A 138,015-nucleotide genomic window follows, 5' to 3' on the forward strand; every position below is an offset into this window, starting at 1 on the left:
TTATTTTAAACCAAGAGATTTCACATAACTATGGGCTATTATATAAAATTAGCAATCATTGGCTATCCTGCAAATTAATGCAAAATTTAAGTTCTGTGATCTATAGAAGCATACAATTAAATGGCCACTAATTGAATTAAAATAGAAACAGTTTTAAAAGATGTTTTGAATGAGTACATAAATAATTTTTTTGTTTGAATCTTTATTTCAAGCTACTCTGCCAGACCTCTGAGAGGAGCAGTAAGGGAGCTTAATAAATCACCTCTTTGTTTTTTGGCACTGGGGGTTGAATTCAGGGGTGCTCTTCTACTGAGGTACATCCTCAGCTGTTTTTTTTTTTTTAATTTTGAGATGGAGTCTTGATAATAAAATAAAAAATGATGTTGCTCAGTGGTAAAATGTCCCCAGGTTCAATCCCCAGTACCAAATTAAATAAATAAAATTAACAATCTCCTTAGACCAGCAGTGTTTTAGCTAATGTCTATCAGCTATAGGGAAGAGTTTTAAATTTTTTTCTCAGAGATTAGCAGTAGGGTTTTAAAAGTTTTTATGAAATATCTGAATTAACATAGGGAATAATAACATTTTTATTTATATGGGATCTGTTAATATGTATATTTTCTGTGTGTGTGTGTGTGTGAGAGAGAGACTGGTGTTTGGAATTGAACCTAGGGACACTTTACCACTGAGCTGTATCTCCAGACCTTTTCATTTTAAAGTTCTTTGATACACAGGGGCACTTTACCACTAAGTCACATCCCCATCCCGCAGCCCCCCCCCCCCCCCCCCCCCGTGGTGCTGGGTCTTCAGAAATCAGAATTCCTTTCTTTTTTTCTTTTAATTTTTTTCCTTAGTTGTTGATAGATCTTTATAGATCTCAGGGCTTTGTGCATGAGAGGCAAGCACTCTACCAACTGAGCTATATCCCCATCCCCATCCCTTTTTGTTTTTTATTTTGAGACAGAGCCTCACTAAGTTACCAAGGCTGTGCTAGAATTTCTGCTTCAGCTTCCAGAGTCACTAGGATAACATCTATCAATGAGCCTGCCTGTATGTGTTAATTTAATGTAGTCAAGTTATCAACATTTCAGAGGAACCCGTAAGTAAATTGACCCAGATGCTGACTTCCAAAAACTATTTTATTATAACTTTTTCCAATAAGACACCCAAACAAAATATTAGAAAATATAGAGGAATAAAATTTTTACATTCAAATTCTACCACATAGGATATTAATTAACCATGATTAACATTAGTAAATAGCCTTCCTGGCTATTTTCTATTCCATAAATATTAGTAAATTAGTAATTCTGAATGTAGATACATTAACAGTGTTTCCTCAGTGGGTAAGGTTACTTACAACCACCTTCCTGGGATAAAGAATGGTAGAAACTGTAAGAATTGATTTTTGAAAAACCAGGTATTCTATTAATTTCTGGAAAACTAAAACCAATGTGGAATAAATTATTTAGTTTTCTTAAAGTCTAAACAGTAAATTATGAAGTGTTAGCTTGTAGAGTGATCTAGAGGGCTAAAATTATTCAAATTTTTGTTGTTCTTATAACTTATGTATAGATAATTTTCCCACAGTGTACTTTTATATGGCAAGTCTGGTAATAGACTGGTTTCTTTCACTATTTGACCTTCAGAAATACCAAGATGTCTAATAAAATAAAATATCAAGATATCTAATACTCTTTGATAATAAAATAGTGGTCTTATCTTTTTATTTTTCTATTATTTTGGGGGAAAATATGCTGATTCTAACAATGGGGATTTGTTAGTATTGTCAGGCTCTCCTGTGGTTGGGACTTTGGTCATTTCAGAGCTAGTGAATACATTTTTAAATAATGCTTTTTAGAAAAATGGTTATATTTTAGGGCTGGGGTTGTGGCACAGCGGTAGAGCACTCGCCTAGCACGTGCGAGGCGCTGGGTTCAATCCTTAGCACCACATAACAATAAATAAAAATAAAGATATTGTGTACAACTACAACTAAAAATATATTTAAAAAAAAAGAAAAATGGTTATATTTTAAGTGCATGTTTTCTTATGAGACAGCTTCATTTTAATAGATTTGGACCTAATATGTAACCAAATAATTTCTAAATATCGGGTAGCTATTCTGTCCTTCCACTTAAATGTTCATATTAATTCATTTGCTCCAGTGGCTGGGTTAGCATTCAGAGCTGGAGTTTGAGGCTCAGATGCTTTCCCCATCTGAGCTTCCAATACGCATGACTGAACTCTTTGAGCATGTCTAGCATGCTAAATACAGCAGCTTCTCAGTGTGAAAATAAGACTTGATTAAAAACAAATCTATTTTAATTCTCCTTTGCAAATGGTTCTGTTTTAATGTTACCTTTCTGAATTCTCCTTAATATTCAAATGAGGAAATTCACTTCCTGATCATTATCATAGATAAATTAGTCTACTTTTTGATCTTTTTCAATGAGCATTAATTATTAATTAAGATAAAAAGTCATCAGAGAATAATAGAGTGGATTGCTTTTCTATTTGTCTCCCCCCTTTTTTCCTTTCTATTGAAAACACAAAGTTACATGCTTTTGAAGAAATATTAACATACCCCTGTAAATATTTGTAACAAGGATAGAAATGAAGAAAAGCTTTCCTAGTGTTTTCTTGATGCATTGCCAGCAAAAAAGAAAAGCCCTGAGAAAATCAAACACTTGATTTGTGGCTATGCAAAGGGTAGTTTGTTATTATTGGGAACGTTTGCAATAGAAAGGTCAGCAAAAAAAAAAAAAAAAAAAAGCAAGGAACTATTGAAGTACTCTGCTTTTTACATGGGGAAACAACACTGTTTGGTATAATGGAGAATTACATTTTAAAAAAAATTTAATATTTTTTAGTCATTGATGGACCTTTATTTAATTTATTTATTTGTATGTGGTGCTGAGAATTGAACCGAGGGCCTCACACGTGCCAGGCAAGCACTCTGCCTCTGAGCCACCACCCCAGCCCCAGCTACCACCCCAGCCCCTTTAAAATATTGATAAGCATGTTGGTTTATATATATATGTGTGTGTGTATAATATATGTCACTTTTTGACGGGGTACTGGGGATTAAACCCTGGGGTACTTAACTACTGGGCCATATCCCAAGCCCTTTTTTTTTTTTTTTTTTTAGTATTTTGACAGCTAAGTTGCTTAGGACCTTGCTAAATTGCTGAGACTGGTCTTGACCTTGAGATCCTCCTGCCTCAGCCTCCAAGCCTCACTTTGCCTGGCCACTTTTTTTTTTTAATGACTTTCCACTATTTGCTCAGGCTGGTTTTAAACACCTAAACTCAAGTAATCCTAGTGATCCTCCTGTCTCAGCTTCGAAAGTAGCTGGGACTCCTCAGTTCACGTTGCTTTTTATTTTCAGGTAATGTCTCCTTATTTTTGTGCTATGGATAAAGTAGTATAAATACACCTTAATTGCTTTTTATTTTTGTCTTACCTATTCTTTTTTTTAAATTATTTTTTAGTTATAGGTGGATACAATATCTTTATTTTATGTCTATGTGGTGCTGAGGATTGAACTCAGTGCCTCATGCATGGTAGGTAATTACTCTACCTCTGAGCCACAACCCCAGCCCTTACTTATTCTTTTATTGCTGCATAGTTACAAAATATTACATTTATCTGTTATTTATTTTTCTATTCTTTCTCCTAATGATTTTGCTTTCAAAAGAACTTTACATTTTTTAATATTGTTTTTTGGATCCTCTTGCCAGTTGCCCCTTTTAATACCTCTTTTGCTCTTCATGGCAACACTTTGGTCTTTCCCAAGTGGTTTCAGCAAATTCAGAGTCCATCAGGTTTTAAATGAGTAATTTGCAATGTATTTTATTATTTATTTTTTTTCCTTAATATTTATTTTTTAGTTTTCGGCAGACACAACATCTTTGTTTGTATGTGGTGCTGAGGATCGAACCTGGGTCGCACGCATGCCAGCCTGGGGATGTGGCTACCGCTTGAGCCACATCCCCAGCCCCTTGCAATGTATTTTAAAATGTGCCTCCTATTGCACAGTGGTGCAAGCCTGTAATCCCAGCGGCTCAGAGGCTGAGGCAGGAGGAGCATGAGTGCAAAGCCAGCCTCAGCAATTTAGCAAGGCCCTAAGTAACTTAGCAAGACCCTGTCTCAAAAAAAAGGGGGGGGGGGCTGGCTATGAGACTTAGTGGTTGAGTACCCCTGGATTTAATCTCTAGTACTTAAGTACTTACAAATAAATAAAATGTGCCTCAACCTCTGAGTGCTTGAAATTCAGGCATTGTGAAAATTATGAATTTCAGTGCAGATTACTAAGTACAGCCATTTAGTGTGCTGGTTTGAATTTCCTTTTGAGATAGTTATAACAGAAACGACCAAATGTAAATGGCCAACCCTACATCTTAATGTAGGTTGATATGTTTTTACTGTTGTGCCCATGTGTAGTACTGGGGACTGAACTCAGGGCTTTGGAAGCTAGGCAAGTACTCTACATTCCCAGCCCCCTCCCCTTTTCTAAAAATTTGAGACAGTTTCTCTAAATTGTCCAGACTGGCCTTGAATTTGGGATGCTCCTACTTCAGCTTCCCTAGTAGCCATTTCGTTGAATGACTTTGGTTTGCAATGAAGAAAACAAAGACTTCCATGGTGGCAATAGATACTTTAATTTATGAATGTGTCACATTTTGTTTACAGTTACTAAGCTTTTTTTCCCCCCAACTTTTCTAACTTCTTTGTTTGCTTATTCCTTTTACTTAAGTTTCCAAAACAGTCAAAGAAAAAAATTTACAAGGGCAGGAAATAGTCACAGTGGTGCATACTTGTAATTCCAGCAACTGGAAAGCTGAGGCAGGAGGATCCAAGTTGAAGGACAGTGTTGGCAATTTAGGGAGATTCTGTCTCAAAATAAAAAATAAAAATGGCTAGGAAAAAAAAAAAGAAAGAAAAGAATGTTGAAATAGAAAATGTAAAATTAAACTAACAGGAAAGTGGCATAGAAAATAAACCAGTAAATTAATCAGTAGCTTAGAATCCGAAAATCTTTTTTTTTTTTTTTTTTTTAAGAGAGAGAGAGAATTTTTTTTAATATTTATTTTTTAGTTTTCAGCGGACACAACATCTTTGTTTGTATGTGGTGCTGAGGATCGAACCTGGGCCGCATGCATGCCAGGCGAGCACATCCCTAGCCCCAAGAATCTGAAAATCTTAACAGTTATTTGTCAAAATTTCAAAAATCAGCCAGGCGTAGTGGCTAATGTCTATAACTCTAGCTAGTCAGGAAGCTGAAGGAGGAGTATCGCAAGTGTGGGGTCAAGCCTCCACAGTTTAGAAAGGCCCTTTCTCAAAATTAAACTCAGAAAGGGCTAAAGATGTACTCATGGCACGGCCTAGAATATTTGAGGCCCTAAGTTGAATTTTCAGTATGGCAAAAACATTTAAAAATTGTGAAATAACATATACTATGATTGTTGCAACTGTGTGATACAGGACTTGCTTAGCCTGAACGCCCTGAAAGAGGAAAGAGAGATTATTTCAGTTGATAGGACCTGCTGAGATCAAGTTTATTAAATTCAGTATAGACAAGCTCAATACAAGACAGATTAATGTAGGCTGCAGTTGTAGCTCAGTGGTAGAGCAAGTGTCTCACAAGTGTGAGGCACTTGGGGTTCCATACTAGCACCACATAAAAACAAAGGTATTCAGTCCACATACAACTAAAAAAACTTAAAAAAAATTTAAGGTGACCCAAGTAATTTTATACTATGAGTTACTCATTACAATATTTATGCTATATGACAGACAAGCAAATAAAAACAAAACGAATTTGGCGCTTTATCCTCTGTGGAACAAAAGAAAATATTATGCACAAGTGATTCCAGACACTGGTGCAGTTGGTTTTAGTGACTATTTTCTAATTCAAAATACTACAGAGCTTGAAAATAAGTCGGCTTGCATTTTTCAAACTTTTATTTATTTTTTGTTGCTGGGGATTGAACCCGGGGCCTCTACCACTGAGCCACACCCCAACTCTTTTTTCTTTCTTTCTTGTTTTTGTGGTGCTGGGGATTGAACCCAGGGTCTTGGGCATGTAAGGAAAGCACTCTACCAACTGAGCTATATCCCCAGCCCTTCTTTTTCTTTCTCTCTCTTTTTTTTTTTTTGAGACAGGGTCTCGCTAAATTGCTGAGGCTGGCCTCAAATTCGCCATCCTCCTGCCTCAGCCTCCTGACTCACTGGTATTACAGGCATGCGCCACTGTGACCAGCAGTCGTCTAGTACTTGAAACAATGAGACCAAATATCTAAAATTTGGCTTTTATCTGAAGCACCATCCTTCTGTTGCTGTTCTAATGAACTCGGTTTTTCGGTATGCAGTACAGTTGCCTTAACTTGGTGGGTGTTCCGCAGGTTTCTGTAACCCGGTCTTTTTAAAATAAAAGTCGAACTGCAGGTTTCAAAAGTCCCTAGCCCGAACGATGCCGGAGGTCCAATCCTCTCCTCTATGGTGATAAAGGACCGCAAACCCTCCCGAGAGGAGGCTCAGACTCCGCCGCCTCTTTCGGCTCCACTGCCTACGCGCCCAGTGGTAGCAAGGCTGCCTTGCAAAGGTTTCGCAAGGTGCTGTCTACGCAGCGGCTTAGGTTACAGCCCGGTTCCGCGAGGGCCGGGTTTCCGCGGCCGTCACTGCGCAGCCAGCGGTGGGAAGGGCGGCCTAATTCCAGCCACTTTCCCAAGCAGGCGGGGACCAAGCGCCCGGAAGCGGCAGGGGCTGGCGGCCGCTTTCCGCAGCCGCCTCTGCTCGGAGTCCTCTCCTTTCCTTCCCCAGGCCGGCGCCGGGGCCGTCTGCTCGCGGTGCTGGAGGGCGCCGGGGCCGCACTGAGCGCGCCGCGTCCCGGGGCCGGGCGCGCGAGCAGGACTCCCGGCGCCGTCCCTCCCTTCCCCGCCCCGCGCCGCGCGCCTGCGCGCAGGCTGTGAGGAACTCGGCATCCCGGCCTCCGCGGGCGGGCGGACGCGCGCGCACCCGCGGCGAGGGGGCGGCGGCCAGGCGGCGGGAGGCGGGCCGCGCGCGCCGGTGGGAAGCGTCCGGCAGCCACAGCGCCAGCTCCGTCGTAGTCGCTGCCGCCCGGGTCCCGCTCGCCCCTCCTCCCGCTCCCCCCGCCCGCCGCCGCCCGCGCGCATGCGCCGCCGGAGCGCGAGGGTCGGCTTCGGGTGTGTGGTGGCGGCAGAGCGGAGCTGCGAGGCCCGAGAGTCAGAACCTGGGGGAGAGGGATGGTCTCTGCACCCGGGGGAGCCGGAGGAGCCGCCGCCGCTTCCGACGCCACCGCCGCAGCCGCCGCCGCCGCCGCCCCGGCGCCCGCCTCCCGGCGCTGACGGCCTCGTACGAAGCCGGCGAGGGGGAGCCAGCCACCGCGGTCGCCGGCACGCCGCCCAGCATGGTCCGGGAAACCAGGCACCTCTGGGTGGGCAACTTACCGGAGAACGTGCGGGAGGAGAAGATCATCGAGCATTTCAAACGGTGAGTGACACGAGGCCCCGGTCCGCGCTCGCTCCTCGGGCGCCGCTGCCCGACCGGCCCGTTGCCGGCCCCTCCCCGTGCGCGGAACTGGTGAGCAGGACTCCGGCCAGACCCGCGGCGGGTGCGGGCAGCGCGCGCTGTCCCCGGCCGCTCGGCCCCTTCGCGGCGTTGGGCCTCGGGCCTCCGGGGAGCCGGGCCGCCGCCTCCCCGCCGAGGGGAGCAGGCCGGGTGCCCTCGCGTCCGCGGAGGAGCGGCGCTGTCGCCGAGCTCGCCCGCGGGGTCGCGTCCTTGCGCCCGGCTCCGGGGCTGCGAGTGGCCGCGGTCGGGCGGGAACCCGAGGCCGCCCTACCGCCGCGGCGCCCCGTGTCCCGCAGCAACTCCCGCTCCTCGCGCTCGAGATGTCTGGCTTGGAGAGGGAGGGCTGCGCGGAAACCCAAGCCCCGGTGGGTACCTCGGGGCGCCTCGCAGGTGGGAGAAGTCCCGGGGACCTCGCGGAGGGTTGCGCCTGGAAACCAGCGGAGCGGGCAAGTGGTTTCGCGTTTTGCGGGCTCGGCGCAGAGGCTGCCCGAAGTTGGGCTGCGGCGCCTCTGGACGCCCTCGCCCCGCGCCCGGCCGCCCGCCGGGGCTTGGGTGGCGGACCCAGCGTCCGGGCGCCGGCCGAGAAGGCAAGGCGGGCACCTCCCGCGCCGCCACGGCCTTGTGACCCAGCGGCCTTTCGAGTAGTCCTGTCCCCACCCCCGAATTCGTCAATCTAGTGATTCAAAGGCGCCGGCCTTTCGGGGTTAGATGTAATGGTTTCCACCTTCCCGAACGTTTTGTCTGGAAATGTAGGACTGGGTGCTGCTCTTGGTGCACCTTACTTTTCAGTAGCGCTTGGCGCTTGTTTTCTTTGTGGAGTACATGTGTGCTGTCACTGGGGGGAGGCCGCGGTGGGGACTACTACTTAAAATGACGAGGTGCTGGGACTGGGCGCACTCTGAGGAGGACCGCCGCAGAGCTGCGGCCGTCCTAGGAGGTTGCTGTTTCTGCCGGTCTTCAGGACCCTGAGGGGCTCCGAGTCTGGTTCGCTCCTAATTCAATTCCTCTTACTATCTAGCGAGAGAGGGAAATTGTGGGGCGTCCTTATTAGTGAGTCACCATGGGAAAAATAGGTTGCGTCGCTCGTTCCGGAGCCGCTTGGATAAGGAAATGGAAGCAGCGGCGGCGGAGCTCCTCTTTCAGATGGAGGATCATTGATTGTGTTGGCGGTTACTGTTACCGGGGTATTAAATCGCCGCTGGGGCGCGCGTGTGCGCGTGTCCGCGTGTGAAAAGGACCGGGCGCGCAGAGGCCATTCATAATCTGCTGAGCCGTCCCCGGCAGGCCTGGGGGAGGTGCGCGCTCCCCGGGACTCCCGGTGTTTACTACGTGGTGCCTGAGAGACCGGCGAGGGGGAGGTCGGAGGAGAAACTCGCCTCCGTGCCCTGGGATGAGCGGAGGCTGCGGGCTGAGGCGGGTAGCAGATGGGAACTTTCCTGTGCTGCTCCACCCCTTTCCCGCCTCCGCCTCCGTTATCGTCAGTGTTTTGGTGGAAAAATCGTTTAGGTGCAGATTATGGGAGTGGAAAACCGCTGAGAAGGGCTCCCTTTAATCTCCGGGTGGACTTTCCCTGTGGTCTCTGCACGGGAGATTCGTAGGCACCGACGTTCAGACACGTGCATTGCAGCATTCGCTCTGCTCCTGTTAAGAGCCCCACGGGTCATTCCGTATTAGGCAGAGTTCAGAGACATTGCATGCCTCTGGCGGGGAGTTTGACCCCTCTGCAAGATGAGAGGGGGTAGGGAGAGGACCGAGGAAGTGGTCCCAGGCGGTTCTGGAAGGGCTTTAAGTGGATGGCGCTGCGGTCCGGCTCGTATGAATGACTTTCTAAAATGGCGGCCAGGACCCACTTTATGTGGGAATCGGCAGAGCAGAGCGCAGAATGCACAGAGGGAGGCGGCGGGGCTGCCTCCGAGAGCTTGGCCGTGTTCAGTGCTCACGGCTGCGTTGGAGAGGAAGGTCTGCCCATTGTGCACCAAAACAGATGCTACTGACAGAAGCAGGTTTTATTTTAAAATTAAGCAGACTGTGTCTTTGAAACTCCTTTATTTTAAAGGCGATTTTTAGAAATTTTAAATGAATTTATCTCATTTGAATAGGCAGTACTTTTTAATGGTTTCAGCGAGTATAAAAAGGTACATAGGAGACAAATCTCCCCTTCACCCTTGACCCCGGAATTCCCGGTTCTCATACCTCCCGCCCCCAAAACAGGTAATCTCTATTTCTGGTTTCTTGTTTATCTTTCTGCGCCTACGAGAAGTGTTCTCCATGATCCTGCTGTGGAGCTAAACGGACCAACCAGCCTTTTATTCCTTTTGTAGAATATGTTTTGTAAAATGTGTGACTGCTACGGGAGGGAAAACGAATTCTGAATAATTTTAAATAAAAGGGATGAAAGGTAGTTATACCAGAGTGATGGCTCTACAAGAAAATTTAATGATATTCACCTCTGGAGTCCAGTAGACATCAGAATGAGAAAAACCATGCAATACCCATGTCAAAACTAAAGCTTGGGGTAATAGCTCAGTAGTAAAGCACTTGCCTAGCGTGTGTGAGGTTCTGGGTTCGGTTCCCAGTACCGCAAAAACAAAACAACGCCCCCCATGGAAGGAAAAAAAAGAAAGGAAAAAAAAAAAAACACAAACCTGACGCCTAAGTGCCTGCTTCTGCCCTTTTCCCTAGCTGATTGCAACATTAACTAATAACTGTTTTACAGGATTAAGAGGTGTACACTGGGAATACATTATATAAAACGTTTTCAAGATGAATGTTCTCTTAACAGTGACTAGGCTTTTGTATTTGGATTAAAAAGTATTTGGATTAAAAAAAGAACTAAACCAGACAGCTCTGGAGGCACGACAGTTTAGACACATTTGGGGGTGGGGTGGGGGGATATCGAGTCATATTTTCTTTTTCCAATTTATATTTTGATGAGTGTTTTTGGTGGACAATAGATTGAGGGAAGGATGCCGATTTGGCTTTTTTCCCTCTGTGCCAAAGAAAGACCAAACCCTTAGAACATAAGAGCAATTTTCAAAATTTGGCTTTACCTTTGTAATAATAAATCTATTGTGTTCATTCTCTTTATAGCTTTCCATATGCTGAATTTAAAAAAAATTAAGCAAGGACTATTTTTGAATAGGGTTTTAGTTAACAAAGATTCATTACAGGGGCACAATGGAGAAAGTCCTTTCCTTTGTATGTTGGCTGGGTTGAAGGGGGAAGGGAGGAATTACACAACAATTGGTTGCTGTCTTTTAGTTGTAAGAGAGAGGTGTGTGCAAAGGCCAGCCTTGAATTAGAAAGAAGGAATGAATAGAACCCTTGAAAGATTTTGTTAAAAATTATGCCTTATTTTCAGATTAGGTTCTTTCCATTCACCTCCCACCGGCTTGTTTTAGTCATAAGTTAAATGTTACTCTTAAGATTGGGTGAGGTAAATCTTCATTCTTGAAAATTTGTCAAGAATTAGACCCATTTAAATATGCTTTATTTTTGGCAATTTAAATGTTTTATCAGGCTGGGTACTGTAGTATATGCCTGTAATCCCAGCAACTCCAGAGGCTGAGGCAGGAGGATCAGAAGTCTGAGGCTGGACAATTTAGCCAGATCCTGACTTAAAAAATTGCAGGGTGGGGCGAGTAGGGACTTAGCTCAGTAGTAGAGCATCCCTGGAATCAATCCCCAGTACTTCTAAGAGGGGAAAAAGGGAGTTTTATCACAATGATTTTTCCCGAGTTTAAATAGTTGGAATAAATGTTACATATGTTCAAATACCTTTACTTCTTGGACACATATAAAATAATAAGGAAGAGTTTCCTTGTCCTTTATAGCAAGAGATATTTTTAGACTTAAACAAATTTTACTTATCATAGCCTACATCATTGCTGCATTCAAGACAGATGGTTTCTATGAGATGACCTCTGATTTTGAATATTATGATTTTGAATATCTATTTTCATGATAGACTTTTGCATATTTTAAAAATAACACAAAAATAATCAGTTATGCTGGGAGTTAATCACCATTCAGGAGGCTGAGGCAGGAGTATCCCAATTTCAAGGCCAATCTCAGCAGTTCAGCAAGGTCCCAAGCAACTTAGCAAACCCTGTCTCAAAATTAAGAAAATAAATAAATAAATAAACATGGATGGGCATGTAGCTCAGTGATAAAGCACCTCTGGATTCAATTCCCAGTATAAAGAAGGAAAAAAAAAAAAGTGACATTGGAAGACAGTTTAGGCCTCATTGCAAGGAAGAGTGATGGCATTCAATTTGTGTAGCAGGTAACATTTCTAGACACCTTTGTTGTAAATTCTTGGTTACTTGGGATTGTGTTGTTTGGTATGTTTACGAAATATTTCAGACTTGATTTATGAAACATTTTAAGTTCCATGAACACTAATGTTTTGGGAAAATTTACACAGAAGTATAAACATAGTAGTGATGTGAGTGAAGGCTTTTCTAAATGTTCTTCCAAGTCATTTTCCCCTTAGTTAGAAGGGTTGTTTTTTAACTTTCTTTTTTGGCAGTGATAGGTATGGAACCTGGGACTATGAGTATACTAAGCAAGGGCTCTGTTCCTAAACTTTATCCCCAGCATTGTTGCTTACATTTTAAAAATGTGGAAACCAAATGTTAATTATTTTATTAGAAGCCATGTAATTTATGAGTGATATCTAGCTGGTTTTTAGTGTGTGGAAATATGCTTTGCAGTGAAGAGATGTTCTTGGTATAAAACATTCCAATGTTCAGATTGTCCCCATGCATGGGTCCTTGTCTGCCAAGTTGAAAATAACGCATCTTAAAAAAACTACAGTGGAATAACTGTATAAAATCCTAACTTAAATTTAGCGACTCTTTGGATTTAATTGCTTAGGATTTAATTTTGAGTATAGAAACGAATAGAACTCTAGTATGTTTAAGGATTTTTATTATATAAGAAACTGCTCAAATCTTTATAGTTTTGAAATATGTGTAGGAAAATTCAAACAGAAAACACTATTTCTTCACCTGTGTAGCTAATACTAGATACTACTCCATCTTCAAGTTTGGGGTGTGTGTGTGTGTGTGTGTGTGTGTGTGTGTGTGTTGCTGGGGATTGAATCCAGGGCCTTGTGCATGCAAGGCAAGCACTCTATCAACTGAACTATATCCCCAGCCTCTGTCTTTGTTTCTTTATATTAGTTGCTGAGAATATTGACAAACTGAAATTTCTCCAATTATACCTTGTATTGACCTTTAAGTTCTTACCATGTTTACATATAGTATGTATACTTCTTTGACATAATTCATTTATGGCTTCTTTGATTCTTAAAATTATTTGACCCAAAGTGATTTTTTTATATTGACCTCATTTAATTCCTTTGATTTAAAAACATATATACACATTTTAAGTCCATTTTATATTAAAAAAAAATACCCTTAGTGATTTGTATCTCTTTTTAAATATTTACTTATTCATATATTTTTGCAGTGCTGGGGATTGAACCCAGGGGTACTTTGCCACTGAGCTACATCCCCAACCCCTTTTATTTTTATTTTTTAATATTTATTTATTTTTTAGTTGTAGGTGAACACAATATCTTTTCGTGGTGCTGAGGATCGAACCCAGGTACCTCACATGTGCTAGGCAAGCACTCTATTACCGAGCCACAACCCCAGCCCTTATTTTCTGTTTTGAATCAGGGTCTTGCTCACTTGCCCAGGCAGGCCTTGACCCTCCAGCCTCAGGCTCCCAAGTAGCTAGGATTACAGGTGTGTGTTATCGTGCCAGACTGATTTATGTAATTTATAAATCAATAAATTGTTAGGTAGCAGGCATTTTTTGATTCACCCATTCATTTTTTAAAATTATGCTCCTTTGCATTCAGGGTTATTTAAAAGTTTCTTTGGGTTGAAAGAATGATGATAAAAGAACACATTATTACTTTATTATATTAGAAGGATGTTAGAATCTTTAGTGAAGACTGTTACTGCTTAGGTAAGAATTCAGGAGGAAGCACTAAACATGAATGGGAAAATACATATTTATGTCTTATTGACATTTAGTATTTCCTTAATATGTGGTGTGGCGGGGGAACAACATGGTAGTTGGTTTATAGATGTCATATATTTTAAAACTGTGGGTTCACATATCTCTAGTATGTTTAAGGATTTTTATTATATAAGAAATTGCTCAAATCTTTATAATTTTGGAATATGTGTAGGAAAATTCAAACGGGAAAACACTGTTTCTTCACCTGTGTAGCTAATACTAGACATTACTCCAACTTCATTAGAATTTTTCTAACCTCTCCATTTTCATGTTTGTAAATCCCTTCTCAGGCAACCAACATGGTAGTTGATTATAGGCATGCACCACTACACCCCATGCATCATTATTCATCCTCATCATGACTTGGAAAAATTATAATAACATGAGATATGCTGCTATATTCTTTTATTTGATGCAGGAATAAAAAGTGTGTATGTAGATTATGGTATCACCAGTTTTTATTTCAGATATATTAAAAAAAATTCTGATTTGGAGAATTTTGAACATATAGAGAAATAGACCAAACAGTAAAACAACTTAGCAAGACTCAAAATAAAAAGGGTTGGGGGTGTGGCTCAGGGGTAAAGTACCCCTGGGTTCAATCCACAGTACCTGGAGTAGGGGAACCAAAATAGTACATGAATCCCAAGAACCTATCAATCAGCCCCACAACCATCAGTATATGACCTATGAGGAAAAACAAAGCAAAAGAGGGGAGTAGAGCACCCTGAGGCTTGGGATGAGAAGATAATCTTAGATGTGAGAAGATGGACATTTGATATAACAGAATGAGGACCTCATTTATTTTTCTTCTTCCTGTATTATTTCAAAAGAAAAAAGAATTCAAAAAGATAGCTTAGGAACAGAACAAAAAATTCCCAGATCTCCTTCTCTGAAATTCCCCAGTTATTAACATTTTGTCACATTTGCTTTGTTACTCTTTCCTTTTTTTTCCTTTCCCTTTTTTGGTGGTACTGGTGATTGAACCTAGAGGCTCTCTACCACTGAGCCATACCTATAGTCCTTTTTATTTTATTTTGAGATAGGGTCTTACTTAGTTGCTGAGGCTGGCCTCTAGCTTTCAGTCCTCCTGCCCCATCCTCCAACTAAGAACTCTACCAACTGAGCTATGTCCCCAGCCCTGCTTATTTGTTTTGATGCCCATAACATCCTAATTTTGAGTCAGCAGGGGAGCCTTTAAACTAGCTACTAATGTAGTTGAGCATGCACCTGTAGTCCCAGGTTCTTGCAAGGCTAAAGCAGGATGATCTCTTGAACCCAGGAGTTTCAGTTTCAGGTCAGCCAGGGCAACATAGTGAGACCCTGTCATAGCCCCCATTCCTTCCAGAAAAATAAAAAGTTAGCTAGCTACTGTGTTTCCATCATTCTTCAGATACTCAATTCTGGCACAACAAAGGCTTATTTTGTACTTTCTCTGTCACTGAAACAGACATTTATTTCTTCAAGGAGCCCTGGCCCCCTTTTAGTTTAATTATTTAGAAACCAAGATCTAGGTGCTTTGGTTTGGCCATTACTGCAGAGCTGAGGTGTGTTTTTTGGGTGTACATGTATATATACACATGAACATGCCTCTGTGTCATACTTTAAAACTGTGGGCTCACAGATGTTACATTACGTGAATATTTTTCTAACCTTCCATTTCATATTTGTAAATTCCTTCTCAGACAAGAAACCTGCTTTCCATTATTCATGATATACTTATTTGCTCAGTTATATGTTCTATGTAAGTATATCCCAACTTAATCTGTCTCCCTTTCTTCTTCACCTCTGGTGACATTGCCTCTGCGGGGCCTCCTGTACATAACTGTTCTCTTTCTTGGAAACCAGCTGGGCAAGGCAGGGAAAGGAAGGTGGGACTGAAAGTGATTTGCCTGTTTTTGCCCTTATTTTTTCTGTAGGAGACTACTTGTGGATGGATTCAAAAGTGCCAAAATGGCACTTGCTGCTGATGCCATTTTAAAGCAGATTTGGGACCACCTCATTCTTAAAATTTTAGGTTTGATTTTACTTGGATCACTGACTTTCTGTGGAGTGTGAGCTCAACCACTGGATCAGTCTGAGCTCTATCATACGTGAGTCATGGGAGAGGTGATAATGATAAAGACAGTTTCTTTTTTTCCTTTTTGGTCCTGAGCACTGAACCCAGGGGTGCTTAACAACTGAGCCACATTCCCCAGCCCTTTCTTATTTTTTATTTTGAAACAGGGCCTCATTAAGTTGCTTAGGGCCTTGCTAAATTGCTGAGGCTGGCTTTGAATTTGCTGTCTTCTGTCTCAGACTCTACAGCTGCCAGGATTACAGCTGTGCCACCAGGCTCAGAGAGAGTTCATTTCTTAGTAATAATATTAGAAGTCATTTTTTCCCTTTATTTGGGTGTCAACCCTCACTTTGGTGTGGTATTTCACTAAAATTTTGCCCTGACCTTACCTCTTCCAAACTTTATTGACCTGAATCTTTTTTTTTTTTTTTCCCTTTCCCACCTTCACTGTTGTGGCTTCCTTAAGTAATTAAGATACCCTGTTCCCGCTGTGCATGGTGGAGCTCACTTGCAATCTTAGCTACTCAAGAGGCTGAGGCAGGAGGATCTCAAATTGCAGGCCTGCCTGAGCAATTTCAAAAGACCCTGGCTAAAAATAAAATTTAAGAAGGAGCTGAGGAGCCAGGTGCAGAAGTGCAGGCCTGAAATCCCAACACCTCAAAGCCAGACTCTGCAAAAGGGAGGTGCTAAGCAACTCAGTGAGACCCTTTCTCTAAATAAGATACAAAATAGGGCTGGGGATGTGGTTTAGTAACCTAGGGCCCGGAGTTCAATCCCCAGTACCAAAAAAAAAAAAAAAAAGGGGGAAAAAAAAAAAAAAAGAAAGAAAAATGCTGGATAGTGCAGGAGGGCCCAGGTTTAATCCTTTGAACTCTAAAAGGAACACACATGTTCATTGATACAAACAAGCCAGATGTTGCATAACATTTATTTTACTGTTATTATTATTATTTTTTTTGTAGTACTGGGAATTGACCCTGGGGCTTCACACATGCTGCACAACTGCTGTACCACTGATTTTGAGACAGGTTTTTGCTAAATTGCCCAATGTGCCCTTGAACTTGGCATCTTCCTGTCTTGGCCCCCTGAATCTCTTGGGATTATAGGTGTGTGCCACCTTGCCTGGGTTTCCCTTAATTTTAAAAAATGATAAATGTGCTCTGTTACATTAATCAAAGGCATATAAGGACTAGTTCTTATAGACCTCTTTTTATCTCTTCTACCTTATTATGAAATAACAGAGTTGTTTTTTAATTGTTTTTTTTTTTTTTGGTCACAGATGAATCCTTTTCAGCATAACTTTGTTTTGTCTTTCTAAAAAAGAAGGTACAAAAAAGGAACTTTGATTACAGCTTTGAGTCTGAGGGTTGTGACCTTTGATTGCCTTTATGTTGAATTTATTTGAAATTTGTTTAAAAAATAATTTTATGAGAAAATTCCTCAAAAAAGTATCGTTTTTAGAGAAAGCTTTTTGTTTGAGAGCTATAACTAGGCAGGTTAAGATGTTGAGTGGAGGGCTGGGGATGTGGCTCAAGTGGTAGCGTGCTTACCTAGCATGTATGAGGCACTGGGTTTGATTCTCAGCACCACATAAAAATAAAATGGAGATATTGTGTTCACCTAAAACTGAAAAATAAATATTAAAAAAATGTTGAGTGGAGAGGTTAATATAAGATCTTCAGGCATAGAATCTAGTAACTTAGTTTTAATTTGATGAAGTTAATTTAGTCCAAGTTTATTTATTAGTTTTATAAAAAATGTTGGAGTTGAATAGAAAAAAGCCAAATATTTAGAGAACCTTATTTTTTTAACTGGAAGTAGAGGTAGTCGCTCAAAATTTTAGAAAAATATTTCTAGTGAACCGCAAGTGGAGGTGCATGCCTATAATCCCAGGGACTGGGGAGGCTAAAGGCAGGAGAAGCATAAATTCAAGGGCAGCCTCAGCAATTTAGTGAGGCCCCGTGTCCAAAAAAATAAAAAGGACTGGGGATATAGCTCAGTGGTAAAACACCTTTGGGTTCAATCCTCAGTATTCTCCCTCCAAGTGTGTGTGTGTGTGTGTGTGTGTGTGTGTAAGAGATAGATATATGAAAAGAATATGGAATTTATATATATTTTAAAAAGGTGCGATCACATATTTGTCGTCTTCTATCCAAGCAATATGTTATGAAATATGGATAAATAAATAAATAGTTCAGTGAAAACTAGACATATTCCTAAATTTTTAATTTAAAAAAATTAATATTTGACTAAAATAAATAATAAGGATAGAGATTAATTTTTTTCATCAATTGTAGTGTCAGTATTGTCCTGGCAAGGCAAGTAGGAAGCCCCTTTCCAAGAGTCCTTTGCAGTTGTACTAGGGACTCTTGCTGCAGAGTTATGCTAATTTATTGTTTAGTGTCTTGACTTCTGCTACTTGAACTTTTTTATTTTTTTTCACCCTTCCCCTTTTTGATCAACTTGCCTTGCATGTTGTTGTTTTGTCTTGATTAATTTTTTTTTGTTTACTGCTGTTAATTTGAAAAGTGTTTAATGTTGATCATGAGCATTTTATATGATCACAGAACATTTGGAGTTTTTCTCTTCAAAATTGGGCAGTGTTTGCAGTAGTACACACCTGTAATCCCAGCTGTTTGGGTGGCTGAGGTAGGAGGATGGCAAGTTCTAGGCCAATTTGGGTAACTTAGTAAGATCCTGTCTAAAAATAAAAAGGCCTGGGGATGTAGTTCAGTAGTAGAGTGTCCCTGGATTCAGTCATACAAAACAAAACACAAAATTTGGTGATCTTTTCAAAGATTAGTTGAGACTATCCTTTTGTTAAAAGTTAATTTTACTGGGCTGGGATTGTGGCTCAGCGGTAGAGCGCTCGCCTAGCATGGGCAGGACCCGGGTTCGATCCTCAACACCACATAAAAATAAAGGTTTTGTGTTATGTCCATTACACCTAAAAAATATTTAAAAAGTTAATTTGGGCTGGGGATGTGGCTCAGGTGGTAGCGCGCTCGCCTGGCATGCGTGCGGCCCGGGTTGGGTCCTCAGCACCACATACAAACAAAGATGTTGTGTCCACCGAAAACTAAAAAAAAAAAAAAAAAAAAAAAATTCTCTCTCTCTCTTCTCTCTCTCTCTCGATCTCTCTCTCTTAAAAAAAGTTAATTTTACTTAGTAAATGGCTTTTTATTAGATTGCTTTAGAATAGTGTATGTGTGTGTATAAATAATATGCCCCCCCCCCCCCACTGAAGTAATAATTCCAAAGAATTTTATCATTTAGGGCTTTACTGAAAAAAGGTGTCCTTTGCCAAGAGTTCTAGATATCAGATTTTCATGTACAGGAATCTAGGCATTCACTCTGAATTCAGAGAAACATGGGATATAGTTTTATTAGTTGAATTAAGCTTATCGTCAGTTTTAAAGTTTTTTAACCCTTTCTAATTAAAACCAGTAGTTTCTCATACTAAAAAGTAATATGGGGCTAACTCAATGGTAAAGCAATACCATGTATCCTATGCTAAAGATCCTGAGTTCCTGAAGGTGGGAGGATCTCAGTGACCTGCTAGTCCGAGACCAACACAGTAAATAGAATATTTATCAGATATGTGATGAGAAATATGTAAAATGAGTATTATTTACTTTTAGAAATGAGGTTCTGATACACGCTACAAACATGAATGGACCTTGACGGGCATTCGAATTGTTTCCCTTTTTTGGAAGTAGGGAAAAGGCTTTTAAGGAAGTTGCTGTGAGCATTTCTTTCTTTCTTTTTTTTTTTAAAGAGAGAGAGAATTTTTAATATTTATTTTTTAGTTTTTGGCGGACACAACATCTTTGTTTGTATGTGGTGCTGAGGATCGAACCCGGGCCGCACGCATGCCAGGTGAGCGCGCTACCGCTTGAGCCACATCCCCAGCCCAAGCATTTCTGTATGTAATTTTAATGTGATCAGGTTTTAAGTTCTTTTGAGTATGTACCTAGGAGTGGAATTGCTGGTTTTATGCATTAATTCTTTCTTTATTTTTTGGTGTACTGGGGATGAATTTTTAGATCCTAGCACTTAAAGAGCTCTATTATGGAACTTATTTCCAGCCTCTTTGTCTAACATTTTGAGGAACTGACATGTTTTTTCCAAAGTGGCTTCCTTGTATGATGGTTTAGATGTCTCCACTTGATATTGTCTTTTTTTTTTAAGTCATCCTAGTAGATATGAAGTGATATCTGTGTGTGTGTGTGTGTGTGTGTGTGTGTGTGTGTACACTTACTATACTGGGAATTGAACCTAGAGGTGCTCTACCACTGAGCTGTATCCCTAACCCTTTTTATTTTTGACTTTCGATTTTGAGACAGGGTCTCACTGAGTTGCCAAGCCTGATCTGTTGCAGTCCTCCTGTCTCTGCCTCCCAAGTTACTGGGATCACAGGCATGTGCCACCTCGCCTGGCTCATTGTGGTTTTGATTTTTATTTTCCCTATGAGTTGACGATATGGATCATCTTTCATGTGTTTATTGTTCATTGTATATCTTTGGAAATATGTCTGTTTATATTTGTTTCCCATTTAAAAAATTGGATTGTTTTTATCATTGAGTTGTAAGAGTTTCTAATTAGATAAATAACTTGCAAATATTTTCTTCCATTCGGTGGGTTTCTGTTTATGTGCAGTACATGTCTTTGGATAGCATAAAGTCATTAACTAATTTGTTACTGTTATGCAGACTATTTGAATTTATTTAAGAGGGCTGGGGGTAAACAGTTCAGTGGTAGAGCACGCACCAGAAAGAAAAAAGAAAAAAATTTTTAGTCTTGTAGTTTTAGTCGTAGATGAACACAGTAAATTTTTATTTTTATTTTTTTTTATGGTGTGCTGAGGGTTGAACCTAGTGCCTCACACTTGCAAGCTCTCTACCACTGAACCACAACCCCAGCCCCAGAAAAAGAAATCTTTGACTTGCTAGATGATTGTTAAAACTTTCAAGTTTTACTTTTGACTTTGATTTGTTTTGATTGACAAGAGACATGACATTATAAATATCATTATCTTTATTTGGTTATGTCCAATAACAGGAGTCTTGTGATCTAAGTATATGATTCTGAGTTGGACCTACATTTAGTATGTTGAAGTGTGTATCAGTAGTTTTAATAAAGTAGCTTTAATATCTAAAGCTATTATGTTGATGACAAATAATAGCTTTGGTTAGCTTTAAAAGATTGAGAATTGTACATGTAAAAATGGTTAAAATAACTAACTTTATTTTATCATAATTTTTTTTTTACTTAAAAAATTGAGCTGTGATGGTGTAAAAACAATGTGCCCAGCTCTAATTTAATGTTAAAATACATTATTATTATTATTATTTTAATATTAATTTTTTAGTTTTTGGTGGACACAACATCTTTATTTTTATGTGTGCTGAGGATCAAACCCAGCGCCCCGCGCATGCCAGGCGAGCACGCTACCGCTTGAGCCACATCCCCAGCCTCCCAAAATACATTATTATTATTAATTTGGGTACCTGGGCTTGAACCCAGAGGGGCTTATGTACTGAGCCACATCCACAGCCCTTTTTTTGTATTTTATTCAGAGACAGGTTCTCACTAAGTTGCTGAGGCTGGCTTTGAATTTGTCATCCTCCTGCCTCAGTCTCCTAAGCCCCTGGGATTAACAGGGGCTAAGCTACATTATTTAAGCTGGGTGTATGGTGGCAATTGCCTATAGTCCCGCTATTTACGAAGCTAGGGGCAGCCTGGGCAGCATAGGGAGGCCCTGTTTTTTTTTTTTTTTTAAGACATTAAAAAAAATTTCTTGGAAGTCTGCCTTTTTGCATACTTGAAGCAATCCCAGTCTGTGAAGTAGGAAGTAAAGGTGTGGGGTTGGTGGTGTTGCTCAGTGGTACAGTGCTTGTCTAGCATGAGAAAGGCCCTGGTCTCCAGCAATGCATAAATAAATAAATAAATGTCTGACACAGAGGGGAAACCAGTCTTTTGGTCTAAGTATAAAACTAAGTGGTTGATTTATATATTAGTAACTCCTTCATAAATACTTTTTGCTATAAAAAGGTAATACATGTGTTGATGTTCCTGCAGTATTCCAGATAGATTGGTTAAAATGGATACATTTATGATCTGAGTTCAAAAGAGAAACAATACTTTCTTTTAATCCCATACTTATAATCCCAGCTACTGGGGAGGCTGAGGTAGAAAGATGGTAAATTTCAGGCCAGGTTGGGCAGTGTTTGTTTGTTTGAACTAGCTATGAACCCAGAGGCACTTAACCACTGAACCATATCCCCAGCCTTTTAAAAATTCAAGTTAATTTAGAGACATGTCCTCACTGAGTTACCTGAGCCCTCACTAAGTTGCTAAGGCTGGCTTTGAACTTGGCAACTTCCTATCTTGGCCTCCTGAGCTCCTGGGATTACAAGTGTGCACCATCAAGCCCTGCCTGGGCAGTTTTAATGGGACACTGTCTCAAAATAAAAAGTAAAAAGAACTAGGGATATAGTCCCTACAGCAGAACCAAAATGAGTGAATGAATGGATGAAAGTGATTTTAAGTTGTTCTTTTTTTTTTTTTTTTTTTTCCCCTGTGTTGAAGGTTGAATCCAGGCCTCCTTCATGGTACCCCACTGAGCTACATGCCCAGCCCTTTTAAACATTTTTTTTTTTTATTTTGAGACCAGGGTCTTGCTAAACTGCCCAGGTTGGCAGTTGTCCTGCCTCAGCTTTCAGTGTAGCCTATATTATAGTTATTGGGATTGCAGGTATGCATCATTTCTCCCTTGGATCCTTTATCTTTTTTTTTTTTTTTTTGGTGTTGCTGGGAATGGAACCCAGGGCCTTACATATGCCAGGTAAGACCTACCACTGAACTACACCTCCAGACCCTATCATTTGCTTTCTTTCTTTCTTTTTTTTTTTTTTTTAATATTTTTTTAAGAGAGAGAGAAAGAGAAAGAGAGAATTTTAAAAAATATTTATTTTTCAATTTTCGGTGGACACAACATCTTTATTTTATGTGGTGCTGAGGATCGAAGCGCCCCATGCATGCCAGGCGAGCGCGTTACCGCTTAGCCACATCCCCAGACCTTATTTGCTTTCTAATAATGAACAATTTGATAATCATGGGATAAAAAGTGTATAGTACACAAAGAAATTGGCATTTTTAAAAAATATTTTTAGGGCTGGGATTGTGGCTCAGAGGTAGAGAGCTCACCTAGCATGCGTGAGGCACTGGGTTCGATCCTCAGCACCACATAAAAATAAAATAAAGGTATTGTGTCCACCTACAACTAAAAAATAAAAAAAATATTTTTAGTTGTCAGTGGAGTTTATTTACTTATATGCAGTGCTGAGGATCGAACCCAGGGCTGAGGTGACATTCAACTTGAATTGGATTTAGGTGTGTGGTTGGCTAGGTTAATTGCATGCATCTTCAAAGAGACTTATACTCTGCTCATCACAATTCTATAACTCTTCCTTTCATAGTAGGATTTTGAAACCTGGATAGCCTTGGAAGACAGAATCTTTTTACCTGGAAATAGAGTAGTAATGTAGGCGATGATGAAAGGCTCAGGTCTGATCCCACATCCCCACACCCATGCTGGAACTGAACCCAGCCAGCATCTTGTGCTTCCTAGGCAAGGGCTCTACCATTGAGCTTATCCCCCAACCCCTGACATGTGAACTCTAGAAATTAACTGGGAAATAGAGGAGTTTAGTACCAAACTTGGAATGTGTTATTTTCCCAGTGGGGTGTAGTTTTGTTGTGTTGTTTCAAGAATGACTCAGGGAGGATTGATCTCTTTAGTAGGAGGAGTTGTGTGCAAATGAAGTATGTGGCAGTTCATTGCTATTGCTTATTAGTAGGTCAGATGCAAAAGCTGGAATTAAAATTACTCTTTGTATTCTTGTTGATAACTCTGACAAAGTTGAATGCAGTTCCTTCTGCAAAGAAGGGGTATTAAGAAAATTAATTGTGTTTTAGTATGCTAATGATTGATGTGTAATAGATCACGCTTTGGAATTAATGGAGTAAGTTTCTTTTCTTTTTTTTAATATTTATTTTTTAGTTTTAAGTGGACACAATATCTTTATTTTATTTTTATGTGGTGCTGAGAATCGAACCCAGTGCCTCACACATGCTAGGCGAGCGCACTACCATTTGAGCCACATCCCCAGCCCCTGGAATAAGTTTCTTGTGGAGTTTTTGGAAACAGTTTTGGACTAGGAAGAATCTTTTTTTTCACTGTCAGAAAATTGAAAATTGTAAGTAAATTCTGTGAGGCTAAGTGATCTTTGTTTTGCTCCTAATACATGTCAAATGCCAAGAGCATCTGTTTTTTTTTTTGCGGGGGGGGGGATTGGGTGGTAAAAGGGATTGAACCCAGTGATATATGTTTCTTTTCTTTTTTAAATGTGCTGGCCATCAAACCCAGTGCCTGACATTTACTGGACAAGTGCTCTACCATTGAGACACAACCCCAGCCCTACTGAGCTGTTTCTAGTTCTTTTAAAACTTTATTATTTTGAGACAAGGTCTTGCTAAGTTGCTGAGGCTGGCCTTGAATCTGGCCACCCTACCTCATCCTTTCAAGTCACTGGAATTACAGGAATGAAAGAATATAAGAATACAGTTGGTCCTCCTTAGCCAATCATGCACACATTGAAAATATTTGGAAAAAAAATTGATTCTGTTGTGAATGCCTTATGCATTGTCATTATTCCCTAAACAATATAACAACTTTTTTGAGGGAGAAAGGGTTTCGGGGTATGGTGGTGCTGGGGTTCCAACCCAGGGCCTCACTTGTGGTAAGCATATTCTCTACCACTGAGCTACAGCCCCATCTCCCAGTATAACACATATTTATAAAGCAGCAGCATTGAATTAGGCAATTAAAAGTAATTTTGAGAGATGGTTTAAAGTATATGGGAATATCTATCTTTTCAGGAAGTGAGATAGGAGGATTGTTTGTGCCCAGGAATTATGGGACAGTTTGAGCAACATAGGGAGACTCTATCTCAAAAAACAAACAAACAACCTCCACAAAGTATATGGGAAGATATATGTATGTCAATATGCATATACATTACCATTTTATGTAAAAGACTTGAGCTGCTATTTGGTATCTGCCTTTGGGGTGGGTAGGGAGATGTTTTGGTTGTGGATACCAAGGTATATCTGTACAGAATAAGTTGAAGTATATGGATGGTAATGCTAGGGACTCACGAATGCTAAGCAAGCATTTGTCACTGACTCCCCTCAACCCCAGCCCTGATACAGTGTTTTGATCAGTTTAATATATTGACGGTGAATATTTTTGAGCAAATACAAACTAATTTTAGTCTAAATTTATTTGTTCCTCCCACCATGCTGGGGATTGAACCCAGAGCATTGTACATGCTAGGCAAGCACTCTACCACTGAGCTACATACCCATAGCTCCTTAGTTTAGGTTTTCTTCACCGCCCCCTCCCTTCCTCTCTTCTGCCTAGGGCTTGAAAAACCAGGAGTGCAAGCTATATATATCCCCTGAGTTTTTTATTTTAAGACAGCGTTTTGCTAAGTTGCCCAGGCTGCCTCAAAAGTTTGATCCTCATGCCTTAGTCTTTTTTTTTTTTTTTAAAGAGAGAGAGAGAATTCTAATATTTATTTATTTTTTTAGTTTTCGGTGGACACAATATCTTTGTATGTGGTGCTGAGGATCTAACCTGGGCCGCACGCATGCCAGGCGAGCACGCTACTGCTTGAGCCACATCCCCATCCATGCCTTAGTCTTTTGAGTTACTGGAATTACAGATGTGCACCACTGCCCCCTGGTTCTTGCTCATTTTTAGTTAACAAATGTCAGTAGGGGCTGGAGGTATAGTTCAGTGGTAGAGCACTTGCCCAGCATTCCTGAAACCCTGGGTTCTATACCAGTACCACACACACTACACAAAAGGTAAATGTTTCATCTTGAATAGCTGAGAAATATTTGAATACTAAAAGAAACTACTGTTTGGAAAGAGTAGTCAAAATTGGACATCACATTTACCGGCTGTGTTTTCTTGGATATAAAGATTTAAACAGACTTTTTATTTGTTTAATTAAAAATTGAGAGTCTCCAGTCTTTTCAGTATAGACATAGGTTTGCAATATCCAATTAAGTTCTCTTTTGTTAAGTTTGGTATTTTGTTTCCAAAATGTGTTCTCTTATGTAAAAATGATAACAATTGCTGGGCACTGTGGTGCACACCTGTAATCCTAGCAGCTTGGGAGGCTGAGACAGGAGGATTTCGAGTTCAAAGCCAGCACCAGCAATTTAGCGAGGCCCTAAGCAACTCAGTGAGACCCTGTCTCTAAAAATGAATACAAAATAGGGCTGGGGATGTGGCTCAGTGGTTGAGTGTCCCTGAGAACTCCCATCCCCGCAAAAAACAACAGTTGAGCCCACCATTGTGAAGTAGATGTGCTTTGGTTTTGTTTCGTATTCATAAATCTGCATGAATACCTAGTTTTCCTTACAATTGCATTTAGTGCTTTATTATTTAGAATTTAAGCATGATTGTTTGTTTCCTTGTATGTGGCTGACTTATTTTGATGGGAGATTGATTGCTTCTTTTTTTTTTTTTTTTTAAGATAAGAAAAAAGTCTATGTGAATTTGGGTTTGGCCATAGGTTGCTATTTGGGGGGGGGGTAAGGGGTATATAATATTATAATTTTAACTACTTTTATTTTTTTTATTTATTTTTTTGATGGTACTGGGGATTGAACCCAGGGCCTTGTGCATGCTAGGCAAGTACTCTACCAACTGAGCTATATCCCCAGCCCCCTACATTTAATTTTTAAATGTTTTTTGGTGCAATTATACATAATTATACATAATGGTGGAATTTATTGTGATTTGTATATGTGCATAATATAATTTGATAAGTCTCATTTCCTACCTTTTAACCATTTTAAGTGTATATTTCAGTGGCATTAAATACCACCACAATGTTGTATAGTTATCATCGCTATTTCCAGAACTTTTTCTTATTAATTTTTTTTTTGGTAGCTATAGATGGACAGAATGCCTTTGTTTTTCTTTTTGTAATGTAGCGCTGAGGATTGAACCTAGAGCTTCATACATGCTAGGCAAGTGCTCTGCCACTGAGCTACAGCCCTAGCCCGTATTTCCAGAACATCATGCCATATAGAAACTGTACTCCTTGAGTAGTAACTCCTCATTCTTGTCTTCCATCTCCTGGTAACCTTTCTTCTATTTTCTGACTCTCTGAAGTTGACTGTTCAAGATAATCTTACAAAAGTGGAATCATACTCCGTTAGCCTTTTTCACTTAGCATCAATGCTTTCAAGCTTATACATGTTGTAGCATGTGTAGAACTACTTTCCTTTTTATGACTTAATGTAATGTTCCGTTCAAGGTATATACCAGATTTTGTTTCTCCATTCATCCATTGATGGTTATTGGGTTTTCACATTCTTTAAGAATAGTGGCTGCAGTGAACATTGGTGGATACTATTAGAGTCTTAGTTGATATCGGGAGGGGGGATTTTTTTTTTGTATTAGCGCTTAAACCCAGGGGCTCTTAACCACTTAGCCACATCCCCAGCCCTATTTTGTATTTTTTATTTAGAGACAAGGTCTCACTGAGTCGCTTAGCGCCACGCTTTTTGCTAAGTCTGACTCTGAACTTGCCGTCCTCCTGCCTCAGCCTCCTGAGTCTCTTGGATTACAGGTGTGCACCTCTGTGCCAAGCTGATTCTAATTTTTCAGAGTGTAAAAGTATCAAAAAGCTTCTGAGCTATTCAGTTTTGCTAAGTGTACTAGAAAGATTGAGGTAGTTTAGAGAATATTTAAGAAGTAAGAGTAATAATGGGGTGCAAATATCTATTCCAGTGAGAGAAGTATAAGTGTAAATGAAGCTATTTTAAAAGTCCCATCCTCATTCATACTTAATGTAAATTGTCTATGAATAAAAAACAGCATTTCAAAAACTCATCTTGGAAAATTACTGATACACAACAATAACATTAACTTTTTTTCCCCCCCAGATATGGCCGCGTGGAAAGTGTCAAAATTCTCCCTAAGAGGGGATCTGAAGGAGGAGTGGCTGCCTTTGTGGATTTTGTGGACATCAAAAGTGCACAGAAAGCTCACAACTCTGTCAACAAAATGGGAGATAGAGACCTACGCACGGATTATAATGAACCAGGCACCATTCCAAGTGCTGCTCGGGGTTTGGATGATACAGTTTCCATAGCATCTCGTAGTAGAGAGGTTTCTGGGTTCAGAGGAGGTGGTGGAGGGCCTGCTTACGGCCCTCCACCATCACTTCATGCACGAGAAGGACGTTATGAGCGGAGACTTGATGGGTAAGTTCCAAGGTTTCTGTAGGCAGGTATTTTGTATTTGATGTGGTGAGAAACAGAAACTCATATTTAGGGGCCCCAGATGGATTTAAAATTTTGGGCATTCTCAATGTTTCCTATTTTGGGTTGGAAACGGAAGTGATTTCTATCCCAGTGGCTGGTTTCTTATGGAATCATAGAGGATATTTCCTGCAGTGGATTGGATACCTACTTCCTGAGATATAAAGTGGTGGAAGATTTCCTGTGGCAGCATCATTTTTTGGAGTTACCTGTCTTCTAGAATCAATTATCTCTTCTGCTGGATAATATTAAGGCCTTCCTTGGATATATCTTTCCACCTGATGGAGCTGTTTGGTTTTATGGTCATGCTATTTGGAATATTTCTGGAATATTAAAGCCTACAGATTCTTTTAGAAGTTGATATCTGCTTCTTGGTTTTCACTACATAAGGCGTACAAACAGATTGGATTGTCACAAAAGATCTAGCAGACCATAATGATTCAACCATTTGGATGCTACAACAATACTTTGACATGGAAATGTGTACTTGGATGAGGAAGAGTGAAGGCAAAGCTTGAGTTGTCCATTTTGGATCTACACAATTTCTGTTTTGGAATTATACTCCTTGATGGAATGGGGGAAAATTGAGGACATTCATAAGTCCTGGAATATAGCCATTCTTTTCTAATTACTGGAATGTATGGGATGTCATGTTCTCAAGATCTGTTAGCCCAGGGGAAGAGGATTACTCTCATTTCTTAAGCAAGTTGCTGTCCAATTAAAGATACTTTAGCTTTGAACACTTGGTGGCGATCAGTTGTGGATACAGCAATCAAAATTGACTGGGCTGGATGACTACAAAAGGGAACAATTGGCGAGCAACTGTGTCTTCTTTATTCGTTGGAATTGTAGAGGATCTTTCCCTTCTGCCAGCTTCCTGATTCATACTTAGGGCTGGAGATTTTTATGAATGTGGATCAATTTATAATTGTCTACTCTCTCAAGAAAGAAGTCTGGGGGTTTGAGAGTTACAGTTTATCTGGGACTTCTTGGCTTCCTGTGGAATTATTTTGTCTGGTCACTAAGATTTTTTTTTTTTCTTGTGGTTCATCTAAATATCATTTGACACCCTTGCCCATTAAGAAGGTGGATTACCCCCATAAGAGGGGCCAAAATTGGGGAAGTTATATTCACAATTCTCTCCCTAGATTTAATTGGGATTATAGGTCGTGTTTCCACAGTTGGAAAAGGTTGGTATGTCCTGACCTGTGTATATTAGCCCCTCTCCTAACCCAAGTCCAACTCTCTCTTTTCCCCCCACTAACTCTAGAAGTATTTAGTACTAATAGATGAATCAAAAAATAGCCATTAGATTTCAGCTCTGCTAGCTCTTGTGCCTGCCTTCTGTATCTTCCTAATGGATAAGAACTTTTCATATTTATAAAATATCAGCTGTAGCAGTAATTCTTCTAGAACTTTTGCCTATTGCTTGTTATATCATTAATAATAGCTTTCACTGATTAACATTTGATAGGGTGCTAAATGAACTATTTATGAAATTTTCTCTTAAGTCTCACAGGAACCCTTGTTAGACACTGAAATATTTAAATTCAGAATTGTAGCAAATAAAAAAAGAAGACAATTACTTAATACATATGAGAAGAAAAAAAATTATTATTATTTTTTGCCATACCAATTGTTTTTCATAATAGCTGCAAAAATTACTTAGTTGCTGGGTATGGTGGTGCACACCTGTAATCCCAGCAACTTGGGAAGCTAAGGCAGGAGGATCACAAGTGTGAGACCCTGTCTCAATAGGAAATGTAAAAAAGGTTGGGGATGTACCTCGGTGGTAAAGCACCCCTTGGTTCAATCCCTAGTACCAAAAAAAAAAAAAAAAAAAAAAAAGCCTAGGAAAATGGGGTTGCTACTAACTGAAATAGTGAGTGAAAATAAATATCAGTGGAGAGGTTTTGAAATCTAGGAATGTGTTGGGGAAAATAGTATTAGTTGCTACCAAATTTTGCAGTGTAACTTTTGTTTGAGAGATTTTAAATCTTTCACGATTCTTTAATCTCTTTTGATAGAGGATGGATCTAAAGATATGAGATTGAAGAGAAATTCAAGTGAATTGGTCTTTGAATTCTTAAGAGTTCTATTTCCCGACATAAGTAGAGAATTTATGATTTCTAGTGGGAGTAGAATTAGTTTTAAATACTGTCACATAATTGCATGTGTATAAATGTACATGTACATGCAACAATTTTTGTATTCTTAGGTTGATGAATATTCATGTTATACCAAAATAATTGTTGAAGGACCTGGGGATGTGGCTCAATAGCAGAGCACTTGCCTAGCACGTGCAAGGCCGTCTTTAATCCCCAGTACCAGAACAACAAAACATACTTGAACTGTTGTTCATAGCAACCTTAGAGTATTCTTATAGTTCTCAGCATTGCCTAATTTTATCAGTGGCAACTTGAATATTGTCAAAGCTAAGAGAATGCATTTCCTCCAATGTTCAGGTACATGTATTAACAAATGAAATCATGAAATGATTATTTTAAAAATTATGTGAAATTTGATAGCACCAAGAGATAAAATAATTTATTTGTTAAATTTACATAGAATAGCATGTGGTGATTTAGTATTTTGATATCTTAATTGTTTTTAAGATTCCATTTTTATTATTAAATGTGATTGGGCAATTTATATAGTGATTTTTTTTTATAATCACCCAGTCAAAAGTTATTGAGAAGCCAGGTGTGATGCTGCATGTCTATAATATCAGCCATTTGGAGGCTGAGACAGGAGGATCACAAGTTCAAGGACAGTCTGAGCAACTTACCGAGACCCTGTCTTAAAATAAAATGGACTGGGGATGTAGGTTGGTGGTAAAGCATTCCTGGGTTCAAATCCCAAGTACCACCAAAAAAAAAAAAAAAAAAGTTAATGAAAGCTCTGAGGATGTAACTCAGTGTTAGAGCCCTTGCATAGCACATGTGAGGCCCCTCATTTGATCCCCAGCATTGCAAAAAAGAAAAAAAAAAGTTAACGAGGAGTTGCTCTTAAAATTTTGTTTTCTGGACTTGTTTGAAAGTCCTTCCTACTGCAGAATACACACTGCAGCAAGGCTTTCATATTTGTTTAGTGTAGAAATATAACCTAAAATAAATTTGCAAGTAATGAAAAATATATTTTAATCAGATGGAAATGTAAAAATTTTTCATATTGAAATGACAGTCTCTTCTTTGTTCTAGTAAACTTAAAATTGTAAAGGAAGATGATATATGAATATTTCAGTATAAAAGTTAGAAAATTCTTTATAAAACGAGCAACTCACCTGTAGAACACCAGTCATGAAAAACCCAATATACAGTTAAAACAATGGATTGCTGAGCTGTGACAATAAGTTTTGGGATCAAGTAAAATGTTAAGCTTGTTAGTGTTTGCTTACTAAGTAGGTTAATCCTGTGTAGAAAATGATCAGTTGCAAAGACAAAGACAATTCTGAAATGAATGTTTGCATGATTTGCATTTAGTTTTGTTTGCTCCTTTCTGATTAAATATTTTTCCCCCCTCCTAAATGCAGGGCTTCAGATAACAGGGAGCGTGCTTATGAACATAGTGCCTATGGACACCATGAACGGGGGACAGGAGCATTTGATCGGACAAGACATTATGATCAGGATTACTATAGAGATCCTCGAGAGCGGACTTTACAACATGGGCTCTATTATACTTCTCGGAGTCGAAGTCCAAACCGCTTTGATGCTCATGACCCCCGATACGAACCTAGGGCTCGGGAGCAGTTTACACTGCCCAGTGTGGTACACAGGGATATCTACAGGGATGATATTACCCGGGAGGTACGAGGCAGAAGGCCAGAGCGGAATTACCAGCACAGCAGGAGTCGCTCTCCACATTCGTCCCAGTCTAGGAATCAGTCTCCTCAGAGACTGGCTAGCCAAGCGTCTAGACCCACCAGGTCCCCTAGCGGCAGCGGCTCTAGGAGCAGATCCTCCAGTAGTGATTCAATCAGCAGCAGCAGTAGTACCAGCAGTGACAGGTAGGTTAACAAGCCTTTTATTATAATAGACGAACCGTTAAATAAATTCTCAATGATCAATGGTGATGGTTTTTGGCATAGTAATTTTTTTCTAAAAAAGTAATCTTGGGTTATATATGTAATGAATAAAGAAACTTTGATTAACATGGGCTATCGAGTTAACCAGTAGCTAGGCTATGATTACCAAATGCTCTTTCATTTTCTATATGCTCAGTATTAATATTAAATTTCAAAAAAAGGAAGAGAAATGTGACTTAAGCTGTGTGAGGCAAATCTTTGACACTGAAAATGGATTTCTTTAAAGTTTTTAATTCACTTTGGTGTGTAGCATCAATTTATTTGTTGTTTTGGTTGAAGATTTGTAAAATGTGTTGGTTAAATATGTGTTATTGAAATAGTATTGTCGACACATTATCAATGACTAAATTTATGAAAACATTTTAACTAATTTTGACATCAAGCTGGTAGGCTAATTTATAAACTCATAAAGAAGCCTTTTTAAATTGCATACTATCACTTTATTGGTCTCTAAAGCTGAGTTAATTAATTTCATTAGTTGGGAATTTTTTTTACAAAGATGTTTTATTCTAAAGATGTAAAATAAACAAGGAGTCTTAGCTTAGATGTTATCTAACTTCATGGGTTTTGAAATCAGATCTAGGTAGATGGTATAGATTACTTGTAACACTGTTGGACAATTTATGTTCTCTGGGCTTTTTTCCCCTCATCTTTTATGAGAACCTAACTTTATAGAGTTATTGCAAAGAATAAAATGGAAACTGCTTCTAAAGTGCTTACCTTGGCACCTTAGTGAATTCACCCTTAGTGAATTGCTGGTTATTCTTACTACTGCATATGCTGCTAGTCTTTGGGCATTACCCTGTTTTCCTTTAATGTTATTTATTCTGTTAATCACAGATGCCCTAGTTTTAACTTTAGGTGGTATACATTTTAAATTTAACAGGGTACAACTTTTTTGACCTGATTAAAAGCCCATATTACTTTTCTTTTAGTATTGCCTGTTTAGATTTGATTAAAGAAAAAGGAAATGGTCATGTAATTGAATGGCTCTTTTTAGGCTTCATAAATTTTCTAATTCAAAATAATAAGTGGAAATAATTTTTAAATCTCTCCTGCTAGATGGATGTAATTCAGACTTCCAGGGAAAGTGTTGCATGTTAAAATTACATAAGCACTTAGTTCAGGAAGTCAGGCAAACCAGCTTCTGGCCCCAGCTTGCAACTTTATGACATGGGTGAAAACCCTTACCTTGCATTTTATTTGGTATATTTTCTAGATAAATGAGTGATGAAATTCATTTCTGTCCTATAAACTGATTATAAAACTTCATTGTGTTTCACTTTTCTTTTGCATATAATAGTCTAAAATATTCAAATTTTAGTCATTTTCCAATCTTTTTCATTAAAAGAGTGTCAGAATCACAGCTCACTGAAAGGAAGAGCTGTGTTGGTGGTGTTGATACCACCAGTTATCGGTGACAAGGCCTGCTCCCTCACATGTTGAAGCCTAACATTAGAGAAGCACACCAAGGCAAGCATATAAAGCAGGGTTTATTTAAAAAGGGGATAACATAGATTCCTCCCAGGAGGGAGAAGGGAGCCATGGCTGGTATTCTGGTATCCCCAGAAATAAGGGTGTTTTGCCTTTTTCATATCTTAGGCTTCCTTTGTTCTCCTGCTCTCTTCCCCTTATCTTTCTCCCTCCTGAGTAAGTGACTAGGCCCAGGAAATGCTTGGTGGCATGGCCAACAGGTGGGCTGAACGGAGAAGGGCAGGATGGAGCAGCCCTGGACACATTTATTAACAACTTTATAACTCCCTGTAGGGGGGAGCAATTCCTGGGACAGGTTACCTTAGCAACAGGGTGGAGCCCCATGGCAGGTTCTTGATAAGGGTGGAGGAAGGGCTCTGAAGGAATTGACATTTCAGTCCTTCAGAGGACAGTTTCCAACCTCTGGGACCACTCAAATTGGCCTCCTTGATCTACCTGACTTGATTTACCTATCTATACTGACTGCCTGTCTAATTCTGGCTTCAGTGTTAAAGTCAGAGGGCCATCAGTGACACAAGGCCTTCAGGGTGGCACTATACTTTGGTGGGAATTAGTTGATTTAGATCTGGCCCTCAGTTGTGGACTGATGGATTTGATGGAGCCAGTCCTTGCTCGTGTTCTGAAAGAAAAGCAGGTCTTTGTTTCTGAATATTTACAGTTAATTGCCAAAAGAGCATGGTACCCTTAGAAAATGTACATGGGGACTAAATTACAGTAAGAAAGTTGGTTAGCAAAGGAATTTTTAAAATTTATATATCAAGTTTTGGTAGCTAGATCGATCTACTTACAGCAAAGGATGCAATACCCTTGGATGTTTAGAAGGTCACACCTGACCAGCTGGCAAGTTTAATTTGCCTTGTATAGTGTTTTAAATTGAAGTTATTGCCAGTTAAAAACTAGGAATTTTACCTAAAAGTCCAAATTTTGATTGTGTTTTCCTTCTGATTGGCATGCTGGACCGTATCAGACAAGGAGGTGAAGAAACTGAAATCTGCTAGTTGAGAACAGCTTTTTCCTGTGGGCTTGGGGAAGAACCACTAGCAGATTCTTGCTCTGTTCCCCTTTTCCTGAGTCTGTGTAAATTTTTCCTTCTGTTAAAATGTTATTTTTCCCTGTTTGGAAAAGTTATGGTTATTGGTTTCCTTTTTACATGTAGCCATTTTCTAGAACTATATTTTCTTTTCTCCCCCTTCCTTTTTATTGGCCCACTATTATATATAATAGTGGGATTTCTTGTTCTGTATGTACGCACACAATGTTACAATTGAAGAGTTTTTAGTACCTGAATCTCACTTACGAGTTTAATGATTTGTACCTATATACAGAACAGCAAGAGAACAAAAAAAGTTATTTGGACTACTGGGGACATCTGAGAGAGAGTGTTTGGTTGGAATATGAAATACCTAGTACTTAAACAAGAAGAGAAGCCTAGGCTAGACAAGGACTGTTATAGGCAGAAGGAACAGCAAAGTAGGTAGAAGAATGTTTTTTGAGACCAGATGATTTAGAGTGGTGTAACCATGGTAATATTTCGGGTTCTTATTCTGTGTGCAGAGATGAGCTCTTGAAGGATTTTAGAAGGGAAATAGCTTGTTGAGGTTTGTGCAAATGGTGACTTGGAGCAGAAAGATTATGGCGAGGATACTATTTTAGTACTTCAGTGAAGAATAGCTTGGATTGTGAGAGTGCCTAATTTGGGAGAGGTGGAAGAAACTTTGTAGGAAGAGTCAGATTATGCTCATTTGAAAAAAACAGAATAAACTTTTTGGTGGTTGACCGAATGGTGGGCTTTCAGTGCTGTCTTGTAGGAATAGGATCAGGTGGCCCTTGTGCACATCATAGAACACAGCATATTGCCTTTTTTAGAGCACTTGTTCAAAAACAGTCCAAAAATTGAAATACAATTCATAGTTATCATGAAGGACACAGCAGTATTGATGTAGATAGATGAAAAATTTAGTCACTAAGTTGTAATTGAAGCAAGCACACAGGAAAAAGTCCTCTGCTGTTCAGAGCATATCCATTATCCCTGAGTTCAGCCTCCCTTTCATCAGATGCCCTCTTTCTCTCTAATTATACTGAGTACAAAGTGTAATATTTTGAAATGTTACGTAAATTCAAAATGTTTAATTTCCTCTTGGGAAAAATAAGCTCTTTTTTGTAATCTTTAAAATTTTACATTTTTGGAAATGTCATCCCTAAAAGTTCTTTTAAGATGTTTAAAAATATCATTTGCATAGTGGACAAAATATAGCTTAGTTTATCAGTTTTCTGTCTCCATAACTGACTGGGAAATTAACCATCCTCCATTCTTAATTGTTACAGCTTTGGTGAACAGATTGCTAACAGTGCATTTTAAATGAGTAAACATGGGATTAGTGGCAGTCTAGTTGTGAAGTCCTATAAATGACACACCTACTGTTTCTACACAGCTATTAATAGCATTTAACTGGTGAGAATTGGGGCCTCACGGTATAAACTTTCCCTGTGCTGCTATAGGTCCCTTTCTTTGTTATGGACATTCAATGAGTCACTTTTCCTTTCAACACAATACTTTAAATGAATTAAACTCCACAAAAGCATTTATTTTAAATTTTCTTTCTTTTTTTAAAATATTTATTTTTAAGTTTTAGGTGGACACAGTATCTTTATTTTACATTTATGTGGTGCTGAGGATCGAACCCAGCGCCTTGCGCATGCTAGGTGAGCACTCCACTGTTGAGCCACAACCCCAGCCGCTTAAATTTTCTTGATTGGAGTTGAGTGTACTTTACAGGTTATAAGAGTTTTCTTTAATATAGCCTAAAGGAATTGAAATATTTGTTGAGGTTGAATCACTTCATAAACTCTTTTGTTATTGTTGGTTTGTTTTGGTACTGGGGATCTAACCCAGGGACACTTTACCAATGAGATACACCCCCACCCCTCCACCCCCACCACTTAAAACAAAAAAAAATTTTTTTTGAGACAGGTTCTCACTAAGTTACTGAGTGTCTTGCTAAGTGGCTGAGGCTGGCTTCAAACTTGTGATCCACCTGTCTCAGCCTCCTGAGTCACTAGAACTACAGGCATGTGCCACCAAGCCAGGCTCATAATTTTCTTAATATCTTAAAGTAATTTTTACTGAGGTTTGTTTTCCAGTTGTTTGTTCTGACTACAGACAAAGATGATTAGGTTGGCTGGGGTTGGGGCAGGGTGTGGTTTCTGAATTTGTATAGGGAAAATATTACATCTTTTCTTTAATCTATAGCTGGAATTAAGCATTGCCTTCCATTTGAAACTAGGCAACCAAAATACTGTGATATTAACAAACTACAGTAGTATCGTATGAGCTACTTTGTTACCAATATAAACATTTGATATTTTAAATTTGGGCTTATATTCACTGTTACTTTGAAATTAAAACTTACTAAATCCAATTTTGGGTCTTGTTACTTAATTTTTTTTTAAAAAAGTTGTAGATGAACACAATACCTTTATTTATTTTTATGTGGAGCTGAGGATTGAACCCAGTGCCTTGCATGTGCAAGGCAAGCGCTCTACTGCTGAGCTACAGCCCCAGCCCTTGTTACTTAATGTTAAAGATATATGTCATTTTCAATACTCTTCCTTTTAATTCCTGTTTATTTTATTTCTGTATTTAGTATTCACTCACTCATTTATTTGTGGTGCTGAGGATTCAGTAATCCAGAGATCATAAATGCTAGGCAGTCACTCTACTACTAATGATCTACATCCCCTGCTCACTATGCATTTTAAAACATTATTCTAAAACATGGCCCATGTTGCCACATTTTCAGCAGATTGCCAAAAAGGGTCATTTGTAGCTGCAGTTAGTTCTTTTTTAAATTTTATTTTATTTTTGTTGTTAATGGATCTTTTATTTATATATGTATGCGGTGCTGAGGATTGAACTCAAGGCCTCACACATGCCAGGCAAGCACTCTGCCACTGAGCTACAACTCCAACCCCTGCAGTTAGTTCTTGATTCTATGTCTTATAAAGGTTTCTTGCATGAATGGTTGAAATGGATGCAAGGATAATAGAAAGTTGAGATTGTATAATTCACCCCCATTTCTTGTCCTCCCCTCAACAGGTTACTTCCCTAAATCTTTTTGTTGGCTAAAGTTAACTTGAGTTTACCTTTAATACTCTTCCTTTTAATAAATTATGCTCTGTGCATTAAGTATATGGATTTAAGATTGCTCAGTGGCAGGTTGTATGGAACCCCAAAATAGAGCCAGTTTGACTAATCCACAGCAGAAATTTTACATGCGTAATTAAGAGTTAACATCTGATGGGAAGCTATGTCAAACAACTTCAGATTTTGTTCTGTGGCTGGGGTTGTGGCTTAGCAGTAGAGTGCATTCCTAGAATGAGCGAGGCACTGGGTTCAATCCTCAGCACCACATAAAAACAAACAAACAAACAAATAAATAAATAAAGGTATTGTGTCCAACAAAAATATTTTTAAAAAGCAACATAGGGGCTGGGGATGTGGCTCAAGTGGTAGCGCGCTCGCACCACATACAAACAAAAAAATGTGTCCGCTGAAAACTAAAAATAAATATTAAAATTCTCTCTTTAAAAAAATAAAAAGCAACATAGACTTTGTTCTAATCAAAATAAACATTTAAGATGGGAATTCTTAAATACAGTAGTAAGCAAAGAGAACTGCATACAAATAACTAATGGGTGACATTGTCTGGTTTTGGTTTTCATTAAACCATTTGGCTTTAATCATGCTCAGATACCTCTTTGAAGATATTAGAGTTTTAGAGCAAGCTGTCTTAAATAGTTTTTAAAAATTATAATGAAATGTTTAATAAATGTATTCAAAGTGAGCACAGTGGTGTGCACTTATAGTCCCAGCTATTCTAGAGGCAAAGGTGGGAGGATTACTTGAGTCCAGGAGTTCTAGAGTAGCCTGGGCAACATAGCAACACCCCATCTCCAAGAAAAAGTGTTGATCAACTTTCCTAAATTTTAATTTTTTTATTATTGTTATATCATTAGAATGGTCTTTTTTTCTTTTGTTTGTTTTTTGATGGTGCTGGGGATTGAACCTACAGGGCCTCACATATGCTAGGCAAATACTCTACCCTTCTAGTCCCTATCTTTTGAATGTCACAAACTGGAACATTCACAAACTGGAAAAGAAGCTTAGGTACAGAAAAGGGGAGAGAAGCTGGGCACTGTGGTCACACCTGTAATCCCAGCAGCTTGGGAGGCTGAGACAGGAAGATCACGATTCAAAGCCAGCCTTAGCAATTTAGCAAGACCCTAATGGTTAAGTGAGTTCAGTCCCCCCAGTACAAATAAACAAATAAATAAGTAAAGCAAGCCTGGGGGGGGGGGCTGCCGTGGGGGGTGTGCGTGAGGGAGATGGATAGGCACAGTTTATTACAGTCAGACTTCTTAGTTCCTATGCTATATTAAGGTGGAATGTTTTATGCCCCTCTCTTCTATTAGCTTTTTACTAGAACTTCCCCTACCCCTCCACTGGGAATCAAACTCAGGGGTGCTCTACCACTGAACTATACCCCCAGCCCATTTTATTTTTTGAGACAGGGCCTTGCTAAATTGCCCAGCTGTCCTCAAACTTGCCATCTTTTTACCTCAGTCTCCAGAGTCACTGAGATTACAGGAACGTGCCCCTCTTAAAATAAACTACTTTTTATTGAAATTTAAATGAAAATACTTTTTTATTGCTGGTGGTATTATTTGTAGAACATGTTTGTGTGTGTGTGTGTGTGTGTGTGTAGGGGTGTGTGTATATATATATATATATATATATATATATATATATATATATTTTTTTTTTTTTTTTCCCTTCCCCATGGTACTGGGGCTTGAACTCAGGGCCTTGTGCAAGTTAGGCTAAGTGCTCTACCACTGAGCCACATCTCCAGGCCAGAGTGAATCTTTCCTAATTTGTTTTGTGACTCTATTTTAATTTAAAATGTAGAGGCCCAGCATGGTGGTGTACACCTACAATCCCAGTGGCCTGGGAGGCTGAGGCAGGAGGATTGCAAGTTCAAAGCCACCTTTAGCAACTTAGCGAGGCTCTGTCTCAAAGATTCAATTCCCAGCACCTAAATAAATGTAAATATTTGCACTCTTATTTAAGCCTGAGTGAATTATTATATATTGCATTTCATATAGCCGATTTGTTTCTGGCTCTTGTTCTTTTTTACATTAATTGTAACATTTAAAAAATATTATTGCAATTATCGAAGGATTCAAAAGGGAGAATGTTTTGATGAAAATTAGTGTTATAGCCTGGCATCTTAGCACACATGTAAATTCCAGCCAACTTGAGTGGCTGAGGCAGGAGGATCACAAATTTGAGGATAGCCTCATCAATTTAATGAAACCCTCAGACACTTGGTGAGAATTGGCTAGAAGTAAAAATAAAAAAGACTGGGGATGCAATCCCCAGAAAAAAGAAGAAAGGAAAATCAGTGTTATAAATAAAATGAATTTATTGCTCAGGATCCTTCCAGCTCTTAAACAAAGTTTCTGACTTGACATTCGCATTTGTTACTTGTGATGGAACTCAGTAAGAGCCAATTAATGGTTTTACTGATTAAAATATTTTCTTTGAAATAGTAGTATCTAAATTGTTTCCCCACTTAGAAGAGTAGTTGCTTGAAAAAAGAACAACACATGTGTTAGCATCTCTGTATTCCTCGGAAAACAATAGGTCTTGCCTCTTTCTTGATTCCTATTATTTTGAAAAGAAAAAGCATTTGCTCATTCCCTGTTTAATGCAGTTTTAGGACTGTTATGCAGCATGATAGAAATGTTAGCAGAAAAGTACAGTAAATGTTTGGAGACAAATACACTAACACCCCTCAGCCCGCTTTAGTTGCAGACAAACTGTAGAGGTCACTGAACAATCCGTGTTTTTGAAACATTCCTTTTTTGGCTGCTGTGTAGTTTGCTCTGTTGTTGCACAGGTAGTCTTCTGTCTTGAGGGTCCCATTAAGCCAGCCTCATGCCTGTGTGTGCGCGAATAGTGTAGTATGATCTCTGCAACAGTCCTTTTCAGAATATCCCAGGGAAAGCTAGGAACTGCTTATTTGTTACTCGAACCAGCCTAAACTGGAATCATCCAGTTTGAGTTGGCTGCTTGCCATCTCTGAGGCTCCTCGCTGCCAGCCTTTCTGCCCAGCCCTGAGCCCAGGGCGGGGCACGCTTGGGCAGCACTACTGGGCAGGCGCAGGCTAAGGGAGGCCGCTTCAGAGAGCCGAGCAGCAGGGGTGAACTCCCAGAATAGAAGCCGGGTTTCAAGACCTGCCCTTGTTAACCCTTAGGTTCAGTTGTAACCCTTTCTTTTCTGCTTCTAGGAAGCTAAGCTTGAGCTTCTGCTTCTGTCCCGCCACTGTTATCTACATCACAACGCCGGCTAGGCGCTAATTACCAAAGAATTAATTACCGTGATTTTTGCTTTTAAAACTTTGTTTTTAGTGAGGTTAGTTTCTCCCTTTTTGTTCTTTCACTTGGGGGTTGTGTTGTGTTTTATTTTGCATTGTTAGGTGGAAAAAATTAATAGGTTTTGATATAGAGCTATGAATTTGTATCCTGTGGGTTTTAATTTAATTTTGATGTGAAATTTTCTACCATTGCTTCAAAATGAGCATAAAGTAGTTAAGCAGATTTAACTTCTAAACAATTTTAAAATGGAAATCAGTGAGCCAGTCGGGCCCTGGCACATGTCTTTTAACCCAGCAACTCCAGGCTGAGTGACACGTGAGGATCCCAAGTTCGAGGCCAGCCTGGGCTGCAATATGTGCTAACATAAAAGGGCTGGAGATGTCGCTCAGTGGTGGAATGTTCCTGGGTTCAATCCCCAGTGCTGTGGGGGTGGGCAGCGGTGGGGTGGGGTGAGGAAGGTGAGCTCAAGTATCACCACCACCCCCTCCACCACTGGGGATTGAACATGGGGACACTTGACCACTGAGCTACATTCCCAGCTCTTTTTATTTTTTATTTTGGAATAGGGTCTCACTGAGTTTGGGGTTTCACCAAATTACTGAGGTTGGCCTCAAACTTGTGATCCTCTTGTCTCCTGAGTTGAGTTTCTGGAATGATTAGGCGTGTGAGAGCACGCCTGCCCGAGTTGCCAGTATTTAATAACGTGACTACTTTGTTGCCTTTTTGAGAAATAATGGCCCAAAGTGATGAAGCATGGCCTAATTTCTGATCAGAGCACACCATGAAGTTACTGATCTATTACAGATATAAAATCCTAAGTAAAGGTGTGTATTTATTTTGGTCCTACTGAATGCCAGGGTCTGATATACAGAAAGTATACATGTCCATATCTTTGGTTTGTTTTAGCCTTTAGGAACAAGATTGAAACTGTTATTTTACTCAATGCAGATATGGCCTTATAATCCTTTACCCCTCTTGGGTTGTGTTCACTTGGAGGCTCTTTGGTATTTTCAGAATCCATGGTACAATTTCACCTTGCCCCAGTCAGGCATTAAATAAAGGGAAAATGGGCATTCTCATTTCAAAAATAAATATCAGTATTTCCTAAAGTTAAGAATTACCTCCCCCTTTGATGATCTGTGTCTTTTTTCTTATGATTAAAAACTTTATTGTCTTAAATATCAAATGTTTTTACACACCACTTTTTTCTTCAGAAAGTTCCTATTAAAAAAGAAAATAAAGTGTTTTGATTATTTTGGGCTGACTTACATTTTAGTATGTGACAAAAATTCAAACTCAAAGGCATCTGTTTCAGCTGCAGACAGATCCTATGTTCAGCCTGATCTGTGTCTTAAAGGCAATCTACAGAGAATACTCAAGTGTGTGTGTGTGTGTGTGTGTGTGTGTAAGTAAATTTTTTTTTCTTGTGAGAAAATGGGAAGAGCAACCTTTGGTAATTTATTTATTATTCATAAATGACATGCTACTTGAGTATACTGCTGCTAGAAATTATATAAAGTCATTTCTGTAGAAGTTTTTCTTAAATCTGCTTTTGGTACAGTAAATAAACTTCCTCTTTCCAAGTAGACAAAATGTATGTGAAATGTATTTTATTATTTTATTTTGCAGTGCTGGGGATTCAACTCAGAGCCTCACACATGCTAGGTAAGCCCTCTGCCATTGGGCTACACCCCAGCCCTTGAAGTATCTTTTAAAATGTCTGTGCAAAGTAGAGTAAGTTTTTTTCCTAAGAATCTCATACTCACTGTAAAAACTTTTCTTTAATGTGGAAAAGCAAAGACTAGAAATATATGCAAAAGGAGGCTGGTAAAACGGTTTCTTACAAATAAATGGTAAAACAGGGTCAGTATGGACATTATTAGAATTTGGCTTCATTAATAATCATTTGACTTTCTCTTAATGCTGTAAAATCAAAAAATATTTCTGTGTGTCAGTTGTTATTATTAATTCATCTTGTACCAAACAAGGGGTAATTTTTATTTTTAGTCATCAAAAGATAGTTTTTAAAAGTTTGGAATGTAAATATCCTATAACTAAGATCTGCTTTTTTACTCTAATAATTTTACTCTCTACTTTTCTGTGTGGTGTTGTCTCATGGCTAGGGCCTCAATCACCCCCAGCCCACCTATCCATTTTTATTTTTTTATTTATTAATTTTGTAGTTGTAGGTGGACAGAATGCTTTTATTTTACTTGCCTGCTTTTAAAAAAATATTTATTTATTTAGTTGTAGTTGGGCACAATACCTTTATTTCACTTATTTTTATGTGGTGCTGAGGATCGAACCCAGGACCTCACACATGCTAGGGGAGCATTCTACCACTGAGTCATAATCCCAACCCCTGCCTATACATTTTTAAAATAGAAATTTATACTTTTAAAAGTAATTTTGCTTACTTGTTGAGGTTGTCTGGAATTCATTATTACTATTATTAATTGTATTTGATTTTATTTTTATATGGTGCGGGGGATCGAACCCAGTGCCTCACACATGCTACACAAGTGCTTTACCACTGAGCCACACCCCTGGCCCCTGGAGTTTTCTGGAATTTTAATGAGAAACATGCAAGTTAATCAAGATGACACTGTGAAGTCAGTTTTTCTTAATAGTGTTTATGGTATAACAGTTATTATTTTTGTGGTTCTGGGAATTGAACCCAAGGATGCTTTACCCCTGAGCTACATGTACCCTAGCTGGTTTTAGTTTTAGTTAGCGTCTCACTAAGTTGCTTAGGGTCTTGCTAAATTGTCCTTGAACTTGCCATCTTCCCACCTGAGCTTCCTGAGTAGCTGGGATAATAGGCATATGCCATCCTAATTGTCTTTTTTTTTTTTTTTTTTTTTGAGGGGGGTGATAGTACTGGGGATTAAACCTAGGACTTAATATATGCTGGGCAGGTGCTCTACCACTGTGCTACATCCCTAGCTAATTGTCCACTTTTTTTTTTTTAATATCTTTACTTTGTTTATTTATTTTTATGTGGTGCTGAGGATCGAACCTAGTGCCTCATAGTTCGAGGCAAGAATTGTACCGCTGGGCTATAACCCCAGCCCCTAATTGTCTACTTTTAAATGGGTGATTGTCTGCTATGAAATTTTATCTCAGTAGAACTGCATATAATTTTGAAAACCTGGTTAAAAAGAGTTTATTAATTTTTATGTTAACTACAAGTTCAAGTAATACTTTGAATATATTATTAAAATATATTGAAATTAATTTTATCTGTGTTTTACTTTTTAAAAAATTGTTATTTGTAATATTATAACTTGTGGATTATATTTTCTGTTGAGTAACACTGCTTTAGAAGCAAACTCAGCCAAGCTATAATATCACAAAGTTATCTATCAGTGCTTTTCATTTTGCTTAAAGACAAATAGGGCCTATTATTTGTCTTTAATGTCCATTCTTTCCTCTTTTAAATTCCTGAAAGCTTTCTATTCTCTTGGAAATTTTAGATTAATGAAATGTTTCATGGACTCTTCTGCCTAAAATATATATTTAAAAATTGTTTTTATAGTTGTAGATGAAGAGAATGCCTTTATTTTTATGTGGATCAAACCCAGTGCCTCATACTTGCTAGGTGAGCACTCTACCACTGAGTCCCAGCCCTAGCTCTCTTATGCCTAAAATATATATTTTTTAATATTTATTTTATTTTTTAGTTGTAGTTGTAGTTGGACACAACACCTTTATTTTATTTATTTTTATGTGGTGCTGAGGGTCAAACCCAGGGCCTTGCACGTGCTAGGTGAGTGCTCTAATGCTGAGCCCCAGCCCCAGCCCTTATGCCTAAAATATTAACTGAACCACTTCCAGAGTCCATCTTCAACGATTTCAGTATTGGTTAAGGTAAAATGTGTGTTAGTTTCTAAGGTGACCAAGGGAGTGTCTCCACTCTTGAAAAAACTTTAATAGCTAAGCCCCCAAATAAATTAATTTAATCAGAAAGAAAAAGAAATCTTCTCAATACAGGTATTTTTTTTTTTTCTTATTTGAAGAAGAATTTAATCTGAAGGACATTTTAAACTAATGGCGGGCTGGAGATGTGGCTCAAGTAGTAGCACGCTCGCCTGGCATGCGCGGGGCCCTGGGTTCGATCCTCAGCACCACATAAAATAAAGAAAACTGAAAAATAAATATTAAAAATTTCTCTCTCTCCTCCTCTCTGTCCTCCTCTCTCTCTTTCTTAAAAAAATAAAATAAAATAAAATAATGGCTAATACTTTGGGTAAAGATTTAAAATGTGTCTTTTAACATGCAGTGGAGTTGTTGGGAGTAAGAGACACACACTTAACAGACATCCTTGTTGCTTCTAGACATGATTTATATACCCAAAACTGAGGGGAATTCTGTGATTCCTTGTTATTTTCAATCATACAGACATCCTTGTTGCTTCTAGACATGATTTATATACCCAAAACTGAGGGGAATTCTGTGATTCTTTGTTATTTTCAATCATGGGAGGAGGGGTTGACGCCTTCTGAATGTGCTGTGTCATAGTCCTTGGAGCCCATTTGGACACGAAAGCTTTGTGTCTGTCACTGGAAGAAATTACAAAGAAGTTGTTTTATTTAAGCAGAACAATTTCAGGATGGGGGTTTTTTACTGCGTAATTTCTAGTCATTTAAAAATAAACAAATGCTCCAAATAGTAAATGGCTGAGGCTTCCTGGTGAGGAGTTAGGTTCCCTTCTTATCTTATGGGCCTAAACCACTCTAATAGAAGTGGGAAATAGCAAACCTTTTTTTTTTTTTCTTTCATTCTGGATAGGAAGGATATGCAATTAGCACCACAGTTAAGTAGGAAAAAGGTAAAACTTCAGACATATGGTCCTGGTGAAAGCTTCATCAGGAAGCTTTTGAGATTAATTTTTTTTTTCACTTACATTTATGCTTTCTTGGTTCCTGTGTTTTGAAACACTTTACAGTTGCTCTTATAAGAAATATAAGTGATTTTATATACCGTGTAGTTAAGGGAATGATCCAATTCCATGTTACAGTTGATAGTTTGGGTTTTGTCTCTTTAGTGAGCCATCTACTGGATGTTCTAAAGATTTGGCTTCCATGAAGAAGGGTTTCTCTCTCTCTCTCATTCATTTTGTTTTAGTTGTAGTTGGACACAATACTTTTGTTTTATTTTTATGTAGTGCTGAGGATTGAACCCAATGCCCCGCACATGCTAGGTGAGGACTCTACTGCTTAGCCACAACCTCAGCCCCAAGAAGGGTTTCTTGTTCCTTAGGCAGACTTGTCTAGTCTGTATAGAAAGTATTTGTGTTTGATGCTTTTTGCTTTGATTTACCTGAGTGGCAATTTTGCTGAATCCTAAGGGATTGTCAACCATGTATTGGTTTTATGGGCCAGCTTTTTTGGAATTTAAACTGGAACTGCTCTAGGGCAAAATTGTTTTTGGTAGTGAGATTATGTAGAGAAGCAGCTTTTCCACTTTCTTCATTAAGAGTTTTGTACTTATCAAAATATTGGGGCTAGGGGAGCTGGAATTGTGGCTCAGTGGCAGAGCGCTTGCCTGTCATGTGTGAGGCACTGGGTTCAATCTTGGCACCACATAAAAATAAATAAATAAAAAATAAAGGTATAATGTCCATTGGCAACTAAAAAAAAAAAATATTGGGGCTAGGGATGTATCTCAGTGGTACAGCACTTCTCTAGTATACAGAAGGCCATGGTTTTGATCCTCAGTAACACACGCATACCCCCAACATCATAGCAGAATCTGATCACATGTCTGATCTCCTTCCCCCAAACAAAACTGGACATAAAGAGATAAGAAGCCCTTGGAGATGGAATCTTTGGAAGTTGATCATTGATAGTTGTTAAAGTTGTCTAGGGGATTTTAGCATCCTGTAAAGCCCACCAGAAAATGTCAAACAGTTCTTATTGGTTCATCAAAAAAGTATAGCCTTGGGCTCAGGTTGTGGCTGAGTGGTAGAGCACTTGCCTGGGACATGTGAAGCACTGGGTTTGATCCTCAGCACAACATAAAAATAAATAAATTTTAAAAATAAAGGTATTGTGTCTTTCTACAACTAAAATATATAATCTTGTCCATGTTTGTTACTGTTATCAGAAGAGTAAATACCAAAGCCAGGAAGACTTCAAAAAGAAAGTTTTCTTAAAACTGACAAAGTAGTCAAAGCATTAAGTTTACCATTTAAACCATTTTAAAGTGTATAAATCCGTGCAATTGTGTTCATATCGTGTAGCCACCACTATCCATCTCCAGAACTTTTTTTTTTTTTTTTTTTGGTGGTGGTAGCGTGTAGTACTGGGGATCAAACCCAAAAGTGCTCTGCCACTGAGCTACGTTCCCAGACTTTAATTTTTAAAATTTTGAGACAGGGCCTTGCTAAATTGCTCAGGCTGGCCTCCAACTTGTGATTCCCCTGCCTCAGTCTCCTGCATCTCTGGGATTACAGGCATGTGTCATCATGTTCAACACATCTTCAGAACTTTTTTTTTTAAAGTTGTAGATGGACAGAATGCCTTTATTTTATTTGTTTATTTCTTTGTGGTGCTAAGGATCAAACCCAGTGCCTCAAAGGTGCTAGGCAAGTGCTCCGCCACTGACCTCCAGCCCCAGGCCTCAGGACTTTTGCATTATTAAACAATAACTCCTCTCGATTCCTTCTTTTAGCCTATAGGAACCACTAGTTTACTTTCTGTCTCCTAATTTTTAACTACCCTAGTCACCCATGTATGTGGGACGTTTGTCCTTTTGTGTCTGGCTTATTTCACTTAACATGTTTTAAAGATAAGTCTGTCTTGTCAAGTATATCAGAATTTCATTCATTTGTATCCATGTGTGGTTACCATCCATAATCCAAGTAACTCAGGAGACACAGGCAGGAGGATTGCAAGTTTGAGGCCGGTCTGAGCAATGTACCAAGAACCTGTCTCAGAATAACATAAAAAGGGCTGGAGATGTAGCTCAGTGGTAGAGGACTTCTGGTTTCAGTCCCTAATTCAAAAAAATATTTTTTTTCCGTTCCTTTATAAAACTGAGTAATATCCTTCATTTATTTGGGGTGAGCTTTCATTATCCAGCAATTATCTTATAAACTACCCATATTTCTTTTATATGACTCTACTCAAAGATAGTCATGAGTTTAAAAAATATTAAGTACAACTGTAATTGCATTTTTTTTGGTCATGGGGGTACTGGGGATTGAACTCAGAGGCACTTGACCATTGAGTCACACCCCAGCCCTATTTTGTATGTTATTTAGAGACAGGGTCTCACTGAGTTGCTTAGCACCTCACTTTTGCTGAGGCTGACTTTGAATTCTCAATCCTCCTACCTTAGCCTCCTGAGCCACTGGGATTACAGGGGATTACAGGCGTGGGCCATCATGCCCAGTCTGTAATTGCATTTTGAAGAATGACTTGTACTTAGACCTTTTTTGAGCAAGCTCAGTTTTAAACAACATTTTCTGCTGAAAACAAGGCACACTTTAAAAAAAGTTTTTAGTTATTTTCTTTTTTTCCTTATTTATGTAAATTATTGGTAATTGGAAGGGAAATAAAATCAGTTATTTTAATTATGTGTTTGATTGTTAACTATCCCCGCCCCTCGTGGTACTGGGGAACCCAGGGCTTTGTTCATGCAAGGCAAGCACTGTACCAAGCTATATCCCCAGTCCTCCCATTTTGTATTTTTAAGTCTTAATCTTGCCTATTTAGAAAATGGAGCCAGTATCTGTCTAAGGTTTAGGTGTGTTTGATAAACGCCAGTGCTCGGAGGCGAAGCGTACATGGAAACTAGGAGAATTCAAGAAAAGTCATCTTTTCTCACACGTGCTAATTTTTCTACCACTGAGTCATATCTGCAGCCCAGAAAAGCTGTTTTTTTAGGTCTAGATTTTCTACTAAAAATCCTTGGGAAATAAATTGCTACTATGTATTATATCAGCAGTAGAAGCTGATTGCAGTGAGAGTTGCTGTGGATTATGGTGTTCTTTCTGCCAGTGGCTTTGTCTTAATAAAAGACAGTGTTTGCCCTTTTGTCAGTTTTCCGTCTGCTATTTGTTTTATCAGATTTTTTTCTCCTTAGAAATAGTTGTAGTTTCTGATTACAGAAAAAAATCTAGTAGACTAAGCAGAGTTGAAATTGAAATATTGATTCCATTATAATTCATTTTGTACTTTTTAAAAAAATGTTTATTTTTTTAAAGAGTGTAGAAAAAACATTTCATTAATTTTTTGATCTTTTATACACTAGAGTCCTAGTGTGCTTTCCAATTCCTTTGTAATCAGTTGCACAATCACCAGTTAGAACTGACTTGTATCTGTGACATTTCTGAGGAAATTTACCTGAGAATAATGGTTGTGAGATCCCTTGATTCAGCAGAAACTCAGTGGACAAAAAGCAGCAAGTACTCTGTTATAAATACTGGATTGGCCTCTCATTTTTTATAAAAACAGAACCATCCCCATTTTGTTTTTTAAGTTGTCTGTGTGCGTGGGGGCATTTGTAGGGTGGCAAAATAACATAAAATTTATCATTTCAACTTTAGTGGTTTTTTTGTGGGAAGTGAATTGAACCTCAAGGGCACTTAACCACTGAACCACATCCCCAGCCCCTTTTTTTGTGTGTATTTTATTTAGAGACATGGTCTCACTGAATTGCTTAGTGCCTCAATTTTGCTGAGGCTGGCTTTGAACTTGCCATCATCTTGCTTTGGCCTCCCAAACTGCTGGGATTACAGGTGTGCTCCATCACAACCGGCTCCCCAGCCCTCTTTATTTTTCATTTTAAGACAGGGTCTTTCTAAAATGAAGAATCTGGCCTTAAATTTGTGGTCTTCTTGCCTCAGCCTCCCAAGTCACTGGGATTATAGGCATTTACCTCCATGTCTGGCTCATTTTAACCATTTTAAAGTAACCAGTTCTCTGGCAATTAATACATTCGCATTATGTGCAGCCATCAACACCATTGTCTTCAGAACTTTTTCATCTCCTGAACTCCTCTTCTTCTTCATCTTCTTTTTTTTTAATCGGTAGACCCCTTCCTTCCCAAATTGAAATTCTGTAGCCATTAAATAATAATTTACACGTCCCCAGCCCCTGGTGACCACCATTCTGCTTTCTGTCTCATCTCTATGAATTTAATACTTTTTTGTACCTCATAGAGAATTATGTATTTGCCTTTTTTTAAATATATATTTTTTTAAGTTTTAGGTGGACACAATATCTTTATTTTACATTTATGTGATGCTGAGGATTGAACCCAGTGCCTCGTGCATGTTAGGGGAGTACTCTACCATTGAGCCACAACCCCAGCCCCTGTATTTGCCTTTTTGTGTCAGGTTTATTTCATTTAACATAATATCTGAAATTCAAACACAGAGCATGTGGGAGAATTTTCTTTCCTCCTAAGGGTATATTTATTATATCCCATTTTAAATATCTACTGTTTTGTTACTTTGTTGATAGACATCTGGGTTGCTTCTACCTTTTAATTAAAGAACATGCTATGAATGTGGGTATACATGTATCTATTTAAGTCGCTGTTTTTAGCTCTTTTGGGTATATAATCAAGTGAAGTTGCTGGGTTATATATTAATTTTGTGCTTCAATTTTGCGGGTGCGGGGGCAGGGACTACAATACTGTTTTATATAGTGGCTGCACCATTTTTCTTGTCCATCAGTGATACAAAAGGGTTCTAGTTCTTAAATATTCTTGCCAACACTTGTTATTTTCTGTTTGCTTGTTTGATTTTAATAATAGCCATCTAATGTATTCAAGGTGATATCTCATTTGCATCTTTGTAATGATTAGTGACGTTAATTAAGCATGTTTTCATGGGATTATTAGTGTTATATTTATATCTTCAGAGAAATGTCTGAGTCCTTTGCCATTTTGGTGGGAGGGGACCAGGGATTGAACTCAGGGGCACTCAACCACTGAGCCACATACCTAGCCCTATTTTGTATTTTATCAGAAACAGGGTCTCACTGAGTTGTTTAGTGCCTTGATAAATGCTGTGGTTGGCTTTGAACTCATGATCCTCTTGCCTTCGCCTCTAGAGCTGCTGGGATTATAGGCGTTCGCCACTGCGCCCGGCCTCCTTTGCCAATTTTTGAATCAAGATAATTTTTGTATTGCTGAGTTGTATTTTATCTCTTTTTTTCCTTGTAGTGCTGGGGATTCAACCACACCGGGGTGATTTACCACTGAACTACATTTAATTTTTTTAAACTTTGAGTCAAGGTTTTGCCAATTTGCTCTGGGTGGCCTTGAACTTGTGATCATTCTGCTTCAGCCTCTCTAGTATCTGGGATGACAGGTGTGTGCCACTCTTCCTTGGCTTGTACCATTATTGTAAAAGGCAAATTAAAAATGTTTCAAAATTAAAAGCAATTTGCTCCAGTAACTTAGGTAGAACAGAAAATGTACTAATTTGTTCTGAACAATGTACTTTTGCAAGGAAAAAAATCCAATTGTGATGCTTACCTTAAATCATTTACCTAAATTTAATTACTTCAACCTTAAATCCTTAAGTAAAGAAAGGAACCATTTTAATACAGGATAGTTTGCATTAGTATAAACTTTACTGTGAGTATGGGTAGCCATACTGTATATTTCACTCATTATCTGTTTAAAAATTATAGAATAGTTTGTCTGCAAAGTTCTTTGACCTTGGTATTGATATGGGAAAGCATATTGTAAAAAGATATTTCCATTGTCTTTTAAAATCAAGAGATGCCAGAGTGTTGGGTCTTAGATTCTCTTTGAGTAGCCAAATTTCAGAAGTTGAAATCTTTTTCCTCTTCTTTTGTTTGTGAGTTATTCAAAGATTTTTATGAAATTATACACACTAAGGAAAAATAGTCACTTTAAGGAGCCTTAGTTTGGATTGCTGTATGAAATTAGATTGTTAGATTTTTCAGAAGAGAAAACAGTCTAACAAATAATGTTGGCCATTGTTTCTCAACCATGGCGCTGTTTAAATTTGAGATTAGAGAATTCTTCTGGGGACTATCCTGTGTACTGCAGGATAGTTAGCATATCCCTGAGCTCTACCTATTAGATGGCTGTAAATGTCATAGGATGTCCTGTGTGGGTTTTGTGAATGAGGTAGATTAGCTATCCAAGGACTCTGGTCTTTGTTAGATGTTCATAGCCCATATATATTTTTAAAATTAATTAATTTTTTTTTGGGGGGGGTGTAGGGGATCAAATCCAGGACCTTTTGCGTATGCTGTACTACTTGTATTTTTTTCTTTCCTTTCCTTTTCTTCTCTTTCTTTTCTTTCTTAAACCAGTGGTTGAACCCAGGCACTTAACCACTAAACCATATCCCACCTCCTCCTTTTTTAGTTGTAAATGGACACAATACTGTTATTTTGTTTATTTGTTTTTATGTGGTGCTGAGGATCGAACCCAGTGCCTCACACCTGTGAGGCAGGTGCTCTGCCACTGAGCCACAACCCCAGCCCTCCCCATTTCTTTTTCATATTTTATTTAGAGACAGGGTCTCACTGAGTTGCTTCGGGCCTCACTAAGATGCTGAGGCTGCTTTTGAACTCAGGATCCTCCTGCCTCAGCCTCCTAAACTGCTGGGATTACAGGTATGCACTACCATGCCTGGCTTAAATAGTATTTCAAGACAGATTTCACAGAGTTGCCCTAACTGATCTCAAACTTGGGGGAGGGTGGCGGGGGATGCTTATCTCAGGGCACTCGACCAATCAGGTTATGAATATGTGCCACTTAAAGTCCTAGGACTGAACTGGGGTATATAGCTCAGTTGTAGAGCACTTACCCAATATTTGTGAGGCCCTGGGTTCAATCCTCTGCACTGCCAAAAATAAATAAGTAAATAAAATAAAAGTAAAAGTCCTGTGATCTTAGTTACAACAGCTATTATTTTTCTTGACTAATTAATGAAAAAATCAAGAAAGAAAAACTGGGACTGGCGTTGTAGCTCAGTGGTAGAGCACTTGCCTAGCATGTGTAAGGCACTGGGTTTGATTCTCAGCACATTAAAAAAAATATAAATAAATAAATAAATAAAGGTATTGTGTTCATCTATAACTAAAAAAAAGTTTTAAAAAAGAAAAACTTCACAGTTTGCAAACCAAACGCAGTATTTTATCAGAAACTTTTATTTCACTCTTAGATATTAACACCTTTTTATTGAATTTAGTGTACTTGCCAGGCACTAATCTCAATCATTTGCACAATTCATATTGATTATTTCTTCAGGGACTAGCTGTTTCATATCTAGCACTTTATTGGGCTCTGCATTTACAGAAATCAATCTAGTATTGGACTTTGAAGAAGGCTGGGAAATGGGTCGTTAAAATTCAGAGTGAAGGGATTTAAGATAGATGTACAGATGTTGCAGTTAAAGCATTTTAGGAATACAAAACTAAAAAACTGTTAAATTTGATGGGCTGGGGATGGGATTGGGGTGCCAGGAGCAGCTATAGAGCAGGAGATTTGAGCCAATTCTCAAAGGCAGGCAAGAAGGGAAAGGAAGGTGTCTTCAGGAGTGAGTATAACAAGGACACTTCTTTGCTTTGCTATATACTTTGTCAAGTGCTGAACAGTTTATAATCATTAGCTGATTATAGCCTCACAGCAACTCCCAAAAGTAGTAGGAATTGTCACCATTCACACATAAAGATATAAAGGATTAGAGACAAAATAATTTAACCAAGTACTCAAATCTACTAAGAAATAAAGTGTCCTTCACTAGAAACTGGTATAATACTTGGTGTGGACTGATCATTAGTGAGGTGGAGTTGATATGCTTGAGAGGGAGTGACTAGAAAATTATTTGGGTGTCACGCTATAATGGGTACTCTCTACCTTGTTGAGGAATGTGGACTTTACAGGTATCTGAGAGCTATCAGAGATGGAAAATCGAGGGTAGAAAGGACAGTAAAAGGAACCTAGCACTTGGGGGTGGTGTGGCTCAGTTGGTGGGGTGCTTGCCTAGCCTATGCAGGGACTCTGGGTTTGATCTTCAGCTCTGAAGTGAGGAAAAGAGAAATAGGACCCTGGAACTAAGTGGGGGACTTTAAAGATCTTAAGTTATGACAACCCACTAGAAAAATTGAAATTTAAAGAGGTAATATGAGGAACTTTTTTAGTACACCCAGTTCAGTATTTCCTTCCTGTTTTTCTTTCTTTCTTTTTTTTTTTTTCAAAGAGAGAGAGAGAGAATTTTAATATTTATTTTTTAGTTCTTGGCGGACACAACATCTTTGTTTTGTATGTGGTGCTGAGGATCAAATCCGGGCCGCACACATGCCAGGCGAGTGTGCTACCGCTTGAGCCACATCCCCAGCCCCTCCTTCCTGTTTTTCTGACTTAACAATGTAGAAGCTTCATTCATATTACATTTTAGAAGCAGTAGTGGGATCACAACAAACTAACTACTAAACTAATACTTTTTTTTTTTTTTAAACTTTCTAGGCTCAGAACCTTTTTGCATCCTTGAATTATTGAGCTTTTATTTATTGTGGGTAGTATTGGTTGACATTTATCATTGAAATTAAAACTAAATTTAAAAAGTTTTCTGTATTAATTCCTTTAACCTTTTGGCAAGGGGTTCTGTTATTGAACCCCAGGGCTTTATAAAGCATACTAAGCACTGAGCTATCGCAGTTCCAACTGAGGTGGGTTTTTTTTTTTTTTTTTTTTTTTTTTGAGTATTGGGGATCAGATCCTGGGCTGTACAGTTACACAAGTGCTCTACTACTGATCTACACTTTCAGCCTCAAATATTTTGTTTGTTTTTTTTGTGGTGCTGGGGATTGAACCAAGGCCTTGTGCATGCAAGGCAAACACTCTACCAACCGAGCTATATCCCCAGCCCACAGCCCCAAATATTTTATAAAACAAAAACAGTGAGAAGAGTGTCATTGTTTTATCTTCTTGCAAATAGCTCTTTATGTCTGATTTAATAAGATTCTCATATGTAATTTGATTCATACTGTGATTTTTTTGGGGGGTGGACTATATGAGGATAATCTGGCCTTACACAAATGTGTAGTTAAAATTGGAAAGAACTCATAGCCCCCCTGAAGGATCTTTAGGGTCCACAGGAGTCCCCAGACTACTACATTTAAAGAATTGCTGCAGTAGTCCCTGGCGAAGTGGTGCACACCTGTAATCCCAGCAGCTTGGGAGGCTGAGACAGGAGAATTGATAGTTCAAAGTCAGCCTCAGCAACTGTGAGGCACTAAGCAGCTCAGTGAGTCTCTAAATAAAATACAAAAATGGCTGGGGATGTGGCTCAGTGGTTGAGTGCCCCTGAGTTCAATCCCCAGTACCCCCCCCCCCCAAAAAAAAAAAAAAAAAAAAAGAGAAAATTGCAGTAGAAAGATACAGTTTGGATTTTTTTAAAGGAGGGTGTATAGAGGGATATATAACCTGTGTAGTGATGCTTTCCAATCAGCAAATTAAATGACACCCCCCCCCCCACTCCCACATCTGAGGAAAGCACCAAGGACCAGAGGGTACATTTTGTATTGCCCAGGCCTAATGGAAAATCCATATTTTGCATATTTTTCCTTTTGACCTAAGTTTATGTATTGACTTTGGAGAGAAAAATAATTGTCTAATTGGAAAATTGTCGCTTAAGATTATATCTGCATTTAACAAATGATCTTTCTGTTTTAATTTGTAAAGTTTTAAATTAACTGTTCCTTTTTGAAAAGTCTTTATTTTAAATTTTTGTTTCTCTATTTGGTTAAATGCCTTTTAATCTTCCAACTTTTTTTTTTAAAGACATAGATTCATTATTTACCTCAATTAAATGTTTACACATAATATAAGGACACGGGATATAAAAGTCAGTTATTGGATGTCACTTGTGTATGAACAAATGTAGTCCTGAATCATCTTACAAATGCTATAGCCAGTGTATTGACATTTTCAGTGGGAAGAGTCAGATGCTCATGTAGTTCTGTGAATAAAATGACTGTAGGAAAAGGAATAGTTGACTGACGTCCTGATTTGGTTTAGGAGACTCCTATATTGAATTGACTTATCAAGGATTATTATGTATCCAGTTTGTTTTTCTTATGTTTCTTCATTATGGAAATTTTGATCATACCTGCTTTTCAGTTGTCTTAATAATAATCTTACATATAAATTATATGAGAAATAGGGCCTGCGATTGTAGCTTAGAGTGCTTGCCTAGCATGTGTGAGGTACTGAGTTTAGTTCTCAGCACCACATGAAAATAAATAGCCAGGCCTGGTGGCTGAAGCAAGGGGATCGTGAGTTCAAAGCCAGCCTCAGCAAAAGTGAGACTCTAAGCAACTCAGTGAGACCCTGTCTTTAAGTAAAATGTACAATAGGGCTGGGGATGTGGCTCAGTGGTGGAGTGCCCTGAGTTCAATCTGCTGCACCCCCCTGAAATTAAATACATGCATACATATATACAGTAAATATGTAAGTAAGTAAAGGTGTCCATCTACAACTAAAAGAAAAAAAAAAAAAACACGAGAAATAACTGAGCCTTCATTGTTCTTTAAAAATTGTCCTTAGGAAAAATAGATTACTGCCTTTGCTCCTCTTGTCTTTTTTTAAACACCACATCTTGTTCTGTTGCTCAAGTTGGTTGCAAATGATCTTCCTGCCTCAGCCTAGACTATAGGCATTTGCCATCACTCCGGATATAGATTTCTTTTAAATTGTGTCTCTTTTAAATTCCTTACTATTTAGAAATAGTAAGGAATAGTAATTAAATTAAATAATTAATTTAATTGATGTTGAAAATACAATAATCAATGTGCCAGGTAAATTTAAAGTCTACTTTCCTAAAATTATTGGTGAATACACCATTAATACTACTTCTTTAATTTGGACTATTTTTGGCAATTAAGTACTGTGTATCCTGTGTTTTGATGAATGGTTGTGATTTTACTTTTAACAAAATTGTGAAACATTTTCTCTTTTTGGTGGTGCTGGGGATTAAACCCAGGGCCTTGTGCATGGCCTTGTGCATGGGAAGCCAGCACTCTACCAGCTGAGCTATATCCCTAGCCCCCAAATTGTGAAACTTTTAAATTAAAATTGATGTCCTCTGGGCATTTGGGCTGTCAGCTTAGTAGGACTGAAAAGCATTTGTGTATCTAAATTTGTGAGCTCACTTTTGCTCAGGATCTTTAAGTCCTTAATATATTTAATACACTGTACTGGAGATATATACATTGCAGTTTAGGTTAACTTTTCAAAATGTGAACTTGCATTTTATCATTTCATAATTTATTTTAAAACCTGTTCCCTTTTCTAGTTATTACTTTGAATATAGATGATTCAGTTAGTTAAATTTTACATCTGGTTTCAGAATTGGTATAGTAACAGGGGATTACCAGAAAAGAATGTGGTGACATTTATAACAAATCTAATTTCTGTCACTATTTTTTGTACTTATTGTTACTTTATTTTTTGGTACTGGGGGTTGAACCAAGGAGCCCTTTATCAGTGAGCTACATCCCATTTCTTTTAAGTTGCTGAAGGTCTTGTGAAGTTGCTGTGAGTTTGGCCTCAAACTTGTGATTCTCCTCAGTCTCTTGAGTTACTGGGGTTATAGGTGTGTGCCACTGCACCTGTCAGGGTTATTTTATTTTAAACTATAATTACCATTCTTCAGTCATCTTTCTTTTCATTTTTATAATACAGACTTAGAACGTTCTTGTTGCCTCATTAATTATTTCAGTGGACTGAATTTCTTCTCTCACCTATGTTTATTTACCTCTTTACCCATTGTTGTAAGAAACTTAGGCATATGTAACATTGGTGGTATTATAATTAAAATCTTTCCCTTAATGGTTATTTTGATTCATTGTAATTTATTAAGTTAATAAATCATATAACATTTTATACTTAGTCATCTGATGGCCTTGTGAATGTATTGGTTTGAGTATTTGTATTTGGTAACAACAAACTTTTTTTTCCTTCTGTGCTGAAAATAAGATTATTTTGTTAACTTGAATTTCAGTGATAATATGGTATCCTATTTAGGATACTGTTTACTTAGAACTAGTAACACAGCTTTTGCTTCATGACCAATAATAATAATAATAATAATAATAATAATAATAATAATAATAATATTGTTGTTGTTTTTATTTTTATAACTAAAGCCAAGACATTTATAGGAGGCCTGTCAGTGACAGTTTATGGTTCTATTTTGAAGTGCTTTTTTGTGGGTGGGGATGCTTGGAATTGAAACCAAGTCCTGGTGCATTCAAAACATGCACTTTGTAACTGAGCTACACCCCTAGCCAGGATCTTGAGGCTTGGTCTCTTCTGCTTTGTTCTCTTTGTAGCCTAGCTCCCTCCATTTGGCTCTTACTGACATTACTTTATTTTCCTACGTTTTGAATTGCAATAAGTAAAAGTTCTGATAATAACCTTATGATGTTTTCATCTTCTGCCTTAGCATGTGAGAACTAAATAAAACTACTGTGTAAATTCTTAGTTTTCAAGAAATATATTTGGTTTTCTATAAGAAAACACAGTTTATTTCATTATTTTTGGAAAAAAAATTTTTTTTTTCTCCTCAAGCTAGGCTTGCACTCATTTGGGTGGATGGATGAGTCATTGTCCTGGCTATGAGATTTGTAGTCTTAGTGCAAATGATAGAAACTACTATGGGTCATTTCCTGTAGCTATTGTGCTTGAGGAAAGTATGAAGCAAAATTTCACAAAGACAGTATCTGCAGATAGCTTTTGAGTAGTATGTTTGAGAATGCCATAAAAGAGCTTAAAACTGCAGCAGTCTTGTACATGTAGTACTAGAAAGAGAATTTTGTATCTCATACTTCTTAGGTATAATAAACAATTATAATAAACTTAAAATTAACTTTTATTCTGTGAAGATATATATCTTCATTTTCAACTGACTATTTCCCCCTTTGAGGATTTTATTAAACTGAGGAGAGTAATAAATTTGGTTTCGTTATGAAACACTCACTTCTCACTTTACCCACAGGGAACAAAGCCTAAACTAACAGATCCACTTAAATTATATTTCTTTATTAGTCCTTCAGAAATTTTAAAGTTTCAAACTACCTGGAAAATTATTTTGGATATTAAATTAATTTATCACTGGGGTAGCACATAGGCTGAACATTCCTAATTTGAAAGCCAAAATTGGAAGTTTTCCAAAATCTGAAACTTTTCAGTGTTGACATGACACTACAAGTACAACATTCCATGCCATGAAACTTTGTTTCATGCACAAAATTATTTAAAATATTATATAAAGTTACCTTCAGGCTGTGTATAAAGGGTATTTAGGAGACATAAACAATTTCATGTTTAGATTTGAGTCCTAGTCCCAGGGTGTCTCATATCTATGCAATATTCTGAAATCTGAAATCCAAAGCTCTTCTGGTCCCAAGCAATTCAGATAAGGATACTCAGCCTGTAGAAATAGAGCAGTGCTCATAATGTATTGAATACCTGACATATTCCAGACCCCATATTGATGGGTTATAATATTTAATTCTTTTTTTAAAAAGTATAATTGCCCATTATTTTGTATAATTACTATGTGTACATTTTGTATGTACTAATTGTACAAAAGTATGGTTTCATTTTGACAATTTTCATACATGGATATTACATACTTCATTGGTATTTGTCCTTCTTAATACCCTTCACTTACCCTCCTCTTGATTTTGTTGAATTCCTAACCCTGGGAGATTAGCAGTATTCTCATTATTTCCATTTCACAGATGTGGAAAATGAAGCTCAGCAATAGGTTAAGTGATTTAGTCAAGGATACCTGCTGTCTTTCTGAACCAAGATTTGAATCTAGATCTCTGAGTCCCAAACCCATATGTTCTTTGTTTTATTATTGTTGCTCTTCCGCTTATTATTTTAAGTGAATTGGATTTACAAGTCTTACTTCATTTGGAAAAAATTGTTTTTAGATTTTTCATAGAATGCAGCAGGTGCTGTTTGGGGGCATATTAATGAAAGAATATAATTTTTGCTTCCACATTCTCACCCCAGAGTTTACTGTCTTTACCATCTCTGAAGATTATGACAAATAAGAAAAATGTAGAGCCTTTAGAAATCCCAATCTTAAATTTTAGACCTTATAATCACTGCCACTTGTTATTAACCTCAAAAAGTTTTATACGCTACTCATTTTCTGTTCGTCTTTCCGCTAAAATTTGTGGGATTGTATTGTTTTTGGTCCTCATGCAGCAGTGATTCCAGCAGCAGTTCAAGTGATGACTCTCCAGCCCGATCAGTTCAATCTGCAGCTGTCCCAGCACCCACTTCCCAGTTGCTTTCATCTCTGGAAAAAGATGAACCCCGTAAAAGTTTTGGGATCAAGGTTCAGAATCTTCCAGTACGCTCTACAGGTAAAAATTTAAATGATTATACATTCCTCTGAGGTACCAGGGATTGAACTCAGGGGCACTTGACCACTGAGCCACATCTCCAGCCCTATTTTGTATTTTATTTAGAGACAGGTTTCACTGAGTTGCTTATTAGCACCTTCCTTTTGCTGAGGCTGGTTTGGAACTCAAGATCCTCCTTCCTCAGCCTCCAAGATGGCGCTGGGATTACAGGCATGCGCACCTCTCCTGGCTAACTTGAATTTTATACTTTGTAGAGAAAATGTGTTTTCTTTTTGTGCTCATTAACATTTAATGACACATGGGGAAAATTAAGTGATTATTGTAACTATATAGTTTAAGTCCTAATTTGTTATCCTTGTGTATGTGTGTGTATATCTATATCTATATCTAAATATCTCCTTGTACATATATGTACATATATTATATGGTGATGGTATTTATATACATCATGTGTGTACATAAATTTATGTATACATTACTTGGTGGCCTTTTTGGGTGGATTGAACCCATGCTCACTCTACCTCTGAGTCACACCCCCAGCCCTTTTTATTTTTTGAGACAGGGTCTCACTAAGTTGCCCATGATGGACTTGAACTTGTGATTCTCTTGCCTCAGCCTCCTGAGTAGTAGCTGGGATTACAGGTGTGCTTCACCATGTCTGGCTCATTACTTGCTTATTATATGCATGTATATGTACATTTTATGGCAGATGGTGTATAAGAAAGCATTTTTTAAAATAAATATGTTTCTGGATTAAATATTTTGATATTGAGGGAGATTTGGTATGAAGAAATTGTAGAAGTACTATTTGTTATGTTGGCCTGAAGTCCTGTGTTATGTGAAATAACTTTGGGCATAACATTAGGAGAGGAAGTGTGTATCAAAATATTAAATTTTGAATGAGGAAAGTGGTGAATAATGGGAAAACCTACAGGCTGTTTTATAATCTCTCTTGCTCCTGATTTTTTTTATTTTACCGTGTACCATAATATACTGTTATTAGGCATATTGAGTATGTAAATTTTAAGTTAAACTGTTAGTACACAGGAAAACCAACAAAGACCAAATTATGTATTTCTTAGTTAAGTACATTTCAATGATTGCTTAAGTTATTCTTTAAAGTAATCTATAGAACTTACTAGGTTTGTGAATAAAGATACTTAGATGCAAAGTTGATGAGGTTTTAAAAATTTTTAAATTTTATTTATTTAAAAGAATTTAATTTTTAGTTGTAGATGGACACAGTTTTTTAAATTTTATTTTGTTTATTTTTTTTATGTGATGCTGAGGATCCAACCCAGTGCCTCACACATGCTCAGCCAGTGCTGTACCACTGAAACACAACCCCAGTCCCTTTAATTTATTTTTTATTTCTCCTTTTAGATAAAAGTTGTTGAGTTTTAATTTAGATTTCTTGGTAATTTAGAAATGGAGGAGGGAGTAAAATTGGCTTGCCTTTTATTTTTATAATGAAGCAAATTAACACAAGATCTCCTGATGGAGTATGATTCATCTCTAAAAGGCATTCAAAGTATTCTTTCGGGTTTTGTTTTATGCTGGAGATTGAATCTAGGGCGCCTACTAAATGTGCTGTACCTCCAGCCACACAGTGTTCTATCAGTGTTAAAGTTGTTTGACATGTTATTTGATGCTTCCCACATAATTTTGTCATTGAGATGATACCAGGAAAGCTGAAAGTACAGCATTTCTTCTTAAGTCTTTAAAACTTCAATTTATTAATATATAGGTATAATTTTTTTATTATAAAAATATTGAACATATCTAAAAGTAGAATGAATAGCAAAATGAGATCCTTTTCTACCTTACTACAGATTCCGAAACATCAGCTCAACATTTTGCCCTATTTGCTTCATAAGTCTTTTATATTCCTCTTTTCCTGATCTAGCTTTTATCTATGTATGTATCTATCTATTTATCTATCTATGGCAAGCCTTGAGCCTGCTAGATATATGCACTACAGCTGAGTTATTATTGTTTGAAAGACAAGTTCCCAACATTGTGCCATTTCACATTAATTTACAGATAGATATTTTTGACATTTCCCCAGAAAACAAATACCATTTTACCTAACAAATATTCAATAATGTCATCTAACATTCAGTTTATTTTCAGACTTGTAATCTCTTAAATACCAACTTAGAGTTACTTTTTAAATAAAGTAATATATTTTAAACATATTTATTTTTTAGTTGTAGTTGGACACAGTACCTTTATTTCACTTATTTGTTTTTATATGATGCTGAGGATCAAACCCAGGGTCTGATCCTAGGTGAGCTCTCTACCGCTGAGCCACAACCCCAACCCCTAATAAAGTAATATTTTAATGCTAAAAAAGTTTAGACCAAAAATCAGGCCAAAATTTAGTAGGTTACTTATTGAGTTGTAATTAGAAAAGTTAACGTGTTTTTCTTTGGGGATTTAGATACAAGCCTTAAAGATGGCCTTTTCCATGAATTTAAGAAATTTGGCAAGGTGACCTCAGTGCAGATACATGGAGCTTCTGAAGAGAGGTATGGTCTGGTATTCTTTCGGCAGCAAGAGGACCAAGAAAAAGCATTGACTGCATCTAAAGGGAAACTGTTCTTTGGCATGCAGATTGAAGTGACAGCGTGGATAGGGCCAGGTAAGAGACAAGGAAGCAGAATTTCAGTTGCAAATTACATATACTGTTTGTATTCAAGTTTATGAGAAGTCACCATATTATCCTGAATGTGGACACTATTCTGGTTTTATTCATTGACATACTTCCAGTGTCTTCTCTTTTGAAGGATAGTGGTATTTTCTGTTTACCTTAATTAAAAACAATGTATTAGGGAGGACAATTGTTTTTTTGTTGCTGTAATGAGAAATGCTGACTCTTCAAAATCCAAAAGGTAGTGTTTTATACCCTTGTTGTGTCAGCCTTCCCAAAAGGATGAATTGAGAGTCGGAGATTTTTATTTCTGTAAGAATGAAAGCAGAATTATCTTGAATTAGAAACTAAACTATGTGCTTGTATCATCTGAGTGACTGGTTTGACAAGTTTTAAGTTCCATTATGCCTAGCACAAATTGGATCTGTTATTGTAGGTTACTTGAGTTGGAAAGACAGTGACAGAGAAACTGGACAAATCTTATGAGTTGGTCACATTAAGAATTTCAAGGGAATGTTTTATTAGGTTGAACCTTCCTGTAAGAGCTATTGTAAGGCGGGAGGTCTCTGACATGGCTTGGGTCAGTGTTTCTCATGTTTCAGAAAAACTTGCAGTATTTGTTTCAAACTGGAGTTTTCGACCTCACCCTAGCTAACTGCTCCTGAATACATTCTCCCCATCCCCCACCCTAGCTAACTGCTCCTGAACACCTAAACTGCCACCCCGCCCCCATTTGTTTTTTATTTTGAGACAGGGTCTTGCTGAGGCTAACTTCAAACCTTTGATCCTCCTGCCTTGGCCTCTCAAGTTGGTGGGATTATTAGGCCCTTACCACAACAATTGGTGGGAACACCTTATTTAAAGTAACTTGTGGGCAAATCTATTAAATAATTCATAGAAATATTAAAATTCTGTAGTCATCTTGTGAATCTGAGATAATTGAACATCAAAAAGACTTTAAGTGGAATTCATAGCCTACTTGAAGGGTAAACATGAACATCTCTGGAATGTTCATTTTATTTGACAATTAAGAGGAAAAAATATAATTTCCTGCTAAGAATATTAAATGCTATTTGCATATTAAAACACACAGAACTGTTAGAATGAATATACATAATTTTATGATGGAATGCAGGAATTTAGAGGAGTATTTCTTTTTAAAGGGTGCTTTTATATTTATCTCTCCCAATTTTGAGAAGTACTGCCCAAAATAATACTGAGCTAAGGGTAACTCAGAAGTTCTCCTTGAACACATTTGGAGAAGATTAAAATACTTGAGGAAGAATATTTAGTTTGCCATATTATCTTTATAAGTTTCTAGGATCAATCATAATTCTAAGTAATGAGGATCTAATCCAGGGGCATTTAGGAGGTGAACAGTGATCTTCAGAGCATTGGAGCTAGCTTAAATTTTTTACTTTAAAAAAGTTTTTTTTTACCTAATTATTGGTACCCAGGAAATAGTTTAACTAGCTGCCAGTAAAAATTTTAAGAATTTTGGTTGGATCAAACATAGAAAAGTCAGAGGAACTTTTACCAGATGGCACATTAAATACTGGTGTAATAACACAATATTTAAAATCAAACATATAAATGTTTACATATTTAAATAAATATATTTACTAAATATATACAATATTTAATATTTGAAAGCAGTTGAATCTTGAGATTGGAGACCTGGTTGGAATTATGCTTTTATAATGTGAGTCATAAATGTATTGTATTCAAATATATTGAATTGATTATTTGGGACAAGGACTTTTGTAAAGAGCCAAATCCAGGAAACCTAGCTTTTCAGTTAGATCCTTAGTGGCTTCTGATGTCATACTTTGTTAGTCCTACACATAGCCTTAGCGTCTCCTAACCATGAAATTGCAAGATAAAATCTTTTTTTTCCTGAAAATGTATAGAGCTTAAGACTTCGACTGGTTCTAAAGGTTAAGTAGATTAATTTAGAAAAAGCTTTCTTTGCTGAAGTTTCAGTCTTAACAAATTACCAAGCTGTTTGGTGAAAATAGAGTGTGTAACGAATTTAATGGATGCAAATCATGCTTTGCCTTTCTTATTCTGCCTTTTGGAATATAAACCTCAAGATATAGCTGACTTCAATTCAGTTTTCTTCTCTTAATTAATTTCAAATGTCTGTCCTCTATCAGATAGTTTCAAGAGACTGAATTGAGCTGAAAATGAGATATAGATAGACCCCTGTGGGATATACTGGAAATACGGAGACAGTTATTATGAGTCCCAGGCAGTTTCTGGGTCCCCCCTGACTCTGTTAAATTACATATTATTTGATGAAACGGATAAGATTAAGCTATCATTAGGACCATCCAACCTGAGTTAGATGTGTTCTGGCTGAATTCACCTGACAGTTCTGAAGCACCACCCCCCAAAGGTTTTGTTTGTTTTTAATATTGATGTTATTGTTGACATCATCAGTAATGTTTGGTATCTGGCACTAAGCACTCTGTTCCGGTAAAGTTGATTAAATATTGTTTTTTTGGGGGGTGGGTGGGGCACGTGGCTTTGTTTTACATTAAAAAAAAAATAGAGAACATGTAGTACTGTGCTATAATTATCAACAAAACCTTAAATGTGCCTGTCCTAGACCAAGTTAATAAGTGGAGCTTCAGAGAAAGGCTATGATTGAATTAGAAACTAAGCCAGGGCTTTTGATCATAAAAAATAGAAACCTTAAGGAACATTAGCTTCTTTGTCATTGGGGAGCTTAGTTTTCATATAGTTATTCTTATATCTAAAAGTTCTACATTTGTACGGGTTATTGTGCTGATTAGTATGACAAATATTAAATGTCACATATCCTTAAAATATTAAAAAGTAAATGAAATAATGGAGCTGGGCTATTTTAAACTGAATTTTTAATATGTATTTCAGACTGTAGATTCATACTCCACATTGAGAGCCTGCTACATAATGCTCAAATAATTAAAAATTTTGTTGGAGTTTTAAGTCTGTTAGTGATTACTTTTATTATAAGCCCATTTAGCAGATTGAAATTTTATTCAATTTCAAGTCCATTTGCTATGTTAAAGTGTTAACTTTGTTCTGAATGTTTTGGAGCAAGTTTGTTTAGCCTTTGTATTTGTGTTATGCTCCACAGTGAATAAGGGGTAGCTATTCTCAAAGTGTTTATAGTATTTCGTTTGTGTGACTATCCAAGCCCATTATTTTAGAGATTAAGTTTTAAAATGTAGATTTTTTTCATGATGCATAAATGTACATTAGAATTCCCTTTTCTGTTTTACTCTGCCCCATCCCATTTACAGAAACAGAAAGTGAAAATGAATTTCGCCCCTTGGATGAAAGGATAGATGAATTTCACCCCAAAGCAACAAGAACTCTCTTTATTGGCAACCTTGAAAAAACCACTACTTATCATGACCTTCGAAATATTTTCCAGCGCTTTGGAGAAATTGTGGTATGTTGCTTTGATAATAAAACAACTTTAGATCTTCATCACAAAACATAGAAAGTAATTGGGCTTGGTGGCATATGCCTGCAGTCCCACCTACTTGGGAGGATGAGATAAGATCACTTGAATCTAAGAATTCCACACCAGCTTGGGCAAGCAGCATGGTGAGATGGTCTCAAAAGCAAACAAAAACAATGGTCCAGATAAGCCCATTGTGTATTGTTCTATATGTGTATGTAAAAGCCTATAATGGGTATTTGTCTATTTTTTCCTAAATATTTTTTAGTTGTAGTTTGACACAATATCTTTAATTATTTTTTTACTTTTATGTGGTGCTGAGGATCAAACCCAGGGCCTCACCTATGCTAGGCAAGAGCTCTTCTGCTGAGCCATAACCCCAGCACCTTGTCTGGAAGAGAAAACATTTGTAAAATGAACAGTAGATTACTCTTTGGTTATTGTGTGATTACAGGGCATACCAGGGGTACTGGATGTCACGTGCTGAAAGTTCAGTTCGTTCTTTCTTTTCCTTTTTTTAGTTGTGATGCTGAGGATTGCACATGCTAGGCAAGCGTGCTCTACCACTAAGCCACAACCTTGGCCCTCAATTCTATTTTGAAGTTTTAATTAGACTTACTTTTTATATTAACTAAAGTCATTTTTAGATTTAGGGATAGAAGAATCTTTCTGTTTCCTTGAATCAAAACTTGAATCACTTATAGTGAATATAGTTTAGTCACAGCTTTATACTCTTGGATTTTTTTATTTATTAATGTTTTTAATTGTAGATGGACACAATATCTTTTTTTTTTTTTTTTTTTAATGTGGTGCCAGGGATCAAACCCAGTGCCTCACACATGCTAGGCAAGTGCTCTACCACTGACAACCCTGGCCCACAGTACCTTTATTTTATTTATATACGGTGCTAAGGATCGAACCCAGTGCCTCATGCATGTGAGGCAAGCACTTTTCCTCTGAACTACAATCCTGTTGAGAGCCACAGCCAGTTGGAATGGCCCCTGGCATTTTGCCAGAAGTAATGGTTAAGAGGCGAGCCATTAAGATGATGCTGGATTGATTCAATTGTATATAGACCCCTGCTGTTCTCCTCTGGCGCCCTACTTTGGAGTTCTCACGGGGACAATCCCAGCCCCCCTTTTTATGTTTTGTTTTGAGATGGGTCTCCCTAAGTTGCTGAGACTGGCTTTGAATTTGAAATCCTTCTGTCTCAGCTTCCCAAATCACAGAGATTATAGGCGAGCACTACCATGACCAGGCTGATATTACAGTTTTATTCTGTGTTTAAAAAAATAGAGAAGTTATTTCTGTCTTTAAAAAAAAAAAAAAAAAAACTCATTATTATTAATGTGAAAAAATTGCTCTGTTGGACTTGGGAGAGTAAAATTGTTTTTTGTAGCAACAGTTGTTAATCTTTGAGGGTGTGTGTCCATCTGTCCATCTGTCCATCTGCCCATGCATGTGTCTTCATCAGTCTAGTCTTAGTTATACACTGTTGCTCAAGCAAATAATCCTTGTTTTTTTTTTTTGGGGGGGGGGGTGTGTTGTTGTTGTTTGCTTGTTTTTTAATGACACAATCTAGTCTTGTGAATAAAATGTTTGTGGGCTAGGGATGTGGCTCAAGCGGTAGCGCGCTCGCCTGGCATGCGTGTGGCCAGGGTTCGATCCTCAGCACCACATAAAAACAAGGATGTTGTGTCCGCCGAAAACTAAAAAATAAATATTAAAATTCCCACCTCTCTCTCTCTCTCTCTCTCTCTCTCTCATAAATAAAATAAAATAAAATGTTTGTGGTTGACCTAAGTCTCATCTTACAGTAATTGGTGACAAAAGGTAGAAGTGGTTTGTGGAAAAGGAGAAAACAAAAAAGTGTCTACACCAGCAAAACATTCATCCTTTCTTGTCCCTATTATTTTTATTTTTTTTTCAAGTTTTGTTTTGTTTTATTAGAGAAATATATAATTTCTTGTTTTACATTTATAAACCTGTGAATTGATAAAATGTTCAGATATGTTTTATTTTAATGTAGCTGCTACTTAAAAGTTTGGAACAGTGTAAAAAGGTGTCATTGAGTACATGGATACACTTATCACTAGAATTGCCAAAAATGGAAGAATTATTGTGTGTTGTAATATCTGTGGTTCTCAGTAAGGTAGATATGTCAGTATTCTCTTTGAAAACCATGATGTCATGATGAAGCAAATGCTGATGAGTGTCACTATTTATTTACTTATGAATGAGGCAAGGTCTTATATGTTATCCAGGCTGGTCTCAAATTCCTGGGCTCAAGGGATCCTCCTGCCTCAGCTTCCCAAGTGCTGGCACTGCAGGCTTGACTTGATAGCCTGTGACCATCTTTCCTACCCCTCAAAGCTACAGCCCCAGCATTTTGTTTTTTTTTTTTAAGCCAGAGTCTTGCTAAGTTGCTCAGGCTGGCCTTGAATTTTTGACTCTTCTGCCTCGGCCTCCCGTGTAGCTGAGATTATACAATGTCTGGCTAGTGTTTTTTTTTGTTTGCTTTTTTTTTTTTTAAACTAGGAATATAAACTCAGGCACTTGACCTCTGAGCTACATCCTCAGCATTTTTATATTTTATTTTGAGATAGTGTCTTGCTGAGTTGCCTAGGGCCTTGCTAAGTTGTTGACGCTGACCTTGAATTTGCAACCCTCCTGCCTCCTAAGCCACTGGGATTACAGGCATGCAACACCATCCCTGGCCTGGCTAGTATTAATATTTAAAATGACACAAACTTTTGGGAAAATGACTGCTGGTTATTTATAACAGAATAACCTGTTTAGTGAGTCAACCTACTGGTATTTGGAGATCATTTCTCTTTAGTGGAGTAATCCTGTGGTGTTTTTGTTGTTTGTTTCTGTTTTTTTTCTCCTTTCTTCAGTACTGGGGATTGAACCCAAGGGTGCTCTACTACTGAGCTATATCTCCATCCTTTTATTTCTTTTTTTAAAAAAATTTTAACCTGTTTTAATTAGTTTTGCATGATAGCAGAATGCATTTCATTTCATTGTACACAAATGGAGCACAACTTTTCATTTATCTGGTGTACATGATGTGGAGTCTCATCATTTGTGCAGTCATACATATATCTTTTTAATTTTTAATTTTAACATAGGGTCTTCCTGAATTGCCGGGTCTTGAACTCGATATGCTTCTACCTCAGCCTCCCATCATGGGGATTATAGGCTGTGACATCATGTCCAGCTCTCAGTTTTTATATTCTACATAATGGTGGAAATTAATTCCTGTTTATCATTACTTCAAAGAATTTTGAGTATAGATGTACTGCTTTCTTTAAAATCCATTTGGCAACTCTTCAAATGTACTACTTGTTTTGCTGTTTTAAGTTTGGAATTTTGGCTTTTTGGTTATTGCTGTTCTTCAGATTTGATTAAGCCTCCTTTAAGGAGGCTTTGTAATATCGGTGCTTATTCTGCAGTTCATGCGCACATCATTATTGTTAAAGTACAAGTTTTGCCATCCAACTGGTTTCTCTGGACCATTTTCAGTCTAAGCCTGTTTTTTTTTTTCACCACCTCCTCTGAGGCAAGTTGGGAATGTCAGAGATCACTACAGGTTTTGCAAATTCCAAGGAGAAAAGGGTATTCCTTTGTATTCCTTTGTAGAGTGTCTTTAACCCCCAGGGACAGTGTTCTGGTACATCTTCACAAAATAATAGAGGTATTTCTTCACAAAGTAGTTCACGTAGTTATGTATCCTTTCATTCTGAATATGTAGATTTTACCATATTTATCAATCTCCATCCTTGGTTCAATTGGTTATGTTGGTATATATGAGTGTTCTTATTCAGGACTGCATATTATGAGGATTGAATTTGGGAACTCACACATGCTAGATAAGCATTCTACCATTGACCACATCGTCAGCCCTTTTTATTTATTCTGAGACAGGGTCTTAGACTTGGCTTATTCTGATTTATTTTCTTATTGGTGTATTGCTGAGTGATATTGACTTTTTCAGGATATTGATATCAAGAAAGTAAATGGAGTTCCTCAATATGCCTTCTTGCAATACTGTGACATTGCCAGTGTTTGTAAAGCTATTAAGAAGATGGATGGGGAGTACCTTGGAAATAATCGCCTCAAGGTAAATGAATTTGCATGATATATTGTGCAATTATGATTTGCTTTGTTTTTTGGATTAGGAGTTTTCTCCATATTTCTGATTATTGAAGATTGCAGGAAAACAGTTAGGTAAATGTAAAGGTGGTGCCTTCTGAACTAATACATGGTTAGCCAGGCAGAATTCCTTTTTTTGGTAAATTTCTGTTTTCGTTTAACTGGATGGTTTCCACATAAGATTGATTTGAGGGATTGGAAGAGTAGCTCAGTGGTGGAGCTTATGCTTTGTGTTCTGGGACTAGTTTTCTGAAAATTTTATAGAATAGTTATTGTAAACTTTACTAATAGAAATTTAACCTTTTATACTCAGCTGGGTTTTGGAAAGAGCATGCCTACAAACTGCGTGTGGTTGGATGGGCTTTCTTCAAATGTGTCGGATCAATATTTAACAAGACATTTCTGCCGATATGGGCCTGTGGTGAAGGTAGGTGAGGGTTATTTGAGTGTGGCTCAGAATCATATCTGATTTCCTTTTTCTTAGTATTCTCTCCTTCCATTCCCAATTTCTGGTGCTGCTTTTTCCATTTCTTTAATAACTTGTACATTTCTTTAATAACCTTCTGTGCTAAAATTTGGCTTATAAGGGCATTTTTTTTTTATTAACTCATCATATGAATATTTAGAAAAAATACAATTTTGAACCAGCTGAGACTTTTGAAAAATTTGAAACTATTATACAGCTAAATAAAATATTTCTTAGAGTTTTATAAATTTATCCCAGATTAAAACTAGATAATCTAATTATATAATCATTCACATTACATTAAAAATGTTATTAGACTTGATTTTCTTTTTTTAATGATGATAACTTTAAAGAAAAGTCCCCAAAACATAATATTTATCTAGCCAATGTTTATTAGGTGACATGCCTATGACAGCAGGAAAAGGGTCTCTGCACTCAGTTCCTTAATGTGAAGGTAGAGCTTTAACTCCTTGCACTGTGGTGGGTTTGTTGCCTGACTTACTTACTTTCTTTCATTTTTCACCCTTTTTTAAAAAAAAATATTTATTTATTCTAAATGTAGCTTTTGGTTGGGTACAGTGGCACATTCCTGTAGTCCCAGTGAGGCCGGGATCACAGGTTTGAAGCCAGCCCCAGCGACTTAGTGAGGCTCTGAGCAACCTAGCAAGACCCTGTCTCTAAATAAAAGATAAAAAGTGCTGCGGATGTGGCTCAGTAGTTGAGTGCCTCTGGGTTCAATCCCAGGTACCAAAAAAAAGAAAAAAAAAGATACTGGGGGGCTTGTTTTGTTTTGAGACATGAATAGAAGAATGTTTTACTAAAATATAGCATAGTAGTCAACATAGAAAGCAAAATAAAATACAGAAAAACAAAATAAATACCTCAAGCCCCAGTATTTACAAAGTCCCTGTACATTAGGAGAAGCCTAAATTTTTTTTTGGTCTACAATAAAATACATATAAGATTCTAAGCCTTGTGACTTAGGATCTTGTTGGGACTGACATGAAGTCCAGTGGATGAGGCTCTTATTTGGATTTTGTTTTGTTTTTCGCAGGTGGTGTTTGACCGTTTGAAAGGCATGGCCCTAGTTCTTTACAACGAGATTGAATATGCACAAGCAGCTGTAAAAGAGACCAAGGGGAGGAAACTCGGTGGGAATAAAATTAAGGTGTGCAGAATGACGATAGCAAAAGCAAAACAAAATTGTATTCAGATCTTCCCGTGTTAGTAACTGGCACCTGTAGGTTGTCAGCAAGGGGGTGGTTTACAGGACATGGTTTATGTGTATGTCCTCACTTTTTAGGGGGAATATTAGGATTTGTGTGCTCAGCTACTTGTGGGCACAGCTCTCTTAAACCATTAGTCACAGATCCTTCCCTAAAACCCATCTGATTCAAAGAATGCTTCTTATTGCTGTGGGTGCATGATGCCCCTGTGTGCACTCTCAGTAGAGGCCCATCCATAGTTGCACATGTATACAGTACTCACCCAGGGGTACAGAGTGTCAGTCGGCTTCCTGAAGGATCCCATCTTCTTTTCCTAAAGAGCAGGTAGCCACTGTAAGCATGATATTTTTATCTGGTATTATTTGTTTAAAACCTTGATGTTCTTGGTTGTTTGGATGAATTGTGTATTTAATATCTGATGACTACATTGGAATAAAATAGTAACAATATTAGCCAATAGTCTTCATATGCTTTAGTGACTTTGAGCTCACCTGTGAATAAAATTTAAATGTTCTTTTCCATTGTTTTTATGTTGTAACTATTGTTTCAGCAAATTTATGTAAAACCGAGATTGCTGGAATATGATTGATCTGATTATTGCCAACCTAGAACCCTGGTAGGGTTTTGATTCAGTTTTGTTTTACGTTTTCCATTTCTTCTATTATTGGGTTCTGGATCTTTAAATTACATTTATCAAGATTTGTTTAGAATTTGAGAGAGATCATGTTACCAAAATATATTATTTTAATTAAGAGCACCATTTCTCTTGTTAAAGATTGATGTTTCCTGAAATTTGTCCAGAAGGGATATGTTGTGACGAATTTTCACATTCAATAATAGTTTCTATAATTAAAATCTGAAACTAGTGTCAAGTTTCTTTTTTTTTTTTTTTTAAAAAAAGGTGGATTTTGCAAATCGAGAAAGTCAGCTGGCATTTTATCACTGCATGGAAAAATCTGGTCAGGATATCAGAGACTTCTATGAGATGTTAACAGAAAGGAGGTATGTATTTTAAACATGTTAGCATAACTTGAATCTTAATACAAATGAACATTGGGATTAAATTTTATTTTCATAATTTCCATCTCCCCCAAATTTCTTTTTATAATATGGAAACACGGTTTCGTTTTGTGTATGTGTACTGGTCAGTGATTTGAACCTACAGCCTTGCATATGTTAGGCAAGTGTTCTACCAGTAAGCTACTTCCCTGGCCCTTTAAAAAAAAATATATATATATATATTTATTTATTTATATATATAGTTATTTATTTATTTTCCAGTTAGGGTCTCTCTAACTTGCCCAGGCTGGCCTTGAAAAAGTTTTTTTTTTTAAATGAATCCAGTTTTCACATGGCTTATGGGTTTAGAGTACCTTATCTAAATTTCTCACTGAATGCTCCTGTAATTTGAAAGATTTACTGTTCTGCTTGATTATAACTATGTACCATGAATTATAAATACAAATCATCCTGCCCAGTAGTTTTTAATTACATATAATAACATATATTAGGGTGCATTATAAACTGTTAAATGCTTTACAGATTTAGTAACAACATCATCCAGGTTTTTCACCATAAAAATTTATAAATAAAAACATACATACTTCTCAAAGAAGAATATCAACAGCTTTGTTTTTGTTCAATCTCTTAGATTACTTTTTTTTTTGGTTGTTGTTGTTTTACTGGGGATGAAACTCAGGGAATTTGGCATGCTAGGCAAACACTACCACTGAGCAAGTATTCCTTCCCACTTCTTAAATACTTTATGAATGTGAATCAGGGAGCCAAGGCATAAGTCAGATGTGGTGGTGCACACCCATCATTCTAGCTACTTGGCTCCTTGGGGGGGCGCTAAGGCAGGAGGATAGCAAGCTTCACAAAACAAAATGTAAGCCAAAGCACATGAAAATTGGTGACATTGACAATGTCATGTAAACCTGATTTCTCCATGTTAACTTTTTCAGTCATGGTAATGTAATGTTTGATATTTATTCTGCTAGTTAGACAGTGTTTTAAAACATCCTAACATAATGCCACCAGATTCTTTAATAGCTGATTACATTTGAAATTGGAAGCTCTTGTGCATATGTTAAAGCCTTTTGTCCAGACGTGCCTCTGTGATTAATTCTCCTGGAATGTCACAGTAGGTTTCCACCCCTGTTACATATGCTAAACAAAAGACTCTGTGGAAAACTCCATGAGACACCTGAGATAAAGAAGGGAGCTCTGTGACAAAGATCAGCCAAATCTTGATCATGTTGCCAGAAACTTGTTGATGCATCACCCTTCTGCTGCCTCTTGCCAGTTCATTTTTGTTGAAATCACAGAAAGTGTATGTCTCTTGAGTCAGTTCCTCATAGAATGTTGTGTAATAGTCTTTGAGTACTTAGTTTTTAAAATGAAAATGTCCCTCACCACCAGTTTTCTAAAATTTCTCCCTAGTAGATCAACCTCTAAATAAACCAGAAACTAACTAAAAAAATATTAAAAATCAACAGTTTTTGTTGGGCGTGGCAGCACACACAGTAAGCCCAGTTACTTGGGAGACTGTTACTGGAGAGCCACAAGTTCCAGGCCAGCCTGGGAGACCCTGTCTCAAAATAAAAAATAAGAAGGGCTAGGAATGTATCTCAGTGGTAGAGCTTCCCTGGGTTCAATCTCTAGTACCCCTTTTCCCCCACCCAGAAAAGTCCTCTAGCAGGACAACCAGTAATGTTAAGCTGTTCTGTCACAGTCGTGTGTGGGTACACGTGCGTGTGTGCATGCAATAGATTGTACATACATATGAAAGACAATGTGTGTGTCGGTTGAGAGAGAAAAAAAAGTTCTCCATTCCAGCTCCCTAATAGCAGTTTAAAGCCATTGTTAATACTTAACTGCCTAAAGGAATTTTTACAGGAATTCTTCCCATGAGCAGAAGGTATCTTGGTGGTCTAATTGTACCTAAGATTCTAAAAATCCACTGAAATCCTGTGTGTGTAACCTGAAATACATTTTAAAAAGAGCCGTGTCTTAAGAGGGTTGGGTAATGTAGTGTGGGTGTTCTGACTGTGGCTTTGTTTTTTTGGTGCTTTCTCATGGTTATTTATCCCTGACCAATGGCTGTTATCTCCTAATAGAGGAAGTAGGCGGGCCTAAGACTTGACTGTGACTTGAGTTTGACCTGGGTGGCTTCAGGTGACAGTGTCTGTGGAATGATTCCTGCAGGGTAGCTCAAGGATCCTTGTTTTCCCTCAGAGTGGAGGGAGTCACCCCAGTGACTAGTTGATGCCTGAAAGGAAAAGATGCTTTACTCTCGTGATTCAGCTCAGGAATATAAATAAAATATAACTTTATTTTTATAGGGCTTTGCCATTTACAAAACAGTATTTCATTTGATCCTTCAAGTGTTCTGTCGGGGGGAAGGGAGGGCCATCTCTGTTGTCCCATTTTTGGAGGGTGCTGAAGATCAGATAGTCATCTAGTGTCCATTCTAGGTGGATGTCTTATTCTCTTTATAATATTAGAAAGCACATATAATGTGTTCACCTTCATATAGAAAAGCAATACTTTCTTGGAATATGTATTTATGATGGCAGTGAGTGTCTGGTAACATTTATTTATAAGATGGCTAGTCAGTGTTTAGGCAAAGAATCTGATTGCTGTGGGGTAGTCATTTTGAATCTAGTGAAATCAAATGTCAACGAGATATCAAAAAGTAGTCTCTGTGAACCAATAAAATTCAGTATGAATGTATATAATGACATGTTGGTGATGCTTCCAGTGCCTGTTCAGTGTTGGATCTTTTATTTGCTATTCAAAGGGGTTAGAACATTAGTAGCAGTTTTGACATATTTTTCTCTTGTTCATTCTTTCAGCAAATATGTTAGTGCCTCAATGTGCTAAGCACTACTATGAGAGCTAGGGAATTGTGGCTAAGAAGACAAAGTCTGTGCTTTTAGGGGACTTAAATTCTCTATTGTTATTGCAGTAGAGTGTACGTGCTGAGCACATTCCTGCTAATGGCTTCTGCTTAGGATGAGCAAGCCCTTTCTACCTGAGAGGACGAAAGTTTTGATGTGAGTTCAAGTTAGGAATGTGATCTTACTGGGTTCAATCCCTAGTACCAAAAAAAGAAAAAGAAAGATGGAATTAAATTTATTTAATATATAGTTTTTAAATCAATAATCAATTTAAATAAATTCTTGAGGCTTATTTTTTTAAAAAAAATTTGTTTTTTAGAAGTTGACACAATTGAACATATTTGTTGTATATTGTGATAATTTGGCATATGTAAACAATGTCATGGTGAAATCAGGGTAATTAATGTTTCAGTTTCCTTAAACATCTATCATTTCGTTGCGGTGTATTTTGAAAGTGCAAAATCTGGTGTATATTTTACACTTCTCAATTTAGTAAAATTTTAAGTGCTCAGAGGTACATGTGTCTAGTGGCTGCTGTGTTGGAGAGCGACCACAATTCAACACGTGATTAGATAATGTCAGAGATGTTTAGCACCAGGACTTCCTGATCTCATGTCTGTGGTATAATGCAAAAGTGGAACAAAAGAACTAATGTCGTCTTTTTTGTGTGTTTCGGCAGAGAAGAACGAAGGGGATCCTATGACTATAACCAAGATCGGACATACTACGAGAGTGTTCGCACTCCAGGCACATATCCCGAGGACTCCAGGCGGGATTACCCAGCTCGAGGAAGAGAATTCTACTCAGAATGGGAGACATACCAGGGGGACTACTATGAGTCACGCTATTATGACGATCCTCGGGAATACAGGGATTACAGGAATGATCCTTATGACCAGGATATTCGGGAATACAGTTACAGGCAAAGGGAACGGGAGAGAGAACGCGAAAGATTTGAGTCTGAGCGGGACAGAGACCATGAGAGGAGGCCCATAGAGCGGAGCCAGAGTCCAGTGCACTTGCGACGGCCTCAGAGCCCTGGTGCGTCTCCCTCACAGGCAGAGAGGCTGCCCAGTGATTCTGAGAGGAGACTCTACAGCCGGTCCTCAGACCGGAGTGGCAGCTGCAGCTCCCTCTCCCCACCACGGTACGATAAAGTGGACAAGTGTCGTCTGGAGCGCTATGCCAAAAATGAAAAGACAGATAAAGAGCGGACTTTTGACCCTGAGAGAGTGGACAGAGAGAGGCGCTTAATACGGAAGGAAAAAGTGGAAAAGGACAAAACTGACAAGCAGAAACGAAAAGGAAAAGTCCATTCCCCTAGTTCTCAGTCTTCAGAAACAGACCAAGAAAATGAGCGAGAACAGAGCCCCGAAAAACCAAGGAGTTCCAATAAACTGAGCAGAGAAAAGGCCGACAAAGATGGGATAGCAAAGAACCGCCTGGATCTCATGCCCTGCGTGGTCCTGACTCGAGTGAAAGAGAAGGAGGGCAAGGTCATCGACCACACTCCCTTGGAGAAGCCCAAGTCCAGGCTGGATAACGAGGCTGGCAAATCTTCTGCATTAGACCAGAAACTTCAGGCCTCTCAGACGGAGCCTGCAAAATCCGACCTGTCTAAACTGGAACCTGCCAGAGTGAAAGTGCCAAAGGAAAAGGTACTTTTGAGTCACACCGAGGTGGTAGATAAGGAAGGCAGGCCTAGACCTCGGAAGCACCTCAAGCCCGAGCAGACTGCTGATGGCGTGAGTGCTGCGGAGCTAGAGAAGCTGGAAGCCAGGAAAAGGCGCTTTGCAGATTCCAGTTTGAAAGCAGAAAGGCAAAAACCAGAAGTCAAGAAAAGCAGTCCTGAGATGGAAGATGCTCGGGTGCTTTTAAAAAAGCAGTCTGACGTATCATCTAGAGACATCCTTCTGATGAGGGAGGGGGAGACTGAAAGAAAGCCTGTGAGAAAAGAGATTCTTAAAAGAGAATCTAAAAAAATCAAGCTGGACAGACTTAATACTGTTCCCAGCCCCAAAGACTGTCAAGAGCTTGCCAGTATTTCTGTGGGGTCTGGCTCAAGGCCCAGCTCAGACCTACAAACAAGACTGGGAGAACCAGTAGGTGAATCTGTGGAAAATCAAGAAATCCAGTCAAAGAAGCCCACCCCGTCAAAACCACAGCTCAAACAGCTGCAGCTCTTGGATGATCAAGGACCAGAGCGAGAGGATGTCAGGAAAAACTACTGCAGTCTTCGTGATGAAACACCTGAGCGGAGATCAGGCCAGGAAAAGCCACATCCAGTTAATCCTGAAGAAAAAATTGGCATTGACATTGATCACACACAGAGCTACCGAAAACAAATGGAGCAGAGTCGTAGAAAACAGCAGATGGAAATGGAAATAGCCAAGTCTGAGAAATTTGGCAGTCCAAAGAAAGATGTAGATGAATATGAAAGACGCAGCCTTGTTCATGAGGTAGGCAAACCTCCTCAGGATGTCACTGATGATTCTCCTCCCAGCAAAAAGAAAAGGATGGATCATGTTGATTTTGATATTTGCACCAAGAGAGAGCGGAATTACAGGAGTTCACGCCAAATCAGTGAGGATTCCGAAAGGACAGGCTGTTCTCCCAGTGTCCGCCATGGTTCCTTCCATGAGGATGATGATCCCCTAGGCTCCCCTAGGCTAATGTCAGGAAAAGGGTCTCCTAAAGTAGATGAAAAAAGTCTCCCTTACTCTAATATAACAGTGAGAGAGGAGTCCTTAAAATTTAATCCTTATGATTCTAGCAGGAGAGAACAGATGGCAGATATGGCCAAACTAAAACTATCTGTCTTGAATTCTGAAGATGAACTAAACCGTTGGGACTCTCAAATGAAACAAGATGCCAGCAGATTTGATGTGAGCTTCCCAAATAGCATAATTAAGAGAGACAGCCTGCGAAAGAGGTCTGTACGAGATTTGGAACCTGGCGAGGTGCCTTCTGATTCTGATGAAGATGGTGAACACAAATCCCACTCCCCCAGAGCCTCAGCACTCTATGAAGGTTCCCGATTGTCTTTTTTATTGAGGGACAGAGAAGACAAACTACGTGAGCGAGATGAAAGACTCTCTAGTTCTTTAGAAAGGAACAAATTCTATTCTTTTGCGTTGGATAAGACAATCACACCAGACACTAAAGCTTTGCTTGAAAGAGCTAAATCCCTCTCTTCATCCCGAGAAGAAAATTGGTCCTTTCTGGATTGGGACTCCCGATTTGCTAACTTTCGAAACAACAAAGATAAAGAAAAGGTTGACTCTGCTCCAAGGCCTATTCCGTCCTGGTACCTGAAAAAGAAGAAGATCAGGACTGATTCAGAAGGGAAAATGGATGATAAAAAAGATGATCATAAAGAAGAGGAGCAGGAGAGGCAAGAATTATTTGCCTCTCGTTTTTTACACAGCTCAATCTTTGAACAAGATTCCAAGCGACTGCAGCATCTAGAGAGGAAAGATGAAGAGTCTGACTTCATCTCTGGCAGGTTATACGGGAGGCAGGCATCTGACGGCACGAACAGCACCAGTGACTCGGTGCAGGAGCCTGTGGTTCTGTTCCACAGCAAATTCGTGGAGCTTACACGAATGCAACAGAAAGAAAAAGAAAAAGACCAAAAACCCAAAGAGATTGAGAAACAGGAAGATGCAGAGAATCAACCCAAGACCCCAGAATCTGCTTCTGAGAGTAAAGAGCCAGAACTGAAGACTCCATGTGCAGCAGGGCTCCCTGGTGTCACGCCTGCAGCTCCAGAATCGGCATCATCAGCCCCAGAGAGGACTACCAGTGAGAGAACAGTGGAGGTGCCTTCAGTGACAGAAGAGAAGAGCGTGGAGCCAGCCACCCCCTCAGAAGAAGCAAAGCCCGAAGCTGAAGTGGCTCCTGTCCCTGTGGAGCAACCAGAGCAGGCAGACTTGCCTCCTGGAGCTGACACCAGTAAAGATGCCGCCGTGGCGCCCCTCACAGCCGAAGATGGTCCACCCGCAGCCCCGCTGCCTTACCTGGATACCAAGCCGCCGACTCCTGGCGCTTCATTTTCCCAAGTAGAGAATAATGTGGATCCGGAACCAGACAGTACCCAGCCACTGTCCAAACTGACTCAGAAGCCTGAGGACACCCACGAGCCAAAAGCAGAAAAGCCGGACGCAGCAGCAAATGTTGAGGCTAATACGAACCAAAATGCTGAAGTTGTTCCTGAGGTTCAGCCTCAAGCTTCTGAAGGCGCAGTGGCTGATCCTCCAGTTGCTGCAAAAGATAAAAAGCCAAACAAAAGCAAGCGCTCCAAGGCCCCTGCTCAGGCAGCGGCAGCCAGTGTGGTGGAGAAGCCTGTCACAAGGAAGAGCGAGAGGATAGACCGGGAGAAGCTCAAGCGGGCCGGCTCCCCTCGGGGAGAGGCACAGAAGCTGTTAGAACTGAAGATGGAGGCGGAGAAGATCACAAGGACGGCTTCTAAAAACTCTGCAGCGGACCCCGAGCACCCTGAGCCAAGTTTGCCCCTGAGCCGCACAAGGCGTCGGAACGTCAGGAGTGTCTATGCCACCATGGGTGACCACGACAGCCGCTCTCCAGCCAAAGAGCCTGTTGAACAACCGCGAGTGACCAGGAAGCGCCTGGAGCGAGAGCTTCAGGAGGCCGCCGTGGTCCCCACCACGCCCCGCAGGGGAAGGCCTCCAAAGACACGCCGCCGAGCCGAGGAGGACGAGGAGCACGAGGCCAAGGAACCCGCGGAGACTCCCAGGCCCACCGAGGGGTGGAGGTCCCCGAGGTCACAAAAGTCAGGAGCAGCGGCCGGCCCCCAGGGGAAAAGGGGGAAGAGCGAGCCAAAAGCCGATGCCGAGGCTGCCACCGAGGCAAGTCCCCAGGTGAACTCGAAAGAAAATAACACCAAGGCCAAGGCTGATAAAGAAGAAGCAGGAAGTGAACAGAAACGGGATCGAAAAGAAAGCAACACAGACAGAAATGTACCTGAGGCTCCCCCAGTTGAAGTGGTGGAGAAAAAACCAGCCCCTGAGAAAAATTCCAAATCAAAGAGAGGAAGATCTCGGAACTCTAGGTCAGCAGTGGACAGATCTGCACATTTGAAAGCCATGGACACGGCCGTCAGTCCTGCTGTGGCCGAGGGGGCTACAGTGCAGGCCGTGGACAGGGAAGCCGGAATTGTGGCAGTCTCCCCCCAGAAAAGTGAGAATCCCCAAAACGATAGTAGCCCCCCATCCCAGCTGAAAAATGATCCAGTTGAACCCAGCAAGGAACCGGAGAAGGAAAACGTGTCTGCCCCAGAAGCCAGGCAGCTAGCCAAGCAGACGGAGCTCGAGCAGGCCGTGGAGAATATCGCAAAGCTCACCGAGACCTCTGCCAGTGCTTTCAAGGCGGCAGCCGCAGGTGCATCCCAGGGCCCTGCCACAGAAGACAGGGACAAACCTGCGCACCAGGCGAGCGAAACCGAACTGGCTGCAGCCATTGGCTCCATCATCAATGACATTCCTGGGGAGCCAGAAAACTTCCCTGCACCTCCCCCTTACCCTGCAGAATCTCAGGCAGACCTGCAGCCCCCAGAGCAGAGCATGGAGCCCGAGACCCATGAGGCCGTGTCTGGCATCCTGGAGACAGAGGCCGCTACAGAGTCTTCAGGGCCACCAGCCAGCGCCCCTGACCCCTCGGCAAGCCCAGCAGATGCAAAGGAAGTCAGAGGGAACAGCAGTGAGCCCTCCCAGCCGGAGCAGGAAGCCAAAGGGTCAAAGGAAGCAGAAGTTGCTCCCGCTCGTAAGGACAAAGGGCGCCAGAAGACAACTCGATCTCGCCGCAAACGCAATGCAAACAAGAAGGCAGGTGCTGCTGCGGAAACCCTTGCCCCCGAGCCGGCCCCCGCTCCAAGCAAGAGCCCTGCAGCGGATGAGGGGACACCCGAACGCCCCCCAGAACCCCCACAGGAGGAGAAGCAGAGTGAAAAGCCTCAGTCCCCCACTCCTCAGGCATGTGCTTCCGACCCAAGCAAGACTCCACCTCCCGAGAGTCCGGCCCAGGAAAGCAGCATTGAGGAGAAGACTCCAACCAAAGCGCCCGCGCCCCCAGACCTCCCGACCCCTGCCCAGCCAGCACCCGTGGATGAGGAGGCACAAGCCAGGTTCAAGGTACATTCAATCATTGAAAGTGACCCAGTGACCCCGCCCAGCGACTCGAGCATACCCCCGCCCACAATTCCCTCTGTGACTGTAGCAAAGCTTCCACCACCTCTTGTCACCTCTGGGGCCTTTCCAAACCAGAGTCCGCCTGCTAAGGTGACAGAATGGATCACAAGGCAGGAGGAGCCTCGGACTCAGTCCACGCCGTCTCCGGCTCTTCCCCCAGACACAAAGGCCTCTGACGTGGACACCAGTTCTAGTACGCTGAGGAAGATCCTCATGGACCCCAAATACGTGTCCGCCACAGGCGTCACTTCCACAAGTGTCACCACGGCCATTGCAGAGCCTGTGAGTGCTGCTCCCTGCCTTCACGAGGCACCACCACCTCCAGCTGAACCTGAAAAGCCTCCTTTAGAAGAGAAGCCTGCGGCCCCGGTGACAAACACCTCTGACACACAAGCCTTGGAGGCTCCCGTAGCCACCGACAAGGAAAAGGTGGCCCCAGTCATTGCTCCTAAAATCACGTCGGTCATTAGCCGGATGCCCGTCAGCATTGATTTGGAGAATTCGCAAAAAATAACGCTGGCCAAGCCCGCTCCTCAGACGCTGACCGGCCTGGTGAGCGCTCTGACCGGCCTGGTGAATGTCTCTCTGGTCCCGGTGAATGCCCTGAAAGGCCCTGTGAAGGGCTCGGTGGCCACGCTCAAAGGTCTGGTGAGCACCCCTGCGGGGCCTGTGAACGTCCTGAAGGGGCCAGTGAACGTCCTCACGGCGCCAGTGAACGTCCTCACCACTCCAGTGAACGCCACCGTGGGAACCGTGAACACTGCCACAGGTGCAGTGAATGCAGCCACAGGCGCTGTGAATGCCACTGCAGGGGCAGTGACTGTCACAGCGGGGACGGTGACTGCTGCATCTGGTGGTGCAACTGCTACAACAGGCGCAGCGACCATGACCGGTGCGGTGATTGCGCCATCAGCAAAGTGCAAACAGAGATCGAGCAGTAATGAAAACAGTCGGTTCCACCCTGGGTCCATGTCTGTGATTGACGACCGCCCGGCAGACACGGGCTCTGGTGCCGGGCTGCGTGTGAACACCTCGGAAGGCGTTGTGCTCCTGAGTTATTCAGGGCAGAAGACTGAAGGCCCACAGCGCATCAGCGCCAAGATTAGTCAGATACCCCCGGCCAGTGCAATGGACATTGAATTTCAGCAGTCGGTGTCGAAGTCCCAGGTCAAACCCGATTCTGTTACACCATCACAGTCTGCACCCAAAGGCCCTCAGGCTCCCTCAGGCTTTGCCAACGTGGCCACCCACTCCACCCTGGTCCTGACGGCCCAGACATACAATGCCTCCCCTGTGATTTCATCTGTTAAGGCTGACCGTCCATCACTGGAGAAGCCAGAGCCCATTCACCTCTCTGTGTCCACACCTGTCACTCAGGGTGGCACAGTGAAGGTTCTCACCCAGGGCATAAACACCCCCCCAGTGCTGGTTCACAACCAGCTGGTCCTCACCCCGAGCATAGTCACCACTAATAAAAAACTTGCCGACCCCGTCACCCTCAAAATAGAGACCAAGGTCCTTCAGCCAGCTAATCTGGGGTCCACTCTGACGCCCCACCATCCTCCTGCTTTGCCTAGCAAACTGCCTGCAGAAGTGAACCACATCACCTCAGGGCCCAGCACCCCGACAGATCGAACTGTCTCCCACTTGGCAGCCACAAAGCCAGATGCACATTCTCCTCGACCCAGCGGGCCCACGCCGTCCCCTTTCCCAAGGGCGTGCCACCCCAACAGCACCACCTCCACAGCGCTCTCAACCAATGCCACGGTCATGCTGGCCGCAGGCATCCCAGTGCCGCAGTTCATCTCCAGCATACATCCAGAGCAGTCTGTCATCATGCCACCACACAGCATCACCCAGACTGTGTCCCTGGGACACTTGTCCCAGGGGGAGGTGAGAATGAACACACCCACGCTGCCGAGCATCACCTATAGCATCCGGCCAGAGACACTGCACTCTCCTCGGGCCCCGCTGCAGCCCCAACAGATAGAAGTAAGGGCCCCGCAGCGTGCCGGCACTCCGCAGCCAGCCACGGCCGGGGTGCCTGCCCTGGCCCCCCAGCACCCTCCTGAGGAGGAGGTGCACTACCACCTCCCTGTGGCTCGAGCCGCGGCCCCTGTGCAGTCAGAGGTGCTGGTCATGCAGTCCGAGTACCGGCTGCACCCGTACACGGTGCCCCGCGACGTGAGGATCATGGTGCACCCACACGTGACAGCCGTCAGCGAGCAACCCAGACCTGCAGAGGGGGTCGTGAAGGTGCCACCAGCCAGCAAGGCCCCTCAGCAACCGGGGAAAGAGACTGCCAAGACCCCAGATGCCAAGACCACACCTGCCCCCGCCCCTGCCCCTCACAGCGAGGCCCGCATCCTCACAGTCACCCCCAGCAACCAACTCCAAGGGCTGCCTCTGACCCCACCCGTGGTGGTGACCCACGGGGTGCAGATTGTGCACTCCAGTGGAGAGTTGTTCCAGGAGTACAGATACGGGGACATCCGGACCTACCACGCTCCAGCCCAGCTCACACACACTCAGTTTCCTGCTGCTTCCTCAATTGGGCTCCCGACCCGGACCAAGACTCCCGCCCAGGTGAGGGTGCTGGGTGCCTCCTCATCTCTTGGCCATGCACTTGGGGAACTCTGTGGCTTTGAAGTGCAGGTGGGTTAGGAATTCAGCCTTTGGGCCAAGCCACTGTCAAGGTACAGGCAAGCTTGGGCTGAAAGGGGACTTCCTAAGCCTGGGGGTGACAAAGTCAGATCACATTGGAAAACTCTAGATGTGGGGAAAGAGTTCTGTGGGAATGGTTGGTGGGGAGGGAGGTCACGGTGACTTCACCTTACCAGGGTCCCCAAGAGCTGTGGCTGGTTAACGCTGCTGTGTGCCCTGAACTGTATGGAGTTGCCCCACAACTGGACTTTTTCCTGTTGTCCCTTGGATCTTTTGTTGGGTTCAGTGACATGTGTGTAGCAGACTCTGATTGTGTCCCCTGCCTTCCTTCCAACTCTAGGGCCCTCCTGAAGGTGAGGCCTTGCAGTCCACGCAGCCTGCACAGTCTACGCAGCCTGCCCAGCCAGTGCAGCCCTCGCAGCCTGCCCCTCCTGTGCCACCATGCCAGCCCTCCCCGCTCAGCCAGCCTGGCCAGCCACCAACTAGCAAGATGCCTCAGGTCTCCCAAGAGGCAAAGGGGACCCAGACAGGAGGACTTGAGCAGCCTCGCCTCCAAACTGTCCCTGCCAGCAGGCCACCTGAGCCCCATGCCCAGGTTCAGAGGGCACAGGTGGAAGCCAGCCAGACGTCCTACCCGTCCCCTGTGTCTGTCTCCATGAAGCCTGATCTCCCAGCCCCTCTTCCCTCTCAGGCTGCCCCAAAGCAGCCGTTGTTTGTTCCTACAACCTCAGGCCCCAGCACCCCACCAGGGCTTCCTCTGCCGCACACTGAAGCCCAGCCAGCATCCAAGCAAGATTCCTCTCCACACTTGACTTCCCAGAGGCCTGTGGATATGGTCCAGCTTCTGAAGGTAAGCACGGGGCCCTGCCCTCTCTTTCCCAGACTCTGTGCTGTGCTAATGTCCTGAGGTTCCCCATGACAGATCAGCTAGGGCTGTGGCCGGCATGGCTGGCCTTTGGCCCTGAGTGCGCTTCTGCTCTGTCCCCTGTGAGCAGAAGTATCCCATCGTGTGGCAAGGCCTGCTGGCCCTCAAGAACGACACGGCTGCCGTGCAGCTCCACTTCGTCTCTGGCAACAACGTCCTGGCCCACCGGTCCCTCCCCCTCTCTGAAGGAGGCCCCCCTCTGAGGATCGCCCAGAGAATGCGGCTAGAAGCCTCGCAGCTGGAGGGGGTTGCCCGAAGAATGACGGTAAGACTGGAGAGCCCCTGCCCCTGCCCCTGCCCCAGGCAGGAAAGCACTGATGGCCCTGGAGTAAAACACCTCGACCCAGAACAGAGCAGCAGGGCTTTCTTTCTTTGAACAAATACCAGGGTGAACTTCAGGCCGTCTCGAAGGCAGGGATTCCTGTGGGCTTAACACCGTGGGTTGGACAAGGCTACACTTGACTAAGGCCCCTGACCACTGGCCTCTCTGCCCCAGGTGGAGACTGATTACTGTCTGCTGCTGGCTCTGCCCTGTGGTCGTGACCAAGAGGATGTGGTGAGCCAGACCGAGTCCCTTAAGGCTGCTTTCATCACTTACCTACAGGCCAAGCAGGCAGCTGGGATCATCAACGTCCCCAATCCTGGCTCCAATCAGGTCAGTCTATGCTCCTGCCCGCCCCACGAGTGTGTGCCAGTGGGGCCAGTCTAGAACAGGGGGGCTGGCCAGTGTGCTGGCGTGGATCACCAGTGCCAGCTAGAGGGCGCTGCTGGGCAGTAAGGCATTTTTGGGTAGAGGCGACAAGCAGTGTGTTGCTGTCCTCAAGAGAAGAGCCAGGGGAGCAGATGAGAGGATTTCCTCCAGCTGGGCAGAGACCAGAGGCGGGGGGCAAGAGCTTCCTGGTGCTGCTTTCATCTGGCTGTGGCTGGGAAGCTGACCTAGGCTGCCTCTGCATCTGGCCTCTCCAGGGCCTGCTGGGAGCGTAGTGGGGAGGGCGACATGAAGGCAGAAGGTCCCACTTTCTCTCTCGCCCCTTCTCCAGCCCGCCTATGTGCTACAGATCTTCCCACCCTGCGAGTTCTCCGAGAGCCACCTGTCCCGCCTGGCCCCTGACCTCCTTGCCAGCATCTCCAACATCTCTCCCCACCTCATGATTGTCATTGCCTCTGTGTGAGCCATGGAATGGTCATCACCTCAGGGCATTTTCCCAAGGCTCTGCTGCAAAAAATGAACACCAGACAACTCAACCAGGCGGAGGAGAAGCTGCAGAGGGACAGACGCCATCCTCCCGTGCCCGGGCGCCTGCCCAGCTCCGTGGGACAGACCTCTGGGCGGTGGTGCTGCTACCTTGTATGTTTACAGGACGCTTTTGTCCAGGACAGACCACCGACCGACAGACTTGCAGACACCTTGGGGCTGTTTCTCTCCTTTTTTTTTTTTTCAGAGAAAAGGAACAGGGCAGTAGAATTCCTTTTTGTTTTGTTTTGTTTTTAAGAAACAAGAAAACAGAACTGCCTTTGCACTAAATTAGTGACTTGGACTTCTGCACAGTGAGACAGGCTGTGGACGTGTGGTGTGTGAACACACATCGCGGACTCTCCTGCAGGACTCAGAACTTCTGCTGAAACCTTGGGGTCAAGGAACATTTCACTGGGTTTTTTTGCCCCACCACCTCCCTTCCCCAGCTCATCGGACGTGTCGCCTTTCTTAATTCTCCTGCTGCCACCACCTTTGACTCACCGGGGTGTACGGTTCACAGTCGAACAAGAGCAAACAGAAGGATTTTCTTCCTTGGTGGGATATGCAGAACTCGGATGTGTGTATATATAAATATATAATATATATAAATATATATAATACTGACTTTAAAAAATCAAAATTCCCCGACATACATTTTTTTTAATCTGTGCCAAAAATGTGTTTTCAGAGAAAATCTTATTTTCATACTCAGACTTTGTATCGTCACTCATTTGTATAAGTGCGCTTCAGTACAGCACGGGCCCCGCTCCTGCAACGTGGAAGTGTCACACAGCACCTGTACAAAGACTGGCCAGTCCCCTCCTCCTGTGACCCGGGCCTCTCCCCAACTTCCTAACACTTATTAATTTATGAAACTGTTTTTCTCAGCGCAGTTTTGTTTTGTGTGTCCATTGGATTACAAACTTTATTAAAAAATACAAAACACCTCAAGTGTGGATGTGATTGTCACTGGGGTGGGAGAACCAAGGGTCCTTGGCTATGGGAACAGCTTGCCCTTGCCCTGGCTTTGTTTTTGCCCACCCCCAAGTCTGCAGGGCCTCTTTCCTTTCTTTTACCACTTAATGCTCCCCAGCGAGCATTTTATCTGGTACAAGAGTGATTTTTGTCACCAGTGCTGGGCTGTCAACATTTTCCAGTGCTGTGAAATTTGTGAAGCTTCAGGGTTCCGAGTCACTCCTGGGCAGTGCCGGAGACGCTTTAGCTGCTGACACGAGTGAAACGACCCTTACAGACTAACTCCATCCGCTTCGCCTCGTCCCTTCTGTTTGGTGGGATGGGGCCGAGCTGACCTAGTGCTGCTCTAGTGCTGCTCTCTGGGACTCCCTTAACCTTGTGCCTGCTTGGGGGGGGGAATGGCGGGCCACCTGGCCGTTGCCCCCCCCACCACCGTGGGGTTGGATCAGAAGGTAAGAACAGGGATATGGGGACTACAGACTTGGGTGTCTTCTCACTGTCACAACAGGACTACAAACAGGCCTGTGGGCTTGTGCAAGACAGGAGGGTTGGTTGTGGCTGTGGGTGACCCCAGGAGAGGGGCCTCCCTGTCACCAGGAAGGATGGGCAGCCCTGCTAGCATTGCTCCCCTGCTCCTTTGTCCCTCCAGGTGGAGGCTTCCCTGATTCAGGCAGGTAAACTGTTCCCACAGGATGACACTGGCCTCCCAGCTCTGGCACGAATACTGTGAAGCAAGCACAGAGCCCAGCATGTTCTTCTGCCCCTTGCTGCCTGTCATGGACACTGAACTTGAACAAATTTTCCAAGGTTGTGGTGCAGACACCACTGAAACGTCAAGGCCCCAAATGGTTCCCAGGTAATGCGGAAGGCACTTCAGACTTTGACACAGGGGAAAACCAGGCGCGGAGGATGTGGGTATTGGGGTCTGGAGGCAGGGGCCGTGGTCCTGGGAGGAAGGGCTCTTCCGTCTGCCTGGCTGAGAGAACCCAAGGGCAGGCCCAACAGACGTGGTCACAGGAGGCAAAGCCATTGAGACCATAGACTGGGCTCTTGGTCGCCTGGGTCTCTGTGAGCAGTTGTGGTCCTTCCCACTGGCCCCTTCCCCAGCTGAACCCCTGGGCGAGGGGAGCAAGGCCATAGTGGTGCTTGCTGGGGTCACGGCCCTGTGTGCTGCTCCACCCACTGTGGACAAGGCAGTTGGCTTGGGCATGGACGGATCCTGGCTATGCTCCACAGGAGGAGCAGCAGGGCTCTTTGAAGAGAGCTGGTCCCTGGATCGTGCAGCCTTCTTGTGGCACAGCCTTCTTGTGGCATCAGCCACAGCTGCCAGCACCGGCCCACCCCAACAGGGACCTACAGGCAGCATTAGAAAATAATCAAATTTATTCTCTCTAGGGAATGGGCCGCCCTTTCCAGTTCCAGGGTGCCATCCATCCTTAAATAAACAGTCAAGAGAAGGGCTGCCTGCTCACTGAGCAGGCGGTGGGCATTCAGAAGCTGTGGGTGGGGTCTCTGCCATTGCAGGCTGGCCTTCAGTCCCGTCCCGAGGGCGGAAGACCAGCTCCCCGGCCTGCAGCACCTGCCCGGCTGGCCACGTGCTGCCCGGCCCGTACTGCTGGTAGAAGTCCGCGTCAGTCTGGAACATGACCAGTGCCTGGGCGGTGTGGATCCGAACATGCTGAGCCAGGCTGTTGGCATCCAGGAACTTGTCCCCGCAGGAGTCACAGGCGTAGAGGATGTGGGTGTTGGGGTCTGTGGAGGTGGGGGCGGCAGTCAGGGTGGGCAGGGACCTTGGTTCCCCGGGGCTCACACCCTGGGCGGCCCCCTCACCTTCCTCCTGCACTTGCTTCACGGCCTTGCTGATCTCGGCTTTAAGTACCTCCGTCTCATCAGCTGTCACCGCAGCCCCCACTGGTACCACTGTGGACAGAATGGGCAGGCCCTGAGGCAAAGGCCAGAGACGTGCCCGCTGCTGCCACCCGAGGCAAGCTACAGGTGACTACCCTCTGCTGCCCACGGCCCACACCTGTGAGCTGAGTGACGGCCGTTGCTGCCAGTGCCTCAGTGGCCAGCGTGACCATGTCATCCACAGTGACCACGCTGACCTCGCCACCCTCCTCTGGCTCCAGGATTTTGATGCCAGCCTTGCCCTGGTGCACAGTCTTGACGTGGGAGCGCAGGTTGTCCACCCGGTTGAAGCCGCGGCCACACTTGTCACACAGGTAAGGCTTCTCTCCTGGGGGAAGGCAAGGTTCGCTCCTGCCGTCGTGGAGGGCAGCGGGGGCGGGGGGGGGGGGTCCAGGCTTCGGCTTCCCCTGCAGCCCTGTCTTGTCCAGCAGGAAGCTCTGGGGTGGCCACCAAGCTGACAGCCTCCTCCAGTAGCAACTGGCCCACTGGAAGCTCTAAGGGGTCCACACTTCAACTAAACTGCCTCCAGGGCCACCGGCAGCAAGAGCCGGCAACCAAGGCTGGGATCCGGGGGTCCCCCCTTCTCACCTATCCCACCTGCAAGTCGGGGCTGAGCAGGGAGATGTGTAGGTGGGTGGGCACATGCTCACCAGTATGGATGATGATGTGCTTGGACAGGTCCCCCACGTTGACAAAAGCCTTGCTGCACACACTGCACTTGTGTGGGCGGATATTGTCGTGGTGCCGGATGTGATTGGCCAACTGGCTGGACTGGACAAATCTGTAGGGCCAAGGGGAGGGGCTTAGATTGATCTGCTCAAGCCAGGAGCTGGGGAGCCAGACTGAGAGGCCTCTGGCCACATATGGATCAGACAGGACCTTGGGAGCAAAGCCTGGGGCTGGGGTGGCACTCTGCCCAGTTCCCAACAGAACCCCCTCACTGTGGGCAGCGCCCTGGCATGGGGGAGAGGGGCACCTCTTGCCGCAGCGCTCACAGACGTAGGGCTTCTCCCCAGTGTGCTGGCGCACGTGGGCGATGAGGGAGCTGGCCTGGGTGAAGGCCTTGCCGCACATTACGCACTGACAAGGCTTCTCGCCTGAGGACAGAGGCAGGGGAAGGCATCAGCACCCACCTCTCCCTGTGCGCGCCACCCCGGCCCCCACAGCACAGGGGCTGCTCACCCACCGGTGTGGATGCGGACATGCCGTTGCAGAGCACCGGGGTCAGCGAACTGTCGCTGGCAGTGGACGCACACATAGGGCTTCTCCCCGCTGTGGATCCGAAGGTGCCGCTTGAGGTTCCCTGTGGTGAGACCCATGGCAGGCCTGGCATGGGGCCCGGGGGGCCAAGGAGCAGGGCTGTGAGGGCAGCCAGGGCAGCCCTGGGCCTACCTGAGGTGGTGAACTGCTTCCCACACTCCCGACACTTGAGAGGCCCGTCCGCGATATGGATCTTCAGGTGGGCCTTCAGGTTCCCCACCTGTACCCAGGGAGGGGGTCAGAAGGGCCACCCCACGCACTTGGCCTCTGATCCCCTCCCCTTCCCCTCCCATAGGGAACCACTAAAACTCAGGTCTCTCAGCAGGCTGGAGTGGCTCCCTGTCTTCTCAAGCCAGATGGAATGTTCCAAGTCCCAGCAGTGAAAGGACACGCCCTCCACCCGGCTGGCTCTGACTTAAACCCCGCCAGACTCCACCTGCCTCGGGCTGCCTGGACAGAGCAGCGGGCGCACCCTCCTGGGACAGCCACTCTGCAGACCCTGGCAGCTTCCCTCTGGCCCTGTCTGCTCCGCGCCATCAGCAGGGGGCTCCAGCAGCCCACCTGGTTGAACTTCTTGTCACAGTGAGGGCACTTGTGCTCCTTGTCAGTGTCGTGGGTCTCCAGGTGGCGCATCTTGGACGTGGGGTCGGAGAAGGAGCGGCCACAATAATCGCACTGGTAGGGCTTCTCCCCGCTGTGCACCAGCTGGTGTCGCTTGAGGTTGCCGGAAGTGGTGAAGAGCTTGCCGCAGTCCTCGCAGCGGTAGCGCGCCTCGCCGGAGTGCCGCTTCTTGTGCAGGTTCAGCAGGCTGATGAGCCGGTAGCTCTTGCCACACTCCTCACAGCCGTAGGGCTTCAGGGGGCTGGGTGGTGGGAGGCGCAGTCAGGGAGGGGCGCGCCCACGGGGCCCAGAGCGCAGCCTGGACAGTGGGGAGGCGGCGCAGGTACCTGTGCGTCTTCTCGTGCGCCTTGCACGCAGCGGGGTCCGAGAAGGCCTTGCTGCACTCCCGGCACGAGAACGGCTTCTCCCCCGTGTGGATGCGGATGTGCCGCTTGAAGTTCCCCGTGTGCGTGAACTCCTTGCCACAGTCCTGCGGGCGCAGCGGGAAGGCGTGGTGAGGGGCTGCAGCGGGAGCGCGACGGAGGGCTGGCACCACCCGCGGCCCGCACCTCGCACTTGTGGATGACGGAGCCATAGGCCTTGGACTCAGTGCGGTCCCCATAGGTGCCTGAACGCAGGCTCCGGGCCTCTGAGCTGAGCTCCTGCCCCGAGTCTGTGCCTGCTGATTCCTCGTTCTCCTCCGGGGCGTCTCCATTCTCCAGCTGAGGCCCCTCCTCCTTCACCACCCCTGGCCCCGTGCCCTCCTCTTCCCGCTCCTCTTCTCCTTTGCTGGCCGGCTCCACCTCCATTTCTGCAGAGAAGGGCAGCGCTGAAGCAGACGGAGAAGAGCCTCCCGGGTCGGCCTCGCAGTCCCGCCTAGGAACCTAGCAGGGGCCCTGGGAGCATCTGGGAGTGGCAAGGAAACGTCTTCAGCACCTAGGGTCCGTGGCCTGCCATCTGCTACTTGGGGGATGCAGATGTGGGCCCCAGTTAGCCAACGGCACTGGTGGGAGGACAGCAGCACACTAAGTGGGGCCCAGAGCTGTGGGAGCAGAGCTCCAAGGCTGCACCCCAACACTTCTGTGCTGATGGGAGCTGCCAGGACATGGGACCACGAATAAAGAGAGCGAGGCTGGAGGCAGCGCTGCGGGGGGGGGGGGGGGGGCGGGGCGGAGGCAGTGGGGAGGGTACCTTGCTCCGAGCTCTCTGACAAGGCGGCCTCAGCCTCTGCAGCAGCCATGCCGCTCGTGGGGTCTGGCTTGAGCTCCACGGGCAGGGGCTCTCGAGGCGCGTCAGCCCGCTCCGTCTGCTCTGCACCTGGGGGGAGGGGACAGCACCAGAGGCTGGATTAAGACAATCAGTCTAAGGGCTTGAAGCCTCCCCTGTCCAGGCCCCTGGGGGTGGCTGTGGCCCAGGAGAGGCCCCAAGCAGCTCGTGACTCTGCCTGGCCGGACAGACTGCACAAGCCACAGGTCTGTCGGGGAGGTGGACTCTAGAAGTGCGGAAGCCTGTCCCTGTCCAGGCTGCTGGCAGGGGATGGGATAGCCTTCTGACTTCCTACTGCCCACCATCTCCCACCAGGCAGCCACCTGGTCCCCAGATCACAACTCACCGCTGGTGGCACTCCCAGCCTGGCCGCCCCGCTCCTCTTTGAGCTCTCGCCCTGGGCCTGCAGGTGGGCTGCTCCCTGCTTGGTCCAGCCTGTTCAGCGTGGCGGCAGCAGCCTTCTCCTCTCTGGCTCTCTTGTCCCCTCCTGGAGATAGAACAGGACAGATCTGCCATTTCCCACCAAGTGCCCACCTGGGGGGCGTGGTCAGGTATCCCAGAACTTGCCAAGCTCTTCTGGGTCCTCCCTGGGGACACATCTAAACAATGGTTTGTTCAGTCAGTGTGGTCATTGGACACATCATTCCCCAGGCGCCAGTGCTGTGCCTGGCCGCCCGCGGGCACTGGGAAAACAGCAGCAGCAGTTTCTGCCTATGGGGGTGCACCGACTGACAGCCCCCATGTGTAAGTAGGATGTTGACCACGGGAGAGGAACAAGGTCCCCTGAAAGTGTAGAGCATTTGGCCCACAACAGACAGCCAAGGGCTTCTGAGGACGTCAGGGGAGAGTATAAAGTGGGAGGTGGCGGCTGCAGGAGGCGTGGGAGGTGGCGTGGGAGCAAGCCCCACCCACGTGCACGGGCAGCCACCTAGGTGGCTCCCTGTACCCTGCTGGCAACAAACTGGACAGGGCAGCAGAGGGCCCTTCTCAGACAAAACTGCAGCCAACGCTCACCAGCTCCCCACAGTGGAGGAAGGGCAGATGAGGAAACTGAGACCCAGGGAGGTGACCCTGAGTTGGAGGCAGGCTTTACTGAGAGCCAGAGTCTCAGGCTGTCTGTTCATAACAAGCTGCCTGTACTCTGACCTTCCGCGGTCAAGGCCTCTGTATGTTCCCCAGCGCTGGTGGCCGGCTCGGCGAGTGACTTGAGGGCATGGCATGCTGTGATGACATCCTGCATCTGGAGGAAGTTGGCCACGGCCAACACATCGTCCACGTTCTCGGGGCTCAGGCTCAGCTTAGCTGTGTACATGAATTCCAGCACCTGCCCCAAGCCTGCCAAAGATAGGAAAGCCACGGTCACAGACCCACCTCAAGGCGGACACCAGCAGCCCGTCCAGCCCTCCACTCAGTATGGCAAGGCCAAGGAGTTCTGAAAAGCTGAGTGGCAGGCCATCGCCTTCTCCTGAGCTGGAGGGTGGGCAGCTGGGGTCAGCCCAGCAGACAGCCTCCCAGAGGGGACAAAGGGTGGGAAGGCCACCCTGCATGCTCTAGGCCCAGGCACTGCACTTCACCGCTGGAGGACTCTCCGGTCCACCTGTGTCAGCATCAGCTTCCTTGGGGTTCTGCCACCACCGCCACCTAACCTCCAGGCCAGGCTCCTGATCTCTGCAGGTCTCAGTTGCTACCTCCATAAAACGGGAGGGTAACACCTCGCCCCATACCCCTCACTCTGTTATGCCAGGCTGGGAGCCCAGACCAGGACCCGTTCCCTCCTACTTCCAGCCCGTGTCCTGGCCTCCCTGGCACCACTATCACCCCACTCCTAGCACAAAAGGAGTCCTCGACAAGTCGCCCTGACCCTGTGGGGTACCTGCCGCGTTACTGATGTCCAGGTGCACCACGTCCTTCTGGTCCACAAAGAGCATCTTGAAGTACTCGCTGCAGGCTGCCAGCACCGCCTTGTGGGCCTTGAAGTCAACACCGTCCACTACAAAGGTGCAGTCACACAGAAGCCCCAGCTGCCGCTGCTGGTTCAGCTGCTCCAGGACGTGCTGGCTGTGCTGGGGGAAGTCCATGGCTGCAGGATGCCAAGGGCCTCTGTTAGCACCGAGAGAGGCACCAGCACCCTCACCCCACCAAGCTGCCCGATGAGATTCGGGGAGGAGATAGAGAATGAAACCAGGGCGAGGCGCTTCTCCCGAGATGGGGCTGGCTCTCTGCTGAGTCGAGATGGGCACAGGCTCCCTACTCCAGGTCCACCAAACAGGGATGTTCCAAACCAGAAAGCACCCAGGGTCCAACACCAAACACTATCCTTGTGTCTTACCAGATGATGATGTTAAAGAGTCACAAAAGCAAACAACAAAACCCTGCTGTTGTGATTTTAACGAAGAAAGGACATTGGTCAGGTTAACATTTTCTACGAAAAGAATATTACCACAAAATCTCAGAAAAAGACGGATGTCCAACGGGGCCCATTTAGCCTTAAGACCCTTCTACTTTGTGTTTTGTCACAGACAAGTGAAATGTCTTGGGAAAACAACAAGGTGGCCCTTGTATCACTTATCCTTTTAGTTCTACACTGACTAGGTACAGAGCTCAGTCCCTCTCCGACCGCACCCACGGGCTCGGGGCAAGCTCCCTTGCCCTGCAGAGCTGGGCCCTCTAAGCAGGGCTTGCTCAACCTTTCTGATTCACAAACTCTGGGAACTACATAAGGCTGAGGAGTCACCTGCCACCAGAAACCTCTGACCTGCTGACTTTCCCAGGAGAAACTGGAACTCCAATCGTGATCCTAAGAGCTGCTGGCCTGGCTAGTTCCTCTGTCAAGGGCCTCACTTAATGCCTGGAAATCTCACAACCATCTCAAGAAATGTGCTCAGAAAAATTCCCTGGCCTGGAGCCCAATTATCATGAGCTGCACAAACCATGACTAAATAAGTATCTAAACTAGCTCGCCTGCCACCCAGCACTGCTGCAGGGTCCACCTCAAGACCGGCAATTTACTAGGAAAAACAAGCAGGGCTTCCTTTCTAGAAAGGAACAATTTTGGAAAGTTTCAAAATAAAACCCAGCACCCACTGCACCCACACTCTATGGATGAGCAGGGAGGCTGTGGTGCCAGCCCAGGATCTCAACAGTGCTGATGGTTGTTTACCAGCTGCTCCAAAACCGGGTCTGAAACCCAGCAGAGGACACGTCTGTCAGAGCTGCTCCTGGGCAGGTGAGGAACCTCAGGGCTCTCTGCGGGGGTGCGGCAGCTCTGGCTGTTCCCATTACACCAGCCTCACGGGAGAGTCACTGTGCTGCAGCCTGGAGCTGCGGGGACCATGTGTGGCTGGCTGCTGGGATGAGCTGCTCCGAAAGCCACAAGTCAGTGCTGCAAGGCCACTCACTCCATGGTGTCTGGAAACCTCATAAGTAGGGGTATGTGCCAGCTGTGGCAGTGCACACCTGTAATCCCAGTGACTTGGGAGACTGAGGCAGGAGGATCACAAGTTTGAAGGCAGCCTCAACAACTTAATGAGACCCTGTCTCAAAAAACCAGAAAGGGCTGGGGAGGGGGCTCAGTGCTTAAACACCCCAGGTTCAATTTCCAGTCAAAAAAAAAACAAATACAAAGGCTGCAATGCAGCAGCTCAGTGGTAGAGCATTTGCCAAGCATGTGTGAGGCCCTGGGTTCGACTCCCAGCTCTGCAAAAGAACCAAACAGAAGAATATGTCTCCTGAGCTCAGGGCGTCACCCAACAAATGAGGCAAAAACATGGCAGTTGGGAGGGGCCCACAGCACAGCATCACAGCCTGAGTGGTGAGTTGCAAAGACCTGGACAACCCACTCTGTCCCCTCACACAGGCAGGGACCCTGCCCTGACCCTACCAGTTCTCCCACCAACGCCTGGGCTGGAGCTGAAGCATCTTCAGGGGAGAGTCAGAGGCTGCCTGAAGGCAAAAGGTGGCAGCCAGCCTCCATGCTTGCTGAGACCTCCCCAAAGCAAACTAGCCGTGGCTGCACAGGCCAGTGAGGGCAAACATTCTGCAGGCTTAGGACATCTCGTAAAGGCACCTCTTCCTCAATCCCTGGGAAGAGCCAGCTCCCGCTGGTGACCTGAAGGAATGCAGGGGAGAACCGCAGCTGCACTGGCCCTGAGCTTCAGACATGGTAAAGAACTGATATCCAGTTTCTAGGCTAAGTGCTCTTGCTGGAGTTCTGAGACCAGGACCTATTGTGGGTACACAACAGGCAAGAGGCACATGGAACCAAAGGCAGGAGGCAAGGACAGGCCCGGGCCATGCTGACCTGAGAGTGGAACAGGCATGTTAACACACAGGAATGTGCAGGTGTGTGAGCAAGTCCTGGTCTCAGATCCCAGTCACCCTCTCCCTCCTCCAGGAGCCCCAAGTAAACCACCTGTCAAGTGCAGAAAGAGGGAAACGAGGGTCCACATAGGGCAGAATCCTCAATCAGCTTCACAACTTGCACATGAGGCCCACACCCAGCTTTCCATGCAGGAGGCCTGGCTTTAGGAGTTGACCTGAGAACTGGGCTGGGAGGCGGTGTCTCCCGGGCTCAAAACTCTTGCAGAGCAGCAGCAAAACCCCTATAGGACACAGGGGTTCCAAGGTCCCACTGGCTGGGGCCTGAGGAAAGAAGGACCCTCCAGCAGGAAACTGGCCTGCCTTGCCAGGAAGATATACAGAGAGACTGCTGGCCACAGGAGCAAAGGCCTGCTGGCTTGTCTGGGACCCAATGCTGCAATGAGCTTTTGTGGTCTCACATGGAGCTCCTGGGGAAAAGGTGTCAAAGCCCAGCCAAACTGCCTTCCTGAGCTTGAAACACCAGCGGGGGAGCTAGGTGTGTGCCCTTGTTTTTAGAAGACCAGTAGAGGCTCCCAGGATAGGGTGGCTGGTGGCCTGTCCCTCTAACTCCCTCCCTCCCTCCTGGTACACATACACTAAAATAACTGTGTGACCCACACACCACTGCGCACTGACGCCAGCCCGCCCTTCACAGCAGCACGCACACCAGAGGTGGGATTCTCCCCAAATGCGGGTGTCAGGAGGAGAAAAGCAAGGCCTCTGATTCTTCCAAGGCTGTTCCAACAGAGACACCTACAAGGAGTCAAAGACAGAGAAGAGAAAGAGGAATGGATAAAAGGGAGGAGAAAGAAGCAAGAGGAGGGAAGGGATGGCAGGAGAGGAGAGAAGTCAAACAGGGAGAGAAGACACAGCAGGCTCATGTGAGTAGCAGCTCAAATAGATGCCCAGCACATCTGTGAGGAGCCCATGGTGTGATAGCAGCCATATCCAAATGATGTCACCTGCAGAAGCAGCCCAGTGATCTCTACAACTGAACAGCTCCCTCCCCCAGGCCACACCAGGGAAGGTGAGATGCTGCTGACCTGGTCCTTCTCCCAGAGGGGCTGAGCGGACTAGGCAGCAACCCATCTCCGGATCCACAGGCCATTCACAGGAGGACACCAGGACAGCCAAGCTTAGAGAGGCAGGGGAAAGGGCAGAGCGGCAAAGATGATGGGTCACGCACAGGACCAAGAGCATATGTAGCCCTGTCCTGGGTGCATGCATGAAGGGTCACCTCAAACCAAAGCCACAGGAATAAGATCAACAGCCAGTCACTCCCCACACTACCAGGCCTGCTGCCCTTCTAAGTGACAGTGACGAGACTGCTCCATCAGAAGGCTGCACCCACCAGCCACCCTGGAATGCAGGTCTTTCACTCAAGGACAGGTGCAGGGACCCCCACATTCCTCTCCTGCTTGACTGGTGATAAATGTGGGTGCTAGTCAAAAGTACTTCTAAAGTTATACTCCATGTATGTATAATGTGTCAAAATACACTCTATTGTCATGTAGCTCTAAAAAGACCAAATTTTTAAAAATGGAGGAACGATTTAAAAAAATTAAACTCAAATCGTGGCTCATTTGTTGAAAGAATATTTTTTTAAAATGTCTTTATTTTATTTGTTTTTATGTGGTACTAAGGATCGAACCCAGTGTCTTACACATGCTAGGCAAGTGATCTGCCACTGAGCTACACCCCAGTCCCGAGAATATTTTCTTTTTTGCCGGGCGCAGTGGCACACACCTTTAATCCTAGAGGCTCAGGAAGCTGAGACAGGAGAATCTCAAGTTCAAAACCAGCCTCAGCAACTCAGTGAGGCACTGTCTCTAAACAGAATACAAAATAAGACTGGGGATGTGGCTCAGTGGTTGAGTGCCCCTGAGTTCAATCCCTGGTACAAAAAAAAATCTTTTTAAAACAATTTGCCTCAGGATTCTTGAAAATTTTGATTCTTTCATTTATATGAAATACTACTGAATTTTTAAAAAGCAGATTTATAATAAATGTACTGGAAGTTTAAAAAAAAAAAAAAAAGACCCTTTGTACTGGAAGTTAAAAAAAAAAAAAAGACCTTAGAGCGTTTCAAGCCCCATGTCTTCCTTTTAGATGCAGAAAATGCGTCCCCATACAGCCAGAGGAATGAGAAGTTGTGGCCCAATTGTGTACACTGTCAAAAATGCAGTCTGCTGGCATGCATAACCAATTAGAAAAAAAACTTTAGAGCCCCCAAATGACACCTGGCTTCCCAGGAACCTCAGCCACTCAGACTGACGTGACTTTTCGATGCTAAGTCCTGACTGCAATCAAGTACCATTCCCCAGTGCCGCCTCCACTGGCTCAGTTTTTATCCCTGACTAATGGGCGGCAGGGTTCAGAGCTGGGTGCTCTCCTGATGACCAACAGCGTGACTGGACCCAGCCCTGGGGCCCTCATGAAGAATTCTCTGGGACGCATTTGAGGGACACCTCAGTGTGTCTTCAGACAGGCACAATGGACATTCTGTTGATCAGAGAATTCAGACATGGACAGATGGGCCCTGACTCTGTTCCTCCATCCCTGCCAGGGCCCCCTCACCTCCTACGGAATTGGGATGGGTCCAGCAAGGACTCTAGTAAATAGGGTACAACCAGATCTGGATCTTAAGGTGCCTGAGGACCTGGCTGCCATGTTGCTGGGGAGCCCAAGCTCTCCTGTTGGAAATCACGAGCAGTAGCTCTGAAGAAGACCCTGACCCGGAGAGGCCATGCGACTCACCAGGGCTCTGGAATGAGAGAGATGCTTTCTTGGACCTCCCAGCCCAGATGCCCACCAAATGTTGTCGCATGAATGACCTCACCATCATCCCAAGATGTTAAACAACTGCCCAGGAAACCCACAAACTGTGAGAAATATAAATCACTGATGGCTTAAGCCACTAAGTTTGGGAGGTCTGTGCATCAAGGGACAACTGAAACAGATGGCAAAGCAGTCAAAACAGTGGACCAATCAACCACAATCCATAGGAGGGCCCCTCTGCTGGAGAAGGGCAGTGGGGCTCTTCTGAGGCACTGGGCACGTTCTATTACTTTGCTTGGATATCTAGATGCATAATTTAAACTCAACCTGGGGCTGGGAATGTGGCTCAAGCGGTAGCGCGCTCGCCTGGCATGCGTGCGGCCCGGGTTCGATCCTCAGCACCACATACAAACAAAGATGTTCTGTCCGCCGAAAACTAAAAAATAAATAAATAATTTAAATTAAAAAAAAAATAATAATAAACTCAACCTGTACGTTCTGTGCACTTTCATATGCAGACCTTTCAAAATTCAATGAAAAAACAGTTCAGTTGCAGACTTGCTCCAGCCATGGCATGGGGCCACATGCAAAGACCAGCTGCTCCGGTCAGCGCCCAGCAGCTGCAGGATGGTGAAGTTCAGCAGAGCTACAACAGCAGAGAAGGTGCGCCTGGGTGGGGCCTGGGCATGGTGCTGCTGAACCGCCTCATTTGCCTTCAGGCCCAAACCACGCACAGACTACCTGTGAGGAAGGTTCCACTTGGATCATGAAACCCACTCCACGCAGTTCAATAGGTCCCTCCAGTAACAAAATGGCATTTAGAGTGTCCTCAACATGCCCAAAAGAACAAGGCCAAGCAGGGCACACTCTGGACACCAGAAAACTAAGAATGCAGCCACAGTGAGCTGTCAAGTTCCACGCTGCTGCCTCTGGGAAGCAGCAGGCCTGGAGCTCCGCCTGCAGCCTACCATAGGCAGGCCCTGGCAGTGTCTCCAATAACAAGTGGCCTACGGGAGGATTTAACACATTTGTTACAGGGACAAAGAATGGAGGCAGCTGGTCACTGTGGAACATGCCTGCAATCCCTGCAACTCGGGAGGCTCAGAAATGTGGATGGCAGGATCAAGGTCAGCCTTGGCATCTTAGTGAGACCCCACACAACTCAACAAAACCCTGATTCATAATAAAAATAAAAAGGGCTAGGGATGTGGCTCAGTGGTAGAGTATCCCTGGGTTCAATCCCCAGTCACTAAAAAAAAAAAAAAAAAGCACAGCCAGGAAAGGAAGAGATTACATGTCAATGAGGAGGCCCTCTACTCTCCCTTCCTCCTCACTCTGGCAGCGGCTTGAGGTAGCTTATATGAATTTGTATATACCAACACTTGACAGTGGTGCATGGCTGTAATTCCAGCTACCTGGGAAACTGGGCAGGAGGACCACAAGTTTGAGGCTAGCCTAGGCAACTTAGCAAGACCCTATCTCAAAACAAAAAGGGATGGGGACATACCTCAGTGGTATAGCACCTGTGGGCTCAATCCCCAGTGCCAAAAAAACAAAAGAACAACATAGGTAAAAAGTCAGGTACAGGACCCAGGGCCTGGTGTGTTGTCAGCACTCAACCAACTATTGTCACCAGGAGGCAAGAGATGAAGAGTGCAATTTTTTTTTTATAAGGCCAAAGACTTTATCAGATGATTTCTATGTCCCTTTTATACCGGATGCCTTAGGGGTAGTCAATAACTGTATGATGACTCCACCCTGTTAGAAAGGCATAATCATAACCCATTATTCCTTCTAAATGCAATCTGGGAAAATCCCAGAACACCATTAGCAAGAAAAGAGGGAGGGAGGGAGTCCAGGGAGGAGGTGCTGAGCAAAGAGCCACTCAGAGCCACTTTCTCTGCTGGGAGGCACTTTACATCAAGCAGCTGTTCTGCTAAGCGCTCTGCGTGCAGCGACCTCCCCAGAGTGCGCAGAGACCCCACAGAGCACAGCTCCATCTGGAGTCGAGTGGACACCTTTCAAACATGAAACATTACCCAGATTATTAGCAAGCACTCAGCCAAACTGCCACACAAAGGGGCACCATTAGGCCAGGAAACAACTGGCCTACCACAAGAAGATGCTGAGCTTCACATCCATAGCCTCTGGTTCCCACAACAGGTCACGCCCAGCTCCAGCCTCCACAGGAACACAGCCAAGCCTGTCCAAGTGCCCTGAGGAACCTGAGAGCAGGTGGGAGAAGTCACCTTTGGGCTGCCAATGACTTGGCATTCCTGATCTTCTAGAAATACAGGTGGGTCAACAAACTCAAGCCAAGGAAATGGAAGTTCCAAGCCAGCCTTGTGACCTTGAAAGCTACCCACCCAATCCACCACCCACCCAGGTGACAATCTCTCCCTTTAGGTGTGACCTGGCAGGGAAGCAAACAGCAGCCAACCCAGCCTAGTGGGTTGCCCAGCAAACATTCTTCTTATATTAAGATCGTGTAGGACGTGGGCACATCTGAGCTTTCCTCCCCTCACCCCCAGCCACAAGTACTGAGAGCCTGAAATGACACTGTGCCACCTCATCTTCCTGCCAGCATAGAAAGCCCACTGTCAGGTGTGGGTGCTTATTTCTCCCTCACAGCTGCTCAGAGCTCTAATCCAGGACCCTGCTCTAAAGAAGTTACAGATGGAGGTGACAAACAGACCTGGAAGAGAGCAGAGAGCAGGCCTTTTTGAGTTGTGTAACTCAATGTCAACATTCCCTAGACCCTTATGAAATGACAATTGTGGGGGCTGGGGTTGTGGCTCAGGTAGAGCACTCGCCTCGCATGTGCGAGACCCTGGGTTCGATCCTCAGCACCACATAAAAAAATAAACAAGTGTTAAAAAAAAAAAAAAAGAAATGACAGTTGTGCTTTGGTACTTGTTAATCAAGTGAACTGACAAAATCCACTCTAACAATGAACTTCTGAGCTATCAATCACAAGCACATCCATGTGCACTGTGGTTTGGATGTCTGCCCCCTCCAAAACCCACACTGAAATTTAACTGCCAAGGTCAAAGTATAAAGAGGAGGGGTCCTTAAGAGGCCATCAGGCCATGAAGGTGCTCTGCTTTCCTGCTGGATCAATGCTGTTACAGCAGGAGTGGGCGCCTGGCAGAAAGGAGGAGGCCCGGCACCCCTCCTCAGTCTTGCACCCCCATTTCCTTCCCACTTCTGCACAGGAAACTGCAACTCGGAGGCCCTCACCAGATGCTGGCACCTTGATATTGGACTCACCAGCCTCCAGAACTGTGAGGGTTTTTGTTTTTAAATCACCAGACTGTGGTATATTATACGCAACACAAGACAGACTAAGACGATGGCCACCTGAGAAACGATTCTACATGGTAGGTGGGAGATGTTCCCAGCACACAGAGGGCCAGAGGGTGACATCCTTACTCCCATCTGCTGCGCTGCTCCTGGGGCTCTGCAGCCACATAAAGAGCAGAACAAAGACTACCAAGCTGCACAAGCACTGGGAGAGCTTCTTCAGCTCATCTGAGGTGCTGAGTGAGGACTGTGAGCCTCACCGGGAAGACAGTAAGAAGTCCATACAATATGTAAAACAGTATGTTCGACCTCCCAGGTGCTGTGGAGAAAGTTAGAGCAAGCTGAGAGGGGAGGGGGCAGGTGGGGAGGGAGTCAGCGCTGGCAACAGAGGGCTGAGGGCTCCCAGCTCTGAGGGGCACTCTGGACTGGACTTTCCCCTCAGTGCACTGGAAGGCCCTGGGAGAGCTGAGAACACAATGGTGGCATTTTCAAAGGGCCACTTTGACTGCAGCAGGAGAGAGACTACAAGGGGGCCAGGGTGGAGACAGGAAGGCTACACAGACCACTGCAGTGGGTGCAAGAGATGGTGGATGGTGGCACCCTCACCCAGGTGGCAACCGAAGTGCTTGGATCAGGGTTGTGTTTGGCTGAACCAACATCATTAGCTGACCCAGTCGACATGGACTAGGAGAAAAGGGAAGGAGTCATGGGGACCTGGAGGATTGGGCCTGAGCAGCTGGCAGAGCTGAGGAAGACTGGGGGAGTCTTCCATGGAAGAGTCGAGCTCTGCTGAGGCCAGCCCGTGCAGACAGTGAAGGGCGCAGACACTGGATGAAGAAGGGAAAAGGTCAACAGATTCGGGATCCAAGGGCGAGCGCCTGAGTCCTGCTCTATCTAGTACCTGACCGAGTGACTTCAGGCAAGAGCTTTAGATGGCTCACCCATAAAACAGGAAAACCACAAAAAGATGATGACCGAGCACTCGCCAAGACGAAAGGCAAACAGGAAGTCTGCCCAGGCCTGGCAAGAGTGAAGCCAGATACTGCGCCTTCACACAGGCCTGCAGTGAAGGGAAGGTGAGCCCATAAAGCAGAACGAACCAGGCACTCGAGGGAGTGCTCAGCCAGTGAAGCCAGGGCTCACCTCCCACAACACCCCATCAAGCCTTGCAAAGGCAGCCCGGCAGGAGAAGGCAGCAAGGGCTGAGCCTCACCCTTGGGACCATCCGCCCAGGAGAAAGACAATCTGATGAGCGGGTGACATGGCACCTGGCTGCATCTAAAGAGACGTGTGAGCAAAGGCTGTGCAGGCAGGGGAGGCATGAGCCACGGAGCAGGAGCATGACAAAGATTGGTGGGCACATGGGGGGACCAGGTGCAGGTGTGACTGCCACACCAGAGCTAGATCGTCCTCTGCAGTTGGTGAGCAGAAAGCAGAGTGGAGATCAGAAGCACACAAGCAGGCTGGGATGCCCACAGCACTGGACCCTTGGGAGGGGAAAAACAACAGTGTCCCACTCCTGCCCCACTAGCACTGGGAGGGTCCAGCCAGGACCTAGAACTCAACACACTCTTCCATGGGTCTGAGCAGCCTATAAGAGGGGCCTCCCACAGAGGACCACATGACCCGCAAAGGCCAAGTGCCTCTTCCGGCGGGGGTGCTAACACCCTCAGTGATAGTCAGCTCCCTCCTCACAGAAGCTGGCCACGCTGCTGTCCAGGCCACAGCCAGGCCAAGAGTCACAGCTCTGACTTACACTTGAGAGAAGATACCCACACCCACATCTCCAGAGGGCGCAGGAGCCAACGGTAATGCACTTTTTTGTTTTACCACTTGTACATACTATTAAAAAATTTAAAACTGAGGATGTTAAGAAGGAAGAAAAGAGATACAGAGAGAATACCCTGAGTCAGGGATCTAAGTCCTTCATTTCTAGCCACTATAAATCCTTTAAGACATTTTCTACAAGACCTGGTGACCAAAAATTTATCAATAGGAAAAAATTCCTCATAGAGGAAATAGAAAAGTGTGATTTGCAGAGAATGTGTCACTTAGGAAACTCTGAGTAGAAATGCCTTCAGGGGACTCCCCTAGAGAACAGGTGGCACCCTCGTTTTCAGGCCCACATGAAGCCCTGTGATGCTGGGAGCCGGGAGCCGTGTACACCCCAGGCTCACAAGCCCCAGCACCAGCCAAAGCCTCCACCTGTCCATCCCAGGATAGGTGAGCACCTCAGGCAAGAGCACATGCACCTCGAACCTTGACTGGCGACCTATAAGATGGGGATGACAGGAAGTTTCCTATGTGGTGGAGTGGCTCCTGGCCGTCGGCATCATTACTTCCCATGCCAGCAATGGGAACCTGCTGCTCTGATCCTGTCCTCTCTTCCAAATGTGGATGTAAAAATCTCATCAGGTCCAGGTGCCCATCTCAGGTGAAGTTTCCACCTGCACTGAGACCAGGAAAAGGCCCAAGGGATGCTCACTCTCCTGGCTCCACGGTAATGAGGTTTTCACTGAGGAGACAGAGCGTGACAATCCCAAAGAGAGAGAGCACAGCAATTCCAAAGGAGGCACAAGTCCTGTGGCGGATGGAGAAGCCAAGCCAAAGAAAAAAGGAGGTTAAATACAGACTGGAAATGGATGGAGGAGGACTTCAACGTGACACATGCTCTTCCCTCGACTGACTTTCCCTGAGTTTGTATCCTCATTAGGATTAGGTGACTGCTAAGGTCCTTCAAGTGCTAAGATTTAATAAACACTGAACAAATGAATGCTTTCTTTAGTGAGATTACAGATTACAAAGATATGAATTTTAAGTATAGTAGATATCATGTGAATGACAATAAAAAATTAGCTATTTACCTAGTACCCAGCAGATTTTTTTCATTTAAAATTTTTCCTACAGTATGAAAGACTTCCAACTGTGAACATGAACTACATAGGACATAAATACCAACTATGAAATATATGGTAGATGTCAACATCAAATGTTACATTTATCATTCCAAACAGGATTAAACTAAGTAAAGATTTTGTAAAACTTAACTGAGAAAGACTAGGGGTATAGCTCATGGTAGAACACTTGCCTAGCATGTGTGAGATCCAAGGGTCAATTCCCAGCACCACTCACACACACACACACACACACACACAAAAAAAAAAAAAAAAAAAAAAAAAAACCTGATTAGGAAATCTAAACAAGTAAAAAGATATCTTAAATATTCTGGGGATCTCAAAACCTTAAGTTACACCTACATAAAAAAATGGTCAAGAACTTGATGTCTCAATTTCCAATAATTTCTAAAAGGCACAGGGCTCATCAGATGCAGATGATGCAGATGATATAATATGGTAGCCCTACAGATAAGCAGAGGCTGGGCCTCCATACTTGCCCTGGAACTAACCATGCTACTGACCTCTGCCTTCTAAACCCCACCACCTATGAACCCCTAAGCTGCGGGAAGCCTTGCAGTGGGTGACCTGCAACCCTGGCACTCTGTCAGCCTGCCACTTTGAAGTGCAAGCTTCTGAGAGAAACTCAGAAACCACCCATGTGCTGCCTAGCTCCTGGTCCTAAAACAGTGAGAGCAGGAGAGAGTTGAGACAGACTCCAGGACCATGCCTGCTCTGAGACACGCAGGCTGGTCAAGTTAGGGGCTGCTGCAGTGAGCAAGACCCACAAACTATGCTTAGGGTGTGAAAGACTAGAAACCTAAATGTGCAGTTTCATTCAATTTCTACTCTTCTCAACTTCCTGAACACAAATATCAATGTGAAGAGAATGTTTCTAGCCCAAGCAGTAAATACAGGGCAATAGCCCTGAAATACAAAAGGCCTTTGAAACCCAGAAAGGCCGTGTCCACACAAAGCTACTCACACCAGGCTACTCAAGCGGCTGAGGCAGGAGGATCTCAAGTTGGAGGCCAACCTGGGTGACTCAGCAAGACCCTGTCTCAAAATAAACTAGAAAGGGCTGGGGGTGTAGCTCAGTGGTACAGTGCTTGTCTGGCATGTGCAAGGCCCTGGGTTCCATCCCCAGCAAATGGGAAAGAGAAAAGACATCATGAGTCCTGTAAAAGAATGTTGGTGGGGGCTGGGGGGTGGCTCAAGCGGTAGCACGCTTGCCTGGCATGCGTGTGGCCCGGGTTCGATCCTCAGCACCACATACAAACAAAGATGTTGTGTCTGCCGAAAAACTAAAAAAAATAAAATATTAAAATTCTCTCTTTAAAAAAAAAAAAAAAAAGAATGTTGGTGGAACAGTGTGACCGTGCCCTGAGAAAACTCGGCTCTCGGCTCTGCTAGTAATAAGCTCCCCATACTAAACACTCAAAGGAAGTGACTAGCAAGAGAAATCTGTAGGCTCCTGTTTCCCAAGGGCAGTGGAGAGGTCACTGCCAACTGAGACCACAAAGAGAACAACTGCAAGAGCTGCTGGGGAACAGACCCGCAGAACGCTTCCCACGCACGTGCCACCTCAACAGTGCTTACAGTGATCCTAAGAAGGTGGCATTAGCATGGTCACCCTACTGTACAGATGAGCAAACAATGGCTTACAGAGGCTGTCGCCTGACCTAGATCTGCCACCATGCCCAGATTCATGGCCAAGTCTGTCATACTCTAAAAACTGTGCTCCTTCTACTGAAGAACAAAACTTTCGTGGCTCAACAGATCCTTAATCAGTCCCCAAAGGGCAAATTCTGCCATGAACAGGTACCTGCTAACCCCTTTCCTTGTACTAATGAGTGTTATGAAATATAAAATCTGATATTTAGAGTTTGCTGCTACCAAATGAAATACAAAATTAAAACACAAAACATCTGAGTTTCTGGAAGCACTGCATGCCAGGGCCAACTCTTACCCACAGCAAACAGCTACAGAAGCTGAAGAAATGATTATAAAGTACGTTTGTAAATGCATCACAGAAATACCAAATCAGTAAGCAATACAGAGAGGTCAAATGAAACTAAAAGGCTGGAATCTAGAGAGCAAGGGGCGCTCTGGAGGCTGGGTACGAAGAGCATTCACGGAACTGAGCAAGCGGAACGCCCCACCCCACCAGGAAGGAGGTCTCACGGGACCTCGGTGGGAAGAAGGCTGCACAGAAAACTGCCTCCTATCCTGGCACTGAATGGAGGAGGGAAAAAGCTTCCCCACCAATGTATAACCATTAGCCAGCCCCCAGATGGACGACAGTTCAAAATCTATTTTTTTTAACAGCCCAAATTTATAAATTATAAAAGATATTCCTCAGGCAGATGAAAAGTGATCCAGAAGGAAAGTATACGATGCAAGAAGGAAGGAGAAATAATGAAAGTCGTAAATAATAAGTGGATAAATCTAAACAAATACTGAACTAATGATGTCTTGTAAATTTTTAAACAGAACTAAAACCCACACCTACAACATAAAAGTGAAGGGTGATCCTGGACACAGTGGCACACCTGCAATCCCAGCGACCTGGGAGAGGGTCACAAGTGCAAGGCCAGCCTCAGTAACTTAGCGAGACTCCGTTTTGTTTTGGTTTTTGAACCGGGGATTGAACTCAGGGGCACATGACCACTGAGCCACATCCCCAGCCCTTTTTTGTATTTTATTGAGAGACAGGTCTCACTGAGTTGCTTAGTGCCTCACTAAGTTGCTGAGGCTGGCTTTGAACTTGCAATCCTTCTTCCTCAGCCTCCCGTGTCAACAGGATGACAGGCACATTGCACTGCAACCAGCCCAAGACCCTGTTTTAAAATAAAAAATAAAAGGACTAGAAATGCAGCTCAGTGGTAAAGCACCCCTAGATTCAATCCCCTATACTGGGCAGAGGGGAAAGGGGGAGAGAAAAAAGAGCAAGTGATAGAAATTAAAGTGTTCTAAGGCCCTTAACTGTTTGAGTGTAAGATGTTAATAGTGACTAAAATTAAACTTTGTAAGTTATGAAATTCAAAGACATACTATGTTCATGGACAGGAAGGCCAAATAGGTAGAGTGGCTCAGAGGTAGAGTGCTCACCTAGCACGTGCAAGGCTCTGGGTTTGATCCTCAGCACCACATAAAAATAAGTAAATGAAAAATAAAGGTACTGTGTTCAAATACAACTAAAAAAAAATATTTAAAAAAAATGTTAAGGTGGTTATCCAAATGGATACATAATAAATTCAGAGAAATTTTAATAAAATATTGTCAAAAAATGTTACAGCACTTGACACACATGATCTAAAATGAATATGGGAAAACAAAGGCTCAGGACCTTACCTAATATCAAGAGTCATTATAAAATTATAGTGATTAAATCAATCTAGTATAAGGACACAGATAAAAGATAGTAAAAAGCCCATGAAGCTAGACCCAGTGGTGCACACCTGTAATCCCAGTGCTCAGGAAGCTTAGGTGGGAGGATCATGAATTAAAAAACAGCCTCCACAATTTAATAAGACCCTAAGCAATTTAGCAAGACCCTGTCTCTAAAAAAGAAACAAAAAGGACTGGGGATGTGGTTCAGTGGTTAAGTGCTCCAAGGTACTCCCCCCCCCCAAAAAAAAAAAAGCCGGGCACAGTGGCGCATGCCTGTAATCCCAGCACCTTGGGAGGCTGAGGCAGGAGGTTCGCAAATTCAAAGTTAGCCTCAGCAAAAGTGAGGCACTAAGCAACTCGGTGAGACCCTGTCTCTAAATAAAATACAAAATAGGGGTGGGGATGTGGCTCAGTGGCGAGTGTCCCTGAGTTCAATCCCCAGTACCAACAACCAAAAAAAAGTCCACGAACAGACCCACACATTTGTGAACACTTAATATATAATAATGGGTACTGATGACGGTACAGATAAAATTTGAGGAAAAGGATACAGTTTTTTAATAACTGGTACTGGGACAATTTGGTACATTCTTTTAAAAAGTGAAAATGAAGTCGGCCTCCATCTCACACCATACAGAAAAATAATAATAAATGGATTAAAGACCTTTATGTAAAAAGCAACACAATAAAACAACTGGAAGACAATATATGGGGAAACACCTTTACAAACTCAAGATAGAAAGTTCTTAAAAAGAAACAAAAAGTGCTACCTATAAAAGAAAGAAATGATAAAGTTAAGAATTTCTTCTCATCCAAAACGGGGGGGGGGGGCTGGAATGCAAAGACAAGCCATAAATTAGAAGCAGATAGTTCAGCTTTCCCTGTATGATTACAAAGAATCAGTATCTAAAATTTTTTAGACAATAACAGAAAAATTTACATGTAATTAAGAAATAACCAAATAGAAAAATAGCCAAAAGATTTAAGCAGATGTTTCAGAAAAAGTGAAGTGGGAATGATCAGCAAGTGTAAGAAAAGGTGCTCAGTCGGGTGTCGCAGCACAGGCCTGTTAATCCCAGCTACTCAGGAGGCTGAGGCAAGAGGATCACAAGCACAAGACCAGTCTGGCAATTTAGGGAGACCCTTCCTCAAAATAAAAAACGAAAAGGACTAGGGATATAGCTCAGTGTAGAATGTCCCTGGGTTCAGTCCCAGTACCAAAAAATAAGCAAGAAAATGATATAAGCACAATTCAGGGTGACCTGGGTTGGGGAGCACACAGACTCAGAAGGTCCTGGTGACACTTTTTTTTTAAGCTGGGTGATGGGGACAGAAGAGGTTCCTTGTATCCTTGTTCTTTATACAGAACATATTCTTTTCTACCTACCCAACATTTTTTTAAAAATATTTATTTATTTTTTAGTTTTCAGCGGACACAACATCTTTGTTTATATGTGGTGCTGGGGATCAAACCCGGGACGCACGCATGCCAGGCGAGCACGCTACCGCTTGAGCCACATCCCCAGCCCCCCCTACCCAACATTTAACAAAAGCAACTTATAAAATTAAACAACATTCTAAATAATGTTTTGATGCATGAAAGGCAGATGACCTTGTCACAGTAAACGAGGAAGTCCCTGCCAGAGGCCCCCCAATGTTGGGGACCACTGAAATGAGAAGGGCTTCACTCTCTGAGCTCTGGCTCTGAACTAGGAGCCAGCTGACATGACTGTGAAACTAGAGTAGTTCCTTCCCTCCAGAACAGGAAAGGGACTCCCCCAGCACCTTCAATGACAACTCCAGTGCAGCAAGTGGTCCAGGTGAGGTGGGGAGAAGCGCTTCTGCGGCCAGAGCTTTGATGCCAGAAGCTAAGCATGACCTTGAATCTGCAGTGAACCTGCTTTCTGGTCCACTCCCCATCTCAGCTGGATCCCACTCAGTCTCTGGCCACGACAGGAGCCAGTGACTCTCAATTCCAACCAGGCCTTCTCTTCCTTCTTCTCTTGCAAGCTCAAGCTCTGAGAACCACGTGACCCCAGTGCCTAACAAGTGTGTCCTAATCCACAAGCCCAAACCCTGATTTTCCAGGTGTATCTTGAGCTGACTATACTACTGGAGTCAACCTTAACTCACCATGGGCAGCCCAAGGTGCTCCTAGAGTGCCAGGCCATGCAGACACACAGCTCACAGACCTGTAGCACCTGCTGAAATCATTCTGTGCCAAACGCCGACTCCCTGACCTCTGACTCCAACCACATGCACTCACGGCAGCAGGAGATGTGAACTACATACTTGGCACTTTCTGTTTTCTCTAAGGTTGGGGTCCCTCCCTTTGTGGTACAAAATACCCAATGTCCTTAGGCCAAGCTACCCACACAGCACCGTCCTCTGGGGAATTCCTGACTGTGGAGAATGGGCCACCCGGTCCTCTCAGGCACTCTGCTGGCCCTAGGAAGGTCCCCCATGGAGGCTGCCCTTTCAGGGTTATGATCAAAAGTGCAAGACCAGCCTCAACAACTTCTCAATGGGATGCCAGGCCACCCGCCAGAAAAGCCTGCAACTGTGTGTACACGGGCACCAAGCCCAAGCCACCAGCTCTCTTCACACAGTCTTCCCTACACAGGTGCACAGACACAGTGTGACAGGACACACTGAAAGGGCTCAGGAGAGAAGGAGGGGGGCGTGATGGAGCTTCCACAGTCCACCCTCTCAACGCCCCGACTTCTCCACCTCCTGTGCCTATTCCCATCAAACACTGTTCGGCCCTCAGCTCTGCACACGCTTTCTTGCTCCGTCAGGGTCCTCTACAGACTCCCATGTCAACACAGTTGCCCAGCTGCCAGTCAGGAGGTCAGGGGCTCCACCAAGCACTCCACTGCATGACTTCATCAACAATTCCACCCAGTAAAGTTATGTCCCCACTGCTAACCCAGGAAACTGAGGTTGAGAGAAGTCAAGCACTTGGCCTAAAGCAGAGATAGCAAGTGTAGGAGTCAGATAGGAGTCAGGTACATCTGGCTTAGAAGTTCATGCTTCCAACCGCCACTTATGCTGGCGGATGGAAACATCTGGCAATGTCTGGAGACATTTTTGATTGTCACAACTGGGGGTGAGGCTAGGGATATACAGGATGACCCCAACAACAAAAACTCATCTAGCTGGGTACAGTGGCACATGCCTGTAATCCTAAGCCGCTTAGGAGGCTGAGGCTGGAGGATCAAAATTTCCAGAACAGCCTTAGCAACTTAGCAAGGCCCTTCTCAAAACTATAAAAGGACTGGGGGGGGGGGGGGGTATAACCCAGTAGTAGAGCACTCTCCTGGTATGCATAAGGCCCTGGGTTAGACTTCCAGTGCCAAAATAAAAGGGGGGGGGGGGAGACTCATCTGACCCTAAATGTCAATAACCCAAAGCTGAGGTACACTGCTCTACTTTAAAAAGACAAAAAGTCAGAGAAACCATCTTCTGGCTAAAATTCTCTTTGTTTAGGTCACAGTTCACCAGGTCTGCTCCTCCTACCACAGCCAAATACCCAAAATCCACAAGGTTCTCCTCTCTCTTCAACCAGTAGCTGCCCAGTCCTTCCTCAGCTGCAGTTCTTCCAGCCCCAACTGCAACTCCTCTTCTGCCAATCAAGGCTGCCCATGCACCAGCCAACACTACCTGAGCACCAGCTACATTCCCAGAGATATGCTATCTGGGGAATACCAAGATAAATAGGACCCTGTCCCTGCACCCAAGATGCAGGTGGCCCTACGGGAAGACACACAAGGAGACCTACAACTATAACTGAGGCAAGAATGCACTAAGAGAGGTCAGTGCAGGATGCCAGGAGACCACTGAGGGGCCACACTCAGCTGGGAAGCCGGGGATGGGGGAGGGCGGGGAGGCTCTGAACATGCTTCCTAGAAGCCTAGGATTGAGAAGGAATTAGGTAGAGAGAAATCTTCCCTTCTCAAAGACCCCTCACCAGACCTCTGAGGGTATGATCTCTGAGGATCCAGAAACCGATCACTTTAATTAGAACTCCTGGAGAATCCTGAGGAGAACAGAAGGCCACAGAACAGTCCTGGACTCTCCATGTACCAACTGGATAATTGATGCCTCAGGGAAGGACAGTCACTTGGCTTTCCTTCCTCAGTTCATCCCTACCTGGTTTTTCTGGCTCCGAACCATCCTGCTCTTTGCGGTGGGAGGTAACTGACATTTCGTAAGTGCCCACTGCACAGCAGCCCCTGTGAATTACCTGTCTGATCCCACACAACGCTCAAAACGTTCTGTGAGGTAGACAGTGTTATCCCTATTACAGATGAGGAAACTGAGGCTCAGCAGTGCAGAAACTGGCCCTGTGGACAGAGAGTCATTAAACAGGGCAGCAGGGATTCACACCAGTGACCAGAGTCCTCAGTGCCCATATCTATCTGAAGACACCTTTACCGTCATCAATTCAAAAATGTGTGTTTCACTAAATCTTCACCACCCAGGGCAGCCACGTCCCCGACAGCCAGGCCTCCTGTGCGTCCTCACCTCCTGACCAGGCCTCCCTGGTATTTCTTGCACTGTACTGTGATTATCCACGTGGCTGGGAGTGTCTTGCTTCTGGGATCCAATGTTACTCAGGTCCATGTTCCTAACACTCAGCACAGTGTCCAGTGCACAACAGGCCCAGGAAACAACGAATGAATGCATAAGCAAACCTGGGCTCTCTGGGCCCAAGCACCACAAATCGACCCCAAGCCAGAGCAGCCTGCCCAGGCAGACAGAGGCCTGGGGAGCAAGCCCAACCCTCCTTGGACTTCTGACAGTCAGTTTTCCCTCCAGCACTAGAACAGGTATGATTGGTTCTTTAGTTGAATATCAGATACCAAAACTGGTTTACGTTTGGGGACCATATTACATAACAATTTCTCTTTAAACCTTAGAACCTTAAAAAAAAGAGCATGACTCTTGCTCTGTCCCTTTTTTTTTTTTTTTTGAGAGAATTTTTTTTTTTTAATATTTATTTTTCAGTTTTCGGTGGACACAACATCCTTACTTTATTTTTATTTGTATGTGGTGCTGAGGATCGAACCCAGCGCCCCACGCATGCCAGGCGAGCGCATTACTGCTTGAGCCACATCCCCAGCCCTGCTCTCTCTTTTTGTCAGATGAAGTTCATACATGATGGCAGGAGATGAAGCAGCCAGTTTGGACCATGATATGGATGCCTGGGTTTGAGCAAGGACAGCCACATGATCAAGGGATCCCTGTTTCCAGATGGACCTCACAGAACAGTGAGACAACTACAGCTCTGAACTACAGATTTTCAGACAGTTAAAAGGTGAGGAGTAAATTTCTATTTTGTTTCAGTCTCTGTACTTGGGCTTGCTCTGTTGGAGCAGTTTATTTATTTCTAGTGCTGGGGATTGAACCAGTACTAAATAAATTGCTAGGCAAGTGCTATACCAATGAGCCACACCCCAGTCCTACTGGAGCATTCTAGATAACACCTAATTAAAATAAGAGTGAATATTGTCCACTAATTAATCTACTTTTATTTTTCCTGATTAAAAAAATAGGAATATCGACAATTTCCTGGGGCTGGGGCTCAGCGGTAGAGCACTTGCTTAGCAAATGCAGGGCACTGGGTTCGATCCTCAGCACCGCATAAAAATAAAATAAAGGTATTATGTCCAACTACAACTAAAAAAGAAAATATCTTAAAAAAATAAAATAAAAAACAAGAGCTGGGGTTGTGGCTCAGTGGCAGAGTGCTTGCCTTGCACATGTTAGGTACTAGGCTTGACACTCAGCACCACATAAAAATCAATAAACAAAATAAAGATATTGCATCCATCTAGAAATAAAAAATATTTTAAAAAGATTTCCCAACCAAACTGTAATAAGGCTTTTGTCATTACTAATTTTAAAGCAAAAGCTTTCTTTTTTTTTTTTTTTTTTTTTTTTGGTACTAGGGATTGAACCCAGGATGCTTAACCACTAAGATACATCCCCAGCCCTTTTTTATATTTTATTTAAAAGGAGACGGGGTCTCACTGAGTTGCTTAGAGCCTCATTAAGTTGCTGAGGATGGCTTTAAACTTGTCATCCTCCTGCCTCAGCCTCCCCAGTCACTAGGATTACAGGTGTGTACCACCATGCCCAGCGAAAAAGCTGAATGTTGAGCTCAGAGAAGACAAACTCTTTCGAGGTTGGTTTCACCATTGAGGTTTACAGATGTATCGCAGATTTCCAAATAGCCCAGGCTACTCTTTTCTGACAATCTGTCTACATAAACTGCAGCTTGGCTCCCCTCCTCCAGCTCACTATCTGAATCAAAGACACCCAGTGAAAAAATCTGATGAGAAAATGAAGGGTGGCAGCACCTGCTCCCTAAGACTTCCACCCACCCATCAAACAGGCAAGTGCAGAATGCTTGGCATAGAGCAAGTGCTCAATAAATGTTAAACGGGGTTACTGCTGGCCTGCTGCATGCGGGAAAATGTACTGGACACAAAGATGAATAAATGTAGCCTCAGTCCCCACACTCTGGAACTCCTGCTTTATGGAAGACTGAGAGGCAAAAACTCCGAGGCTGCTCCGGGTATTACTCCACTATGGCATTCCACTGCGCTGTCCCAGACACTGTTCTTCTCATTTCCCACCCTCCCCTAGGTGAGCATGTCCCCTCTCCTGGCTCCGGGAGACTTAGGTGGATGACAACCAAAGGGATCACCACCAGAAGGTTTCACTTGAAAGTTTTACAGGCACCTGACTCCAATGTCTTCTCTCCTTGTGCTCTTCCTATAGCATTGAGTGGTATTGGCATCTACCTGTGAAGAACTAGGAGACAATCCTGACCCCTCCCTGCCCCTTACTCTCTCATTGAACTAATCACTGTTTTCCAGTTCTACCTTGGAAACCATCTCTCCCCAACTCTGCCTCTAACCTAACTCAAGTCCACCCCCATTTCTCAACTGGATTAGTCTAGCAGCCTCTTAATGGGCTTCCAGGGCCATTTCCTCTGACACATTCTTCAGCATGGCCAGCGATCTTTCTAATCCACAAGCCTGATTATTATTAGGTGGTAGTAGTAGTAGTAGTAGTAGTAGTACCAGCGAGTGAACCCAGGGGTGCTTAGCCACTGAGCCACATCCCCAGGCCCTTTCTATTTTTCAATTTGAGACAGGTTCTAAGTTGTTTAGGGCCTCACTAAGTTGCTGAGGCTGGCTTTGAACTTGGCTGACTCAGTCTCCCAGTGGCTGGGATTATAGATGTGCACTATCCACCCCGGCCACAAGATTGATTCTTAAATGCCTTCTCCTTAACTTAAAATTTATTTATTTAATTATTTTTGGTAGTAGGGATTGAACCCAGGGGCGCTTTACACTGAGCTACCTCTCGAGACCCTACAATTTAAAGTCCTTATCTGGGTTTACAAGGTCCCCTACGGCTGAGACAGAGCCTGATTCCTTTCGCCTTGTCTCCTGTCTTCCACCCAGATCCCTGCCCCCTTCTCCAGCTTTAGGTGTCAGTTTTCTTCGGGGGACAGAAGCCTCCCTGGATTCACCCAGACTACCGGAGCAGCGAAGTGCCTCTACTGCGTCTTCCCTGAGCAAGGGGGGCACTTCTTCCCGCGCAGCAGTATCTCAAGGTCTCCCACCTGAGTCTGAACTCCGGGAAACGATGACACAAATACCAGCAACGCGCACTTGTACGGCATTTACTCGTAACCACAGGTATTTTAAGCACTTTACACCTACTACCTCATTTAACCTTTAGCTCAATCTTGGGCGGTAGATTTTATTATCCTCTCTGCTTCACGGATGAGGAAACCGAGGCAGGGAGCCCAAAGAGCCCAGAGACGCAGCCTGGAGCGGGAACCGGCCTCTCCTGGCCGCGGGCCCCGCGCTGGCGGGCGTCAGGCTGCACCGCGGGCTCGGCCCGGGACCCGAGGGGGCTGAACCGCGTCCGCGGAACGAATGAATGAACGGCGCCTCCTGACACGGCCAGCGGCGGCCGCGGCGGACCTGCGCCCTCCCGCCCCAGCCGGCGACGAGCGCAGCCCAGCACCTCGCCCCCTCGCGGCCGCAGAACGCCCACCCGCCGCGGCGCGCGGGGTCAAGGGGCGGTGACAGCCGGAGGCGGGGGCGGAGATGCTACCAGCTGGGGTGTCACCCGGCCCCGGAGGGCACTCTCGCCGCCTCGCCAGGGCAGCAGGTCCGCCCGCCCACTTCCCGCCCGCTCGCCGGGCGGCGCCCCCTCCCAGCGGCCCCGCACCTGCTGCCCGCGGTGTCCCCTCAGCCCGGTTCCCGTCCCATTCCACTTCCCTTCCCTCCCCTCCCCCACACAACCGTCCATGGCGTCCCGCCGCGCCCCATCCTCCGCCGCCTCCGCCCCGGCTCCGGGAACTCCCCCGGCCCCCGGCGCTTGATGACCCTCACCTGCCATGTCCCGGACCCCACCGCAGGAGGAGGTGCATCACGGCCGCGAGAAGGCCAGGGACGGCACTTCAGAGCAGACAAAGGGCGCCGCCATGTTAGAGTCGGGCGGAACCGACCTCGCTGGCTTCCCGGCTGCAACTTCCGGCGCATGCGCAACGCTCGCGCTGGATGCGCGACCGCGGACCGACGCATGCGCCTAGCTATCCAAAAGTTCTACGTTACTTCTGCGCTTAGAATTGTCCTCATTATAACCCTGCCTTACCACGATGACAGTACCGGCTTCCATGTGTTCAGCGCCTGTTGAGCGCCAGACGCTGCGTTGAGCTCTTTATGTGTATTCTCATTAAATTCTTATAACAACTTTCAAATAGTTTTATTTTCCCCCCTTTTGAAGAAGGGAAAAGGGAGGCTCATAAAGGGTAAATAAATTGTCCATAGTCACACATCTTCTAAGTGATGGAGCAGAGATATGAACCTAGTTGTGACTCCAAAGCTGCAAATCCCATTATATTTTTCTACTTTTTAAACCACCATCACCCGCCCCATGTTTACTCCAGGATTAGCCTGAGTCCACGTGAGGCTGCCCTACAACGGGTGTGTACAGGCCCCGCCCGGCACCTCATTCTATCTCTTTGGTTTCTCAAAGTCATTGACTTCCTCCTTAGTTTGTGGGCTTTCTCCTTTTAATCTTCTGGCCCTGTTTATTTTCCATGATCCGTAATTTTATTTGTTTGTTTATTTATTTATCTATTTGTGGTGCTGGGATGGAACCCCGGACTTTGCACGTTAAGCAAGTGCATTCCCACTGAGCTACACCCCCGCCCCGTGATCCACAATTTTAACTACACTCTCACCACCATCGCCACCACCCTACTCTTCTATTCATTATTTTTTTGTCACATGGATTGGTAAGAATTCCAACGATGGTGAATCAAGCTGCACCTTTTCTCTTTGCCTGCACCCAAACAGCCAATCACAGCTGAAGAAAGTACTCAACAGGACAGGCTATTCCTACATTTTCAGTCTCTGGCCCTTAAGTAGAACGATAGCAAATATCACTTTGGCCAACTCACTATTGTCTTCACAATGACTATGGAAACTAAAAAGTTCAGCAGTTAACATCATGGATTTTTAAGTTTGTTTTTTAACCTGTGGTAAGAATATTTAACATGAGCTCTGTCTTTTTAACAAATGTTTAAGTGTGCAATACAGCACAGGCACAGTGTTGTACAACAGCTCTTTAGGGTTACATTTCTCTTGAAAATGAGCCTTTATGACCATTGGTTAGCAATTCCCTATTTCCCCTTTTCTCCAACCTCTGGCAACCACAATTCTACCCTCTGATTTTATTAATTTGACCATTTTTAGATACTTCATAGAAGTGGAATCATATAGTATTTGTCTTCAATGACTGTTTTCTTTCATTTAGTATAATGCCCTCAAGTTTTATCATTGTTGTTGAACATTGCAGGGTTCCTTTTTTAAGGCCAAATAATATTTCATAGTATGTACGTACCACATTTTCTTCATCTACTAATCTACTGATGGACATTTAGGTTATTTCCACATCCTGGCCATTTCAAATAGTGCTGCAATGAACATTGGCATGCTACTATTTCTTTAAGATCCTGATTTCAGTTCTGTAGGATAAATACTTAGAAGTAAGATTGCTGAATCTAATTTTATTTATTTATTATTGATACCAGGGACTGAATCCAGGGATGCTTAACCACTGAATCACATCCCTCAGCCCTTTTTATTTAGGGACAGGGTCTTGCTAAGCCTCCCTAAGTTGCTGAGGCTGGCTTTGAACTTGTCATCCTCCTGCCTCAGCCTCTTAGCCGCTGGGATTACAGGTGTGCACTACCGTGCCCTTCCTTATCTATTTATTTTTCCAGTGCTGGAATCAAGCCCAGAATCTTGTACCTGCTAAGCAAGTACTCTACCCGGAGCTACTTTCTCACCCTATTTTTTAATTTATGAGGAATTTCCATGTTGGCCACACCATTTTGCATTCCCAGTAGCTGTGCACAGGGGTTCTGGTTTCTTTGCATCCTCCTCCACCCTGGACTTTCACATCTTTTTTAGGGGGAAATAATAGATTTGGTAAGAATCCTCTTATCTTCCCAATACTGAGTGTACAAATGTGTGTCTATCTGCAATAGATGGGGTTTATCAAGACCCAGCATCCATTCTCTCCAGAATGTAAGAGGTTAAATTTTTACTTCTCAGACTTAATTGGAGTTAGAATCTCACCTATGGATGGATTCTTCCGGTAAGTGAGAACTGGAAGGTGAATGTCATCACAGTCCTGCATATGAGAAAGATCCCCTCTCGTGACCCCCTAGCATGTTTTTGGGGTGCTGGGGATTGAATCCAGGGGTGCTCCATCACTGAGCCCTGATCCTTTTTATTTGTTTATTTTTAATTTTGAGACAAGGTTTTGCTAAATTGCCCAGGCCAGCCTTGAACATGCAATCCTTCTGCCTCAGTTTCCTGAGTCACTGGCATTACTGGCGCATACCACCTAACTCAGGCCATAATGTGTGTTTTGGTTTTGTTTTTTGGTACTGGGGATTGAGCTTAGGGGCACTCAACCACCGAGCCACATCCCCAGCCCTATTTTGTATTTTATTTAGAGACAGGGTCTCACTGAGTTGCTTAGTGCTTCACTTTTGCTGAGGCTGGCTTTGAACTTGCAATCCTCCTGCCTCAGCCTCCTGAGTGGCTGGGATTACAGGCATGTGCCACCTCACCTGTCCATGATGTGTTCTTAAATGCAATAATTCCAGGAGTGGTCTCTGATTTCCCGTTTTCTTGATTGTAGCAGAAGTAACAGTTCTTGATTGGTGAGTTCTAAAGTGTTCTGGGAATCACTATTGAAGGTCCACTACAGTGACCACTCTTTCAGCCCTTCAGATGATTTTATAAATACCTAATTTTCTGTATTAAATCCCTCTGTGCTTAAAAGAAGCCTATAAACAACATGGGAATGTTCTGCACCTTGCCTATATCACCACCAGTATCCTGGTTGTAATAGTTTCACAAGTTATTAGAATCAGTGGAGATTGGGTAAAGGATGCAGGGTGGTCTCTCTGTATTATTTCTTACAATTGTATGTAAACCTACAATTATTTCAAAATTAAAATTTTTTTAATTAAAAGGAAAATCTGGGGACTAGGGGTGTAGCTCAGTGGTAGGGTGCTGGCCTAGCATGCCTGAGGCCCTTGCTTCAGTCCCAAGTGCTGAAGAAAAAAGAGGGAGAGAAAGAGAGAAAGGACATGATCAGGAAGGAGAAAGAGTCCAGTGAGCTTTCTGTCTCGGCAGGTGGTGGGTCCTCAAGGCTGAAAATCAGGGGACTGGATTGGAAAGTGATCCCCATGTAATCAATTTCAGGCAGGAAAAAAATCATTACATAAGTTATCACTTATGATGAGAAATATTGTTGCTGGGGGGAGATTGTCTAATGAAGACAAGAGTGCAGTTGACCATTCTGGTGGGAATAAAGACGGGAAGAGCTGCTTACAACTGCACTGCAATCTCCAGAAATGAAAGTCTGAGGGTTTACGTTCTCAGCATAACACAGGGTCAGAGACCAGGGCCGCTCTTGACCACTGCGGGGGGGGGGGGGGGGGGGGGGGGGAATACACACACACACACACACTTTACATATATATGTAAAGTGTTCCTGGGTTCAATCTCAAGTACCAATGAAAGAGAGAGAGAGAGAGAATTAGAAAGGGGATATTTGGGTGGACAGCAGTTTCCCAACTCCCCAAATCCAAAATCCAATGAGAACTCCTTGCCGGTGGAAGCAGCCCCTCTTCCCATCTGCTGATCCTCATTTCCATGGGAGCGTAGTGGTCTCACCTGAGGATGTTATTGCTCAAGGGCAGGCTGATTGCTTGAGAAGGCTCCACCCACCTCTGTGGCTTCCAGATCTGTAAGAATAGCTTCCAAGAAACCTCAAGGACCAGCCTGAGTCTGACGTAGTTTACAAAACAAGCCTTGGGCAATTAAGTGAACAGAAACCTAGGGAACAGGGGCATGACTGGATTCTAGAGGAGCTGTGTCAGGGAGGAAAGAACACAACAACATTCAACTTCGCTGAATTTGTAACAGGGGTTCACTTGATGCTTTGACTATATTCCTTCTGGCTTTGAAAATTACATGCCCCCCCCCAGCCCCAAATCTTCTTTTCCCTAAACTTCTCCCTGATCTTCTTTTTCCTAATCTTCTCCCCCATCTTCTTTTCCCTGATCTCCTTCCTGATGTCTCCTCCCTAATCTCATTTTCTCTGAATCACCTCTGTAAAAGTCCCCTGTTCCTGAAGATAGGCAGAATCACAGCCTTTGGGACAGGAGTCTCCTGTGTCTCCCCTTTGCTAGCAAAGCAATAAACCTTCTTTTTCCTTTTTTCTCAAAACCATGTCTTCATTATTGGATGGGCATCAGAGACAAGGATTGAGATTTCGGCAACAAATTTATGAATATGACATAAGGGCACATGGCAGAGATTTGGGATTTTGTTCTTCAAGTGGAAATAGTTTTTCTGTTGTTGTTTTGTACTAGGGATTAAACCCAGGGGGTGCTTTACCACTGAGCCACATCCCCAGCCCTTTTTATTTTTTATTTTGAGACAGGGTCTCACTAAGTTGCTTAGAGCTTTGCTAAGTTGCTGAGGCTGGCCTTGAACTTGTGATCTTCCTGCCCCAGCCTCCCAAGTTGCTGGGATTACAGGCATGTGCCACCATACCTGGTTCAAATTGAAATAGTTATAAGAGCTCAACTGAGTGATTGAAATCTGGACTCTCCATTGGCCTTTATCAAATGAAGCTGGATGCCAGAAACTCCTTAGGACTGTGTGGAAGACAGAAGCCCAACCCTGGGCTCCATGGCTGGATGGGGCAGGCACCAAGTCCTCTGTCCAACCCGAGAGGGGATGATTCCCAGTTGCCTGGTTTCTCGCCAGAGATCATTGCTTCAGTATGTTACCAGCCGGTGCCCCAAGTCCCACCCAATATCCTCTCCACTCAACCACCAGAGTGACATGAGTGACATGCGGAGTCTCCAGCCTACCCCTCACCCACCTGCCACCTGAAGGTTTCTGTCCACATGGGAACAAGCCTGTTTTCCCAGCAACTGGAATTTTTCAGGTGATTAGCCACCTCATAGACATAAACTTGAAAAGCTGTAGATGAACCAACATACATCTGTTTATACAATTTAGATTATTGATTTGATGACACAAATATTGAAAATCTGAGTTATATAACTCATAACTTCTAAGTGAGCTACTCATAACTTTTTTTTTTTTTTTTTTTTGGTACTGGGGATTGAACTCAGGGGTACTCGACCCCTGAGCCACATCCCCAGCCCTATTTTGTATTTCATTTACAGACAGGGTCTCACTAAGTTGCTTAGTGCCTCGCTTTTGCTGAGGCTGGCTTTGAACTCATGATTCTCCTGTCTTAGCCTCCCGAGCCCATGGGATTACAGGCATGTGCCACCGCACCCAGCTACACATAATTTATCAAGTATACTTTTTGCCCTCTGCCCACTCATCATGAAATGGTTTCTGTTTCCTTTTTGCAGAGCTGGGGACTGAGTTGTACCCCCAGTACCTTTTTTCCTATTTATTTATTTAGATGGACACAACACAATTTTTGTGTGGTGCTGAGGATTGAACCCGGGTCCCGCCCGTGCTAGGTGAGCACTCTACCTCTGAGCCACAATCCCAGCCCCCCTTTTTTTCCTATTGTTTTGGTTTTTGGACACAGGATCTCGCTATGTTATCCAGGCTGGACCCAAACTCATACCTCAGCCTCCTGAGTAGCTTTCCGTTTTGAAATATGTGTTAGATACTCAAAATTAGAAAAAATAAAACGTTTTCTATATGGCCATCATATGGACTCAGGAATTTTATTTATTCTTTGTTTCTTTTAGTGCAGAAGTGTTAAAGCAAATTCCAGGCATCATGACACTCTACTCTGATATATTTCAGTGTGCAACCATTAAAAAATAATCCTGGGGCTGGGGTTGTGGCTAAAAAAATATGAACTCAAGGAAAAAAATACTTTTATGTAGATTCTAAAAAATGTAACCTCTGAGGCCCCCACCTCCCCCGACCTTGGGTATAAAGTTCCAAACATTTCCAGACTCAAGGTCCAGAGAATTTTAAGTGATAGCCTCTCTGGACCCTGCAGTCAATAAACCTGCTTCTTGATTCCTTGGTGTTTGGCCTCTTCTGCCCTACATCACAACCACAAGAGTGGGATCCCAGATAGAATAAATTAGACTCCTATGTATGTATAATCTGCCAAAATTCATTCTACTATCATGTATAACTAAAAAGAGCAAATAAAATAATGATAATGATGATGATGATCATCATCATCATCATCATCCTGCCGAGTGCTCTGGTGCATGCCTATAATCCCAGCAGCTGGGGAGACTGAGGCAGGAGGATTGTGAGTTCAAAGTCAGCCTCGGAAACTTGGGGAGGCCCTAAACAACTCAGTGAGACCCTGTCTCAAAATAAAATACAAAAAAGGGCTGGAGATGTGGCTCAGTGGTTAAGCACCCCTGGGTTCAGTTCACAGTATCAATCAATCAATGATGCCATGGCTCATGTCTTTTTTTTTTTTTTTTAAGAGAGAGAGAGAATTTTTTAATATTTATTTATTTATTTATTTTTTAGTTTTTGGCGGACACAACATCTTTGTTTGTACGTGATGCTGAGGATCGAACCCGGGCCGCACTCATGCCAGGCGAGCGCGCTACTGCTTGAGCCACATCCCCAGCCCCCATGGCTCATGTCTTAATCCCAGCAAGTCAGAATCTAAGGCAGGAGGATTGCAGGTTTGAGGCTCAGCCTGGACAATTTAGCAAAACCTTGCCTTGAAATTTAAAAATACAAATGATAAAAGGGGCTGGGTGTAAATTTCTACAGTAGAGTGCCCCACACTACAAAGGGAAAAAAAAAAAAAAGAACATATTGTTTTGGAATCATCGGCTATCCAACCATAATCAAAAATTTCTAGTTTTCTCCAACTGTCTTTTCGTGATTGCTTTGTTCAAGTCAGGATTCACAGAGGGCCTCCCGTCACGGCCACACTGGGTGGTGGTGGTGTTGTTCCAAACAGTCTTTTTGAGTCACTTTTGTTCTGATGTTTTCCGTTTATTCCATTCCGTTGCCTCGTGGCAGAAATGGGTCACCCGTCTCTCAGAACTTCCTACACTCTGGACTTCCCTGCTTCTCATTCTGTCCCATAAGCTGTACTTTGTCCCCCTGTTCCCCATTACTTAACCCCAGGCCTGAGTAGACTCAAACCGGCCTGTGGGTGAGAGCACACAGCTGAGACCTTCGGAAAGCATCCCCTGGGGCCTCTGGGTGGGGGAGCTGGACAGCCAGCCTTCTCCTCCGGAAAATTCCCATCAACTTTCCACTTGTAGTGGAATCTTCCTTCCTTATCTGAGGCAATGATTTCATTAGTGATTGGAAAAATCATGCCTTGGCCTGAATCAGCTGGAATTTTTCTGTAAACAACAATTCCTCCCAACAACCAGGTCTGTATGGTTACCCAGAAATGTAGTTCATTGAGGAGAAGGAAGACAGAAGTTTTTTTTTCTTTCTAAAAAGTAACGTTAGCCGGACACGGTGGTACATGCTGGCGCATGCCTGTCATTCCAGCACTTCGGGAGGCTGAGGCAGGAGGATCACAAGTTCAAAGCCAGCCTCAGCAAAAACAAGGTGCTAAGGGACTCAGCGAGACCCTGTCTCTAAATAAAATACAAAATAGGGCTGGGGATGTGGCTCAGTGATTGAGTGCCCCTGAGTTCAATCCCCAGTTTCCCTGGATTAGTCCCAATTAGTCTCATGTCTAAGCCAAGGTCACAGGTTTGGGAGAAGGACCTAGCAGAGGTGAACACCCTTCTCATCACATGGTATCAGAGCTGCCTACTATCACATGGGCACGGCTGTTAAGAATTTTTTTGTGTGTGTGGTAAAATATATATTGCTAAAATGACATTTTAAGTCATTTAATGCAGGCAAAAATATTTGGCGAGGATTTCATTTTGTTTTAGTTTCTTTGTTATTTGCCTAGCATGTTCGTTTTCTATTGATGCTGTACCAAGTCACCACAATACAGTCACTAAAGGTAACACAAATTTATTCTCTACGGATCATCAACACCCACCAAATCAAGGAGCACAGGAAGGCTCCTCCCTGGAGTTGCTAGGGAAGAATCCTTTTCCTGCCTTTTCCCAGCCTCCAGAGGCACCTGGGTTTTTTGGCTCAGCGTCTCTTCCTCTGTTGCTGTGATACTATGATATTTATTTTTTTGTCCATGGTCCCTAGCTCCAGGGATTAGAACAATAAGGGTGTCTTTGGTTCCCAAAGAGGCTTCAAGGCCATAAAGGTGAGGAGCCCTTATTAGGAAGGTGGGGCACTTTCAGCCTCAGGAAGCAAGGTCTCTCTCCTACCCAACCCCCCCCCCTTCACCTGCTCCCTTTTCTCCCCAAGGTAGGTCTTAGAAATTAGAGCTTCCTGAGATGGGCCACAGAGAGGAAAAACCTACCCTAACCTTCCCCCCACCCTTTCTACCTCAGAGATGGCCATAGAAAACATTGCCTGAGAGTAGATCTTTTTTCTTTCTTTCTTTTTAAAAAAAAAAAATCTGTATTGCTGAGGATTGACCCCAGGGCCTTGGGCATGCTAGACAAGCGCTCACCCCTGAGCTGCCGCCAGCCCATGAAGCTCTCAAACCTCTCCTGGCAGGAGCAGTCCTGCCCGTGCCCCAGAGGGAGGGGTGCAGGCACACAGTGCCACTGGGCTCTGCCCTCAGTCCAGCAGATCTAGATGAGACCACCTCTACCCAGTCACCCACGCTTTAGTCACGCTCATGCCTTGAAGTCTCCATAAAAGCCCAAAATGACAGAGAGCTTTCCGGGAGCTGAACACCTAGAGGTTCCTGGAGGGTGGCACACCAGGAGGGCATGGAAGCTCTTCCCCACTTCGCGTGTGCCTGGCCCCGTTCACCTCTTCTCCTGTCTGTTTTGTAACATCCCCTGCAATAAACCGACTAAAGAGGGTGTTTCCTGGAGTCCCGGGAGCTGCTCTTGCAAATCAATCGAACCCCAATTTCGGTGGGTCCGAAGCCCAAGTAAAGCGTATGAATGGGGCTCTCCAAGTGTCTGAACTGAGCAGTCCTGGGGACCCAGCCCTCAGCCTCTGGGATCTGATGTCGTCCCCAGGTAGACATTGTCAGAGTTGAAATAGAGGACACCCCGCTGGCACCCGGCCACCTGCGACAGTGTAGTCTGAGAAACTGAATTGAGCTGGTTCCTTCCCCTGTGACAGAATCTCCAAAGCCAGCCATGGTGCATCGAGGCCTCACGTGCTCCTGGCCTTCCTCCTCCTCCATGCGTCTTTCTACTCCGGCCAGGAAAGGTTCGATTCCCAGGACTCCTGTGATTAGACTGGGCTCAGCCTCGGAATCCAGGATCATCTCCTCAAGTCAAAGTCCACAGCCTTAATCACATCTGCAGAGTCCCTTCTGCCTTGGAAGGTAACCCATCCCGGGGTCCTGGGGCGGGGACACCTCCAGTGGACCATGATCCTGCTGGCCAGGCCGGGTTACCTCTTTTTTATGGAAACGATGCCGTTCCCATTTAATGCAGCTCGGTCGACTTTCCTTCTAAAGTCCATCTCTTTTTCGGTGAACTCAGTGGTTGGCCTGAGTATCTGCAGCACCCGTTTTAGATGGGAAACAAACCAACAAAGTGAGGTGGTGAAACGGGCAGATAATGGCAGATCTGGGAAACTGAGGCCTGCTGAGAAGGTTCCAGAGACCCAGCCCAAGTCAGGAAGCAGCTAGAGTTGGGAAAACATAGTGTCCCTTTTATAGGAAGCCTGTCCCCTGGACCTAACAACAATCGTGTTGACATAGCCCTGCTGATCAAAGCAAGCCCCTAACTGCCCTGGGCCAGTTCCTGTGGCTCACTCAGCGGATCCGGTCCGGATCTGGTGAATATAAAAGATCTGGTCCCCGGAGTGGGGTGGCTACATCCTGCAAGAGGTAGCAAGGACTTCTCCCAGTCCCAGGCAGGCACTGTGAGTGGCATGGCTCCCTCAGAGGACTCCAGGGACTGCAGAACCAGCCTCAAAGACACCGGCCTAGAGACCAGCTCTGGTAAGAGGTGGCACAGGGCACCTCAGCCCTGGAGAAAGATCAGCTTTGGTAAAGGGGAGGTGGGCAGGCCAGGTGGGGTCTGACGACAGACACCCCACAGTGGAGTGGGGGACTTCACGTATTGCCTGAATTGACCAGCTGACCAGAACATAAGCTTTCTTCTGAGTCCATGGCGTGGTGAAGAGTGCAGAATTAAGAGAACGGGCATGTTGTTTGGTTCACCTGAAAAGTTAGTTTTTTAAGAGAACAGACTGTGGTTTTAGATAGACCAGCTCTGACTCTTGCTTTATCGATAATTGATTTTTTCGTTCACTCTTCTACCACCTAATAGGCTCTGAGCTAGGGAGAAGGTGGGGTACAACAGTTAGAGTAGGGATCCCCAAGTAGATGACACCAGGTGTGGATAGGACTCTCTGAGGCCATGGACAAAAGTATGTGTGGGGAGAAGCCAGGTGTGAGGGTGCATACCTATAATCCCAGGGATTTGGGAGGCTGAGGCAAGAGGATCCCAAGTTAAAAGCCTGTCTCAGAAACTTAGCAAAACCCTGTCTCAAAATAAAAAGGGCTATAGCTCATTGGTAGTGCACCCTCTGGATTCAATCCCCAATTCCACAAATAAAATTAAATTTAAAGGGCTGGGGAGCCGGGCACAGTGGCGAATGCCTGTAATCCCAGCATCTAGGGAGGCTGATTCAGGAGAGAGTTCAAAGCCAGCCTCAGCAAAAGTGAGGCACTAAGCAACTCAGTGGGACCCTGTCTCTAAATAAAATACTTTAAAATAGGGCTGGGGATGTGGCTCAGTGGTCGAGTGTCCCTGAGTTCAATCCTTGGTACCACAAAGAAAATAACATTTAAAGGCCTGGGGTATAACAGCTCAGTGGTAGACTGTTTGCCTAGCATGCATGAACCCCTGGATTTAATCCCCAATACTGCAAAAAATGTTTGAAATATGAAAAGATTGTGTGGGGGTGGGGGGCAGTACGTGGAGCAGCACAGTGTGCCCCAAGAACCACCAACACCCACATGAATTAAGCTCCAGTTTCCTCACCTCTAGGAGGTGGCCCTGGCCTTCCTCTTGATTGAGGACCCTGCTATTCTCAGTGTGCTCCATGGACCAACAGACGCAGCCTCTCTTGGGAGTCTGTTAGAAGGGCAGAATCTCAGCCCCCACCCCCACGAGCTGCACTCTAACAAGGTCCCTGGGCAGTTCACGTGCACAGTAAAGTGGAGGAGCCCCCATGTGCTCAACTTGGGGCTCCAAGGTGGTGATGAAGACAGGGTTTGGGCTGGGGGTGTAACAGAGCCGTAGATTGCTTTCCCAGTGTGTGCAAGGCCCCGGGTTCCACCCCAAGCACCACCAAAAACACATAGAGTAAAAATAAATCCATGACCCCATATTCTGAACCCCCAGCTGTCCTGTCACGTGGGTCACTTAAGTCCTACAGAACAGATGAAAGAATGCATTGGGAGACCTCGTCCCTGGCTGTGCCAACACCAACCTTGGTCTTTTCCTTCCTTCTAGGTGGGAAGCGGGCCCGTTGTCACAAGGCCATCCCTACGGCTCACATGACTTTCGTTATTGACTGTGTCCGTGGGAAACAGCTCTCCCTAGCAGCTCCCCCAGTGCTGCCCCAAGTCCCCAGCCCCAGCCAGGGACCTGTCACTCTGCCAATGAAGACCTATATTGTGTTCTGTGGGGAAAACCAGCCCCAATCAGCTTTGGACATCCCCTTGGGTGGGGGGGTGCCTTGCCCAGGCCAAGGATGCCCTGCCACCCCGCCCACCCCGCAGAGGGGCTGTGGACCCCTCTTCCCCCCCAGATAGCCCACCCTGCCCCCAGGGGACTCCTAAAGCCAAGGGGAGGCCCCTGAAGATTGGGCCTGCGAGGTCTTCAACCTGGGGGACAGTCAAGGGCTCCCTCAAAGCCCTCTCTTCCTGTGTCTGTGGGCAGACGGATTAACGGGAAGGGCCGGGCTGTGGGAGGAGGGGTTGGCATGCCAGGTTCCAGTGCTCAAGGGCTGTGACTCCCAGGCCAGCCTCCCGTCCCCTGGGCCCACTAAAGGACAAAAGAATCAGCCAACCGGTGCACATCTGCCTCCTCCATCCTTCCCATCCCTGCCAGCCTTTCAACAGAGGCCGACCAGGACCCCCCTGCAGGGAAAGAGATTCATCGTTCACCCAGCAGATACTAAAGGAGCATCTTCTATGTGCTGGCCCTGGGGCAAGGCCCGGGACATCGTCTGGTTTTCACAAAGCTTCTATTCTTGGGGCAGGAGGTGGGAAGAAGGGTTAAACAAGCAAGCCAATAAATAAAAAGACGATTTTGAACCGTGATGAGTGCTAGGCAGGAACTGGAGCGAGCCACTGGGCCCGGCATGGCTGGGGGACAGCTTTCCTCATATGGTGCTTGGGAGAGGCCTTGTCAAGCAGGTGACACTTAAAGGACCATTGGAAAAATGGGAAGGAGCCAGCTTGTGGGAATCTACCCTCTCCAGGGCACCTGCTGCATCTAGACATTGCAGAGGCCGGTGCCCCTGCGTGACAGGCAGGGTCGGCATGTGGCTGCGGCCATCTTGGCTCAGAGGCAGGCCTGGAGGTGGCTGGGATGGGCCATTGGAGGGTGGGGCAGGGGATTGGGAGGCTCAGGGAAGTGGCCACAGGAAACTAACCCAGAAGGCAGCCTGGGTGGGGGGGATGTGACCATGGAAAATAGGGGGACCTGGCTTCCCAGAAGGGGTGGAGGTGCTCAGAAATGAAATGGGCAGCACATTTGAACAAATGGAGAGATGACTTATTGAGCATCACCCACCCCAGGCTCATACTGCCCTCTAGGGACACAGGAAACGAGGGAGCCAGGGAGCCTGGTCCTCACAGGCCAGTCAGGTTCCAGAGCAAGGCGGGGTCACTGATGGCTTAAGTACCTGGATAAAAACTGCTGAATGTTCATTTATTTATTCAGTGACAATTTAACTAGGGCTTTACAAACTCTGACAATTAACACATATTGACTGGGAAATGCAGGTCCAAGGGAGCACTGTTTTGTGCCCATTTCACTGGTTAGGAACCGAGGCCCAGAGAGGTTGAGGACTGCATTCAAGCTCCCACAGGCTGGTACAGTTGAGTTTAATCTGGTGCCCAAGTTCTCATTCCTAACAGTGGGCCTCCTTTGGGAAGGACCTGTCCTCTAGGCTGAGGGACCCTGAGAGGCACGTAACTCTACTCTAGCAGCCTACAGCTTAGTGGGCAAGAAAAGAAGGGATGCAGTTACCAGTTCCCAATAGCTATGACAGCACGTGCGGGGCACCACGGCACATGCCTGTAATCCCAGTCACTTGGGAGGCTGAGGCAGGAGGATTGCAAGTTCAGGACCAGCCTCGGAAACTTAGTAGAACCCTGCCCCAAAGTAAGAGTATGAAGCTCTGTGGTAAAGCTCCCTTCTTTCAATCCCCAGTAACATAGTAATAACAATAACAACTATTATGGTTTAGATATGAGGTGTCCCCCAAAAGCTCATGGGTGAGACAATGCAAGAAAGCTTAGAGGTGAAACAATCCGGTTATGAGAGCTTTAACCTAATCAGTGTATTAATCCCCTGATGGGGTTAACTGGGTGGTGGCTGTAGGCAGGTAGGTGTGGCTGCAGGAGGTGGGACCCTGGGGGCACGCCTTTGGGGTATATATTTTGTCCTTGTTGAGTAGAGCTCAACAAGGTGCCACGTCCTGGTGCCACGTCCACCACACCCTTCTGCCAAGTTCTTCCTCACCTTGGGCCCAGAGCAATGGAACTGGCTGTCTACAGTCAGAGACCTCTGAGACCGTGAGCCCGGAATAAACTTTTCCTCCTCTAAAATTATTCTTTTTAGGTCTTTTGGTCACAGCAGTGAAAAAGCTGACTCAAACAATAAAAATGAATAAAATAAAATTTTGAAACATAAGTGTGACAGCAAGGACACAGAGGAAGGTGACCAGTTCACTCTGGGGACAGGGGGTCAGGGAGGGCATCCTGCAGGAAGTGACAGCTAAACAGATCTGACTAGAGATTGAGTACACAATGGGAGGGGACCCACGGGGCTTTAGGCAGGAGGATCAGGGCCACTCAGTCTGACCATTCATTGATTCATTCACCAAGTATTTATTAGTCACCACTGTACGCCAGGATCTGGGCTAGACCCTGGAATGGATCAATGAAGAAGACAGACAAAGCCCAGCGTGAAGGAGCTTGCCTTCTGGTTGGGGACATAAGCAATGCACATCTAGAGAGCAGAGATCAAATCAGAGATCAAAGAGAGTAGAAGCCTTCAGATCTTATTCTGGAATGGGACACAGGAAATTGGGAGCAGACAGTCCCGGGCCCAGCCTCACCTTTGAAAAGAATGTGGACAGAATGTCGGAAACCCTGGAGGCTGAGCCAAGGGGAGCCAAGGGGAGCCACTAGCGGGAAGGTGACAGTTATAATCTGGATGACGGGCTGGCAATGGAACTCAGTGGAAGAGCACTTACTTAGCATGCATGGGGCCTTGGGTTCGATCCCAGCAGGGTAAAAATACTAAGAGTAACCTGGGTGACATATGTCCATTAGGAAAGCTGATAAAGCTCCCTGCCTCCTTCTATCTTGAGGTCAGCCAAAGTCAAGGCATTGGAAGAAAGGGTGGTCTGTGGCTGCACATCTACAACCCACCAGCAGGTGTCGCTCTATCCTCAGATAGGAGGGCACTGAGCTTCTGGAAGCACCTGCCAGGCACAGGTGGGTCTGTTTTCAGAAGCCAATGCCCCTTTCATCCTGAATAATAAGTGTTCATTCTGTGCGGGGCATAGTGACATTTCAGAATTTAGTAGTGGGGGTCTGGTGAAGATTCAGAGGGACCATTCATTTATCACTTGCTCAGTAAAGGTGGCTGTCATTGTTCCTATTGTCCAGATATTTTTATTCTATTATTTACTTATTTTGGTACCAGGGATTAATCCCAGGGGCTTTTAACCACTGAGCCACATCCCCAGCCCTTTCCTTTACTTTTATTTTGAGGGTCTTTCTAAGTTGCTTAGGGCCTCACTCAGTTGCTGAAGCTGACTTTGAATTTGTGATCCTCCTGCCTCGGCCTCCGAGCTGCTGAGATGACAGGTGTGTGCCACCACACCCGGCTTAATTCATTTTTTTTCCCCTTATAGTACTGAGGATTGAACTCAGTAGTGCCAACCTCTGGGCTACTTCCCAGCCCCTATTATTTCTTTTTTTATTTTGAGACAAGGCCTCCCTGCGCTGCCCAGGCTGACCTTGAACTTGCCATGCTCCTGCCTCAGCCTTCCGAGTCTCTCTGATTACAGGCGTGCCTATGGGCCAGACGGTTCTTAGGTACCACATGCAACACCAGTTGACTTCACCAGCTCCAGTCTCGGGAGTGGGTATGATTTTCATTGCCATTTACAGATGAGGAAATGGAGGCACAGAGAAGTTCAACACTCTGCTCATGGTTACAAATCAGAAAGATTCCAAGCCTGGCGTGGAAGCAGAGGGTGCTTTAGCGCTCAGTGCACCTTGATGAATGTGTAAGTGAGGAGGAGTGAACACTTCCCATGGACCCAGGGCAGGGCCTGGTGTGCACAGGAGCGTTTGGTGACTGAGTGGGTGACTGGCCCTCCACATGGTGGAGGAGCGAGCAGGAACATGGGAAAACATGGGAAGACGATGGCTTCAGGAGGGTACCCGCATGTAGGAGACCCTGAGACATGTGGGGAGGTGGAGCATGTCCCGCTCCCTCCCCCACTGCAGCTCTGGTCAGGGGCCAAGGCTGGTGACAGGAGAGCCATCGGCATGGAGGTGGGTGACTACAGCCACTCAGAGAAGGCTTGGAGGAGGCCGCCAACAGGCCCAAGGTTAAGGGCTCCTAAGATGGTTCCGGCTGGGCTAGGGGCGTGTACGGCTCCGTGGTAAAGTGCTTGCCTAGCATACAGAGGCCCTGGGATCCACCCCAAGCACTGCCTAAATAAACGAATAAATATTTTTATTTTTGGAATAAGCAAAAAAAAAAAAAAATCCCCCAGTGTCTCCAATGCTGTCTGATTCTCTGGGGGCCGAGCTGCTTTACTTGCCTTTGAGCCATTTCACAACTCCGTGTATTGTATAACACACAGGCACGCCGCACAGGTGTGTCTACAGTAAACAGGTTCCGTCCTGCCCTGTGGATGGGGCCTGGGATCCACACCCCCCACCACGGAAGAAGCTCATTCACTCCAGTATTCCCCGATCTACAGCTCTGCTGTCCTCGGATTCTCCCCTGAACTGGTCACTACATCTTACTGGTTCCCTCCTTAACTGAGAGGCGAGTAAAACCTCTCTGTGTGTGTGTGTGTGTGTGTGTGTGTGAGAGAGAGAGAGAGAGAGAGACAGAGACAGAGACAGAGAGAGAGAGAGACAGAGAGAGAGAGAGAGAGGTGTGTGCTGTGGATGGAACATGGAACCCAGGGCCTTGCACACACCAGGCAAGCGCTCTACCCCTGAGCTCCACCCCAGACCGAGGCTGTGAGAATGTCAAGTGGAAAACCAGCCTGGGGTTTCCTCAAACAAGCACAGAGCTACCACATGACCCAGCAGCTCCACTCCTGGGCACACACCCACGGGCACAGGACGACACGCTCACACGAAACCCGCACGCCAGCCCTATGAGTCACAAAAGCCTAGAGGTGAGAACAACCCAAGTGACCATCGACTGACGAATGGACAGACAAGCCACAGTGTGTCCGTCCATACAGCATTGAAACCGAGGTGGCTTGACCTTAGGTTTTTTTCCCTACCAACCAAAGTTACAGGTGCTTACGGATTGACTCCCTCAATCAGTAAGTGGAAGACTCCACTGAACCGGCGAGGGATCAAGTTTGGTGCTCTAGGTTGGCTGCCATGCCTCTCAGGAGCCTGTCCCCAGCCCCTGGTATGTAGGTAGTCAAGCGACCTGCCCTCTCCTCTCAGTTCCCTGGGGCCAGCAGCCTGGCTCTGTGCCCTGCAGGGAGCACCCAGAGGACCCCCACCCCTTCCTGTAGCCCCTAGACTCCCACAGGAAGCCCCATGGCTTAAGACTGGTCCCTGATGGCTGGGGACAGAGGACACCTGGGGTCCAGGCTGAGGGCTGGCCTGGCTGTGCTGACTGTGAACAGTACCCTCCCCAGAGCCCCTGGCTCGGCCACAGGCCAGCAGGTTCTAGCCCCTGCCCCCAAGGACCCTCTCTTGTTTGGGGCCAGAGCCTGGAGCAGTGAGACTTTGTCTTGCCCAGAAAGCCACTGCCGCCATCTCACAAGAGCTTGGCATTTCCTGAGTTTACACTAAACCCCAGCTGGCTGGCTCCTCAGAGCCACCCTGGGAGGGCACTGTGCCCACCTTGGAGATGCCAGAGGAGCAGGCCTCCCGGGGCTTCCCTTCCATTGCTATCCCCAGGGCCCAGACTGGGTCTCCTAAGAGGAGCAGGGGCTTTAAGTTCCAGTCTTGATGGTTCCAGGGACAGTGGGGATAGTGGGACCAAATCTAAAGGAGACCACAGCAGCTGAGCCTTCCCGGTGTCCTCAGAGTGTGGCGCAGGTGAGCAGCCGTCACCTACTGTGTACCAAGCACGTCACACGTTGACTCACCAAATGTACAAGCAACCCTGGCAGCAGAGACCATCGGTGCCACTTTACGGAAAGCCCACTGAGTCCCAGGGGTTAAGTTACCTGCTCGAAATCGCAGGCTCAGAAGCAGCAGGGTCTAGATCCGCTCCCAGGTGGTCTGGCTCCAGGGTCTTTGACCGACCCCTCCCCTCTTTACTGAGGCTTGTTTGCTTATATTTTAGTCCAATAAACATTGGCTTTGTTCCTTTTCCATCCAGACTTTGGAGCAAGAGGGCAGAATAAGCCCCGTCCAGCATGGGAAACAGTATCCAGGACTGACTGACTGGGAGCAGGCGGAGGGAGGTGGCATCCACGGAGGGTGGGGGCCTGAGATCTTCATTTCACCTCCACCATACCTTGCTGTGTGGCCCTGGGAAAGGCCTAGCCTCTCTGAGCCTAGGTCGCCCCATCATATCTTGAGTTTTGGCTGGCTCCCTGAGAGGTGTCCCTGGCCAACCAAGTGGGAGGTGAGGCTCTGCCCTCCCCCCCGAGGGCAAGCAGACTTTCATACCAGTGGGTTCCTTTTGAAGAAAAGGTTTGGGAAGGAGATCGGAATCAGTCAGGCCTGAGGCTCCTTGGGCTTGGTGTCTGGGCTGGCGTCTCTGAAGGGCTTTCTGGGGGAAGAGGCCTTTGACTTTAAAAAGGGGAACATCTTCTGTCGTCTTGCTACAGGGCTGGGACCTTCTGTGAAACTGAGGCAGCACAGAGTCTAGAGAGCCACAGTTTAGTGGGAATGACGCCTGGCATTTTTGCCAGAGGGAATGGTTGAAAGGTGACCCTGCTCCAGGATTAGGGTGGATCCTGCTGCCTGGATCCTGGCGCCCACTACTTTGGAGTTCCCGTGGAGTTCTCCCGGGGTTCCGGGAGAATGGGCGCGGGGAGCCCAGTGGAGGGAGTGTGTTCCCGGGAAGTGTGTGTGGAGTTCGTGGATAAAGAGTTGCCGTTTGAAGCTACAAGGCTTGGTGGCGGCTCGGTTATTTTGTGCCCAGCCAGACTGCGGCAACAGAGGCCCCCTTTCCAACCCCAGAAAGATTTCAGACATGTCACTCAGAGTAACAGGCATGAGTTTATTGGGAGGGATGAGAAAGAAGAACAGGGGACCTCTTGGAGGACAGAGCGGGTCCTCTCAGAGAGGAGGGGCAGGTGCCTCTCTGCGCTCACTGTCATGGGCTCCAGGGAAGTTTCCAGAGAGTCCTTCCCAGGTCCAGCTCTTGACTTTGGACTGACAGCAGGATGACATCAGACTTTCAAGTCCCCACTGTGGGTGACAACTCTGGGTCACTTTGGCCCATGCTGATTGGTTCTAATTGGAATCTGTTCTTACGGATTCTATGATTAGGAGGAATTATCTTTATCTCCCTGAGTTCTGGGATCTGGTCTGTGAAAGGGTCACAGAGGTCCCCGCGGCAGGATACCCTGTTGTTCTTGTCTCTGGGGCCTGCAGGTCGCCTTCAGAGAACAGGTAGTTTGCTGAGGAATGTGACCTACTTGTGCTCTTAAGCCAGACAGGGTGGCAGGTAAATTGCTTTTTAAAAGTGAAAGTGTTACACTTTCACTTTTTTTTTGAATTACAGTGGATGGGGTAGAGAGAGAAGATGGGAGGGGAAGGAGGGGGGATGATAGAGGATAGGAAA

General features: G+C 44.0%; 3 protein-coding genes and 1 non-coding gene across 6 annotated transcripts; 2 read left to right on the forward strand and 2 right to left on the reverse strand.

Annotated features, from left to right (window-relative positions):
- The first annotated feature begins 7,180 nt into the window (after positions 1 to 7,180).
- Positions 7,181 to 88,342, forward strand: Spen (spen family transcriptional repressor). Of its 3 annotated transcripts, XM_071617386.1 has the most exons (16): positions 7,181 to 7,515; positions 27,722 to 28,042; positions 31,632 to 32,108; positions 42,750 to 42,785; positions 60,348 to 60,508; positions 62,952 to 63,152; positions 66,452 to 66,603; positions 70,613 to 70,738; positions 71,084 to 71,197; positions 72,291 to 72,404; positions 73,364 to 73,464; positions 77,044 to 85,156; positions 85,575 to 86,084; positions 86,230 to 86,424; positions 86,656 to 86,814; positions 87,200 to 88,342. In XM_071617386.1, exons 1-16 carry the CDS (start codon positions 7,433 to 7,435, stop codon positions 87,329 to 87,331), a joined length of 10,995 nt encoding a protein of 3,664 aa, XP_071473487.1. In that variant the 5' UTR covers positions 7,181 to 7,432; the 3' UTR covers positions 87,332 to 88,342. The 3 variants fall into 3 exon arrangements, with proteins under 3 accessions (XP_071473487.1, XP_027807758.2, XP_071473488.1); XM_027951957.2 differs by lacking the exon at positions 42,750 to 42,785; XM_071617387.1 differs by lacking the exon at positions 7,181 to 7,515 and having other exon boundaries at positions 27,951 to 29,289.
- Positions 26,417 to 26,489, reverse strand: Trnaa-agc (transfer RNA alanine (anticodon AGC)). The gene has a single exon. It is a non-coding gene; the product is annotated as a tRNA-Ala (tRNA).
- A 1,394-nt stretch (positions 88,343 to 89,736) lies between the features above and the next one.
- Zbtb17 (zinc finger and BTB domain containing 17) lies at positions 89,737 to 118,697 on the reverse strand. The gene is made up of 15 exons (XM_027951958.2): positions 118,556 to 118,697; positions 95,279 to 95,485; positions 94,552 to 94,740; positions 93,752 to 93,892; positions 93,331 to 93,456; positions 92,709 to 92,950; positions 92,487 to 92,629; positions 92,101 to 92,401; positions 91,672 to 91,759; positions 91,466 to 91,582; positions 91,256 to 91,376; positions 90,930 to 91,060; positions 90,398 to 90,607; positions 90,202 to 90,291; positions 89,737 to 90,123 (listed from the first exon to the last, which is right to left on the reverse strand). The coding sequence occupies exons 1-15, from the start codon at positions 118,560 to 118,562 to the stop codon at positions 89,840 to 89,842; spliced, it is 2,397 nt and encodes a 798-aa protein (XP_027807759.2). The 5' UTR covers positions 118,563 to 118,697; the 3' UTR covers positions 89,737 to 89,839.
- A 9,942-nt stretch (positions 118,698 to 128,639) lies between these two features.
- On the forward strand, positions 128,640 to 131,084 carry Srarp (steroid receptor associated and regulated protein). Its single transcript, XM_027951861.3, is given in 3 exon segments — positions 128,640 to 128,750; positions 130,273 to 130,487; positions 130,489 to 131,084. Coding segments are annotated over 3 exon segments (507 nt in total). The 5' UTR covers positions 128,640 to 128,680; the 3' UTR covers positions 130,711 to 131,084.
- The last annotated feature ends 6,931 nt before the right edge of the window (positions 131,085 to 138,015 follow it).

This window comes from Marmota flaviventris, chromosome 10 (assembly GCF_047511675.1).
Source record: "Marmota flaviventris isolate mMarFla1 chromosome 10, mMarFla1.hap1, whole genome shotgun sequence".
Classification (NCBI taxonomy): domain Eukaryota; kingdom Metazoa; phylum Chordata; class Mammalia; order Rodentia; family Sciuridae; genus Marmota; species Marmota flaviventris.

What these genes read in the sequence shown, in the direction of transcription:
- Spen (XM_071617386.1), top strand. Translation starts at nt 7,433, where the DNA reads ATGGTCCGGGAAACCAGGCACCTCTGGGTGGGCAACTTACCGGAGAAC. An exon ending in AGTAGTACCAGCAGTGACAG is followed by an intron (nt 32,109 to 42,749) that starts GTAGGTTAACAA and finishes TTTATTTTGCAG; the next exon opens with TGCTGGGGATTCAACTCAGA. An exon ending in CCAATCCTGGCTCCAATCAG is followed by an intron (nt 86,815 to 87,199) that starts GTCAGTCTATGC and finishes CCCCTTCTCCAG; the next exon opens with CCCGCCTATGTGCTACAGAT.
- Zbtb17 (XM_027951958.2), bottom strand. An exon ending in AGAGGCCTTGACCGCGGAAG is followed by an intron (nt 93,893 to 94,551) that starts GTCAGAGTACAG and finishes TTCTATCTCCAG; the next exon opens with GAGGGGACAAGAGAGCCAGA. An exon ending in CCGTCATCCACAAGTGCGAG is followed by an intron (nt 92,630 to 92,708) that starts GTGCGGGCCGCG and finishes CTGCGCCCGCAG; the next exon opens with GACTGTGGCAAGGAGTTCAC.